Raw genomic sequence first — 144,179 nt, 5'->3', positions numbered from 1 at the left:
TGGCCCTAATTCCAGACCACATGGGCTCTACCTTCTCCCTCCTGATAGGACTGTTTTTTGGAAGTTCTGATGGTTGAAGACCGAAAAGGAGGAGGCAGAAATCACCTGCCACGTGTGTAGGACATGGTGTTGTCAAGGGCAGCCTTAAGTAAAAAGTAAATCCTATTACCCTGACGGATTTGAGGGGCTCTTATAGGACTTAAATCTCTCCTCCATGGACTGGGGAACATTCCACCAATGACCCTTCCATCCGTCTCATTTTAAGGTGCAAATGATTCCAGGGGGGCCAACACACAAAGTCATGAGCACCGCAGTGTGAATGAGTAACTCACATGCTTTCTTCTAAGAGTGCTGCATGCCGACTAAAAATACTGTAGGGAGAAAGGACCAGTAACAAGGGGAAAGGGGACTAGAAGCAGAAGACAAGCCATCTACTTGACAGTTTTTCCAGACCTGTCACTTTTCCTTTTTCTTTTTGCGTGGGGTGGGGTATTCTTTCCTTTCAAGGTTCCTGCTTGGAACACGTGTTCCTTCAGTTCCCTTGGTTAGAAGCAGCATTTCTTTTTTTTTTTTTTTTTTTTTTTTTAAAGATTTTATTTTTTCCTTTTTCTCCCCAAAGCCCCCCAGTACATAGTTGTATATTTCTCGTTGTGGGTTCTTCTAGTTGTGGTATGTGGGACGCTGCCTCAGCGTGGTTTGACGAGCAGTGCCATGTCCGCGCCCAGGATTCGAACCAACGAAACACTGGGACGCCTGCAGCGGAGCGCGCGAACCCAACCACTCGGCCACGGGGCCAGCCCCATAGAAGCAGCATTTCTTGGGTGTCCCTTTTGCTCAACCACCCACTTATGCTCCTTAAGCCTGGATGATTTTCAGGAAGTTAGAGGGTCTAGCTGGGTTTCTTGGGAAATTTTTACATACACTGAAGTGCCTCCTCCCTTCCCAGATAAACAGTTCGGTTTAGAGAGTTATCAGAGCTTTACAAATACTGTGTTAGCATACAACGCCCCGTTCAGCTCCTTACGCCAGTCCCCTTTCTCCTCTCTCCCTTCTGCCTCTGCCCTTCACCGGTCACCTTTCTCTCCTCTCTCCTTCATGGCAAGTTTTCTTGTGAAATAATGACTCACTCAAGAAGTCTGGGGCCTAGATGAGGAAATGTGATATTCTTCCTTGACTGCTCACCCGCTCCTCAATTTCATCTTTCACAGAACTTTTAATAGCACTTACTGTGCTTTGTAATTACCATTTGTTCATTTCTTGTCTCCACTTCTAGACTGCCAGCAACAGGGAGCGGGTTGCCCTTGCTCCTACTGTGTCCCCATGTCTCAGCACGGGGCTGTCACACAGAAGGCGCTCAATGAATACAGGCCGAGTGAATGAATGAACCGACGAAGACCCAGGTGCTGTGCAAAGACCGGTGATTCTGGGGAGGATGGACTGTGTCCTGAGCTCCTAAGATTTCGCAGAGGAGCAGTGACAGGGTCTGAATTTCGGCAGGAAGGCCGCTCTGGATCCAGGAAATGGGTTTGTGACGGCGAGGTGGCCACTCCGTTTCTTTCCCATATCTCAGCCTCCTAGATCAGGAGCCAGAAGAGATGTTGGAGACCATTAAGAAGAGAGCAGAAAGCTGAAGTTCAAAAGAGAAAATGATTTTCCAGGGTCATACACTGGGAGAGGGGCCAGGGCCCACTGGGGCTCTGCCTAACTCTGCTCTGTGCTGTCTCTGGGGTGCGTAGCTGAGGCCTCACTCAGCACCCAGCTGGCTGTGTGAGGAAGCGGTGGGGAGAGAGTGTCACACTCCATCGTGACCAGGTCAGAAAGCCCACACGTCTACACATTGCCTGGGCCCCGGATGGGTGGGCAGCACTCTCCTGTTTCTCAGAGGGAACGTAGAGAGGGGATGTAAGCACCTTACCACAACAGAGCACTGTTCACACAGAGACGCAGGCCTCCCAATTCACCCCAGATACCCAAGGCCAGAGGAGGCGCTGGTACCAAGGGGGCTACTGTCTAAGCTTCAGTCAAGGAGGAATGGAGCAGAGCACCTCCAGGCCTGCTCCAGGGACTGAGGGGGCACAGGCAGGAACTGGACCATCCCTGAAGCCACTTTCAGGAAAGAGAGGAAAAGGTCCTTTAACCGAGGGCCCACTTTGTACCAGCCACTTAACCTGCAGCAGCTCGACTCTCTTAGCAAATGCCCATGGAGGGAGCTAGATTTCTAATAACCCACCCTCACAGCACCCATTTCTACTGCTGAGGAAGGGGGCACGCAGGATGGTTAGGGATTTGCTGGAGAAAATGGGACTCGCCCTGGGCCTGAGCTCAGGTCTGCTCCCCAGTCAAGGCCCCGCGAGTCTGGCAGCTTCTGGTCAGTCTGTCTTAGCGTCTTAGTGAGGCCTTTCCCCCCCTGCTTGCACGTCCGTCCTCCGTGCTTCCTCACCGTCTTCCTCATCCTTCCTCGTCCCTCCGCGCTCCTCCCTGGCTCCGCGGGTCTGCTGCCGGTGGCCGGCCTCCCCTTTATCTTGTCTCCCCGCTTCCACCGCTATCAGCCATTATCTGGCGCAATCCTGCCCTGGCAAGGCAGGGCAGGAAGCCGGCCTGTGACTCTCCTCTCTTTACTCTCCATCCTCTTCCTTCTCCAGAGACAAAAGCAAAAACAGCCTGTTAACAGATCTGCCATTTCCCTTGGCTCCTTGACTCCCATTTCCCACTCTCATTTTTTCACAGGCTGCACTTTTCCACCTCGGGCTGTCCTCAGGAGCTGCTGCGCCCCGAGGCCTGAAGGCCCAGGGCTGTCACTTCCTCTGGGCTTGTCTGCCAGGAGGCCTGAGCTCACAGCCAAGGCTGTCCCCTCCACAAAGCCTCTGGCTCCCTCTTATCCTCGTTGCGATCAGCCCGGCCTGAAATGGTCGTCTGGCTGTCTGCGCCAGGGATGGGGCGGGACAGTGCTCTGGCCTTCCTCATTAACGGGGTGGCTGTGGCTCTGATTATAGCCGTGGGAGGGTTTTTTTTGGTCAAAGAGCATCGTGCATCCATTTATTATGTCACCATTCACCCAGACGTTTACCGCGTCTTTCTACGCTGCTGCTGGAGACCCAGAGATGAGCAAAACACAACCTCTGTCCTCAATAATGTGTAATTTGTGGGGAGTCAGGAGGTCGCTGGACTGAGTTAAAGTGCTCTATCTAATGTGTGGTAGAAATTGCTAAGTGCAACAAGAGGGATGAACACCAAGTGCTCTGAGAGTTCAGAGGAGGGAGAGATGGATGCTAACAAGGGGAGCTGATGCTCATCAGCGCGTTCTCCGGCCAGACACTCTGCTGAGCGCCTGCTGTAGTTGTCTCATTTCGTCCTCATGGCGAACTCATGGGGCAGGTGTGGTTTTCAGCCCCAATTCACAGATGAAGAGACTGAGGCTTCGGGAAGTGCAGTAATGGCTAGTGAGTGCTACACCCGGGTTCATAGACAGAGCCCCATTTTCCTTGAAGGTCTGATTCAAATACCACCTTCATATCATCTTCGTCCCAGCCTGTCAGGCCCCTTGGTCTGTAGAGCCTGTTGGGGCGAGAGTGAGCTCTGGAGAAATCTCTCGCTCAGGATGCTTAATTGCACTGAGTCTTAATTTTTCTCATCTGCAAGAGGGGGTGATAACAGTACCCATCTCCTAGGTTTGTTGAGGGTTTTAAAGGAACAGTGTATATGGTGTGCTTAGCACGGCCACTGGCACAGAGTATATACTGATACATATTCAGCACTGCGACTGGCACAGAGTGTATACTGATACATATTAGCCGTGATGATTTCATAATTATTATTACTACAACAGGAAAGTTATGAGGAGGATAACTTTGTAGGAAGGTGGTTTGGGAAGCAGATTGTCAGGGTTAATATAAATTTTGTATCTGTTTTCCAAGGACCGAGCAACACTCGCCCCGGGCATCCCCATCTCAGGCTGCGAGGGTGTGGACAGGACACAGCCCTGGAGTTCGCGTTCCCATTTTTCTCTCAGGTTTTCCTAGGTCTCCCCAATGCTCAAACGATCTGTTAATTTCAAAGTCATCTGGGTCCTTAAGAAGGCTGAGTCCCTTCTCTTGTGATTATTGAGCTTCATTTTTTTCTTTTTTTTTAATTGTGGTAAAATATAGATAATGTAAGATTTACCGTTTTAATCATTTTTAAGTGTGCAGTTCAGTGGCGTTAAGTGCATTCGCATCACCGTTGTTCATCTCTGGAACGTTTTCATCGTCAACTGAAACTCCACCCGTTTAAGACTAACTCCCCATTCCCTCCTCCCTCAGCCCCTGGCAACCACCATTCTCCTTTCTGTCTCTATGAATTTGACAACTCTAAGTACCTCATATAAGTGGAATCATACAGTAGCTGTCCTTTTGTGACTGGCTTATTTTGTTTAGCGTGATGTCCTCAGGGTTCACCGATGTTGTAGCATGTGCCAGAATTTCCTTCTTTTTAAGGCTGAATAATATTCCATCGTATGTAAACACCACATTTTGTTTATACATCCATCCACCAATGGACATGGGGATTGTTTCCACTTTTTGGCTTTTGTGAGTAATGCTGCTGTGAACACGGTGTACAAATATCTATTTGAGTCTCTGCTTTCAGTTCTTTTGTGCTTGTACCTAGAAGAGTGGAATTGCTGGATCAAATGGTGATTTTGTGTTTAATTTTTTGGGGAACTGCTGTGCTGTTTTCCATAGTGGCTGCACCATTTTACGTTCTACCAGCAACGCACAAGGGTTTCAGTTTTTCCACATTCTCTCCAGCTGCTTCAGGAAACAGTTTAGTCATTATGGGGTGGGGGAGGTGGAGAGGGGGAAAGGGAGGGTGCAAATCTGATTGTTGCAAAGTTCTTTTTATCCCAAGTTCAAGTCCTCGTGCATGCTTTACAGCTGGCCTGGCCCGGCCCTGGGAATTAGGCAGTCTAAGTCTGCTCCATCTTCCCCTGGGTGTCCCTTCTGCAGCCTGGAGCAGCCACCGTCCAAGAGGTCAGCACACTGACTCGCTCCCTGTGCTTGCCTGCTGGCTCCTGCCCTGCCCTGCAGGACACTAACCATGGGGTTTCCTGGCTGACTGCTCATGAGGCGCCTTCTGGCCCTGAGTGGGCACAGACGCCGACAGAATAGGGGGATGCCACTCCCTTTCTTGAGGAGGGTGAGTTATTGGAGGGAACGCTGGCTCCCTGAGGAGTTAAATCATCCCTTGACTCAGACAAGAGCCCTTTGCCCCATGGGAGAGCATTACTCATCCCAGCACCCGCGGGACCAGGCTCTATGTCAGGGGAAAGTGCGGCTCCCATTCCCCTCGCTCAGAAACTCATAAATCATCCCTATTAGAATTTCAGCTCTTCAGATAGACATGGAACAGCTGGCCAAGCCGGGCCCCCTGAGTGCTTCAAGTTTGTTCTGGGCAGTGTGAGGGGATGCTTTAGAGGACCCGGGGACCGCAGACGCCAGAACTCTGCTGGGACTTCCCTTGAGGCCAGCCAACTCTCCCACTACTGGTCCATGTGAGGCAGAAGGACTTCAGGTCTGGTGTCCCCCAGGAGGCGAATGGAGGGGGACCATGGAAAGCCCAAGTGTGGGCTGTGGCCGCCATATTCTGTTTGTGGTGGCTGCCCTCCCTAGGCCAGCACTTGGCCATGCCCAGGCTCTTGGACAAATGTTGTTGCAAAACTGCCCTGAAGTAGTGTGATTCTCTCTGTTCCTCAACTTCCTTATCTGTAAAACGGGAGAATGACTGGGCAATCTCTATGGCTACTTCCAGCTCTAGCATTCTCGGGCACTAACAGTCCAAAAGCTCCATGTGTATTGGCCACAAGTCAAAATCTGCTGGTGCTAAGGTTCATTTGGCTGTTTCAGTTGGAGCCATGGATTGGGTTGACCAAGCTGGAATGTGCCAACTGTGAAGATAGCACCAGGTGTGTGAATAATCGCTTTAAAGAATCAACCTGGCCTGTTTTCTTAGAAAGGCACAGCCAGATCCACAGACAGATGGGAACCCTTTCCTGACAGTGTGAGTGGATGTTGTGCCTGTTTGGTGTGCTTGTTTAGAGGCTCCAGAATTCCTGACGAGACATAGCTTAGTGTTTATGCCGTTGCTAGCTAGGAGAGTGAAAACAATCCTGCCCCCAGCAGACATCTCTGATGTGTGGGGAAGGTTAGCTAGAGTGGTTAGAGAGGGATGTTAAAGAGCCCCAGACTGTAGTTTTGGGCATGGTTGCAGATTGATCTCACCACAAATTCTGGTTGACTGGCCCCCAAATGTGAGCTGTGGGCCCTCACATTTCCTAAGGGATTGAAACAGCACAAATCCATTCCCATCACTGGGTAAATAAGGTCTACCAAGAGGTCTAGGAATGTGAGTTGATGGAGGGGAAAAAGTACTGGATTAGGAACTAGAACACGTGAGTGCTCAGCCCAGCAGTGCCACTAATTAGCGGGTGACTTGGCAAATAAGACAGATAGAGGAGGTGTTATTCTATGCCCAGCATCCTCCCCATGAAGTCCTGTATCACCCACCCCATTCACATGCTCAGCCAATCATTGAACTCTGTCCCTTGATACAGCAATTGGTACATGATGCAAATAGGACTATTTGCATACTTCCCTGGGATTTCTGTAGCCTATTGGGAGACAGAAGTTCTTACTGGGATTGCTAGACACTTCTATTGACAATAGAATTCTGGAGTTGTCATTAATCCTCTTTCCCCTCTGTATAGAGAAAGTATGCCAGCTATAGGAGACAGTGAGGCCAACACTCAAAAGAATGAGAGCTAAGAGATGGTGGAAGAGAGTGAGCCAGCTTTGATAACTTCCTTTGAGTCTCAGGATCCACCAGTGTCTGATGTCCCAAACATTGCACTTTGACTTAACCTGGTCTGAGTTGGATTTTGGTCACTTGTAACCACAGGAGTTGCAATACAGAAGGCCACTTCACCTCTAGGGCCTCATCACTCAGTTTATTCGTGAAAGTAAAGATGTGAAAATAGGTGATTGCTGAAGCTCTCCCAGCTCTGTGATTCCACTTTTGCCCATGAGAAGCGGGGAAACGTGATCCAGCTCGCTTAGAAAGCTTACGATAATTAAAAAATTTTAAAAAATTAATAATAATTAAAAAAAAGAAAGCTTACAACAAAACCTAAAGGCTTCTTTTCCCCTCAAAATTTTGGTATTCACTTCTCTGGGAAGAAGGATAGGGAGTTAACAATTGTTGACCACTTACAATCTGCCAGAAACTGTAGATGTATTTTCTCATTGACCTTTCGCCATAGCTCTTTTAGGTAGGTGATGGCTCTCCATTTCACAGATAGGGAAATTGAGGCTCAATGAGGTTATGTAACTTGCCCAAGGCCACAGAGTTAGTGAGAGCCAGAGACAGGGTATGAATCCTGATCTGTCTGATTCTGGCTTGCTGGCTTCTGTTCCCGATAGGGGACAAGGTTTTTAGTCACAAATAATCCCACCAGCATTTTTATGTTGGTAAGAATTGGGTGCCGCACTGTACTGGCCTGATTCTGGGGGCAGAAAGTCTGGCCAGGCTGTAATGTCACTGAGTTCCTATTCAGCCATTCTCCAAGGCTGTGCAGCTGTTGCTTTCCACACTTGCTTTGTTTATTAGTGTATGAAGCAATTCCTAAGCAACCAAGTTCTTCTTCCACTGGCTTTTGAAATCCTATTCCAATCTCTTGGCTATTTGTTTCTGTCATGTCTTAAGATCCTGCCTGGACTCAAGCTTCAAACTTGGGTGGGATGTGGCAGAGGATGAAAACTCTGGGGAGAAGGACAATGCCACTTCTGAGAGGTGTACATTAGACCCCCAGAGTGACACTAAGCAGGCCAGGGAGAGGCCTCAATCTTAGCAACAGTGATCATTCATGGAATCCCTGCTGCATAACAGGCACTTTGTGCAGCTTGACTAATCCTTACAATCATTCTGCAAGATGTTATTGCCCCTGCTTTACAGGTGGTAAAGTAGAGGCTCAAAGAAGCAAAATGACTTGCTTTGCTGCTAAATAATTCCAAAGTCCATGCTTATTCTGACACACCACAGGTGCACTGGCATGGCCGGGAGATGCCTGGGAATTCCTGCATAGGTGAAGATTACCCCTGGCCCACGGCATAGCCAAGGTCCAATATCTGGAGCAGGCAAGCCGGCTGTGGGTGGGGTCTGCACCATTGGTGGTGGGAGATCTGGAACATAGTTAAGATCTCTCCTTTGACCACTGATCTGTCTCATGCTTCATTGTGGCTTTAACAACCATCAGTCGTGTCAACACACCTTAAACATGCTGAAAAAGCCACTACTTTTGGGAAATGTGTTTAGAGAGTAGTAGCCCTTCTCTTCCTCACAACGAAAGTGGTACAAATCATGCTTGTACAGGGTCCTTTAAATCTCAGAGCTCCCTCTGAGAGGTGGATCCAGTTGTTGACCCTTGAGACTTGGAGGCTGAAAGCTCTGTCATCCAACACCCCTCAGCAGAGCCTCCTGCGGAGCTATCCAAGGTCCTGCAAGTGCATTGACCTGTGCTCTGTGTAATCAATTGACCCTCCATCTTTCTACCTGTGTCTTTGGCCTTCTGGCCTTTCCTGACTTTGGACCTCACCAAACCTTGCTTGTCTGACTTATAGTACTGTCCACTTTCACTTACTTTCTAGGTCCTACTGACCTGAGCTCACCTGACCCAGTCCACAATGGCCTTGAATCTCAGCCTCCAAGCTAGTCCAGGGCTCACTCTTAACTACAATTATCCCTGCTGATCAATCAGCTGATCCAAGAGTCCTGCACTGCATGTAATTCTGTCCCCCACCTCCTCCCATAGCCACCTGGTTTCTTGGGTGGTTATTCCTAAGAATCTGGTTAACTTCCACGCGACACCCAATTTATTGATTTTGCCCATTCTTCTTTCTTGGCCCCATAACCAGCCATTTATGAAGTGTTTCCTTGGGTTAGAGCAGTGGGGATATTCTTATTTAATAAGGCCCAGGACTTGAGGAGGCCTGTGTCTCTGTCCCATCATGTGGTCACATCTACTTTATGTGTCTTGATACAGCAAATTGATTTTTCTTTAAAGAGAATTGACTAGAAAATGACCTTCTATTGAAATGTGCCACCCTGCTTTCTCATGAGAACCAGAGCTCTGATGTTCTAGTTTTGGCATTGCCCCTGACCAGTCGTGTGACCTTGGGCAAGTCATTTAAGCCATACATCCCCTCAGACCTTCTGTCATTCATTTGTCTTCTCATCAAATATTTGTTGACCATATGTCTTGCATCATGCACTAGGCTAGGTTCTGGGGATGCTACAAGGAGAAAGATACAGTTTCTATCTTCAAGGAACTCACAGTGTTATCCAGGAGACCAATATGTATATGGCTAAAATAAAAGTAATGTGGTAAATTATTACAACGATAGGAATAAAGTGCCAAGGATACACAAAGGCCAGATCTGCCCTTGCTATTCCCTCTGCTTGGAAGGCTTTTCCACCCAGAAATTTCTATGATTCACATCCACACTTCTGCTGCTCCCAGTTAATGTCATGTTATCAGAGAGGCCTTTCCTGACCACCCTATTTGAGATAAGAACTCCACCCCTAGCCTGGCACCTCCCTGTGTCTCTCTTCTGCTTTACTTTTCTCCATAGCATCTGCCATCCCCTGGCAGGGAAGGATACTCTCATCTGTGAACCAGAGGACTGAACTAATGATCCCTCTGGCCCCAAAAAGATATGTCCATGTCCTAGCCCCTGGAACCTGTGAATATGACCTTATTTGGAAAAAGGATCTTTGCAGGTGTACTTCAGTTCAGGATTGTGAGATGAGGTCATCCTAGATTACCTGAGTGGGCCGAAAACCTAATGACAAGTGTCCTTATAAGAGACAGAAGAAGAGAAGACAGAGACACACAGAGGAGAAAGCCACATGAAGACAGAGGCAGAGACTGGAGTGATGCAGACACAAGTCAAGGAATACCTTGAGCCACCAGAAGCTGGAAGAGGCTAGAACGGATTTTCTCCTAGAGTCTTCTGAGGGAGAATGGCCCTGCCAACATCTTGATGTCAGACTTCTGGCCTCTATAACTGGGAGAGAATAAGTTCCTGTTGTTTTAAAGCCACCAGGTTTGTGACCATCTGTGATGAGAGCCACAGAACATGAATGCAATCTCTATATTGTCACTATGGTCACCTTCAGGCCAAATGGTCTGAAACCTAAATAAGAATTAGGGCGGGGAATGCCATCCAACAATGCTAACCTTTCCAATGAGTTATCAGCTGCATTCAGGGAAGCTTGGGAAGGACATTGGGCTGTCACTCAACCTGCATAAGCCACACTGGGCATAGCAAGGGGTGGTCTCTTGCTGTTTCCAGGATGAAGAGAAAGATGTGTGGTTGTCTGGCCCCAATGGGGACTCGGACACCCACCAGCCTTGCCCACAAAACAAGAAAAAAGGGAGATATTTTAATTATAGCATGGTTTATAGTAGAAAAGAAATGAGAAAGAACCCAAATTTCTGTAAGCATAGTTCCATAAACCGTACTGCATCCTTATTTTAGAAACCCTCTGTAAAAGTCTCTGTTCTATTTCTAGAGTATGAGAACAGTATATTAGCATATCTGGTATGTTAGTATAGCATATGGGAAATATCGCTATTTCTGGATATATCCGTGTAGGCATGTATATCCATTGGAAAAAGCCTCTTAAGACACCCTCTTAGCTGGCATCATTGGTTACCCTTGGGGAGGGGACGGGGAGTGAGCAACATTCAAGGGGATTTTTCACTTCATCTACTTGTTTGCATCTTTTTACAATGACTTAAGCCATTAAAAAGTTTCTTTTCTTTCTATAAAAAAAGATGAGAAGACATGAGCTCAGCTGAGAATGTGGTATTATGATTACTTGCGGCCTTGTAGCCAGCTGGGAGTGAGGTGGGAGGTGGGAGTTACTGTTCTCTGATGCTCCAGGCTCATGAATGTTACTTCTATTGTGAATTCTTCTCTTTGGTTCCTTGTCGTTCTGACGGAGCCTTCATGTGAAACCTGTGAGCAGGCAGAGTCCTAGAACCTAGTGTTCCAGACAGAGAGGGCTGTCCTGGCAAACCAGCAGGATGCTTCCCCTTTATTGCTGCTCTTGCAGGCAACCCAGGGGGCTGATCTCTGCAGCAGCCCGGAGCGAGGCCTGCAGTGATGTTCCTCCACCCTGTTTATGAGGAACAGCCAGTAACAGACCCACCCCAGCCCACCCTACCTCTAAGGCCACCCAGATTCAGAGTGGAAGCATCTCATCCGACCCTGTGGTGTTGGATGTGGACCCGGGGACTACAGCGGAGGTCCTCGGAGAGAGTGGTTGCTACTGGGCATGTGCTCCCTTTGTCCCCCTTCCCTTCCCTGTCAGTTTCCAGGGCTCAGGAATGGAGACAGCCTTTTACTTCTCCAAGAGACAGGGGGCCTGAGGACTCCGGTGGTCCCAAGTGTACAGGAGACCTGGGATAAAGGAAGGGCTATTGGGAAGGGAAAAATGGCTCGAGCTGTCACATTGGGGGAGAATTCTAATTTTATTGCTAATTTACTAATATTAATTAGTTATTTACTAATATTAATTAGTTATCATTTTTTGTGCAAAGGATGAAATGAACTGAGACTATAACAAGCACAGGTTCTTTAGGGCTCCTTCAGTGAACAGATAAGTCTCATTTGTAACCAGTGTACGTTGTTGATAAGCCAAATGATACAATGCTGAAAAATATCATGTTTCTCAGAAAATCCTCCAACTTTCCCCCCACTTCCTACTTCTGTGCATTTGCACTTTTCCGAGCAAATTCTTGAGAATGAAAGAATCAGGCCAGAACCCTCATAGCCAGGAGGAGCCTAAGGACATGGATGACTAAATGTAACGTGGTGTCCTGGAGGGGATCCTGGAACAGAAAAAGGACATTAGGTAAAATCTAAGGAAATCTGAATAAACTGTGGACTTAAGGGAATAATAATGTACCAGTTACAAGTCTCTGATGGTGCCAAGTGTATCATAGTAATGTAAGATGTTAACAATAGGGGAAACACCGGGGGAGGGGGCGGGGTGTATAAGTGAGCTCTCCGTATTCTCTTTGCAACTTTTCTGCGAATCCAAACCTATTCTAAAATTTTAAATTTTTTATTAAAAAAAATCAGGCTCATCCTGGTTTAATTGATGCCCATGCCAAATGAAGGTACAGGTGGTGGTGGGGTGAATAGAATTCAAAACTGAGGGGGTTTATGATGAGTTTATCTGAAGTGAGATTTGTGAGGGCTTTGCCACAAACGTTCTCTCCCCATCGTTGCAGTTGAGCCTTACATCAATGGTATGAGAGATTATTATTCCCATTTCACAGATGGAGAAACCAAGCTCAGAGAGGTTACGTGGTTTCCCACCACCCACCCAGTTTGTGCTTAATTTGCTCCCATCATCGGGATGATTTCCTGAGCTTGCCATGTCTCCCTGTGCTTCAGTGTCTTTGCCAAGCACTCTTGCCCTCTTCTTCTCTTCCTGGTAAATTGTCTAGTCTTTTCCATCTTTTTAAAAGTTCCTCAGATTTCGCCTCCTATGAGAAGTCTTCCTTGACATTCCCACCTAATCAATCCTCCCATGCTCAGTGCTCCTTCTCTCCTAGAACTTATCTGGCCCCGCACTGGACTGCGAGCAACTTCAGGGCCAGGACTGTCTCCTTCCTCTTTGAATCCACAGTCTGGCCTGCTGCCTGGAGAACAGCGGCTGGGCGATCTCTATCTGTTGAACTGACTTGAAGCTGATATGAAACCAATATTAGTCTGCTCAGGCTGCCATAGCAAAATACCATGACGAAATGCCAAAACAGACTGGGCGGCTTAAGTAAGAGAAAAATTGTCTCACAGCTCTGGAGGCTAGAAGTCTGAGATCACGGTGTCGGCAGGGTTGATTTCTCGCTAGGCCTCTCTCTGTGGCTTGTAGAGGCCGTCTTCTCCCTGTGTCTTCGCATGGTCTTCCCTCTGTGTGTGTCTGTGTCCTACCCTCCTCTTCTTATAAGGACACTGGTCATATTGGATTAGGGCCCACCCTAATGATCTCATTTAAACATGATCACCTCTTTAAAGACTCTATCTCCAAACACAGCCACATTCTGAGGTCCTGGGGGTTGGGATTTCAACACAGGAATTTGTAGGGGACACAATTCAGCCCATAACATAGCCAGGGGAGGCTGTGGGTTTGGAGGGTGGTGAGGAACGACTCCAAGGGTCCACCATTAAAAAGATGCAGGTGAGGTGTGGGCAAAGGCCTGAACATTTCCAGGCTGGAGTCACCAGGGCATGCTGCTCTTCCAGGACAAAGGATGGGAGCGGAAGAGGGACTTGTATTTGGAAAACGATCTGAGGTTGTCAGATGAAGGAGCTACGGAAAAGGCTGGTTTTTATTTCTCACCGCTAACAACTGCTTCCTCCAGAGGAGGGATGCTGAAAGGCTCTGGTCTGTGCCGTGCTTTCTGGCCTTGACCCCCGCTATCTCTCGCTGTGCTCACAGTCTCCCTCTCTTGCTCCTCTTTCTCTTGCACTGTTCCTTTCGCCTGATCCAGCCCACACAGCATGCAACATCTTCAAGGCCTTGTGTTCAGGGGCAGGGGGAGGCCCCCGAATGGAATTTCAGACTAAACTTGCACAGGCAAGCTACCTTCTCAAGGGCACAGAGATGTCTCAGCAGCAGCTGCAGCTGCCTGGAAAGGCCCTGAAAGTTCTAGTTGCTTATTGTGCCCTGAAGAGGATGGTCTTGACAAACAATACAGTCTGGGTGAAGGCAGCTGAGAGCCCCATTCTCAGGGAACAGGGAGTTGTGCCCTTCCCTGAGGGCACAATTGTCTAGGACCCTGGGAATGCACAAGGCCGTTTGCAGGACCAGGGGCAGCTGGCAACATTTTATTACTGCTGGTTTTGTGCCATCAACATTGCTACTTTGGGAATAAGGGTTTGTTTTGTCAGGCTGTGGCTGTTTATCAAGCATGTGGCAAATACCATCTGCAGGGTGCTTAATAGTCTATAGAACTGGCATCTCTCCATTTGATTTGTACAGTAAAGAGTGAGACAGATTTGACTGTCCATATCCGCATCTTGCAGGTGAATAAACTGAGGCTCAGTAAGGTGGAATGACTTGTGCAGGGCTGTTCAGCTGGTAGGTGGTGGGATTTGCTTCTGGGAACAAGCCTCTGGCTTCTGAGATTGTGCTCTTTGTTTGCGTGAACTCGTCTGATGCCCTCAACAACTCCGACGGGAGGATCTGGTGCTTTCCATTTCTCAGGTGAAGCTGATGGTTGGGGGTTCTGTGAGTGCCGCAGATCACACAGCCAGTTGGTGGCAGAGTTGACTTCAATCAACTCTCCTGACTTTTGATCTCAGGCACGCTTTCCTCCACCACACTACCATACCTGGGACAGGGGGACCCAGTAGGCTTGGGACCAAGCCTTGCCCTCAATGTGCTTACGTATGGCTACTTGAGAGGAATGGTGGCTGGAAGGATGAGGAGTCCAGGAGGGAGTGGACACACTGGCTCAGGCACTAGGTCATCCATCTCTGCCCAGGTGCCATGTCTCTTTGATGAGCCAGGGGCTGTGCTGGCAGCAGCTCTCGGGCCCACAAACATAGGAGCATCTTACCTTTCACCAACACCTTCCACTGATAGTGACTAGTCCAGAGAAGGAGGCACGAGGTCTTTGAAAAAGAGAACATGGGCTCATGAGTCAGACAGATCTGACTTCAAATGCTGATGCTGCCACAGATGAGCTGCGTGACCTTGTGTGTGTTATTTTCTCTGAGCTCAATTTTTCCACCTGTAAACTAAAGGCCAGGACCCCTACTTTGTAGGACTGCTTTGGGGATGAAAATGAGACAACGTATTTCCGGTATCTGGCACTGTGCCTGAAGTGTAGTAGATGCTTAGTAAACGGCAGCTAATGGGATGATGAGCAGCATGGTGGGGCTGAGCGCCCAACATACAGTCCGGAGAAAACGTCTTGGTGTCTGTGGCTCAGGACAAGCTCTCGGGGTGACCTGGGTGCCTTTCTGCACACCCAGCCTCCCTACTTGCCCACTGAGAGCCAAAGGCTGTGCAAGCACTAAAGTTGCTAGTTGTGGGATCGTGGGCAAGTTACGTCACCTCTCTAAGTCTCCTTTTCCACTTCTGTGAGATGGGAGTGATGAAAGCACCCTCCTCACGGGATTTTGAGAGTCAAAAGAGGCCATGCATGTGAAGACCTGACACAGAGCAAGCTTCCAATGTATATGTGAATCATCATTATTGTTTCATGTGCCAGCTCTCCAGTCTGTGCCTGGAGATCCACGTGGAAAGGACTGGAGGCCTTGTCTTAGTTCAGCAGGGAGAGCACCAAAACTAATCAGTGATGTGTGCTAAACATGGATTAGGAGCATAAAATCCATGAGCTTTCCCATCTTGAAGTAGATGACCTCTAGGATCCTATTCATTTAAAATATGATTCTTTCCTACTTTGAGTCTCAGCTGTCTTCTCTATTGATGAGGGAGTTGGGCTGGCTGGTCTCTGAATTCCTTTTAAGCTCCATCATTCTGGGACCCCAAGGACTCCGTGCTTTGGCTGAGCCGAACATTACCCGGAATGCTCCTCTCCAGAAAGTTGGCTGCAGCTGGGAACAGGAAGGAAGTCAGCTCCTGCCTGGCCCCTGTCTCCCGGGCCCTCTGGGAAGCAGCTCCACGACTCAGCAGGCGCTTCTGACTGTCAGCAGGGCGCCCTTCCAGCCTGCAAACACAAGACCTGAGCTGAGCCTTACCTCTGGTCCGGGGTCCCAGCTGGGTGGGGAGAACAGGGTCCAGCATCTCCGCTGTGCTTTCCATCCCTGAAGTGGCGCGAGTCTGTTGTCTCTGTTGGTCTCGGGGTTGGCTGTTGAGTCTATTGGAGTGTCCATGAAACAGGGCGCTCAGAGCTGTTCAGACTTAAGGAGCAATGGACCTTGGCCGCCAAAAGGGCCTGTGAACAGGCCTTTGTCATCTTCCCAGAGGAGATGAATACGCAAAATGAAACGTGGTCTGGAGAGGAGAATTAACATCTGCTGAGCTTTCACCCTGCCGGCTCTGTGCTGTTTCTCCGAATATGAAGAGGAAGAAGACAAGGAGTCTACTGTCTAAGAGACAGAGAAGTTGCTGATATTTTAGAATTTTTTTTGGTCTATTTCCTCCAACTTGCATATAAGCCACGAGAGAGCAGGAATTTCCTTCATCCTGTTCATCACGGTATTCCTCAGAACTGGCGGTGTGCCTTATATGCGGTAGACAGTAAATATTCATTAACAAAATGGAGCAACTACAATATTACAAAGTAAGAATGGACATGTGATCAAGGTGTTATGAGAATGGTGGAGAAAGTAAAAGCCAGAGGGGGACAACGGGACTGGGTTTTGAAGGATGCATAGGAGTCCATCAGAGAGTGATGGTAACAAAGTGCTTTTTTTCCCCTCTTCAGTGAGATTTCAGGATGAAATTTCTATGGATGACACTTATGAGACCCTTCAATAAGTTGTGATAGGAGGTGAGGGTGTGAGCAATAGAGAAATTAGAATAAATAAATGTCTTGAGGTTGCCACAATAGGGAAAGGAATTGATGGACGTTAATAGCAAGCCCTGTGTGTACCCAGTACTGTGCCAAGCAGTTAATGCATGATATCTTATTATTCCTTCTAGCCCTCCTGTGAGATAGGCATTCGACAAATGTGAATGCCAGCTCAGACGGCTTCAGTGTCTTGCTCTGGGTCCCCGAGCTCGTCGGGGCTGGAGGCTAGGTTAGACCCAGGGCTTTCCACCTCCAGAGCCTCTGTGCTTTCCTGGGCAGCCTTGCCCTCCTTCAAGGTAGGGGACCTGATCATCTTAACCACGGAGTAAATGAATGAAATACAGAAATACAGAAATACAGCCTTCTGTTAAAGCTTTGGGCCCCAGGCCAGAGCTTAAAAATAAGCTCCAAGCTTTTTAGTTTAAAAAAAGAATCTTTTGAGCCTGTGGCCTTTATGCTTCACTTTCTCCCAGTCCACTCCTGTGGCCCCAGTGTCCTGCCACCAGCCCAAGGTCTCAGGGACACTCAGAAGATCCAAGAGGAGACACAAGAAGCTTGAAAGACCCCAGGGAAGGCTTGGGGGTTGGGAGAGAGAATCAGGGAGCCTAGTTGTTCCAGAGGGGCATCACAGGCCTGAGGTCTCCAGCCCCATTTCCCTGGAGGGCAGGGCCTAAACTGTGGGGGTGGAAAGGGAGAGCGGCAGAGGAGGAGGGAAGATAAGCTCGCAGTCATTTGTCTTTTTAATTGGCTCAAATGCTCGGAGGAGAGCTGCGTTATCCTGGCTCTGGGGCTGGATGGGGTCCAAGCACCGGGCCTCGGGCGGCCGGCGGGCCAGAGCGGGGCTGCAGAGGGAGGCCCCGGTCTGCCCTTTACCCAGGAGCGAGACAGGGTGGGAGGAAGCAACACGTGGTCAGAGGCGGCTTTTACTTCTCCGGCATTTCAGAAATTTAAAACAGTAACCCAGTGACTGAAATAGATGTATTTTAAAGTATCTGTGGCATCTGAAGGCCCCTCCTAATTCATTCCGCTGCCTGTACACAGAGCCTGTCAACCCACTAGGCCTAAAGGTGAACCCAGGGAGAGAGAGTTTTGGAGTTTTGTCTGGAACTTAGAACTTTCCTTTCCTAACAATATAGGCACTGTTAAGGTACCCTGGATAATTACAGTGTTCCCCTAGATTTGCCAGCTGATTTGTCATCTGCAATGCCCTGTTACATTTTTTTCCCACTTGGGTCTTTGAAACAATCTGGTGAGAAAGACAGGACAGGTACACCTTTCCCATGTCACAGACGAGGAAACTGCAGCTCCCAGAGGCGAGGTGACCTGTGCAAGGACACTCACCATTGTAGCCGGGACTCAGATGCAGGTCTTCTAATTATGCATCCGTGAGCTGCCCCCACAGAGGAGCTACACAGGTGGCTGCCTCGTGTGGTGCGGTGGTCGCCAACGATGGCTGTTAGCACAGCTTCTAGGGGACAGATGGCTCAGTTCAAGTTCCCACTTGGCGCACATCTCACCCCGGCGAGCCATTGTGGTGGGAGGAAGGATGCTCTGGATGCAGGGAGGGAAGAGGGTTCCTAGGAACACGATTGGTCCAGAGAGGCAACAATGAGGGCAGTGAGGGGAGGGGGCAGAGGGGTGGTTCCAGTTAGTATTGGGGTGTTCAGGCAGCCAAGAGAGCAGATTCAGCTGGGCCTGAGTGGGTGTCTGTGGGCAGGGTCCTCTGGAAGCTGGAGACGGCCTGCCATACTTGGTCTTCCAAGATGCGCCTTCAAGGAGACTCTACCCAATCTCTCTGTATGTGGAGGCCCAAAGTGTCCAATTTAAGTCTCTGAACCCAAAGCAAAGGAAGACACTTTCACTTGGTTTCCTTGAAGCTCCCAGGCCCTTGTGAGGAGGGAGCGCAGCTTCAGAATCCTCCAGTGGTAAGCGGCAGCTGCTGGCCGGCAGGGAGGCCCCGGCCTTGCCCTCTGCTCCCAGGCTGGATTTGCCCGCCCTCACCCCAGCTGCTCCCTAGAGTTCCCCAAAGTTTCTCCTACAAGCACAGCTCAAATGCCGGCACCTGGACCATGGGTTAACCTTTTGAAACTCCTCCTGACATCCGTTCCCTTACTGGTCAGCTGGCTTTCCTCTCCTGCACCTGACCCTCCAGAACACCCCGCCCAGGGAAAGGGGCGGCGGATGCCCAAGGGGATTGTCCTGGGCAAGCAGAGAGGAAGCAAGTGCCCTTTGCTTCCAGGCTCCCGGAGGACTGAAGAAGGAGGGAGAGAAGTGGGAGGAAGCGAGTGGTAAGATGGCGTGTCCCAGCCTCTTCTCACTGAGGCTTCTCCTGGAGAGGATGGCAGGTTGAGGGGAATAGAGAAGTCATAAGGGTCTTCGCTCTGCCTTCTTGTGGTGCTGTGGGAGGGACCGCCACTCAGGTGACCCAGGAGCCAGCACGGGAAGCCCCATCAGAGAAAAGCCAGCAGGGGGCATGGTTACCCGGAGAGAGCTCTGGGTTGGTTCTGTGTGGTATGGAAAGCACCCGGGGGCGGGGGGTGAGCTGGGAGTCCTGCTGGCTGAGTGTGTCAGGGAGGTGGCCAGACTGAGGCTTAGGGTGAAGTGACTCATAGGGCGGGTCACCTTGGCCGGACTAAATGGGAGTCAGACTCCCAGCAAGGGCTGAGGTGGGGCTGCATCAGGCTCTGACCAAGCCCAAGGATTGACCTTAAGTTGGGCAGCCCCGACCAGCACAGGGGTCGGACCAAGCTCACTCGATCTCACCTTCGTGGTCCCCAGTCCAGGGGCAGACCCGACTAGTGCAGACCAGTGTGGAGACAGAGGACCTAGAGGATTCCAGCCCCCACTGCAGGTTTGAGGGCTCTTTCCCACACACAAGATACTTCCCCTTGTCCCTCCACACTTCTCTCCCCTCCACCTGGCTCGCCCATGAGCTGACCTGGCGGACGTCGGGCGGCCTCCCATGCCCTCAGGCTTCTGGCTGGTTAGGGCTACAAGGGAGAGTTGCTCATGTTAGGCCAAGTCGTTTTAGAGTTAAACACCTGGGAAGGGTGTGAATGGACTGCATTTCAGCCTGGCTTAAGTCCTGTCACTCTCAGATCCGTGCCTTTGCTTTCTCTGGACAGGCCCACCCTAGTTCCCATTTCCTCTGGATCTTTCTGGTTCCTGGACTTCAGGAACACTGCCTCCTCTTCGTCCCCCCAGCGCCAGGGTGGCGTCTTCCTGCCACTGCTCATCTCTAGGGGCCTCACTGCCCTTTGTCTGGCATCTCAGCAATGCCGTCATCTGAATAACCAGTTCCTCAGTTTAAAATCCCACTGCTTTAAACCTCGAAGTGATGTCTTTCTCCTGGTTGGACCCAACTGATGCGCTTCCCGGGGGGCAGTAATATGAACCCCATTTTACAGATGAGATTAACCAAAACTGAGGAGTGGAGTGACCTGATCAAGGTCACACAACCAGCGGTGGAGAGGTTGGGATTTGAACCTGGATCTGGTTGAGTCTGCAGCCCAAGTCCTTTTTGTCACAGCCGTCAGCAACAGTCACCACAACTGCCTCATGCTCCAGTGGTCTGTGAAGCACTGTGACAGCGGCTTCCGTTTGCTCCTCACAGACCCTTTACGAGAGAGGCGGGGCTGGGATCAGCTTCGTCACACTCTCCCCAGGAGGAGACTGAGCCTTAGAGACGGGCAGAGACATTCCCTGGACAACGATTGTCCTAAGAAATTCAAACTCCACTCCCAGTCCTGGGTAGAGACCTCCTGCCTTCGTCCTGCTGTCCCACTTCCTGGAATGCTGTGCCTGCCAGGTTCCAATCTCCAACTATACCTATCTTTTAAAAAAATTATGGAAAAATATATAAAACGTAAAATTTACCACTTTGACTTTTTTTGAATATACAATTCAGTGGCATCATAAGTATATTCACAATGTTGTGCAACCATGGCCACCATCCCTCCACTGAACTTTCCCGTCATCCCATAACGGAAACTCAGCATCCATTGAACAATAGTTCCCCCTTCCCCCTCCCCTAGCCCCTGGCGACTCCATTCCACTTTCTGTCTCTATGAATTGGACTACTTAGTTACCTCATATAAGCGGAATCATACAGTATTTGTCCTTTTGTGACACATACTTTCACTTAGCATAACGTCCTCAAGGTTATTCCATGTTGTAGCTAGCATGTGTCAGAATTTGCTTCCTTTTTAAGGCTGAATCATATTCCATTGTGTGGAGAGACCACTTTTTGTTTATCCATTCATCTGTCCATAGGAACGTAGGTTGTTTTCACCTTTCCAAATCTGCCTACCTTTTAAGGCCACCTCAGGTGTCACCTCCCCCATGAAACTGCACTGTACACAGTTGCAGAGGACATCCAGGAATGGAAGGTGAGACTCGCCTGGGAAGCCACTTTGGGGAGGCAGCCCCTCTCCCACGCCAGTGTCCTCAGGTGGCTTAAACAGGATAGAGAGCACAGGTCTGCATGTTCCCCAAAGCCTGTCCCAGACTGGGGCTTGGTATTGTGTTCCTGGCACTGAAAGTCACTTGATGGAAATAACTGAGTAAATGAGGCTGAAAGAGTGGCCTTTTCTCCTATGAAGGAAATGTCTGTGTCAAGTTCAAGTCAGATGGGGCCCCAGCTTAGCCCTCAGACCTGAGGGAGTGAGGGTGCCTGGGCTCCACTCTCCTGAGAGCGCCTGGTGGCTCAGGGTGGAGCATTGTAAAGCTGGTTTAGTCTTCAGTGGGGGTCCACAGACCATTACCTCAGACCCTCTCCATCTACTCTGGAAGGAGGCAGGGGGATTGGGGTCCTGGCAATGAGGCACCAGCACAGGAAAGAAGTGAAAGAAGGCGACAAGGAAAGGAGGAGAGGCAGGCATGGAGGCAAAAGCATCGGGAAAAGTCAGACACTCTCTGAAGTTTCGGAGAAGCATTGTTCTAGATGTTTAAGAAATTTTTGTTTGTTCTTTAAAAATAAATTAAAAAAAAATCACTTTGGCTTTAAATTGCACTTCACCGACACCCTTCCAATGTAGAGACTTCTGAGCTTCCCTTCTTCTCACGTCCCACGGTGAATGGAAAGAAATGGAGAACCACAGTGCTGGGGGCTGGAGGACCAGAGACCCCAGGGAGGGGTTCAATCTGTGCACAGCACAGGAGCATTGTGGCAATTTTCCAGCAGGTGGCGGTAGCGTGTCTTGGGGAAAGATAATTTTTTCTAATTCAAACAAAGGCCCTGTATGGGTTAGTGGGTGGCCTGGGATCCAGCGAGGCGCATGACTTAGACATTACTTAATTTTCCTTTGCCATTGGACACGTGTGGAGTATGACCTGCCAGTGGGTTAGAGACGAGTCCACACAGGATGTGGGGAGGTAGGTTATAGCAGTTCTACTTGGCTCCAGAGACAAGGAGTGAGACCAAGGGGTAGATGCTATGGGAAAGCAAATTTTGGTCTGACACAGGAAGAGTTTTACAATAATCAAAGGTGTCAAAGATTTATGGTAGTGAGATGCCCATCACCAGAAGTATTCAAGCTTGGGCAGATAATTCTTTCTAAGCGATATTGTAGGAAGTCCCCAAACACCAGATGAGGCTGGGTTAGATGGTCTTTCAGCATCTTCCAACCCAGAAAGCCTATACAGTTATTTTACTACAAGGAAAATGACGACAAGATCTTGAGTTCACTGAAGGAAAGAGCATGCCTTATTTGCCAATGACTCACCTGTCCGTAGAACATATGGGCTCATATGATAAACCCATCAGTAGATGGATTAGCCTTTGTCAACAATTGGGGGTCAGAGACTGGGGATCAGTGGTGTGGTTTGCTCACCTGAGCAACTTATCAGGCCCCCCTCTCACCTGGCTGATGGTTAATGAGGCCCCTTCCCACCTCCCTGGTGGTGACCTTCCTCCCAGTCTCTCTGCTGGTTACCCCACCTACGCTGCCATCTTGAAACTTTGGGTGTGCATTCCAAGAGCCCCCACCCCCCAACACTGGCTGTCAGATGGACACGTCTGTGTCCACTGGACACAGATGATAAGGACAACGGTCCCCAAACTCTCTTTGTTCTTCCTTTCTCTCTCAGGAGATGGAGCAAGGCAGGAGTGACATTGCGGCTTTGTAACAGTCTAGAGAGCTGGCCTGAGTTCTGCCGAGGACTCCAAGTGTCCTAAAAATACCAGTCCTCACCCCAGTGTCCTACGCCAGCCCCTGAGTCCAGAAATCCCTGACAGTAACCATATGCCACCATCGAGTCAGTCAAAGCACCCTTGGCAAATGTCAGCCACAGTTGCTTATAATCTTTGGTGCCAGAAGTGACCGGTTTCTTTATCCACATCACTCAGATATAAACAATATCGGGAATCATGACAGGGAGATCCTTCTAGGTCAGTCTCCCTGAGCCATTTCTCTCTGAGTGAAGTTACCCTCAAGCTCAGGGCCCTAATGCCTCCTGGGATTGTAGCTTATTACTCTTATCTGCTGGAGGCAAAAGCACCTCAGTGAGAGACATTTTTGGTGCCCTGTTCTGGATGTCTCAGTAATCCTCTCATTTATGTATGCAGACAAGGAGATCAAAGCCCCCCTGGGATGCATAAAGCATGTCAGGGCTGGGAGTGGTACATCCATTACAGCTGACAAATGCTTGTCCAGCTGATGGGCAGCCAGATAGCCACCCTGCCGGACGGGAGAGCTGCAGGGAGTGACGCGGAGGAGGCGGCCTGGGCGCAGGGATGGGAGAGGCCGGGGCTGAGGAGAACCAGAGCCGGGCCACACCGGGGTGAGCGTGGGGGCCCAGGCCCCCCAACTGCCATCGGCACCCCCCCAGTCTTTGATATGGACAATCGATGTTTTCTCAGTCTTATGAAAAGTGCTGTGCAGAAAAGCAGGTTCAAGATGCCCTTCCAAGAACCCCGAGGCCCTTCTAGGTGGACGTTCTGCAATCAACAGGCATGGAACAAGAATGGGGAATCCTGAGAGAAAGGAGGGTAGAGAAAGGGAACAAGAAAGAAAGTGGCAAGAAGAGAAACTTCACGTCATTGATACTCTGTTTTAAGAATCAGAGGACCATAGAGTTTGCCTGTAACCTGGCCTGCTACCATCGGCTGCCATCACGTGGTCCACTTCTTCCATGGGGCAAGAGTGAGCTCTCTGGAATCCTGCTGAGGGGAATGCCTTCCAGGAGTTTCTGCTCAAGTGAAATTCGCCACTCTCCCTCAGCTTTCTGGGGGGGGGGGGGTCTCTACAAATGGAGGAGCAAGGTGTCCCCGAGGGGGCTTGAAACTCTCCTGGCTTGTGGGAGAACACAGGCCACCGTTCATCCCCAAATAAGGAGAGGTCTTAGGTGAGACTGTGTGTGTGTGCATGTGTGTGTGTGTGTGTGTATGTGTGTGAGAGAGACAGTGACAGACATAGAGACAGAGACAGAGAGGCAGAGACTGGCACCCAGGAGCATTGCCTGCTCTTGCTCTCCCAGGACCAGTAGCGCAGGAAGCATCCTTCATAGGTTTAGGAACCTGAAGTCCAAGCTGCTGAGCTGAGCTGGTGCCTGCAAATATTCTTCTGGCTTCCTAACTTGTGTGCACTCCCGGGGAGCCTCCTGTGATGGCACCAGCGGCCCCTACTCACAGACGGCTCCTTTGGAAATACTAACACTCGTCCCTGTGCAAACACTGTAATACTTCCAATCCTCCAGCTCCCAACTCTACTTAAACCCATTGCCTAAAATGCCATATATTTGCAATGAGAAGTGAATGATGTTGCCAACTGATAATTTAAATAAACGAAATCACAAATTTGATAAAGCAATCATTTTCCTTCCCCAGATGCTAAGTGTTCAGGAGAGACAGGTGTAAGCAGAAGAAGGTGGAGAGACAGGTGGAGACTTTTGCCTTCATCCGACGGGGGCTCCTGAGGGCCCGTGAGTGCTGTGTTGTGGAGATTGATGACATCGTTCTGGTTTTTAAAATTGTGCTTAGCTTCAAACCTGATACATTCTCCTCTAATCAACACAGATCCTTTGCTACCTTTTACCAATTAAGATTGGGGTCATTTAAGAAAATCTCCCCCATCCCAAAACAAAATGCAGACCAGGACAAGAGAAAGCGAAATAGAAAGAGGAGAGCTTTCCTCTGAGAGAACTGGGCGACAGCTCAGGGAGAGACGCAGGGGTTAAGAGAGGAGGTGTGTATATGGGAGCACATGTCTGATCTGGAGTGAACAGAGAACCACAGAACGTTGTAAAGAGATGAGGGCAGAGTGTATGTAATTCATTCAAAAGAGAAATGGGAGATGGCCAGCCTGGAGAGCTGGGGCTCCCTGTGTTTACTGCCTGCCGCCAGATGGCAGCACTAGACCAGCACAGTTTTGTTGCTCTCTGGAGTGAGTCCCTGGGTAGGCGAGACCTTGTCAGGACCTGCTTGGTCTCCAGCTTTCATGAAGCTCCTCTACCTGAGAGCTAAGGCCGCTTAATCGCCACCCTCACTCCCAGCTCTGAAACCAACCTTGATCTCAGTCGCCAGAGTTTTTTAAAATTTTTCCTTCTTCTCCCCAAAGCCCCCTAGTATATAGTTGTATATTCTGGTTGTGGGTCCTTCTAGTTGTGGCGTGTGGGACGCTGCCTCAGCATGGCTTGATGAGCGGTGCCAGGTCCGTACCCAGGATCTGAACCTGCGAAACCCTGGGTTGCTGAAGCAGAGCACGCGAACTTAACGGCTTGGCCACAGGGCTGGCACCAGTTGCCAGAGTTTTAAGGAGGAGCTCTGGTTTTCATATTTAGCTTGTGATCTTATTCCTGTGTCACCAAAACTTTTGATTTTTGTCCTTGAAACCAAGTTCTCACTTGTACCCCGATTCCCACTACCCCCTTTTACCTCTTAACCATTGCTTAGTCTTTCAAAAAAATGCTTCTCTGGATTACTCTTGTATCTCAATCTCCTCTCTCCTCCTCGCCCCCAGGATTGGAGTCTTCTCCCCCAGGTTCACATCAGAGGCCTCAGGGGCCTCCACTGCTCACTCTGTAGAGAATGATGGCTGCTGTGGGATATCCCATGGTTGACTTCTCTGATAAAAACTGCTTGCCTGGATGCTGCTTTTGCCCGCAAGGGTAGGTCCTATCGGAAGTCTCTCCCGTCGCCTGTGCTGGGGTTGTCTCTTCAGCACCTGCTCTTCCTGAGCTGTCCTCGTGCTATTGTAGTTAAACCTCTTGTGCCCACAACATCATGACGTGTGACATCATCGCCTGCTTAGATCCTCCACTGGTGCCACCCTGCCTTTGGGATGAAGGCACACTCCTTAAGGTGGTAGATTCCATGAACTTTCCTCCCCCCGTTCCTTTATGCACATCCTTTTCTCTAGTCACAGAGAAGCCTCTTTCCATCCCCTGTATAGGCTCTTTTTGCTCGTGTTTCTGAGTCCCTCATAAGTTTGTCCTTCTTTCTAGGACATCCTTCTCCCAATACGAGCCTGGATACTTCCTCTACTTGCTTTCAAATCTCAGTTAAGCAGCACATCTAATGGGAAGCCCTCCCTGATTGCCTAACCTGGGGTAGGTGTTCTCTCCTGTGCGTCTCTAGCACCCCATGCTTTCCTCCGTTCCAACTCCCATTCAATCCTTCTGTGGAATTACACAGCCCCCACAAGGCCAATTGCCCATAACGTCCCCTACATGGTGTGAGTTTCTGGTGGACAAGGACTGCGTCTCATGCATTTCTGCATTCCTAGCGCCTAGGCAATGTGGCCAGTCTTTACGAATGAACATCAACTGTTTAAGGAATCATGGGATGAGTCAAAGGTATTTGAAGGATATACTTAAGGCTTTTCCTAAATGTGTTTTGAGAAATTCTATTTTCACAGAATGATAGATATCGGTGGAAACAGGTTTTTGTAGAAAACTAATTTAGAGGAATGCTAGAGATTAAGCAAGGCAGAACAGACTTCTTTGCTGAATATTTTTCACATCTTTTAATATGCTAGTATGTGTTACTATCTCAAGGAGGCTGTGATTACACAGGGCTCTGGGGAACACCCTTTGGGAAACTCTGATAGAATTCCTTCATCAATTCTCTCATGAAGCACACTAACTGGAAAACAGCAGTGCGACCACTCATGTGGGAATAAGTCACCATGGCCATAGTGACATATAGTCTCCTTATATATTTAATTAACCACTCATCCATGACACTTACTGTCTTCTTATACAAATAATACTAGTTATTCGTAATCTTTAAGATCTGTGGAAAACTGATGGAACTTCATATGAGGCGACAGAACGTTGGGAGATAAGGTCACCTCTTCATTTCTTTATATTCTCAATCCGGGCATTCTCTTAGTCAGGGACCTTCTTCTTCTTCTTACCAGATAGAATTCATTTGCCTAATTTGTGAGTCATGTGTTCACATTTGGTGACATGATTATTTCTCTGGGTTTTCAGTGAAACGCAGCAATCACTAACTGGCCACCCTTCACCTCTTAGAAACACGCTTGTCAGAGAGAGACTCCAAAATGGCGGCTCCCACAGCCTAGGCTCCTTAGAGCCATCCTCATTTCGCCTCACGGACTCTGAGAATTCCAAGACTTGGTAAGGGACTTCCTGAAGGCATATAATCCATCTCTAGCCCCAGGAGAGGCCTCATTAATCCTCATAACATCCTGTCTGGGCTGACAGTATGTAAGAGGTGGCTGAGTCCTATTCTTATCCACTCCCCGCCTCCCTCAGCCCCGAGCGGCATCTCCCCTGTCTCTCAGAGCTCCCTCTCACATTTCTCAGGGGAAAAGAATTGGGTGAGTGGGTGTGGGAGGTTTAAATCAGAGCAGAAAAGACATGGAAGAATGTCCCATCGATCACAGAACGTTAAAAACAAGACCCAAGGGGATCGGAGAGACCTCTTCTTTGGCAGCCTTTAAGAATATAGACATTGATTTCCTGGAACATTTATTCCTAGGGAAGGAGCATAAACAAAATAACTCTTGAAGGTCCCTTCCACATGGGGCATCACAACTGAGTTGGTTGACCACTGCTCTCTCACGAGGATGGGGAAGGGAAGATGGTGGGTGGAGGTAGGATTGAGGACAAGCAGCATTTCCACAATGGCCTTGTCGATTCATTCATTCCCTAGATAGTCACTGAGTGCCTGCCACGTCCAGGCACTGCTTAAGGCCCAGGGGATGCAGCAGGGAGCAAGGTGGCTGGCTCTCTCCAAGCATCTGTAGGGTTGTCCCAAATTCTGAAACAAAGATAGCTTGTTCAACAAACCATTTTTAGGGCTACTATTTGCCATGTTAGGTGCTAACTTTAATTTTCTTTTAGTTTTTTTGTTGTGGTAAAATATACAGAACAAAACAGTTGCCGTCGTAACCACCGTTAAGTGTACAGTTCGGTGGCGTTAAGTGCATTCATAGTGTTGTGCACCATCATCATCATCCATCTCTAGAACTTTTCCTCTCTCCAAACTGAAACTCTGTACCCTTTAAACACTAATTCCCCATTCCCTCTTTCCCTAGAAATCCCTATTCTGCTTTCTGTCTCTCTGAATTTGGCTACATGTGGACTCACATGGTATTTGTCCTTTTGTGACTGGCTTATTTCACGTAGCGTGATGTCCTCAATGTTCATCCCTGCTGTAGCCTGTATCAGAATTTCCTTCCTTTTTAAGGCTGAATAATAAGCCGTTGTATGGATAGACCACATTTTGTTTATCCACTCTTCCACTGATGGACACTCGCATTGTTTCCACCTTTTGGCTATTGTGTCTAATGCTGCTGTGAACATGGGTACAGCCAACTTTAATTTTACTTTCGTGGTGTGGGCATGCAGCACGTCCAGGAGGAGAAGAGAGGGGAGGCAGCACCCCCGAATCGCACCAGGCAAAGTTGCCTGACTGCAGAAGTGTTTTGTAGCTGCAGCCTTATTCCAGCAGATCTGAGAGGCGGGAAATGGAAGGTAAGAGACTCCATGGCAGATCCTGGACTCATCTGAGGTGGGTCTTGCAAGTTCAGGGGAAGAGGCGACCTATGGAAGGAAATCTGGAGCAGGACATGAAGTGACCTGGGGCTCTACCTCCCCTCCTCGTGGCTGAGGCTGGGAGAGCAGAGAAAGTGAGCTGAAGGGCAGGTAGAGACCACTCTGTAAGTGGACAGACAGGCTGGTGGAATGGAAATGCTGAGTCTCACCTGCTTCCAGAATTCCCACAAACTACAGTCTGCAAACCCACTAGACTGGCTGTGGGAGTCCTCGTTGTTAGTTGGGGATTTTCCAGACCCCTCGTTTTCCCATCCAGGCATCTCTTGCCACCGCTTCTTTACTGCTTCCTCTAAGACACGTGCAGAGGAAAAGAAATGAGAGGAAATGTAAATCTTTTAACAGAAATTCTTATGAATGGTCCTGACCAAGGAGAGGAGATCAAAATCAAAGTGTTTTAAGCATCCAAAGATTTCAATTTATTAATCAATCACTAGGCAATTATTTCCTGACTCTACAACCCTCACAAGCAGCTGGAGGCTGGGGTAACGGGCCTGGGATCCTGGGTCTGGTCCAGGGGGAGGTTCAAGGTGAGGGGCGGGCCCAGCTGCGGCAGTTTGAAGAACACTGGGAAAACAGATGGGGTGATGGGAGAGAGGAGAAAGGCCTCGAGCCAAAGGACCCAGAACAAACATGGCCACAGGAAGACAGGCACAAAGAACTACAAGTTTATTCACTTAACAATTATTTGCTGAGCACTTACCATATGCCAAGCCCTGTTCTAGGCCCAGGGACACAGCAGGGAAGGGAAGCCACTGCTCTCGGGGAACTCACAATCAGGCGCTTTGCAAATGTTGAGTGAATGTGGGTGATTTCTAGGATTTCTGGGTTCCCTCAGACCTAGTGGGTCAGAATCTTTCCTTTCCTCTCTCTCTCTTTTTCTTCTCTTTTATGTGTTAATTAATTAATCAACTAATCGATTGTGGGACTGTTAAGTAGGAGAGCAGGGGGGTGTTGTAGACATGGTGTCGCCCTTGATATCATTGACTTCGTGTGGGAATTGGAGGGAGAGGCTAGGAATCGCGCTGGCGTCATCCTTGGTGGCAGAGCGCTGCCCCAGCGGCTGTGAGTTGAGCGTCTTTGTGGATGCCACGACTCTGATCTGGGTCACCTGGGGCCTGGCTGACACAGGAGCTCAGAGGCTGGCACAATTGTCCAGAAGAAAACCAAAGCAGCCCTCGCCCAAAAGACTGCTCCCTGTTAGGGGAAAAGACGTACCCAAAATGGCTTGAAAAGGAAACAGGGCATTATTTTACAGGGGGAAGAAGGAACGAGTCCAATTTTTAGAATTACAAGAAGTTGGAAAATGTGCATGGAATAGGGGCTTAACCCACAGGACTAAGGAGGTAGTGAGAGTATTTAGAAAGAGTAGTAGGAAGAAAGGCAAGAATTTTGGTGTCAGAAAGACCCAAGCTGTGGTCCAATCACAGCTGATTGTTTTGCTAATTAGTCCTCAGTTTCCTCATCTATCAAATGGGACTAAGAATAGGACCCACTTCGTAATTAAGTCGTAGGCAGAATTAAGTAGCAGGATCAACCTGGCGTGCGCTGCCCACAGGAAGACTGAAGAGGGAAGTCAGGGATCTGGACCGTGGGGATGCTGGGAGGAGGGCTGACGAGCCTGGCGTGTGGAGGGCCTGGCACACAGTAAGTGGTCCTCGAGCATCATCGATTAGCATTGAATTAGGACTCACATGTTGGAGGCTGGCTCCATCCCCGGGGCGTGGCCCAGACGCCCAGACTGGTCACCTCATCCCTTCTGTGGACAGGGAAGGGAGGACGGAGGGGGGTCAGGCCGGGTGAGACTGACCCAGGGCTCAGTTGCGGAAACGCTTGGCTACTTGAGCTTCTGAAAACAATGCAAATAACGCGTGAGAACTTTAAATTGATGAAGCGTTTACTTGTCCCTCATCTCATTTATGTGAGATTGGCGGAGCAGACATTGCTGTGATCCCCATGCTGGGACCAGGATGCTGAGGCTCAGGGAGGTTGAGGGCCTGCTCGAGGTCCACACAGCTTGTGAGTGGGTCTCTGACCTGAGCCAGTGAACCACAAGCTCCGCAGCCTTCGGGAAGTAGAGAATGTTACTGGGCCGCACATCTCTGCAGGAGCCGTTCAGCTTCAAAGTCCTGTAACTGCATCACAGCATTCTCTCCACTGAAGGTACCACAGACCCGGCTGCCTCTGTGGCCCATCCGAGGGGCCTTAGCATCTTGGGAAAGGACTTTTGGAACGGGCAGAATTCATAGTGGGAAAGTGCTGCCTAGTACTGAGTGCTTTTCTGTGCCCGGGCACTGCGCTGGGCACCAGACAGTGCAATGCTCACAACCATTCCAGGCTAAGTAGAGAGGAGGTATTATCCTCAATTTGCAGAAGAGGAGACTGAAGTTCACAGTGGCCCCATGGAATTCAAAGGAGTATTTAGGGGAATACCAGGAGTAAGTAAACCAGAGGGGCAGTAATCTGGGAAAGGAGGCCTCAGAGAACATCCCTTAACCCACCATATGCACCATATGCCTTGGGCATACCTGTGGCATGCTGGGTCCTTGGGTCAGGCCCTCCTGTGCTGTGATGCTGCCATCCTCGGCCAGGATCGAGCCCCCGCCCCAGGCCTGCGGCTCCCGGTAGAAGGAGAGGTGCTTCCTGGCTCATGCAGATTTGCTGCGGATGCTGTCGTGTCCTTCTCGGTTGTGTCCATCTCAGTGTTTACACCATTGTCTCTGAGATGAGAGCCTCGAGCTTCCAACACAGCCCCCATCAGCAGGGGGTGAGGAGAGATCGCGGATGCCTGACCAGCTGCTGGCCCCAGACTGACCCCCGTGACCCCACAGTTATCACAGGGAGACAGTCCTGCGGTGGGCCCAGGACCACCAACGATGCAACCAAGACAAGGATGGGGGTGGAGCAAAGCGGGAAACTAGGGGAGGGTCCCTCAGGCCCCCAGACCTGTCCTGGTTCCACACGAGAGTGTAATAAATGCCCCGTGCTTGAATGGACAGTAATCCAAACACAGGCTAACATCCACCGAGGCTTCACACACATCACCCCACTTATCCTCACAGCAGCCCTTGAGGGAGGTACCGTGATTATCCTGGGTCTGTAGCAGAGGAAACAGATGTACGTGGCAGAGAGAGGGTTAATACCTTGCCTGGGGTCACTCCCCACCTGGGAAGTGACAGCAATGAGATTGTAATCCAGGTGTGTTGGTCTCCAGAGCCCCTCAGAGCCCTTACCTCACTCTACTCCCCTGGACAGAAGCCCACTCGAATTCCCGACAAGGCTTCCCATCAGAGTCTGGGGTCAGGAATCCTTGTGGATCGTAAGGAGCTCAGACAGATGGGGGAGGAGAGGGTTGAGCACTTTCAGGGTCAGTGGGTAGATCGCCCAGTGCCACTCCCACCCCAGCTCCACTCCCAATGGGACGCCACCCTCGACCCACAGCACGTTAGCGTCAGCACTCGTCCAGCCAAGGGGAATGGAACTTGTCCAAGACCATGTGTCCCCTCCTCTGGGTGGGGTGGTGGTAGTGGTAGTTGTAGCATCTCTTGGGTCTCAGCCATTGTCCCAGTAAGGCTGATCCCAGTTGCAATTAAACTCAAGGGACAAATCATAGAATCCTTGGACCAGAAAGGGGTCATTTCCTCCAGCCTCCTGTCTCCATCTAGTTTTTTAAAAAGGTTTCTCCAAATACTACTAGGTTGAACCATAAGAAATTGCTAATATTCAAATATTTTTCACCAACAAAAATGGTGGTTTCATATGGTCCAACCTAATACTTGAGAGTGTCACACTGACCCAATAGAATTTGCTGAAAAGCCCCTGGTTGGAACTCTGAAATCATACTTTACTCCAAATCCTTTCTCACCAGCTGACTGTTCCTGGCATGGTGTTCTCCAGAGCCAACTGTGTTGTGAGAAGCTGGGTCCCAGTCCTGCCAACCTCTCCAACTACAGAATAGTTTAAAGGGTACTAGACTGGAAGTCTAAAGCCACGTGACTTTGGGCAATTCACCCACCTTCATTGAGGCTAGTTTCTTCATCTGTGTCTTCCTGCAGGGTTTTTTTTCTTTTACCATTAAGCCAAATGGTGTATGGTCCATGAGAATTATCTAGCTCCAAGCCAGGCACTCAATTGGTGCTCATTAAGTGTGTGTTGGGTGAATCTGAGTCACCAAGAACAATGTTCAGCTCAGAAAGAGTCTCCACAAAGGTGGATGTCCCAGAATCGACACTTGGGTACCAACCACTCCCGCCCCAGCTCCATGGCTGGAGGACACCCTGCAGGAGCCTGAAGCCATTGGTGGCTACCACTTGTGTCTGCTTTGGCCTCTCCATCCATCTCCTTTGCTCCACCTCTTCGACCAGCCTGCCTGGATGTTGTTTGCCAGAGGCCTCACAAATGTGTTTGAACCTGCTGGTGGGGGCTCTGGGTTGAGGAGATTGGTGCCCTATACTCTAGTCATATCCCTTTAAGACACACCCCCACAACCCACCCGCCCCTCCCTAAAGCCCACATCCCCACACTATGGCACACTCACCCCAACATGCCCCATCCTTCCTTGAGATACCCACTGCATGGTTACAACCACCTCCACAACACACCAATCCCTCCATGACACCCCACTCTCCCATAGCCCACTGCTCTTTGATTTTTTTTCTGGACCCCTGGGGAGGGGTCCCCGCACTTTCAACCACCTGGGAAAGGATCCCGGTGGAGTGGAGCAGAGTCACACGGGTCTCTGGGAGAACTAACAAGTTGGTGACATTTCCCCAAATCAGTTCCTCTAAGTCTTGGTCGTCATCTCCAAGAGCTGGGGGATGCTGGATGAGGGTTCTAAGCGCCAGCCCTGCTCTCGGTATTCTCAACAACCCTAGAAGACGGAACTACTACAATTTTCACGAGTAAACTGAGGCACAAAGAATTTAGGTAACTTGCCAGAAGCCACACAGAGATTGGGCCCAGGTCGAAGAGATGAGGGGAACTCTGAGGGGTCTAAGGGTCCTTTCTATGCTGAAGCCTGGAACAGCTTCCTCCACTCACAAATGGCGTGAGGACCCGGGAGGGAGCTGTAGTTTCATAAGCAAGAAAGGATGGAGCTAGAGCAAGTGCCAAGTCTCTGAAAATCCAGGTGGCTTCTCCAAAGATCAGAGGTTCCTGCTCCCTAAACTCAGGAAGGGCTTTCGTCCAGAATTTTCCAAAGCTCCCCCAATCCTGGGCTCCCTCACACTTCTCTGAGATGCCATACAACAGGATCCTCCTTCCGTTCAGCCGTGCCGACTATTTCGAGTGGGGCAGAGACAAGCCTGACTCATGGGAGCTGTGTGTTGGAACCTTGGAGATTTTAAAACTAAGACTGTCCTGATACCTCAAGGGATATGACGTTGCTCGAGGTCGGCTGATGGAACTGCCAGTGAATTGCTTTCAAAGAGTAGAAGATTCACAGTGGGCACGTTCTGAAGGTCTCCGGAGGTTCTTGGAAGCCTTGGTGAGTTGTCTCTCCCACTGGGGTGAAGTCTGTCCCCTGCAGTCTCACTGACGCTTGTTTGGCCAATCCCAGCTCCTCAAGGAGGGTACCAAGGACACCCCACCTGGGCTAGTCAGGATTCTAGATAGTGTTGGAAGAAACCTAAAAGATCATCTAAACTTTCCTCTTAATTTTACAAATGAGGCGCAGAGATTGACACAAATGATGATGAAGATGATGACACCACAGCTCCTGACACCCATTTACTTGACACCCAAGGACATGACATACATTGACACCTCCTTTACTCCCACAGGTGTTTTTACTATACCTATTTTACAGATGAGAAAAGTGGGGCTGGCAAGTGGCACAACTGAGATTCAGAGAGGCCTGTGGTACCATGAAGCCCTGTCAGGTCCTTGTTCCCGTGAAGTGCTCTTTCCACCCCACCCACTCCCTCAAAAAGGCAGGAGACACAAATTCTCAATGAGTGGGGTGCAAGTTTAACGGCATTTATGTGAGCCACTCCCAATGGAGAGGGTCCCTCACCCACTGCCAAGCATAAGGCGGCAGAATGAGTTACCGCTGGGGTGAGGGCCACCTGGGAGACCCAGGGATGGAGCTGATGAGGTCCTCTGGGACCCCCTGCTTTCCATGGCAGAAGTCCATGCAGGAGCCCAGGTCCAAATCCTGGTCCTACCACATATATGCTGGCACTCCAGTACGTACCTGTTAGGATGGTGTAAAGATTAAGAAGAAAAAAGAACAGGCCCCCTGCCTAGCCCAGTGGCTGGCCCATAGTAGGCATGCAATGAATGCTAGGCACCATTACTGTTACAATAGGAAGAGAGGGCAGTCTGAAGAATGTCACCGGATGTCACAGTACTGAAGGGAGGAGATGCTGGTGGTAGGAAGTTACCCCCCACCCCCACTCCATTAGCATGCTTGCCTGGGCTGAAGGGAGGGGGCTAGGTCACCACTGACCAGCGCCAGTCCCCACAGCTTGTGATGCGTGGTCCCCCAACCTCCCACCGGCCTCCCTCGGTGCAAGGATGATAAGCTCGGTGATGGCACATTAAAGGCGTGGCGCAGGGCTGGGAGGCCGCTGATAACCTGGTGGGCGGCACTATCTGGAGAGGAAATGGGCTGGAACTGGGGGGTAGTAGATGAGGCCTGAGTCAGGAGGCCGCTTAGAGCCCCAGGGCGGGACCCAACCCTGGGGGTCACGTCATCCATTCTCCGCCACCAGGCACAATTGCACCCAGCAATCCATCACTGACCCCTGCCTGGCTTTTTTCTTCTCCAAATGCATTAATGCATTCTCATTCTAAAAGACTCGAGCAATGTGGAAAGACAGCATAAAATGTGAGTGCCCTCCCTTATCGACCTTTGTCCCATTAGACGCCTGCCCCCCACGCCCAGAGGTCACACAGGCTCTCTTTGGTGGGTATCACTTGGGTCCCTTTGCTGCACATGTACATACATAAGTGTGTGTGCGCGTGCGCACGCGTATGTGTAGATTCATGCTGTATGTGTTTTCCTGCACCATCCCCCCACTTGACATGTCTTGGGTATGCTTCCATGTCAGTACCTATAGAAGTGCCTCATTCATTTCGATGACAGAATAGTAGTCCATAAGACAAATGTGCCATAATTTACTTATATCTTTCCCACTGTTGTACTTTTAAGCTGTTTTCAATGTTTGTTGTTTGCTATAACAAACATGTTGCTGTGAAAGGTATTGTACACATATCTCTGAGAACAAGGACATGTTTTAGTGTGGGATAACATTCTGGAAGTGCAACTGCTCCATTACTAACTATATGCATCCCAGATTTTGAGGTGTACTGCCAAAAATGCTCCCCAAAAAGGCTTCATCAAATTACACTCCCATCAACACTTGATGACAGTAAAAATTTTACCACATCATCACCAATAGTGTTACATATGAGTAGCACTGCCATTTCGCCATTCTGATGACAAAAAATAGTGTGTTGCTATTTAATGTGCATTTTTCCATTTACTGCTGTGGCTGGGCGCCTTTCCCCAGGTCTATTAGCTGTTTGTAGTTCTGTTTCTGTGCGGTGCCCACGTCTTACCATCTGTCCATTTGTGTTTGGGTGTTTAGGAACAGGAAGGACTCCCTAAGTTTTCTTTGCAGGAATCCTTTGTTATACAGGTGCTGCAAATATTTTCTCCCCGTCTGACACTTCCTCTTAACTTGTTCACATGTCCTTCATGAGGTTCTTGTCTGTAGGATCTTATCCTATGCTTCTGGATGTTTAACCCACATTTCCCCCAGGAAATCTAGTAAAAGCATTAACAGTTACGCTTCCATTGAATGTCTGTGGCACGCCAGGCTTTCTGCAGGGGACTGGAGAGGCACCTTCTTGTCCACTCCAGGCAAGGCCTCTGATGAATGGACGCACTTGATGAGTAAGGAATCAGGCTCAAGGAGTTGGCTGAATTACAGGCCACACAGCTGAGCAGTTGGTAAGTCCTCAGAGCCTTGACCACCTTGCTCTTTACTTCCTGGTCTCAGCCCTCTTTTCCCAGGTGGCTCAAACCATCCTTGCCTAAGCCCTGATTGAGCATGTTGCTTTGACTTGATATATTACGATCTATGGGAGGTGGGAAAAGAGCAAAATAGTGACTTGTCCTCATTCATTCATGTTTGCAACAAATATCCATTGAGCACTTTCTATGTTCCTGGCCCTGTTCCAAGGTCTGGGGACATAGGAAAAACACACAGCCCAGCGCAACAGAGGGGACAGTCTAGCCAAACCATTCCTCGCTTTGCTTTGTCATTTGCTCACTCATTTAATAAATATTGGTGGATAACCCAGGATTCAGGAGGCACTGCACATTTTTCTTAATCTCAGGTGTGGGGCACGGGGGCAGGGTGGGCCTGCTGTTTAATGCTAGGGGCTAGAAACGAGTATGTTGATGTCATCAGACGTCCCATGGGAGCCTTCCAGGCAAGGAAGAAACAACACAATCAAGGAATAATGCCAACGATGAAAAACTTGCAAGATTCTATGATTCAGTCTCCTCCTGGGTGCCCTGGTCTGGTTAGCTGTGTGTGCAGGCATGCTCACCCATGCATGCACATGTGCACACTCACATGCACACGCCCCAACCCTCTTGTCCAGCCTCCAGGATGGAGAACATGTGTTCTATTTGCTCTCTGGAGAGCAGAGAGCACACAACCCAGCCACTGTCTGTGCAAAGCCATGTCCTGGTGGTTCACGGGAAAGGCTACTCAGTCCAGAGCAATGAGCAGGAGGCTAATTTTAACCAAGAGCCACAGAGTGACCTTGGCACAGAAGGAAAGGCTCCAACAGAGATGCCCCCAGATGGTACCCTCGCCCTTCCAGAAGACTTCAGGCCGAGATTAGGGGACCCCCCTTGCCCTCCTGGCCCGCTTCCTCCCAGGCGATGCTTTCAGCCCACAGGCGGCAGTCCCTGTTCACCTCATCCGTCCTCAGTAATCTGCCTTCAGACCCCTTGGGACTGGCTCCCATCAGCCCCTGTCAGTCTCTGCTGCCCACAGCGACCTGGTGGCCCAGGGGCCAAGCTGCTGATTGGAAATAGAAGCGGATGGGATGGGAGTGGACAGGCCCAGCTCCCACACTGACTCTCAGGTGACCCCAGGAAAGAGGCTGTCTGGCTCAGGCCTCGATAGGGGAGCAGAGCATGCGTGTATTGACATCATACCGGGTGCACAACTCTGTACCTGAAGCCTTACGTACATTATCTCAGTTCGTCCCCAGCTTTCCTCTGAGCTAGGTACACTCACGTCTGTTTTAAAGATGACGAAACTGACACCCAGAGAGTTTAAATGACTTGCCAGGGATTCCACAGCCAGTAATAGGCAGAGCCTAGAGGTGAAGTGAACACAGTCTGATTCCAAAGCCTGCTCTTCCACAACACCATCTGCACTGGGAAAGGGGGAGGCCAGAGGGGTATGGGCAAAGTCCCCGCCGGAGTCCCGCAGCAGCTGCAGCTCTGCCTCCAGCTTGCCATGTGGCCGGCAGCCTCAGTCTTAGCTCCCTCCCTCTCCCGGGGAACTCTGGCTGGCAGAGGCTCTGCACGGAGACTGACCTGGGTTTGTGTCCCAGCTGTATGAGCTTGCAGGTGACCTCACCACTCAGCGCCTTGGGTTTCTCATCCACAAAATGGGACTAGTAACAGAATCGACTGAGGGTGGCCACGAGGGCCAAATGGAGCTGTGTGGAGCAGAAGCACAGTACCTGGTGCCTCACAAAGGGAGGTGGCCCTGCCCCCAGCATCCTGGATTGTGAGCACTGAGGTGAGAGCTGCTCCCACGTGTGAGGGTGTATTCAAGGGCTCTTTGGGAGAAGGTTCTTGTCTTACTCATCGCTGTATCCCTTCGGGGTCAAACGAGGACCTGAGAGGTCACAAAGTCCCTACAGATGTCAGTTAGACATTTTCCCTGCATACCAGCATTCTGCCCCTAAAATTGTAGCTTTTCCCCGTTATCTCCTGGACATTCCCTGATGGCTATTTTTAGGTCTTTGGCTGACGTCAGGCAGAGTTGTTACTCTGTGGATCCTCAACAGCGTCCCTGACCTCACCCCGGGGGACTCTGGCCACTTCACCTCTCCAGGGACTGCGGTTACTGTCTCATGTACAAGAATCCCTGATGCCCGGTGGCCCCCATCAGCACCAGATGTTTCTCTTCCTTGCTTCTTTTCCACCTGGCGTTCACAAACCTTCCTGTCATTCTTGCGGAATGGTTTGCTTAACCTTATTAAAAGGATTGCTCCACGAGGGCCACTCAGCAGGCCCTGTGTGGGTTGTGTCCACCCTGTTCCTCACTTCTCAAAGCACTTTTAATCTCAGTGCCATTTGCTGGGTCCCTCACATGCTGGGCACAGAGCCAGGAGCTGAGCATTGGCATCGGGCCCCTTCCCCTCTCTAGTGATGCGATGTGAGCGACTGGCTCAGCATCTCTGCCTGCCTCCTGTCCAGAAGGAAGAGAAATGAAGTCGGCCACACATCTGAGAGGTTGCTGGGACGAGCACCCAGGTGACACAAAGCAGGGGAAACCCCTTTGTAAACTGTTGAGTGCTGTGCCTTTGCATGTCCCTGTTCTTACGAGTAACTGTTTTCAAATCTCTACAGTCTGTTCCATTAAATAAATAGCTATTCTGGCATGGTTAAGCAATGCGGTTTTCCAGGGAATCAACTAATCTGATTAATATAAATATAAATAAATATAAAGATTTCTATTTTTGGAAAAATCTGGAGTAAACTAACATCTGCTTACTAGGAAACCCAAGTGAGTCAGGGCGGACAGAGAAAGGACATGGCCAAGCGCCTGGAGGGCTGGGCCCGGTGTGTGGACTCTGTGAGGCTGTGGGTCCTTATCCAGGCCTCAGTTTCCCATTTGTGAGGTGGGGAGGGTGGAGAGAGCATTAGACTAGAAGACTGATTTTCAAAACAATTTTAAAACCATACTCTGTTCAAATAACCCTTGTGAGGCAGCTGAAGAAGTGAAACAGACGCGAGAGAGGCCACCGGGGTTTGAAGCAGGTGGGGACTTCTCCTGTCCCACCCCCATCCCACTGTGAGCTTCCTGTGCCTGAGACCCCATCGGAGAGGCCCAAGGCCCGGAGGAGCACAGTTTGAAACATCTGGACCAGAATCTCTCTGGAAGAATAATCAAGAACGGTGAGTCCTCACTCTCCCACTTACCGGCTGTGTGGCCTTGGGCCAGTTACCCACTCTGTGCCCCAGTCTCCTCATCTGTAAGATGAGGATCGTGGGACTACCTCTCTGGGCGGTTGTTGGCACTTTATACTCACTGAATGCTGACTGATCATGAAGGTCCTGTTCAGCCCTTTAGGATTCTAAACATGATATCAAGATTGGCTCTCTCTTTAACCCAGAAGAATTTAGGAGCTCAGCTTGGCTGTGGGGCGCCGACAAGCCTATGTCAGAGGTCTGCTGCTGTCTCTGATCTGCCTGTGGGTCACAGTGGCCGCTGCCTTCTGCTCTCTCTTTGTCACCTCTATGGCCGAGTGCTCCAAAGTGGACACCGTTCTTTCCTGTGATGACTGAGATGCTATGTGTCAAGCAAATCTTTGGGAACATTTTGAGACCGAGGTCTGAGCACCTGATCTCCAGGACGCAGACCCACCTGGTGACATCTTTTGAGAGTCTTGGGCAAGTTCCAGGACACACTGAGCAGCGCCGGGGCATACTCACCCAGGGGGAAAACGGAAAGGCTTCTGCCCAGGGTGGAGTTCTGCCCCCGCCCCAGGCACCTCCAGCCAGCAGGGCCCTCTCAGCCAGGCCTGTGAAGCCCCTTACCCCAGTGTCCAGTGGGAAAGAGCGGAACTGCAGAGGCATCCATCAAGAGAGGGTTGTCATGAGCACTGATGGGACAAAAACCCTGGAAAATTAGACTCACCTGAAGGTATTTCAAAGAAGGCTGTGGCCCTGTTAGCCCAAAGTTGAAGAAATGTGGGTTATTACTATTAAAAGGACACTATACCTCACACTCATTAGGATGGCTACTATCCAAAACATAGGCGACATCAGGTGTTGGCGAGCATGTGGAGGAATCAGAGCCCTTGTGCACGGTCGGTGGGAACGTAAAATAGTGCAGTTGCTCTGGAAAACAGTATGGCAGCTCCCTAAAAACGTAAAACTATAATACTATATGATTCAGCAACAGGTCTTGAAGAGATATTTGTACACTCATGTTCACAGCAGCATTATTCCCAACAGCCCAAAGATGGGAACATCCCAAATGTCCATCGACAGATGAATGGATAAACGAAACGTGATATATAAAATAAAAAATGGAATATCATTCAGCCTTAAAAAGGAAGGAAATTCTGACACGTGTTACAACATAGATGAACCTTGAAGACATCGTGCTAAGTAAAACAAGCCAGTCACCAAAGGACAAATAGTGTACGATTCCACTTACATGAGGTTCCCAGAGTAGTCAGATTCACAGGGACAGAAAGGAGGGTGGGGGTTGCCAGGGGCTGGGGGCAGAGGGCACCAGGGAACTGTTTAATGGGCCAGAGCTTCAGTTTGGGGAGATGAAAAAGTCCTGCACATGGATGGTAGTAACGGTTGCACAACAATGTGAATGTCCTTGACACTACTGAACACTTAAAAAGTGCCTAAGATGGTAAATTTTATGCTATGCATATTTTACCACAATTTAAAAAAAACAACAGCATGAAGCCCGGGGAAACTTGAATACTACTTTTAAAGAACCTGAAGGATTATGTGGCAGGGCCTTTTATAAAACAAATTATTAGAGACAGTTTTGTCTTTTGTGTAAATCTGGATTTTCCCACGTAAGTGTGCTTAAAGCTGGTCCACTGGTGTTCCAGCTCAGTTCTGCATCATTCTTATTTGTAGATGGGAAGTTTATTCACATCAAGTTTTCTTGTTTTTGAAACAAGAATGTACTGACCCCTGCCGTGTGCCTAGCTCTGGGCAGGTACAGTGGAAGATACAGAAGAAGAAATAATTATCACGTTTAGGTGTTACTATTTGTCACGGGTTGAATTGCCTCTCCCCCAAATTCCTCTGTTGCAACTGAGAAAATTGAGGCTCAGAGGACTTAAGTTACTTACCCAAGGTCACACAGCTGAGAAGTGCTGGGGGAACCTGGGTCCTTGACTTCAAACCCCATGTGTTCTTTTGGCAGTTCTGCCCCCAGGGAGGAGGCAGTAAGAAAGTAGACAAAGAAAACTCACAGCCACAAATACAGAACAAATGCTGAGCGGACAACTAGAAACCCAAGCAGAAGACACAGCACAGAGGACACGGGAAACCCAGGTAAGAGTGTTGGAGGCTAGAGATCGGGGTCTTTGAAGGCCTTTCTTTGGGGGCTGTAATAACAATAATAAGAGCTGACACTTCTGAGCATTCACCGTAAGACAGGCGCTGTGAGAAACGCCTCACATGTACTCTTTTTCTAAACCTTGAAACAAGCCTGTCATGTAGGTGTCATTAGTATGCCCATTTTACAGATGAAGAAACTGAGGCTCAGAGAAGTCAAGCAAAGTGTTCAAGGTCAAACATTCTGGAGAGGAACTGCTTAAATTCAAACCCAGGTCTATCTGACTCCAAAGATCTTGCTGTTACTCATTTTAGAGTAACACTGCAAATGTGTTCTGGCTGTGGGGAGGGAGAGCGAAGGGACAGCAGAATCGCCCTCGCAGGCAGGCGGGCAACTGGAGTCCGAGGCTGGGTGCCTGCCTCACCAGGGTTCTGGGTGAGGGGGCAGCAATTGTAGCTCCAGGGGTCTCAGGCCTGGACCACCCTTCCAGCATCCTCACACGGGCAGATTCTGGTCAGGAGAACATGCCCTCCACAGCCCTGAATAACCTCCCCTCCCACTTGGGAGACAAATGTTGCTTTTGCCCATTCATACTCTCTGTCTCTGTTTTTCTCTGTCTCTATCCCTGTGTCTCTCTGTGTCTCTGCATATCTGTGTGTCTCTGTATATCTGTCTGTCTTGCTGCGTCTCTGTCTCCATGTCCTCTCACACTTCGCTTTCTGGCTGGGAACTGGAAGGCTCCTGTCCTTTATAAACTTTACTGGCAGCAGGACCCTCCCGCTCAGCTCTGGGCACCGCTAAGGCAAGTGCGCCTCCTCGTGGGGAAAAGCCTCACTCACGGGGCCGTCAAGCTTTGGCTCCAGCCTCACCTTCCCCGGGAAACCTCCAGGGGGAGCCGGAGGCGGAGAAGGGAAAGTGCCTGCCTTCCCTGACAATGTTCCTCCGAGTATGCCGGGTCTGGTGGGTTTCTTTTCTAGTTCCCCCAGTTGTCAGTTGCATGTCAGAACCGGCAAAGCTACAGGCATGAGCTGGTTCTGCAATTCCAGGACCTGTGTATCAGACTGGCCCCCAGGTGACTTGCGGCCAGCCTTCCTGGGAAGGGTACTTCTGAACCCCACAGAGCCTGGCGAGGAGTTCCCAGTCCTGGCTGGGGACATTTACAATGTGCTGAATTCCAGGGCCCACCTGAAATCCTGGTGCAGGTATTTTTAAACGTGCTCCCACCCCGTCATCTCTCCACTTCCATCCCACCGTGATTCCAATGTGCATCCGGGGTTGAGAACCACGAGTATCACTTAGGATGCTGACAAAAGATGAAGTTTCCAGATCCTGCCTTAGACCTGTTGCATCAGAATCTCAGAGGGAGAGGTCTACAAACCTGTGTTTTAAAACCAGGAGCAGAGGTGATTTTCATGAATAGTGAGGTTGGTGAAGCACTGGGTGAGCCCTTTATCTTTACGGGAAGGCAGTGGGGTCCAGGGAAGTGATGAGCCAGCCCAGGTCTTGCAGCTCATGGGCAGCCAGGGCCCAAGTCCTGGAAACCACCTCAGAGGGATTGTGGGAGGCGGGAGGCGGGAGGTGGTGGCCAGGCCGGGAGTCAGGTGGCTGAGCTGGAAGGAGGCACTCATTCCTCATCCTACTGACAGCAGCTCCCTCCCCAGCCCCACCTCCACAGGCACCCTCAGGTGGTCTCAGGGCCCTTCTCAGCCATGGGCCCCACAGGCTCAGATTTGTCTCTGCCTGCTTTTCCTGGCACGGGTTTTCCAGCTTAGTTCCCACCAGCAGTGCCCCTCACCCCAGATTCTGAGCCAGGCAGCTCCAATTCCCGGAGATGTCTTTCTTCCAGCACCTGGTCTGACCAGGAGATGGGAGGAGACTGGGGGGATGGGGTGGGGGCACTAAGACCCCAGGGCAGGGGGGGAGGCGGCTGAGCTGCGTTTTTTGCCTGAGACACTCAGCAGCCGGCTCCTCCAAAGAGCCCTGAGTCCCTGGGGGAGGTCAGAGGCAACGCTCTGGAGGCTCCTTGCACGGATGGACCCGGTTCCCTGCCCAGGGGGCCCTCCACCCCTGCATCCTGGACCACAGGGTGGGGAGGAGATCTGCTCAAGCCCCAACTTGACCACATGCCCCCAAGCCCCCGCACCCCCAGGTTCCACCGCTGAGCCCGCCTGGCCTCACCGTGCAGACACCCCCTGCTCCTGAGAGGGCTCTGCTCCCCATGCAGCACTTATGGCAAGGGGCTGGGGGTAAGGAGCCAGCTCAAAGCCCAGGTCCAGAACTGGCCAGTTAAGAGCTTCTGGAGAAGCCCGAGGGTCTGCAATCTGCAGGTTTCCTCATTCGTGGAAAAGAATGTAGGCATGAAAATAATGGCGACGCCTCCCTCCCTCCCACGGCTGTCTGAGAGCCCGAAGTACTGAATGTGCTCTGGAAACAGCAAGTGCCTACAGACCTGCGTCCCTCTCTGTCAGTCATCTCGGTTCCCCTGCGGAGACCGCTCCTCTATGAGGTTCTCCCAGCCCAGACCCCTTTCCGTGCTGCCACAGTCCGGCAGCTCTGCTGGGCCCACACCTCCATCCCCATCCTTAGGAGCAGGGAGACCTCGGGAACACCACGGAAGCCCTCTGTGCCCCGGTTTCTTCCTCGGTTCCTGGGGTGGTCCTATTCCTACCTCCTTGGGTCATCACAAGATCAGAGTCAAAACATGGCAAGTTGGTGGCCAGAGGCTGAGAGAGAGGGAAGGAAGGATGGCCAGGTGGAGCACAGGGGATTTTTCGGGCACTGACACTGTTCTGCACGACATTGTAATGGTGGACACACGTCATTACACATTTGTCCAAACCCACAGAATGTACCACACAAAGGGTGAATCCTAATGTAAACTACGGGCTTCAATTAACAATAATGTGTCCACAGTGGCTCATGAATTGTAATAAATGTGCACTATTGCAAGATGTTAATAATAGGGGAAATGGGGGGGGCAGGAGTGAGGAGTAAACGGGGATTCTCTGTACCCTCCGCTTATTTTTCTGTAAACCTTACTGCTCAAAAATTTAAAATCTATTATAAACAAAACAAAACAAAAAACATGACAATTGGTGTTACCATCCCGTGGTCATCCGCTCACTGTTGGTGTGCCGGGTCCCCGGACACGGCGCCCAGGACGCTGTCCCTCTGCCTGCACCTGCGCCCAGCAGGCCCTCCAACATGGTCCGCTCAGGCGCCCGGTGAGCGAAGGACCCCCAGGCTCGGACCCGAGGCCGAGGATGTCTGAGGGCAGGGCGCCACCTGCTGGCCCTGCTGGAGCCTCCCCGGAAAGGTCTGCGCAGTGCCCCGGGGCTGGGGACTTGGTCTCCCCGGGAAACCCAGTGCCATCCGCGAGTCCCTGGCGGCGCCACTCAGGCAACCGCGTACGTCAGGGATGCGATGTCCAGCCTTGTCACCAGTAACGACGCGGAAAACTCAGATCTCGTGACTTTATTACGGTAGAGTCCCAAAGTGCTGGAGCGCAGTCTAGGTCTGGGCCCCGCCCAGAGCGTCTCTGCGCGGCCGTCTCGGGGGACCCAGGCCCGCCTCGGGGGACGCGGCCCGCGCAGGTGGGAGCCGCGGGACCCCGGGGCCCTGCGGCCGACCTCTCGCTTTTGGCGCCAGCATAGGGAAGCCTTATATGATGACACTTAAGAGTGTCTCTTATTTGGAACACTCTGAACATCTTACGCGGGTTAACTAATGTAATCTTCATGAAAAACATCCGAGGTAAGTACTGTGATGGCTCCTCCCTGTCGTACAGATGAGGAAGCGGAGGCACAGAGAGGCGAAGTAACTTGCCCAAGGGTACACAGCAGAGAAGAGTGGGACTGCGATTGAATCCGCTCTGGGGTCCGTGCTGTGACCAACCGGCCAGGCTGCCTCTATCTCTAGTTTTCTCATCTGAGAAATGGGCGTCCCTGTCCCTCCCTGCCTGGAACAACACCCGCGAGGTGGACATCCCTCGTGGGTTCTAAGGTCGGGCCACAGGAGTGAGCCGTCCCCGGCCGCGAGGCTTGGCCGGCTGAGCCCCGGGCGACGGAGCGCGTCCCCGAGGGGCCCTAGGGCTGCGGCTCGTACTGCCGCTCGGTGGCCGTGTAGAAGTCCCCCAGCACCGACTGCAGGAAGTCGAAGGTGGGCCGCTCCTCGGGCCGACTGCGCCAGCACTCGGCGATGACGCCGCGGTACAGCTCCGGCGGGCACGAGTCGGGCCGCGGCATGCGGTAGCCGCGCTCCAGGCTGCGCACGACCTCGGGGTTGCTCATTCCTGGGGAAGGGGGGAGGGACGCAGGGCGCGGCTGAGGGGCGCAGATCCCGGAGGCACAGAACACTATCTCCTCCCTGGCGGACGCCCTGCCCGCCCGGGCCACCTTTAAACACCCCGCGATTTGCTTTTCATTGCTCAGTGATCGGCTGTGAACGAGGCTGCAGATTTTCGCCTTAGGGCGGGGCCGTCCCTCCGTGGCTGGGACTCGATCTCGCTTACCTGTGGCTGCGGGGCGTGCATCCCTGACTGGGCAGGTGCTCCGTGAAAAGGCACCAGCCCGCGGAGAGAGACCGCTAAACTGCCCAAGCCCCTTCTGACACGGTGTGGGGGGCGGGGGGGAGATTACCATCAGATCGGGCTCTCCCGAGGTGTAAGGCCAAGGGAGGGACAGCCTGGCCTCAGCTGAGAACAAACCAGTTGGGAGTAAACTTGAGTTCAGACCCGGACCTTTTCTTAATTCGAGGTTTGGGGGCTCACTGATCTCTGCTGGATAAAGGGGACACAGCCTGTTGCCAAGAGCAATGTTGAGAGGGGAGGTAGAACCCCCCTGCCCCCAGAGTGGCATGCCTGCTCTCTGTCCCCACCGTGGGGGCTCCATTCTGCCACTATGCAGGCAGCGCAGGCACCGAGGATGGGATATCTGCCACCACAGCCATCTCAGGACAGCAGGGAGCCTGAGAGCCACTGCAGGACGAAGCCACCTACCTGGGTAGGGGACACGCCCATAAGTGACGATTTCCATCAGCAGGATTCCAAATGACCACACATCTGCTTTGATAGTGAACACTCCAAAATGGATGGCCTCGGGGGCAGTCCACTTGATGGGGAACTTGGCCCCTGTGAGACAAGTCCAGAGCAGCTTTGTGAGGCCATGACTGACTGCCCCTACACCCCCCACTCCCTGCTTCCAGCTCCCTGCCCCCTTTCCCTACTTGGCAGGACTTGGCGAGATGTGTCCAGGGAGTCACTAAGACCCACTAGGACACCAGACCAGGCATGTGCAGACTCTGGGGGTCCGCAGCACGAAAGAAAGGACAGTATGGACACAAATACCACGCCCGTCACCCTTTCTGGGGCTTTGCCCAGTGGGCTCCCTGGGCAACCAGCATGTGCTTCCATCTGGGGGAGAGTCCTTTCCACCTCCCAGGGGCCTCGGTTACTAACAGGAACCCATGGCCTGGGCAGTCACTCTCGCTTGTCCCTGCCTCACTTAAACCCTTCCTGCAAGAAGGAAATGATGATGCATGACTTCTGTACCTCCTAGGGTCACAGTGAGGAAGGAGTCAGACCCTGCTGCCCCCAAAGCCCTGAGGGTGGCTGCAGCCCTGCTCGGCAGACGGAGGGAGTAAAGCTCAGCCCTGGCTGACCTGCCTTGCCTGACTTTCTCAGTCTCCCCAGCCAGCCTGGAGTTCCCTCAGGGAACCGGCTGCACTGATCCTTCGGTTGTATCAATGGACTAGTGGGCTCAGCTAACACTGCTTGCCAGCTTGCTTGATAATGCACCTGTGCACTTCCAGTCCTCTTGTGAAGAGGGTTTCCACCTCGGTTATACTAACAAAGTAAAGCAGAGCAGAAGCGCTATGGAAACCCTAATTCAGGTATAACGTTTTGCTGCTCACGCTTTAGAACAGTATTTTCCAAAGTTTGTTCTGTGCAACTCCAGCTTGGGAGGTTAATAGAAGCTAAGTGGGAAAAGTATTTGGGGTCAAATTAGTTTGGGAGACGCCAGGTGAAGTCAATTGTACACTGTTTCTTTGCTGCAGGACTTCTCAGTGCCTTTAATGTGCTGGTGTGCATTGGGAATCTCCAAGGGGGCCTGGATGGACTATGCAGTATCTCTAAACCTACTTCATCACAAAGCCATTCCTCATGAGGCACCAGTGCTCTGCAGAGCACATTTAGGCAAATGCTGATAGAGCAGAGGGTGAGGCCGGAATTGCGGAAATCACACAGCTCCCCATCTCTTCACGCATGGCTCTGCTAGGTAGTGACAAGGGGAAGTCCGAGGGGGTTGGGGAGTAGGGGAAGGTAAGGCCCATGGTCTCCCTTGTGGTTGGGGGCTCTGCTCACCCTCCTGGGCAGTGTATTCATTGTCGATGATCCGGGCCAAGCCGAAGTCAGCGATTTTGCAGCACAAGGTCTCAGAAACCAGGATGTTGGCCGCCCTCAGGTCGCGGTGGATGGAATTCATTTGCTCGATATACGCCATTCCTTCGGCAATCTGAAGGGACAGACCACACAGTGAAGGACAGCACGGGGACCTCCATGCAAGGTTTGAGCCCGCCCAGCATGCCCTGCACAGCCCCTATGCAGGAGAGGAGAGCCCTGCCTGCCCTGACTGCCAGCCTGCTGTGGACCCAGCCTTCCTCCTCTCCCAGCCTGGAGGGAACGCTCTCGGGGGGTTGCTTTGTGTTTCTTTTGGTAGGTGCATGGGGGTGGGGCGGTGCTGCCGGGGAAGGAGCAGATTCTCGGGTGGAGCGGAGGGATGCTTCAGCTGCTCCTCACCTGAATAAGCTCTAAACCCCATAGAGTACTCTAAGAGCCCAGAAAGGCAGAGACACTGTCATGAGAGCCGGGGCCACCCGTTCCCCTCACCCACCCCTCCTCTCCTCCGAGTGTCCCAGGGGAGGAAGACAGCAGAAGGAAGGCAGGAGAAAAGCAAGTCTCTCAAGAGGGGAGGAAAGGCTTTCACATCCTTGGCAAGTTGGAAGCATTGCTCCTGGAGCAGGAAGCCCTGGATTGACAGCGCTGGCCCCTGGCATGTTGTTCAAGCTCCCTGAGGGGTCACTGTCCTGACCAGGAGCATGAGGGAAGGGGTCCCCAGGGCACGGAGTTGAGGGGAGCCTTAGATGAGACATGTGGCCAAGGGCCTAAGCCAGCACGGCCGCATGGCGGGTGCTCAGGGAGTGTGCACAGAATCCCCATGGAACAGAGGTGGTAAAAGAAGAGGAGACCTCATTTCTGTCCCCAGTCATCAGCTCTGGGCCAGGAATAGCTGTTTGTGCTGTTCTCATGCCTTTTAGCAGAGGAAAATAACCCAGGCTTTCTTCGCTGCACTCCCAGTTAATGGATGAAGAAACTGAGGCAGAGAATAGAAAGCCAGTTTACCTCCTCAGACCTGTTACGGCAAGAAGCCAGGACCGGAACTGATACTACGTCTCCTTATGTTTCCATCCTTTGGTTAATTCATGAATCCATTCACTCGTTCACTCATTTTATTTACTCATTCGCTAAGTCATTCCATCAATATACATTTATTGGTCTGGTACTGTGGGGACTATAAAGCCGAATACCAAATATCTTATATCTGCACAGCATTTAGCCGTACTCATCCTGTTAACAAATATGTAGCAAGCAGTACTAGAAATACAGGGAAAAAAAAATGTTGAGTAGGACCCAGATCTGCTTTCAGGAAGAACCTATGGCACACAATGCTAATGAGGACACACGGGCCAAGTGCTCTCAAGCACTTTCCTGTCTAGGGAAAATTTAATAGAAATGACGCTTGTCTGGGGTCAGGGACGTTGATTAGGACTCTCCCAGGTGAGAAGAGAGTCCAAGGCAGACGGGACAGCCAGGCAAAGGCTCCTAGGTGTGCAGGACATTGGAGAGCTGCAGTGTGGCTGCAGAGTAGGGCACATGGGGCTGTGGTTGGAGCGGAGCTTTGCATTTCATCCTGAGAGCAGGACGAGGGGCTCCCAGAAGGACGCTGAGAGTGTGTGCGTCGTGTGTGGGTGTGTGAGTGTGCATGCAGCGAGTTGTTAGCTTGATCAGCATGTGCTTTAGAGCTGTTCACCTGGGAGGTTCTGATTTTCCCGTTTCCTAATCCTCAGATTCTCGACCGTAATACCTAGATATAAACTCAGGTGATTTTTCACATCCTTTGCTCCTGGGTGACCCAAGATTTCTCAAGAGATTGAATAAGAGACAGAGAAGAGGGAGAGAGGGAAAAGAAAGCAAGGAAGAAAAGCAGTGGGCAGGCTCATCACTGTCAGGTGGTTTGAAACCGGTCACAGCGTTAATTTTCCGAGACCACCTCACCAGCCTGGTCTGTGCTCACCTCAGTGGAAAAAAGTCGTCAGGACAGAGTTCCTGCACTGATACTAAGAGCAGATACGCTGGCCGAGGCGGGCAGGGGGTGTGCGGGGCGTGGGGAGGCTTCCTCTCTGCGGCCGGATGTGTGTGTGTTCCTGTGTCTCACAGGCTGACCACAAACCAGAGCTTTTCTGCTGAGAGTTCCAATTTTAACAGATATGTGTTCTTGGGGCCACCAGACATGTTTTCCTGCCAGTTAGAGCCCTCAGCTCAAATCCCTGGGGAGGAAAGCTCCCTCCTCTCCATTTTGCTCTTCGCCTCACGATGTCTCATGAGTCACCTGCTCCAGAAGGCATTTGTGGGCACCATCTGAGGAAGAGATGAGGTTGCCACAGAGCACTTGCCTACGTGTTAAATGGAATTCGTGCGAACCCTCTGGTTTTCCTGCCCCATCCTGTCTCCTTCTTAGTCTGTAATAGAACCTACCTAGTGCCATCATGGCTGCTCAGAAGAAAGACTACATTTCCCAAGATCCCCTGCAGCTAGGTGTGGTCAGGTGACATGATGGCTGAGGGTGTGGGGATGTAAGAGCAAGTGTGGTGGATGATTTCAGGGACAGGTCTCTAAAGAGGGGAAGGTGGGCTTTCGTCCCGCCTTACTTCTTCCTGCTGGCTGAGAAGAGGACACGGTGGTAAAGTGTGAGGAGCCATCTTGGTCAATAAGATGACATGCTAAGAGACCCTGCAAATGGCAGAAACCTGGGTCCCTGTGACTCTGAGCGGCAGACCCACCTACAGGCCCCAGACTGCCCACCTCTGGATGTTTGCACAGTGAGGCCATTATTACTTTGGGTTTTCTGTTCTTCACAGCCCAGCCTAAATCTAACGGATACCACTGCTAAATAGTTGATTCTGGTAAGCCGCAGGGCATGGACGAGAGGGCCTGGGGGCCGGGGCCTGCAGGATGGCATGGAAACTCTCGAGCCCCGTGCACTTGGCAGCTCACAAACCTGGGCCGACATGTCGATCAGTCGTGGGAGGGACAATTTGCTACCTTCGTCTGTCTTCAAGAAATCCAGCAAGCATCCTAAGGAAAGAGAAGTTGCAACTGCACTTCTGCAAAGTGACCGGACCCTGGCCTGGCAAGCTTCTCCCAAGTGTGGCTGCTCCCCACCTAGGGGCAGGGAGGAGGTGGCGCTCTCTGGTGCACAGAGAAGAACCCTGCCCCCAACTGCAGAGCCTGCTGCTTTACAGATATCCCCTTCTCAGTCCTCACGGCACCCCAGGAGGCAGCTAATCTGCTCCCAGGTGTTCAGAGGAAGTAAAGTTTCAGCCAGGGTCCGAGGTCGCACAGCCAGGGAGCGGGGAGCAGATCTGCTCCTCTGATGCTAAGTTGAGTGCTGTTCCAGCACGACGTTCCAGAGTGTCCTCTTGCCCCTTCACCCTCTGTTGTTCTGCCTCGGGGGACCAAGGGTGCAAGAAAGTACCAGAATGGAGGGACTCATCCCCTAGGGTTTGATGCAGGGGACAAATGCAGCTCCTCCGTGGCATCTAAGAGCTGGGAGGGACACTCACATAAGGTGTGGCTAAGAGGTGAGCAGGGGAGCCGTTGTGCCCCCCTTCAAGGTGGGGCCCTCTTCATGGTGACTTTTAAGGAACTAAATTAGTATGGCACATTAGGATCCTGCAGGAAGCAGGGTCACAGGAAGAGTGAGGGGGTCAAAGGCTGAGGCCCGACCCCAGACCACACCATGGACCTCAGAGGCTACCTTGCCCAACATCTCTTTTCCTCCATGTTGTAAATATTCAGACGGCTGTGAAAGGTCTTGTGGCTTGTAAGTGGGAGAACTGGGACTGGACCCCATCTCTGGGTGCCCAGCCTACTGCTCTTTCGACTTTGCAATGCTCTGTCCTCCCCAGGGGCCCTCAAACTGTGCTGGACACAGAAGATGCACTCCAAAAATGTTGGTTGCAATGCTCCTGAACTGAAGACACAGCCCTACAAGAACCATCTACCTGTCTTGTTTCTCACCATCCTTCCCTCCTGCCCCCTGTGCACATGGAACACCCTAGATCTGCAGGATGTCGGCTAACGGCTCCAGCCCACGGCTCAGTGACCCCCTGCCAGGCAAACCCACTGCAGCAGATGAGCTTCCTCAGCCTCCTAAACCTGGACCCCCCCCCCCACCCCGTCCCCTTCTGTCTGAGGGACCAGCCCCGCGCAGGGTACCACCTCTGGCCATGTACTCCGTCACAATGTAGATGGGCTCCTTGGTGACCACGGCGTAGAGACGGACCAGCCTCTCATGCTGCAGAGTTTTCATCAGGTTGGCCTCGCCCAGGAAGGCCTCCGGAGACATGGTTCCCTCCTTCAAGGTCTTGATGGCCACTTTCACGTTGTTTTTGTAATAACCTGAGCCCAGGGTGAGGGGGAGAAAATGAAGAAGCCATTCGGAAGACCCAGAGGCTGTGGGAGGTGATCTCTTAACCAGAATCTACATAAGCTTCCAGGAGCCTCTAGGATCCCAGAATCTCTATTCTGTAGGTGGGCCTAGGAAATGGCCCTGGGCTGCAATGGACAGCTCCTGAGGGGGGTGGACATGCCTGCTTATCTTGCAGGATGCCAGCCTGTCTCAGCCTACCCGCTAGCCCAGAGCCTCAGGCAGCTGGGAAGGGTCCATTTCACCTCCCTGCCCCCACATTCGGGGGCTGGGTTGCATCCCTTTGTCCTTCATATAGCCTGCCTCCTCTCCCTACATGAGTCTCTTCTACCCCATGGCAGCTTCAGTATGGAAATGAGCATCACAGCCTGTGGCAAAATGGTAGAAGAGGTAGAGGTGCTCGGGGGCCTCTTACCCTCCCTTCTACGCCCTGTGATGTTCTCTTCCCAGTCCTTAAGCACCTGTGCCTCCACACTCTCCCCTGGCTCCATTAGGCCCCCCATTCACACTGAAGGGTAAAAACGAACAATAACTCAGACTCGTCCTTCTCAGGGGAGCTGAGCAGGGACCTCAGGTATCAGCCCTGGGCCCCGGGGGATTCGGGAGGCAGCAGGATGCCACCTTGAAATCATGCCGCAGAGACATGGATCATTCCAGGGATAAAATGAAGCACCATCTTCTATTCTGATAGTGCCTGGTAAGCAGGGGAGTGGTCACCAACTGCAATTGAAAGGGAAGGACAGGGAAGTTAAGTGACTTAGGCAGAGTCACACAGCTGCAAGCAGTGGCCTTGGTCTGTCATCAGGCTCCTGGAGCTCCTGGTTCATCACTCACCATACTGTTTCCATCTGGTGAGCCAAAGCTAAGGAAAATTAGCAAGATGTTCAAGATCACACCTGAGTCAGTGGCAAAGCCAGCACTGGGCAAGAACGAAGGAGAGAACCGAATAAGGGTGGGGAGAGCTGGATTCTATTCCTTTCCACCACCATGATGTCATAACAACAGAGGGCAAGTCACTTCAATGTTCTGTGTCTCCACTACCTCATCTGTAAAATGAGTGAATAGCCTCTGTCCCTTCTCCCTCACTAGCCTATATGGGGAAGCATGAGGCACTGTGCAGATCCTGAGCTTCTGTGCTCCAGGACGCAGGGCAGGGAGAGAGGGGCTCCCAGCATGCCTCATACTCACCCATCCAGACTTCGCCAAACTGTCCAGACCCGAGTTTCCTGACCAACTTGAGAGACTGCCGGGGGATTTCCCATTCATCCTGGGCCCAGGGGTTCTGAGGAGCCAGGCTCACAGAGGGTTGGGTCAGCCTCTGGCATAAACCATCCCCTTTCTCTGCATTAGGGAAGAAGAGATGGGGCTGGAGGTTACCAGAGCAGCTAGACTCGCCTCTCTCCCTTGGGAGCTGCAATAATGCCCCGCTGTGGCCCCCTCCCCTTCTTGCCAGGCTCACTCCCAGCCCCAAATGCATATGTGCGAGTGCACACATACACTACACACACACACTCAGCTCTTTGCATTTGTTTTGCATAAAGCAAGGCATGCTATCATTAATCTGCTTTCTCTAAGACTGAAAATACTTGTTCCTCTCCAAGTGGTCGCATGCCGAGCCAGTGGAGAGGATCAGGGACACAGACTTTGAATCGTTATGTTGACAATTGTCAACTCCTTAGGTCTAGCCTTTGGATAATTCCCCCACTTCGCCCTGCAAGATGGCAGCAACGATTCACACAATCTTGAGATCTCAGCAATAGAGAGATACAAGGGTTCCTCTGGCCCAAGAGCCCACCCCCCATTGGACACCCCTCTTACTAGAATAGTGCTGCACCAGCGCCTGGAGAGTGGGGAAGGTGATGCGGGGGGTGATATAGTAGCCTCCTTCGTCCAGGGAACGGATCTTATAGTGTTTGATCACCTCCCCTTGGGCGGTCACATCCTTCACAGACAGGGAGAGGGTACCTAGAGGTTCATAGAGACACAGGCAGGAGAAGTGAGGCAAACAGAGGGAAAATCAGGAGTGGATTTGGGCTTCATTTCAATGCCTTGCAAAAAAGTTCCCCAAATTCTGCTATTTTGACCACTTCCATCGTAAGTTACCTTTTCCTTCATCTCAACCTCAAGCCTCCTGGAAGCCTTCTCTATCAGCTCCTTCTGACTTGGTCCTTGATGTTCTTCCCCAGATCTACCGAAACTCAGCCAGGGAATCCCAGAACTCTGGAGCAGCTGGACGTCCTCTTAGCAGTCTCACTGTCCCCCCACTCGGAACCTGGTCACTCCATTCATCATTCTGGCTGAAAGGCTGGACCTACCCACAGGCAATAGCTAATTGCAACCTCAAGCACTCCTGTCCCTGGAGGAGAACATCATAAGCCATTTCCCAGGGGTTCTGTTCAAATTCATGCACACATATATGTATTTTGTCATCTATGTTAATATCTGCAGACAAGCGGTAGCAGATGCTAAGGGTTAAGAGCTATTTAGCAGACAAGAGTTTCCAGCTGAGAAACTTCTTTCTATAAACTTGATGTTTTTATAAAACGCCTCTGTCCAGCTCTCTGGGTACCATGCCCCCACTCGTTTTTGAAAGATGAGGAAGCTGAGGCCCAGAATGGAGATGTCGCTTGCCCTAGGTCAGCCCGCTAATACAGCCGCAGGCTTGGGGGCTCCGGGGTCCTCCCTGAGGCTGTGCCTACCGGGAGCAGAACCATCCTCCCCCACCAGGTGTCAGGCTCGCACCTCTTTTTCTGGATGTGGAAGCTTGATTTTCCTCGTGCTGTTTGTCTTCAGGCCTCTTTCCTCTCCTGTCAGACCGTCACCCCATCTTACCCCTCTTCTCTCCTCCTATCTCCCTTAGCCACTGTGCCTCTCTCATGACCCAATTGCAAAAGGATCCTGAGAGGCCGTGCACCCAGCTGGCGCGCCTTCCGCAGCCACAGCCCCAGCTGCAGCCTCCCCCGCCTCGCCCCGAGTAGGTGCCCCTGTGCTCCAGTATCTAAGGAACCGGAGAGTGGCTCTAGGGAGTTCATTCATCCTCACACCACTGTAGTGAGGAGAAGGGCTTTTCTCCCTATTTCCTTGGCTGTACCCTGCATAGGGTGCCTTGCAATAAGCCAGGGAGACCCTGCTCTCCACGCAGCGCTGCTGCGGAATCTCAAGATTTAGGGTCCCTCGCTTGCCGGGGCTCAACTAACAGCCTATCCTTGATATCTTCTTACAATTTGGTATTCTTCTTAAAGGGGACCTCCAAATCTTATCTGCTTCAGGTTCACAAAACCTGGATCCGCTGCCCTACTGCGCACACAGGGCTGGGCTCCCAGAGATGGAGATTTCTTAACACCGGAGGGACCACCTGCCTTCAACTGTGAAACTAGTCAGCTGTCACATAGATGCCAACAAACTGAGGCTTAGACATTCAAGAATGTTCTGGAGGCCACATGGGGCTAGAGCTCGCTCCGCCTGCTTCGGAGGGCACCTTTCCTTGCCTGCCTTGTGTCCACTGGCCGTGGCTTCCAGCTGCAGACCAAGGGGTCTTTCTTTTGAGTTCAGAGGATCACGTGTGCAGGTGTGGATACTGTGTATACATATATGTGAGGGGGTGATGATGATGACAGTCCTGCAGCCCCACCTCCATCTGGCCAATTCCCAGCTCGGACTAGCTTCCCAGGGTGGGCAAGGACAGGAGGAGACACCTCCACCCCTAGAGAACCCCTACCTCCTCCCCACTGAGGTCGGGGTCCCTTTCCATCCAGAGGGCACCTTAGCAATAGGTGATGATTAAAACATCATTTCTGGGGTGAAATGACCTGATATCTGGGATTTGCTTCGAAATAATAGGAGTGGGCCGGGATATACATGAAACAAGATTGGCTGAGTTGATCATTGTTGAAGCTGGGTGTTGGGTATGAGACGTTCCGTTATATGATTCTCTGTACTTCAGAAGTACAACAACAAGAAAACTGTTGTCATCAGTGATTCCCACATTGTGTCTTGGACATAGGTAATCTGCTGTTAAAATGGAATAATGGCAATATCCCAATATGTGTGTATATATATATAATTTAATGCATCCATTGGTGCATTTCAGGAAATTCTGCACAGAGCCCCCCAACTTACCTATGCACCCCTCCGCCTCCCCAGCCTGGCCTTGCCCCTCTGAGGGGCCGTGAGGCCAAGGGTCTCCCCTGAGCCCCACAGTGTGTTATAAGCAGCTCTCTGTCCTGCTTCTGCTGCTCTGCTGTTTCTGCTCTCTGCAGTCCTCCAGCCGTGAATGGAGCTGAGGGACAAGCCCAGAGCGGTGATCTTACCAGGCAAAACCCGTCCATTCTCATTGTCTCAACCACAGGGAACCAAAGTCACAGTCCAGTCGCCCTCTCTCCTTCTCCTCCTCTGATGTCACTGTCACTACCTCCTCTCTAGTTAAAAATTGGCCACAAGGATATAACAGGTCCCTATGTACAGTGTCCTGATAAGCAAGGGCTTTCTCCACACTGCTTGGGAAATTCCCCTCCATCACCCCAGGTTAGGCCAGCCTGACACACTTTAGGGCTTATGAAGATATTTGGAGCCTCTTAGCTGATATGGGCTCTGACATTTGTTCACTGTTGGCCTCATATGACTCACTTCTTCCCTCAGGGGCTCAGTTTCCTCATCTTTCAAATGGGGGTATTGGCCCAGTATGTCAAAGATGGAAGACTAGTGGCAAATGTGTACCAGGACATGTATATAATAGGGTTTGTAGCAGTTCAAACATTCCCATGTCCACCAAGATTAGAATGGAGAAATAGCTTATTGATAGCTTCAGTATGTTCATATCCTGGGTTCTGGATAGCAATGAAACTGAACAGACTGTTGCCGTACTCGACAACATGAGCGAATCTGTTATGGGCTGACTTGTGTTCCCCTCCCCTCCAAATTCCTGTGTTGAAGTCCTAACCCTCAGTACATCAGAATGTGACTATATTTGGAGATAGGGGCTTTAAAGAGGTGATTACGTTAAAGTGAGGTCGTGGGGGTGGGTCCCAGTCCAACCTGACTGTGTCCTTATAAGAAAAAGAGATGAGGACACAGACACACAGAGGGAAGACCATGTGAGGACACAGGAGGAAGACGGCCGTCTACAAGCCAAGGAGAGAGGACTCTGGAGAAACCAACCCTGCCGACACCTTGATGTCAGACTTCTAACACCGAAAATGTGAGAAAATCCATTTCTGTTCTTTAAGGCCCCCTGGTCTGTGGCATTTTGTTACAGCAGGCCTAGCAAACCAATGCAGAATCTCACCAACAATGTTGAGTGAAAGGAACAAGACCCACGAAAAATAACAATAGTATGATTCCATTTGTATAAAGCTGAGAAACAGACAAAACGTGCCGGTAAAACTATAAAGAAAAACAAGAAAGGATTTCCCCAAAGTCAGGATGGCGGTGACCTCTCTGGGGGGTGGGGAGATTGAATCAGAGTGGGGCACAGGTGGAGGAGTGGGAAGGGCTCTGGACATCTGGAATGCTCTCTCTTGTGATTGCACAGGTGTTTACTTATTATTACTCTATATTTATAATTATGCACATTTATAATTTATGCAATTTTATATGTGTTTTAGATTTTATAACACAAAGAAGTTTAAGAAGGAAAGAAGAGAAAACTAAATAAAAGAGAAACAGAAACCCCAGTGGCCTGGGGGTGGCAGCAGAAATGTTTTGCTCAGTCGGTGGGTTTGAATCTGTGAGGCCCCTACTTCTCCATAGCTGGCACTGCTTCTTTTATATCCAGCCACAGGCCATCCCCCAGACTTCTGTTAGCTTCCAGGCTCCTGTAAGGGTCCGAGCTCACAGGCTCTGGCTGAGATTATCTCTAAGGATTCTTTCAGCTCCCAAATCCTTTGATTCTAAAATGTGGCTCTGGTCACACCCCCTCTTCTGACCCTGCCAGCCTCAGGGCTCCTGCTATCCTAGAGAGGATGCGTGGCCAGCCCTGGACAGCAACAGCTCTCCAACGGCCTCTCCTACCTGTGCTCTGGGCACATTTCCAGCCTGGGCCTTGGGACAACTGTTTGCACCTACAGCCTCAACCCCAACGTCTGGGCACTAGCCGGGCCGTCCAGGTCCAGCCTTAACTGGGAGGGAGGCCTGGGCCAGGAAGCTGCCAGGTTCTCCTCGATGGCGTTCCCCTCCCACTCCACCCCCAGAAGCGAGGCCTCAGGAGGGAGGGAGGTCAGGCCGCCCATGCTTACCTTTGCTGGTTTCGCTCTCTCTAATCAGAAAGGAGCCCACCTTATTGACTGGGGCCAGCAGCTGCCTCTCGGCATCTTTCCGGCTAATTGATCTAAAGAACCACCTGGAAAAGGGCAAAGGCAGGCAGACTTCAGAGAGTGGCCGGGCTCTTCGGATTATTCTTACCCAAACCTCCCTCCTGAGCTATACCTCCTTCCAAGAAATAAAATATCTCTTTCCAGTGCCCAACTCAACCCTGAGCAAACGGCCCTTACTTCCCAAAGAATGAAACGCCCCTCAGCCCCTATGCTTCCTTATTCCCACTTCCCACCAGCGGATGGACTTACTGTTTTCTTGGAATGAAACAAGAATATTATTTGGGTGCCCTTTGTTAATTTTGCTCTGGGAAAATGCACCCAACCACCTTCCCTTAAAGTACAGCCTCCTGGGGGTCAGGTTTCCGAATTAGACCAATTGCTGAGACGCTCAGAGGGCAGATTCCCACCATGTTCCCCTTGATCCTGGCTGGTCAGTGTGGAAGTGCCCCATGGTCCACATGCTGTTCCAGGGAAAGGCACAGAGCTGGGAGCGCCAGACAAGGAACCCTCCCAAGGGCGATCATCGCTGGATGAAGGACACCAGGTGAGGTCACTAACCTGGTTCCAGCACTTTGCTCATGGGTTTGACAGACTCTGAGCTCTTTCAGGGGAAGAGCCACGTCTTACTCAGTTTACATCTTCCCCAGTCCTTGGCAGAGCCCGGCTCTGGGTACCTTGTGCTCAATGCACACTGTGTGAGTGTGTTAAAGACTGAAGCCCTGCCTGGCCAAGGCAGACCTTCCTGGTGCTGTGTGGAAGTGGGTTATGAGGATGCCGGGGTGCTGCTCTCCTGTAAGCCACTTCTGAAGGAGACCACCGTCTTGTGAGTGCCCGCGAGGTCCGAGGTCCAAGCCCCTGGGTCCTGCCCACTGGGGGCACTAGAGGAGGGGAAGCTGATCATAGGGCCTCACTGTTAGCTCGCAAGGTCATATGGGGTTTGGGGGTGTTTCTATCCAGGTAAGCCATGAAAGGGATGGCTCTCAGTTCACAGATGGGAAGAGTGAGGTGAGCACGGAGCAGCGACCTCCTCAGTTGTCTGGGACGGTGGATAAGCCTTTCCCAGCAGTTGCAATTCCCTGCCCCTTCTCTGCTCCCTCCGTGCTGGCCTCACACGGGCACCCTTTTTACCCACTTTCTGGCTCCGCCCTGCACAGCAGCCCACCCAGCAGAAGCAGCGAGCTCGCCTCTGTTCTGAGGGCCCTTCCGTTCGTCTACCTACTTTTCCACTTCCACAGTCTCTACTCGGGCCACGAAGTTGCTGGGCACGTAGCCTTCTCTTCCTGTGACGAGAGACTTGGCCAGCCACCAGTCTCCAGCTCTAAGATGGAGAAGGGAAAAATAAAGATGGGATAGTGGCCTTTATGGGCCTCTCTCTGGGCGGCTCACAACCCTCTGCCACATGATCTCATCTGTGGGAGGCAGAGGGTTCATGGAGGCAGACAGTCTGGCAGATGAGAGGGAGCTTGTGCAAGGTGCTCAGTGATGCGGGGGCTCTCTGGGTTATTTCTCAGTCACCGAGCATCTGACAGGCCCAGGGTGCTCCTGGTCCAGGGGAGGGAGGGAGATGACACAGCCTCCGGGGGAAGAGTTTGTCCAGACGGCCTGATCAACCCACGAGGGCCCTGTCTTCTAGTGAGTAGCTTTCCTCTTGATTAATGGGACTCATTTAGAATTCAATGTGTGAGTTGGGACCGGACAGGAAAGACAAAAACAGGAGGAGGGCTGTTGACGAAAGAGGAACCGGGAAGCCCACCCACGGTCAACAGGTCAGGGCTTTCATACTTTTGCCTCAAGCCCATTGCAAAACTTCCAGAACAAAAGCAGGCCCTTGGGGCTCCACAGGACAAGCCAGAGGTTTGAGAGAGAGCAGACTTTGGAGGAGTTTCTGAGAAGGAACACTGGAAATAAACAAAAGCTGATTTCATGAGTAGAATCCCATGCAAGATCTTATCTGGCAAGGGAGACAAACAAGGACACAAGTGACTCCAATACAAGCTGTGATGGAGCGGTTGGTCAAGTGATGTGAGTGTCAGGAGGGCTACACGGAGGAGAGGACATTAGAGGTGGGTTTTGAAGAAATGGTAGGATTCTGACAGTGGAGCAGGAGGTAGTGAATGGGAACCACCTCACCAGAAAGAGTTTGGGAAGATAGGTGAAGGAAGATGATTGGGTCAAGTTTAAGAAAATGCTGGGTGACTAGGCTGGGGGGCAGGGCAAGGGAGAAGATATTCTGGAGGGAGCTATGGAGGGCATGGTGGGGGTGGGCCGAGGTAGATGGACGGATGGGTGGGAGTCCTGCTGTGACAGGGAGCCGTAGAGACCTCTGACCACGGATGTCATTCCAGAAACTTACTCCTTCAGGATCTGCAGCTTCTCCCCCTTCAGCATCTGCAGGTCCCGGTCGTTCCCTGCCGTGTAGTCATACAGGGCCACCACGAAATGCTCCTCTAGAGTGAACAAGGAAGAGATGGCCACTGCTCGGCCCACTACAGTGGTAGTAGGGGCTGGAATAAGTCTGTACTACGAGCCGTCTTCTGGGTACTAAGAGGGTCAGGAAGGGGCAGGGACGGAGAAGAAGCCATAGTGAGCCATCTCACTCACCAGTGCGGAAGAGGAAATTCCTGTCTGGCAGACTGACCTCCCTATCTGCTGCCAGGAACAGGGACCGGCTGCCCCTCAGAGCTCATCTTGTCTTCCCTTCAGGACCCCACGTAGAAGCCCTAAGGCCTGGACAGGGCTATTGTGTAAGGGAATTGATAGCCTGAAGATCTAGGGAGATTGGCTGCATGGACTTGATGGCTGCAGACCCAAGTTTGGGAACCAGTGTTGGCTGATTCCTCATCACCTCGGAGGCGCACGAGCTTCTCCTTTTCTCTCCTTCCCCACCTGCACCTTCCTGCCTCTACTCCAAAGTGGCTAGAGGTCTTGAAACATGGCAGCTATAACTTTGACCTGTAACTGTGCCCAGGGCCCATCACAGTGCTTCTGGCTGGCAGTACCCCGAGTTGCTGGTGGTCCCTGGAACGGAGGTGGAGAGAGGGCTCCTGAGCTTGGCATATCGTCTTTCAAATGATCGCTGCTAGTGATGAGGGCTTTTTTGCACAGCTCGGGAGAGCCAAGACCAACCCCGAAAAAAATTACCTAGAGACCACTTCGGTTGCCCCGGTGTAGATGATTCATTCAGCTCTGTCACTAATGCATGGCGTGACCTTGAGCTGGTCACCTCCCCTTGGCAGGAAGAGGGGATTAGAATAGATGACAGTGGCCCCGTTCGTTTCTGATTCTGGTGTGAAGATAGTTTATTTCCTTCCCCTGGGCTTTCTTCCTGGAAATGTGAACCCCCCTGGCAGGAAGTGAAGGACCACCCCTGATGGTAACTAATAGTGATCCCCAGCAAGATATGGAACACCAGGTGAGGTCACTAAACTGCTTCCAGCACTTTGCTCATGAGTGTGAAAGACTCTGAGCTCTTTCAAGGGAGGAGCCACATCTCACTATTTGCATCTTCCCCAGTCCTTGGATGGAGCCAGGCGCTGGGTCCTATTTGCTCAATGTGTACTGTGTGAGTGAATTAATGACTGAGGCCCTGGCTGGCCGAGGCACACCTTCCTGGGTGCTGTGGGGAAGTGGGTTATGAGGATGCTGGGGGATTAAAAGGCGGAGATTCTGCTCTCCTGTAAGCCAGTTCTGAATAAGGCTGCCATCCTGTGGGTCCCCCTCAAGCTCAGCCCCCAACCCAGGAAGGCCAAGGTCATTTGTTCTGTCACCTCCACAGTCCTGCCCATCAGAGTAAAATGGAGGCTGGGGCGAGGGAGGGTGGCGCGGGTGGTTAGACGTTGGCAGGGGGACTTTTGAAAGTGGGCTGGGAAAGAGGGAGATCAGATGGTGCTCCCACACGGAACAGACCGAGGGCTGGAGGGAAGACGCAGAGCCACCGGTCCTGCCCTTTGAGGTTGGCGGTTAGAATCTTTGAAAGCCTGGGTTTCATGATGCTATCTGTATTTACGGTAACTCTTGCCTTTTGGTGCTCATTTATAGTATGTAAAGTCATTTTTTTCTAAAATCCCACCCAGGCTCAGGGACACTAAGGGAGCTGGTGCTTGGTTCCTGGAGAGGCCCCCGATGGCAGGTGAAGCCTGGGACAGAGCTGGGCCACACGCCTCGCTGCTCCTCACTCAGCACCCCCAGCCTTCTGCTCTCCTGCCCTATCGGGCCTGCACCCCATCTTCTCCAGGGAGCTGCTCCTGACTGAGCCTCTGTTCTAACTGCGCAAAGTCGGGGCCTGGGGTAGAGGGCCATGGAGCCTCAGTTTCCAAAACAGCCCTTTCTTACCTTGGCCTGGGTGTGTGTCAGGAGGTGCAGGAGGCAGGTGGTTAAACACGACCTGGAGCAGAAACACATGCACTGTGTTAGTTCCGCACCCAGAGGCTGGGGCAGGACCAGCAGGATGTCCAAGGGCAGCTGCTCTGTGGGCACAGGTGTCGCGCAGGGAGATTCTACACAAGCTGCTGCAACTTCCCGGGTACCAGCGCCACCTCGCACACCCCCGGGCCCACCTGCCGTCTTTGCCCTGCCCACACACACAGTTGGAGAAGGGCTATGTGGGGATGCCCCACCTTTGTAAAAGGCAGCTGTGCCATGCAGGGAATGCCAGGTCCCCCAGGTTACAATCCTGGCTCTGCTATTAAAAGATGAATTTGCAAAAGAGTATTTGTTCTCAAGAGAAATTATTTAAAAAGCGTATTTCCCTAAGACTCAGCAAATATATTCCTAAGCGTACACTCTGTAAAGAAACCTTTGCATATGTGTATCGGGAAACATGTACAAGAATGCTCCCAACAAAATTAATAAGAATCCATAAAAATTGTCACAGCATGGAAATCACCCTTATGACCAATGACAGAAGAATAGACAAACTGCGGCACAGCCATGCCGTGAAATCCTACACAACTGTGGGAGTCAGTGAGCTATGCATCGACGTGGATGAAGCTCACGGAAGGAGAGCAGGTCTGAACCCCAAGTCTCAGAGGAACATAAGCTGTTTGATCCCGGCCATCTGGCTGCTAAACATTGAACTATACTTCCATACCGACGTGAGTTGAGGGCAGGGAGAGGGGGCTTATTTGTCGGAGCCCTGAATTATCTAGAGATGGTGCTGGGGCTGGCTGGAGACACGCAGCAGCCCCCAGGGAGCCTCACGTGCTCTGTGCTTTTCCCCTCCCGGTCCCTCTCCAGCTGGGGGCAGCTCACTCACCAGGGGCGGCAGCGGTGGGGGATCTTTGCTCTGGGTGCTGGCCTTCACAGGGCTCCACTCGCCCTTCTCCTTCTCTTTCACCTGCTTTTTGCTGCTCACCACTCCCATCCTGTCGGAGAGCACACAGCAGACTGGCGATGTGAGTAGGTCTTCAGAGCTTCTGTGCAGAAGAGCTCCCCCAAACCCCTTCCGGGCAGCCGATTAGAAAGGTGGGGTGGAAGTTGGGGGGCAGTGAAGGTCAAAGTCAGAAGGGGGTTGGATGGGCTAAGCTTGTATCCATCTTTTTTCCCAGAGTAGGAAGAGGCAGCCCAGAATGAAGAAATGACTGGGTATAGGAGAGAAAGAGATCATCTGGCCTAAGGAAACCACCAGAAACTGGTGGGGTGGCTCCCAGTCGCCTGGAGACAGGAGCCCTGGCAGTGAGGCCACATGGTGTTCTAGAAAAAGTCTGACCAATGTATCTGGGTTTTAGTCTTCATTTAGTCACTGGGTGCGTCACTTGGGAAAGCTACATTTCCTCTCTCGGCCCATGCTAGAACATTCCGGGGTTTGTTCCAGCTCAGACTTGCGGGTAAGATGCTATAAATTTAGGGCACAAGATAGTACAGGCATCTAAGGCCAAGTGCAGCTTCCCAGGAATATTGGGGAATCTTTAGAGGGGACAGAAATATGGTCAAGATTTTTCTTGGGTACTGAATTTTGGGATGACAGATGTGGGAAAGACCCTGGAGACCACGGCCACCATCACCACCACCATCATTCCACAGGGCAGCTATTTAGAGAGGGCTTCCTCTTGACTGAGAGTTTCACAAACCCTATCTCGTATCACCCTTTCAGCTCTCTAAAGAAGTCTAAGTAGGTACCATCACTGCCCAGGACTGAGGTTTGAGACATTGAATGGCTGGTTCACGGTTAAACAACTAACCAGTGCAGAGACAACCCTGGAGCCCCAGCTGACGGAAGACCACCCCACATACCTCACACCTGGCCCATCCCCAAGAGGCACATGTTTAGAAGAAAGGGCTTGAGTTCCTGCACTCGTCTGATGATCCGTGGGGCTGGTGGAGAGTTCCTGATCGCGTTTGGATGTATGCACTGTATTTCATCGATTCTAAGATGTATCTTTTTTCACATTTCAATATCTCTGAGACTGGGATGTGTCTTACATTTGATGATGATTCATAGAGTAATTAGCAGCATCTTTTTTTCTTTTAGTGCTACATAAAATAAATGCTGGCCTTCCCCGCAGTGATGTCTTAGATTCAGTGAGACACAGTAATGCTTTTCTTCCAGAGAGTTGAAAGTACATGCCTCATATTATTTCTCCTTAAACTCACTTTGAAAAAAAGAAAAGACTATAATAATTTTGAATATGACAGAGTAACAAATAATCCACAAGTATTTTTTTGAATATGTCTTGCATACAGAACATGTAATACTTCACATTTGTAAAGAACAATACTTTTTGTATTTAAGTAGTTTCTTTATGTCAGTTCAGATCAACTTTAGCATCAAATGAATCATAATGCCAAAGTTACAGGCTAACATTTCAGTTTTCAGCGATTTTGGGGTATAAGAATTTTGGATAAAGGATTACAGTTTTGTATTAAGAATGGCTACTGAATTTTATCAGGTGCCTATTTACTATCTATTAACATAATAATTTTTCTTCTTTAATTTGTTGATGTACTATGTTGATAAATTTTCTGCTGTTGGGCCATCCTTGCATTCTGGCATAAAAGCTATTGGGTTACAGTGCGTTAGTCTTTTTTGTTACATGGATGGATCCTATTTGTTAATATTTTATTTAGAGCGAGAATCTACATTCCTAAGTGGAATTTGTCGATGAGGTGGTAGCATTGAGATGACGCCGGCTTCATAGTACATACCGGGGGGCTTCCCATCTTTTTTCCTATGTTCTTGAATAGTTTAATAACATTGGGACTATTTCTTCTTTAAAGACTAGATAGAACTCAGCCGTAAGACATCTGTTCCTTGGTCCCTTTTAAACAGTCGATCTTTAAGTACATCTCCAATTTCTTCTAGTGGAATTGGTCTGTCCCCATGTTTTCCTCCTCCTTGCGCCATTTTGGTGATTTATATGGTTTACAGGAGATCTTTGATTTACTCTATGTTTTCCAATTTGTTGCGAGAAAGTTTTACATTTTACTGTCTTGTAATTATTTTAATCTCTTCTCTTTCTTGATTATACTTCTTTCTTGTTCCTAATACAAATTGTGTGCTTTCAATAATAATTACAATTTTTATTAGATAAAATTATCTGAGTAAAGTTTTAACTCATCTTTAAAATTATGAAAAACAAGACTGCAATCAAAACAGCATGAAATTGGAATAGGAATAGACACGTAATCAATGGAGCAGAATGATAAGCATGCAAATAGATTCTGCTACATTTGGGAACTATGTATATGAAAAAGTTGGCATTTTAATTCAGTGGAGAACTGATGGTTTATTTTAATAAATGGTATTGGGAAAATGGCTATCTACCTAGAAGAAAATATTTTTCCCAGAAAAATTAGAACTCTACCTTACATCATATTAAAAAATAAATTCTAAGTATATTAAAAAATATTTTAAAAATTAATTGGAAAAGGATTAAGGAGACTATACAAATGGCCCAGAGTTTGGAGATAACAATTAACAGAGATAGAATAGCCAGAAGCTAAGAGGCCAAAAAGACAAATTCATAAACATTAAACGTATTTCATGGTAAAAGAAACCATCATGAATTCAACAGACAAGCAATAGATTGGGAGAAAGGATTTCAAAGCATACAACAGATAAATGCCTATTTATAATATACACAGAGTTCATGAAAATTGACAAGAAGTATGGGTCTAGCATGCAATCCACTTGATAGAAAAATGAGTAATAAATAAGCAAATCATCCAACACAAATCCAAATAGCTAAATAAACGTGAAAAATATTAAATTTACTTACAAATTGGAAAATGCAAATTAAGATAAAGCATCACATTACATCGATAAGATTGGGAGAAAAGAAAAGGAATGATATACCAATTGTTGATAGTAAAGCCAGGGAGAATTGCATCTTCACACTCTGGTGCAAAAGCATTTATTATAGTTATTATTTCATCTGCTCTTCCCCACTCCATTTCTAGGATGAAAGCCCTGTAAGGACTGGGATCTTCATTTTATTCATTGTTGAATCCAAATTGCTAAAACAGTGTCTGGCACGGAGTAAGTGCTTAATAAATATTTATTGAACAAATAAAATAGAAATATGACCAATCTTTTAGAAAGCAATCTTTCAAGTTCTATTAAAATTTAAAAATACACATACCTTTTGATTTACAATCCCACTTCTGGGACTCTCACGGAGTAATAAAACATCATTATATAGGAATTTGAGAGAGATAAAAATGTTTATTGCAGCAATAGTTGTAGCAACAAAAAACAAAACAAAATGAAAGTTTGTAACTGCCCACCGATTGGGGAATTGTTGAGTAAAGCTGCACTTTAAAATTCTCTAAAATACGAAGCTATTACAAAGAATGCGTTAGATGTTTACCAGTGAGGCTAAGAGGAATTTCTACAACATGCCATTAGGTGAGAAAAGCAAGAAGCAAAGAAGAGCATGAGGCCATCCTATATTTGGAAACACCAAAGAATGAGAAAGGAAACCCCCACGTAGGCACATGCATGTGAATTTCCATGGAGAGAGGTTGGGGAGGGTGGAGACCAAGTTGTTTACTTTGTTATTGGTGGGGGAAGAGAGACAGAAAAGAGAGGTGGAAGGTGAAAAATAAACAAAAGCAAATTAAAAATATTGTGTGTGGGTGGTGTTCATGCAAAGCAGTACCCCCAAAAGAAATTCCCTAAAATGTTAATATCGTTTCTCTCAGGTCATAGGACTTCATGTGACTTTTACCTTCTTCCTTATAATTTTATATATTCCTCGAATTCTTTCACAGTAAGCATATATTATTGGTACGAGCAGAAAACCAGAAAGAGAATGTGAATGACTTGCCCGGCAGCAGAGAGGGCATACGGCCTGGCGCCAGGGCCTGCTCTCGTTCTAGAAACTGAGTGGTCAGCCAGAGCTGCCTGAGTCTCAGGCCTTTCCTGACCTCTCCCAGCCTCATGGCTCAATGAAGAGTCAGCAGGCAGCAGCTTCTAGAATTTTCCCACTTGACATCTGCTTCTGTGCCTGCCCAAATGACCAGCCCTATCTGGTTGGCCATATTGCATCAATTTTAAACTTCCTGGGCAAACAGTTACGTCAACTTAAACAACATAATTAAACATTTCAATAACTTGACAGAAAGTAAAGTTCCTAAAATTAAATCACCCACTACTTACACTTCTTTGTCCTCAGACTCCTTAGCAGTGTGCGTGTATACAGATGATTTTCCATGGGTTTTATAAAAACATAGGTTCTCTATGGGTCCCTCCACCCCAAGGGCTCTGACTGGAGAGTAGAGTTACTCAGGAGGCCATGTGACCACCAGAGCAGCGGCTGGTGCTCGGGGGCTGCCACCTGCTGTGATATTTTTGCAGTTTCAGGCTGGGTGGAGCCAGGAAATGCAGAAGTCCGTGCAAAAGCACAGTGCAACAAGTGCGTGTCCTGGGCGGCTCCCGCGGCTCTGCTGCACCAAGACGACACTGGCCTCCTTTCCAGTGGGGAAGGGTGGATGGGAGAACGGTGTGAGTTTGAGTGTGAGTGAGTGAGTGTGTGTGTGTGTGTGTGTGTGAGAGAGAGAGAGAGAGAGAGCACGCAAGCACATGTACCCATATGCTTATGTGTCTATGTGTATGTGTGTGTATGTACATGTGTGAGAGAGAGAGAGAGCAAGCACATGCACCCATATGCTTATGTGTGTATGTGTATGTGTCTGTGTGTGTGTGTGTATGTGTGTATGTGTACTGGGCGGGGCTAGCAAGAGGAGGAGAAGGTGGGGGAGGGACTTCTGTTTGTTTATTGGGAATGGATTAGACCCCACACAGACTTTGACCAGAGCCGAGAGGTCAATGTTTGCCCTGGGGGAGATGGTCAAAGCCTGAAGCAGCCTCAGCCTGGGAGGGGATGTGGTGGAGGCAGCAACTAAAAATAGAGAAACTAGAAAGCCTCTATTTACACTGGTCCAGCATTGCACAGGTTGAAAAGCACTTGACATATGTGATTTATTTGGTATTCATGATAGCATCGACAGGTTGGTTACAATTATCCTCACTTTACAGTTGACCACAGAGCAGTGAGGTGGCTTGCTAAGGTCACACTGCAGGTGGCAGAGCCAGGAGCTGGAGGGTGTTTTCTGCCCCAATCCTGCCCTGACCTAAGTGCCCAAAGCAGGTGCATGGGTGGTCCTGCCTGGGGCTCCATCCGTCTTGGCCCACAGTTCGGGTGCAGGTTCAGATACCCTGTCTTCCTTTGTAGGGGCTGGGGCCACCTCCCTCCACAGCCTGCCCATCCAGAGAAACCTCCAGGGGAGCCGCTGGAACAGAGGTCTGGGGGCTGGGTGTCACTCTGGAATTTCAGGCAGAGACTCAGACAGCCTGGCCCCTCCTTCCTGGTCCAACGGGGTGAGTGAGAGGTTCAAGGAACCCTGATTCGACAAGCTACCTATTGGCTGTGTGAACTTGAACTTGGGCAAAGCACTTAATCTTTCTGAGTCTCAGTTTCCTTATTTATAAAATGGGGAGGTATGAAACCATTCCTGGTTTCCTGCGTAAACGTTTCCTGAAAAAGCATGCTGCAAGATGAATGCTGAAAAAATGCTCAAACAACTTTCCTCTTTTGAGGAGGGGGCAGTTCTGTTTCTGCAGAATTAAACTGCGTTATGAAAAATTCAATTCCGTCTTGCCTATTTGGCAAATCTTCACAATCTCTTTTCAGTCTTTCACAGATGCCTTTTAATTATGCGCTTATCCAGGATTATGGGCATAACTCCAATGACTGTTTGACTATTCGTGTAAAATTTGGGAAAAATGCACAGAAATATTAGAACAATTGTGCAAACACTACTACCCAGATGAAATGGTTGTCCTGCCAAGATGGAGCTGCGAGCAGGCGGAGGGCAGCCCCCGTGATGGTCGGGAATGTTCCTTCACCAGCTGACGTGCTCAAGTCCAAATTCAACATATAGAAAATGTTTTGGGATATTGACACATAATGAGCAAATATGTAGGTTTTATAGAGATCAAGGACCAACAGACTGTACATAATCTACATGGTTGTCATGAGAACCAAACAAAATGAGGGTGAGAAAGAAATGAGAGCATGCAGAGTGCTAAATAAATATTAGCTAGAGGATGACTAGGGGAGCTTGGTTGACACCTTCCCTCTCTAGAGCTTGACGATGCTCAAGGTGGCCCTGGGATCCGGTGGGATTTCCTACCTTTCCTTTGAGGCTGAGGGCCTGGTGTTGGGAGCAATGGTGTTTGGTGGTGGTGGGTGGGGAGGCAAAGGCCAATGTGGATGGCGGGCTGCTGTGTGGCTCGAGAAGCGTCGATGGCTCTGAGTCCCTCCACCTCCTCTGGCTGCTCCAGAAGCCCAAACATGTCATTTCAGAGGCAGGGGATGATTTGGTTGAAAAACACGTCAGGTATGAAGTCAACCCTGGAATGCGTATGGCTTCTTGACAGAAAAATCAGTTCGACTCTGGTTTACGGTTTGTAATAGCAGGCATCATCATGTGTTAAGTATTTCCCATGTGCTGGACACTGAGCCAGACCCCTACGGACACTGTCCTGTTTGAGAGAGTCCACATAGCACCATAGAAAAGGATGCTGAAGTCTGAATCCTAGTTTCACTTTTTTCTCCCTGTGTGTCCTCGGGTAAGTTGCTTATTAACATTTCTGTCTCTTAGACTCGGGATAATAACGCTTTCTAACTCCAAATGTTGTAAGGATTAAATTAATTATTACATGCTATTAGCACATCTTAGAACAGTGCATGGCCCTTGGTAAGTGCTTAATAAATATTTTACTATTATTCCATATATGCAAATAATAATAATTCCTTTAGTAACAGTCTGAGGTAGGCAGAATTACCTTCTCTCTACAGAGGGGAACAGACTTGAGACACGAAGCAATCCCCCAAGTCAAGCAGCTAGTAAGCTGTGGGGCTGGCCTGACATGCAGTTCTCACTGCTTCCTAATCTGTGATCCAGAAACCTCGCCATGTTATCAGCTGAAACCTTTCCTTTCTGACTTGATCTGCCAGACATGGGCGGGCAGCAAGGAGGTGGAACAGGTGAGCTTATCAGCAAAGCCGGGGTTCATCCTGGGTGTTGGCGGCCATGATGAGATGCCAGCTTCTCATTGGTGAGTTCCCTCTTCCCTCACGAACGTCTGCCAACATCCAGGCATTCCAAATCCTGCCCCTACGAATCCACTAATGCTGTGACCAATTCCTGGATGAGAAAAGTATAGCCATGGGCCTATGACTCTGAATTAAAGAAGAGGCCAAAGAACTTGAATAGAAACCCATTTTTAGAGTACCGACTTCAGGATAACTCACTTGAATGAGGCCACGTCACATTTGCCCCCATATTGATGTCTCCGCTTGTGAACGTGAAATAGTCACAGTGTTGGCTGTGCTCTTTCAGTCACTGTCAACCATGGACTGTGTCAGGCATAGCAAAGACAGAGATGAAACAAGGAAGGGGTCTGCCCTCATGGTACGACGAAGAGGTGAGACGTATACCCAAATCATGACAGTTCAAGGTAGGCAGGACTACATATGAAAGAGAGGTTTTGTGAGCTCAGCAAGAATAAATCACTTCCACCTGGGAGAAAACACTAGCTGGATCTTAAACAATGGTTCACACATAATTTTTTAGATTAAAACTATTTTTAATGAAAATTTTCAAAATATAAAAAGATGAAGAGTGTAATGAACACCTAAAAATTCATCACTCAGATTCAGCAATTTCCTTTAAAAATTATTTTCTTGATTGAAGTATTTTAAGACAAATCGTTTTATAAATAAAGGATTGAAATTGAAATGGAATGAGACAAATGTCTTAAAACACACTATGCCACCTCCACATCTTTTGTGTGCATCTCTAAAATATGGCGACATTTTCTCACAGAACCCCAATGTCATTGTCACACCTAAGAAAATTAGCAATAATTCCACGGTGTTATCTAACATCCAACCCATAATCAAATTTCCCCAGTTGTCTCAAAAATGGCTTCTTACTGTTGGTTTGTCCTATTCAGGATTCAAACAAGCTTTAGACATTACATAGGATTGTTATGTCTCTTAAATCCCTTTTACTGGTGGTGCCCCTGCCCCGGACTTTGGTTTGTTTTATGCCATCGATTTGTGAAAATCAGGTTGGTGATGCTATAGAATGCTCTGCATTCTGCAGTTTGCTTCTTTGTGATGGCTCATAACTTGTGCCTCCATCTCCCTGGTTCTCGCACATGGAGTTAACTCTATAGACTCCGTTAGATTCAGGTTCACCTTTTCCCAGTAGGGAGGCCTTATTGGAGTGACACGTGCTGCTTGTCACATAATATCAGGAGGCTCACGCTGTCTGGCTGCATCACTCTAGTGATGCTAAGATAGATCTAGGTTCAGGTGATGCTGGTCTGATCACTCCGTTGGAAACCTCCTCATCAACATGGTTTCATTAGGGGTTACTAAATACTGATGCTCTCCTTCCATCATTGCTCCCACATTTGTTAGTTGGGAGTTGAGAGAGAGTAAAGGATGAGAATGAGAGAACAAAACAAAAAGTGCCGTGTGTGATTCCCCCAGGGTTGAAAAGTGTTTGGATATAGAGGAATAGCGCTTTCCCTAAGACATAGAGACAGGAACCTTGTTCAGAAAACTGAGTTTTTCCACTGGCTGGATTGTAGAGCATATGATAAAATTATGCAAGAAACCGCAGTTTGTGCCTTTTGTGATACTTTTAAATACCAGTAGAATATCCGCCCAGGACTAGCATAGGACCTGATAAAGAGTTGTAATTCCTGGCTAAGTGCGTGAGGGCCGCTGTGTACCTGTGGCCACCCCCCACCAAGGGCTGAGCAGCGGTGACGACTTGTGACTTGTGTGTGCCTTTGGTCAGAGTGGCTGCCAGCTTAGGCACAGTGAGGAGGAGACACACATGTTGCTTTTTCAGTTTTGTAAAGTGAAAATATATCCACAGTGGAAAGTCACTCCCGCAATGGTAAAGTGGACGGAAAAGATTTTCAGGGGGTAAAAAGTTTGAGGGAGTGGAGCAAAACTTGAGAAAGGAAGACAGCATTCCGGTGAAGCTGTGTTCAGTGAAAAACAGACACTTGTTTACTGAGTCACCTACATTTGATTCTGCTGACACGGAGAAGCTTGAAAGTTGTGAGGCAATTATGCAGAAAAGTGGCACCGTGTTGATATTTAAATTCTTGCGATAATTACTAGCCTGGGAATAAAATTACTTTATTGGGAGACATCATATAAATATATATGTATGGTTTTAAAACCCCACAACAGTGATAATTAAAACATGCTACTGAAATGTATTTTGTATTGATGGGTCTATGGACCTTAATCTGCTTTTCAGTTTCTAACAGCTCTCAAATCTCAGTTTGCATAATAACCAGCCGAGATCTGCAGATCCCTGAGGCCCAGCCCCAGCAGTTCTGAGGTCCGGGGTGGACCCCAAGATCTGCATTTGTAACAAGTGCCCTCGATGATGCTGGTGCAGACGGGTTCACCAACCCCACTTCACGAAGTCCGTTTCTTTTATTTGGCTGCGCTTCTGAAGTATAACTTGTAAAAAGGATTAAAAGACAGTCCTGCAGACATTGGGTGTTTCTTCATGTGAGTCCCTCATAAATAATGCTTGAGTTTCCCTGCTAGGGATTCTCTTGTCTTTAAATGAAATGAATTTTTTCTGTCCTCCATTTACACACTCCTTACATATTAACATATTTCTGCATGGTTTTGTTTTCTTTCCTTCATTATTTATTTTTAAATTTATTTTCGAAGAAGATTAGTCCTGAGCTGACATCTGTGCCCATCTTCCTCTACTTTATATGTGTGACATCTGCCACAGCATGGCTTGATAAGCGGTGCATAGGTCTGCGCCCAGGATCCAAACTGGCGAACCCCGGGCCACCGAAGCGGAGTGCGTGAACTGAACGGCTCAGCCACCAGGCCAGCCCTCCTGCATACTTTTTTGACACAGGGGAAATAACTTCCCTTTCTACAATAACAACGAGTACCTCTCTGATACTTGTCAATTCACAAAACATTTTCACACACTGCAGCTAGGGAGCCTCAAAATGACCCTGTGAACTAGACAGCGTGGTCATCAGCATCCTCATCCTCGGAGAGAACACTGAGGACAGAGAGGTGAAGAAACTGAAGTGAGGAACGGGGATTTCAGTCACATCTTCGACCTCAAAGCCTTGTTCTCTCACACTCAGGCTCACAGCTGTCTTCCCAGATAACACATCTGTTCACGACTTGAATTTCTTTAAAAAGAAATCCAGTCCTTTTGAGCCACCTCTCCAATGTTTATTAAGCACAACTCAGAGACAGAATTTGTAAACAAGGGGAGGCCGGTGCAGAGAAGCACCTCTGCCAGGCTTGAGGGGCCTGGGGACCATTTGGATGGAAAAAGCTGGCTCTACTTTATGCTTTCAAACACGAAGCTGTAAAAGGTTAAAGACAGGAAAAAAAAAAAGGTCTTAGGCCCCTGACGTCATTCAGTTAACTGTGATTCTTGAGTGGATCTAGAGACAAGGATGTCCAGCTAGGGACACAGAGATTTAAGATTACCTTATAAAACCCTTTGTTGTAGGATTTGCCTCCTATCACGTGAAAACATAAACACTAATGATTGCTAGCTCAGCGCCTAGTACTCCTTCCTACTTGAGACCAGATGCTACGCTATGTGCTTTTCTAGCCCTGACAGCAGACATATTCCTTCCCGTTTTACAGATGAAGAAACTGAGGCTCAGTCAGGTTCAAGGACTTGCTCAAGACCATACCTGAGTCACAGACTGATATTTAAAAACCAATTCTATCTGGCTTCAAAGTCTGGCTCATTCCACTCTGTTCCAAAGTACGTGGGGTGATGAAAATAAAACCCTGGGGATGACATCTGTGAAGAATGTGAAACTGATCAGAAAATTATGTCTAAGTGATAAATAAGTAAAAATGGATTATAGCAGGATTTTAGAATAGGATGAAGGTCTTGGAGATTTTCAGGTGATTCAGTTATTTATAATTACTGCTGGAATTCTCATTCTGGACCAGTTTTTTTATCCCAGGTTCAGGCAAGCTCATCTAAGTGAGCCACCTTACCGAGTGGTGCGAAACAATAGACTAACCTCACATGGAGGAAGCCCCGTGCTGTGTGCTTTAGGGCTCTGCCTTCAACCTCTCTTAGTCAATATTTTATCAACAATTTGTACGTGAACATAAAAAATCTTGCTGGTTAGAATTTCAGAAGATTTAAAATGAGGGGAAACTAGTAGAGTCAGGATTAAAGAAAAAAAACTCCCTCAACTAACAAGTTCAATTAAAATAAGAGCAGAAAAGCTTGCAATTGAGGCTCAAAAAACCACAGTGAGGCCCCATAGCAGAGAGGTCGGACTCAACAGCGGCGTGTGAGAGTGCATCCATTACATGCATAGGTGCGATGGAGACAGTGCCTCTTGCCTTTGGGAGATCACAGAAATGGGCTGAATCTTGGCTGTGCTGCTTAATAGCTGTTCGACAAAGATAATGTGATTTATTCACTCCAACCTCTGTTTCCTCATCTGCATAACGGAAATAGAATGCTTACCCTGCATAATTGTTATAAGAAATAAAGATAGTGTATATAACAGGCCGGCATATAGTTTACGTTTTTTAAAAGTAGTAATTTTGTCTGGAAAAGACTTAGAAGCGCCAGTGCAGCCACTGTCTGTACAAATCTGGGCACAGCTACCATCACGAGCACCGTGGACAATCATGGCAGCGAACAAGACTATTGGTGGCAGGCACTACAAGTAGCATTATGCACTCTGTTTTGCTTTTTTAGAAAGCCAATCTTGTTACCTTCTGACCTCTTTCTCACACCTTCAGAAGAGCCCACACGTCTTACACAAGATGCACAGTCTGGGAGCCAGCCCGGTGGCGCCGCAGTTAAGTTCGCATGTTCCACCTCAGCAGCCCAGGGTTCGCCAGTTCAGATCCTGGGTACAGACCTATGCACCGCTTGTCAAGCCATGTTGTGGCATGCATCCCACATATAAGGTGGAGGAGGATGGAAATGGATGTTGGCTCAGGGCCAGTCTTCTGCAGTGAAAGGAGGAGGATTGGCAGCAGATGTTAGCTCAGGGCTAATCTTCCTCAAAAAAGAAAAAAAAAAAGAGCACAGTCTGTCCTTCCACTCAGGGAAGGGGCCTGTGGGGAAACAGTCTGCACAACTGCAGAGGAAATCTACAGCAGCTATCAATACAGAACAGTGTAGTCCTCTAGCTATGAATACAAACCGTCCAGCACGTGTCATAAGAAGCAGAAGAAAATGAGCAATATGAAAAACAGGATGAAAGATAAACAAACAGAATAATTCAGGAGGAAGCAGAGATAGAGCGCAGAAAATAACTTTTAATAAAACCTCTAATTAGTGTCCTCAGAGAAATACTACGGGATATTATATAAATGTAAAAGGAACGGCTTGATGCGAAAAAAGAATAATCAGAAAAAAGGGAGTTCTTGTATGGGGAAGGAGGGTGAAAGGGGCGATGAGCACACGTGCACAGCGATGGATGGTGTTAGTCTTTGGTGGTGAACAGGACATATTCTACACAGAAATCGAAACATAATGATGTACACTTGAAATTTACATAATGTTATAAACTACCGTTACCTCAATAAAAATAAATAAATAAGTAGAACAAAAGGAATTCTTGTAAATTAAAAGTGTGATTGAAAAATGATAAGGTGGATGTGGCTGAAGTTCAAGCTCATGATCTGGAATATAAAGTCGAGAAATACCCTAGGAAATAGTATAAAAAGACTGAAATATAATATCAGGAGCAGGCAAGGATGTTTGCTGTTACCTCTCCTAATCAATGTACTGGAAGTCTTAGCTAATGCAAAAAAGACAAGAAAAGGAAACAAAACGTATACAGAATGGGAAGGAAGAAATAAAACCATCTTTGTTCACAGATGACATGATTGTCTACATAGAAAATCCCAGAGAATCAACAGAAAATCCTCCTGTAACTAATAAGTGGTTATAGCAGGGTTGCAGGATAAAAGGTTAATATACAGAACTCAATTGCTTTCTTATATACCAACAATAAACAATTGGAATTTAAAACACAGTATGATTGGCATTAGTACCAAACAAATGAAATACTAAGGTACAAATTGCACAAAATATGTACACGATCTATATGAGGAAATCTGCAAAACTTTGATGAAAGAAATTTTAAAAACCCTAAATTGAGAGATATTTCATGTATGTTGATAGGAAGACTCAACATTATTAAGATGTCAGTTCTTCCCAACTTGATCTACAGATTCAAAGCAATCTAAATCAAAATTCCAGCGGCTATTTTGTGGACATTGAGAAACCAGTCCTAAAATTTATTTAGAGAGGCAAAAGACCCAGGACAGCCAATGAAAAATTAAAGAAGTACAAAGTCAGAAGACTGACACTACTTGGCTGTATGACTTACTCTAAAGCTACAGTGATCAAGACTTTGTGGTATTAGTGCAAGAAGAGACAAAGAGATCCATGCAACAGAACAGAGAGCCCAGAAATAGATCCCCACAAATACAGTTAACCAATCTTTGACAAAGGAGCGAAGGCAGTTCAGTGAAGAAAGTATTGTCTCTTCAACAAACAGTGCTGGAACAGCTGGACATCTACATGCCAAAAAAAAAAAAAAAAAAAAAAAAAAAAGAATCTATACACAGACCTTACACTTTTCACAAAAATTTACTAAAAGTGGATCTTAGACCTAACTGTAAAACTCAAAACTATAAAACTCCTGGAAGATAATATAGGAGAAAATCTAGTTGATCTTGAGTTTGGTGATGACTTTTTTTCTGGTTCAAATTAATGTTTTTATTTCCATCTTTAATGCTAACAGAGGAGTCCAAAACAGACTGATGGATATGGATATAATTTAAATGAAACAAAAAAAATGGAACTATGTACACCAAAGAAGGAAAAGGGATTCTTTCATATCAACTTTTTCCTTTTTTGCAGTTTCTGAATAAGTAGAAAATGAACACACATTTTCCCCAACTTAATTTAGGGTGAAATAATACAACTTTTTTGATCAACTACTTAAGTTGTCTTTAAGCATAAAACTTAAGAGACTTTGAAATGGGAGTCACCATGTATTTTAGTCAACTGAACGAATGGTCTCCCTGGCTCTTGAAGTCTGAATATCATCACAATGTTCTTTTTTAAAGATTGGCCCTGAGCTAACATCTGTTGCCAATCTTCTTCTTCTTCTTTTTTTTTACTTCTTCTCCCCAAAGACCCCTAGTACATAGTTGTATATTCTAGTTGTAGGTCCTTCTGGTTCTTCTATGTGGGATGCTGCCTCAGCATGACCTGATGAGCAGTGCTATGTCCGTGCACAGGATACGAACTGGCAAAACCCCCAGCTGCCAAAGTGGAGCACGCAAACTTGACCACTAGGCCATGGGGCCAGCCTCTGTAAAGATCTCTTTAAGTCTTTCCGTAAAGCTCAGAAGGAACTTAATGGCAACGATGTCCATTTAGAGGGTGGACGTTCTACATATCACACTAATGAAATGAGATGCTTCTGTCCTCCTTGACACCAAGCAGAAAACTATTACTTTTATCCAAACTAACAGGAAGTGAGCCAAACAGTTTAAAAAGTCACAATGAAGAATACAATTACTCCCTTTTCACAAATAAGAGGGAACTCCTTCAGTCCCATTTAAAGTGAATTCTGTGCCGAGTCCCCGCTCCTTCAGAAGGATAAACTGAAGGTCGGTTATTGCCAGGAAAGCCAGAGGTGGCCCCTTTTCTTGAAGATGATTCACAGGAAAAATCTGTTGGTTTGACCTGAAGCCCTCTGAAGAGGCACCAGATTTTTAGATACAATACCAATAGCACAATCCATGAAAGAAAAAATTGATAAGTTGGGTTTCATTAAAATGAACAGTTTCTGCTCTGTGAAAGACACTGTTCAGAGAATGAAATGACAAGCCACATTCTGGAAGAAAATATTTGCAAAACATACTTGATAAAGAACTAGTATTCAAAGTACCCAAAGAACTCTGAAAACTCAACAATAAGAAAACAATCCAATTTAAAAATGGGCAAAATATCTGAACAGACACCTCACCAAAAAAGATATGCAGATGATAAAAAAGCTTATGAAAGGATGTTCAACATCATATGCTGTTAGGGGATTGCAAGTTAAAACAACAATGAGATACCACTACACACCTAATGTATGCCTAATGAATGGCTAAAATCCAGAACACTCGCAACACTAAATGCTGGTGAGGATGTGGAGCAAGAGGAACTCTCATTCATTGCTGGCGGGAATGCAGGTGGTACAGCCACTTTGGAAGACAGATTGGCAGTTTCTTAGAAAGCTAAAGACACTCTTACCATATGATCCAGCAAGTAAACTCTTTGGTATTTACTCAAGGGAATTAAAAACGTTTGTCCACAGAAAAACCTGCACATGCATGTTTATAACAGATTTATTCATAATTGCCCAAACTTGAAAGCAACCAAGATGTCCGTCAGTAGGTAAATGGATAAACAAACATCCAGACAATGGAATATTCAGCACTAAAAAGAAATGAGCTCTCAAGCCATGAAACGACATGGAGGAATCTTAAATGTATATTACCAAGTGAAAGAACTCAATCTGAAGGGCTACATACTGTATGATTCCAACTGTAAGATTCTTGAAAAGGCAAAACTATGGAGATAGTAAAAAGATCAGTGGTGGCCAGAGGTTCAGGAGCAGAAGGGAGGGATGAATAGGTGGAGTACAGAGCATTTTTAGGGCAGTGAAACTGTTATGTATGATATTATAATGATGCATACACATTATACATTTGTCAAAACCCATAGAAGCACGACACCAAGAGTGGACCCTAATGAAAACTATAGACTTTAGATAATAATAGCGTATCAATGTTGGGTCATCAAGTGTAACAAATGTATCACACTAAGGCAGGATGCTAATAATAAGGGAAAATGGGGAGAGTGAACTGTCTGTACTTTTTTTTTTGAGGAAGATTAGCCCTGAGCTAACATCCGCTGCCAACTCTCCTCTTTTTGCTGAGGAAGATTGGCTCTGAGCTAACATCTGTGCCCATCTTCCTCTATTTTATGTGTAGGACACCTGCTACAGCATGGCTTGATACGTGGTGCGTAGGTCCCTGCCCGGGATCTGAACCGGTGAACCCTGGGCTGCTGAAGCAGAGCACACTAACCCAACCACTATGCTACCGGGCTGGCCCCAAGTCTCTGTACTTTCCATTCATCTTTCTGTAAACCTAAGTCTGCTCTTAAAAAAAAATCCAGTAATTAAAAAAGCTAATATATGATCACTTCATATAAGAGGAATTAAGAGATAATCATTAGGAAAATAGCACTAAGAGTTAACAGTCCATACAATGAGCATACCAGAAAAAGAAAATAAGGACCATAGAAAAAAAACCCCAATATTTTAAATAATATAAAAATTTTCCAAGAATTAAAAAAGTAAGTCTTAAAACCGAAAGTCTCTAATACCAGAACGGATTTTTAAAAAATATAAACATATTTAATAAAATTTCAGAGTTCCAAGAATACATAAGAAATCCTAAAATTTCCTATAGAAAAAAAAGTTTTCCAACAAGGGAATGTTCATTAAATGATCATTAGATTTGATGCTAGAGATGAAGCCATGTTTTAAAAGTTCCTAGTGGGTAGTATTTCAAACATAGAATTCCATAGCTAGTAAAATGATCAATCCAGTTTCAGGGGAAGGACGGTTTTGAATACACAAGAATTCAGAAAATTCACCAAGAATATGTTGCCTACCTTTTAAAAGATTTCAACCTCCATTTTTGAGTATTCAACTCTACGGGAAATGCCCTACTCACCAAAACAACCAGAAAATTGGACAGAAAACCATTTCCAGATATTGGACAACTGGCAGTACAGGACTATGATCCCTGGGAAAAGGCAAATGCATGAGATGAGCCTGTGTCACGGAAATGGCAACTGAAGTCATCATGAGATAGCCCTCCACAGACACTAGAAAAGGCTAAAATTAAAAGACTGATGATACCAAATGTTGACAAGGCTATGGAGAAACTGCAACTCTCATATAATGTAATGTTGATGGTGAGCTGAAATGGAACAGAAACTTTGGGAAACAATTTGGGAGCTTCTCATCCTATGACCCAGAGATTTCATTTCTAGTTATTTATCAAAGAGAAATAAGAACATATGGCCACAAAAAGACACATATGTACACATATGTACACATATATTCTTAGCAGCTTTACTCATCTTAGCTCCCAACTGGAAACAACCAAAACAGCCATTGACTGATGAATGGATAAAAGAATTGTGGTTGTAACAGACTACTGATATGTACAACAACATGGGTGAATCTCCAGAGCATTGTGCTAAGAGAAAGGAGCTACACGCAAAGAATACATATTGTACAATTCCATAGATATGAAATTCTGGATAAGGCAAAACCATAGTAACAGAAAGCAGGTCAGTGGTTCCCAGCAACTGGCGGATAAGGTGAGGGGATTGAATATAAAGGGCTTAAGGAAACCTTTGGGAGTGATGGAAATATTCTACATTTTGATGGTGGTGGAGGTTCATAGTGGAAATCAGTATAATTAGCCCAGAGATGTATCTAAAACAAAGGTATTTATCAAGATTGTAAAGGTAACAAAAAGGAGACTTAAAAACAAAAACTATTACCATTGCTTGCTTCTAGAAGAGGGGCTCAGGGGGTGGCAGGGGAGAGAAACTTTTATTTTTCAGTTTAGACCCTTTGGGGCTGCCCACATTTTAAAAAAAATATTCATAGATAACTTTTTTTGGGGGGGGGCAGGTGAGGAAATTGTCCCTGAGCTACCATCTGTTGCCAAACTCTCACTGTGCTTGGGGAAGATTGTCACTGACCTAACATCTGTGCCAATCCTGCTCTATTTTGTGTGTGGGACACTGCCACAGCATGGCTTGATGAGTGGTGTGTAGGTCTATGCCCAGGATCCAAACCCAAGAATCCAGGCTGCTGATGCAGAGCATGGGAACTTAGACTCTATGCCACTGGGCCAGCCTCTACAGATAATTTTTTAAATTAATTTTTGATTGAAGTAACATTGGTTTATAACATTATCTCAATTTCAGGTGTACATTATTATATTGTGATTTCTGTGTAGACTACATGGTGTTCACCACCCAAAGTCTAGTTTCCATCCATCACTGTTCACGTATGCCCCTTTACCTCTTTCGTCCTTCTGCCTCCCCCTTCCCTTCTGGTAACCACCAATGGATTCTCTGTGTCTATGTGTTTCTTCATTGTTGTTGTTTTTATCGTTTACACATGAGTGAAATCCCATGGTATTTGTCTTTCTCTGTCTGACTTATTTCACTTAGCATAATACCCTCAAGGTCCATCCACGTTGTTGCAAATGGCAAGATTTCATGTTTGCTTATGGTTGAGTAGTATTCTATTGTATACGTATATCAGATCTTCTTAACTTATATAACAATAAAATCTAACTCAGTAAATGAATGGGTGGATAAACAAATTAGTAAAAGAATAAAAGAGATCTGAACCGACAAAGAAAAAAGTCTGGAATATATTACCATGAAGTAGAAAGAGTAAATTGCAGAAAGCTTGTATAATATGATCCTTGTTGCGTAAAAGAAAAAAAAGGGGGGGCCGGCCCCGTGGCCCAGTGGTTAAGTTCACACGCTCTGCTTCGGCGGCCCAGGGTTCGGATCCTGGGCGCGGACATGGCACCGCTCATTAGGCCATGTTGAGGCGGCATCCCACATGCCATAACTAGAAGGATTCACAGCTAAAATATACAACTATGTACTGGGGGGAATTTGGAGAGAAAAAAGCAGGAAAAAAGAAGATTGGCAACAGTTGTTAGCTCAGGTGCCAATCTTTTAAAAAAAGAAAAGAAAAGAAAAGAAAGGAGTGTATAAATATATTTGCAAATCAAAAGAAAACGTCTGGAAGCCCTTAGTATAAATGAAGCTGCTTCCAGGGCCACTTCTGGAGAATGAAATTTGCAAGCGAATGGACTAGAGGACTTAAGATTTTTACTTTACACACTTCTGTGCAATTTGGATTATACACAAGGCAATACACTTAAATACGTAATACCCTTAAATACCATTTTCAAACATGAAGTTAAAAAAAAGAAAATTTTTTAAGGTAATTGTAGGTAATTACCTAAAAAAATATGGGAACGTGTGCCCCTGAGCAACATTAGAAAGGATGAATGGGGTGACAGAGTTCTCTCCTTTGTGTGTTCAGGCCGTGCTTGGAGGCCTCGGCCTCCTCTCAAGAAACACATTAAATATACTTTCCTCTTTACACAAGTAATTTGCTTTTGTTACAGGAAATTCAGAAAGTAGAGAGGGAGATAAAAATTACCTACAACCATCACCCAGAGATAACCACTGTTGACACTCTGGTATGTAATTTTCCATTGCCAGTTTTTAAAAAGCACAACTGGGATCCTTATCTACATCCTGTCTTGTGACCTGCTTTTAAAAGAGAGTGGCATGGCCCTCCTGTCCTGTCATTACCTGTTTGCCTGCAGCATCACACGGAAGGCCGCAGGGCATTTTATCTCAAGGTCGTACCACACTTATTTACCCATTCCTTTTGTTACACACCGAGCTTTTTAGTATCAGAAATAATGCTGCAAAGATGTCCTTTGCTCATGTACTTTACCCTTGTCCCCGTGGCCCATCAATCCAGAAGTGGAATTGCTGGGCCCAGGAGTATAACATGGGTAAGTCTTCCGATGCATTTTGCCAAATTGTTCTTGAGGCATTTCACACAGCATGAGGACAGGAGTACGTGAGGACATGTTTCCCCTCACTGTCTCTAATAAAGGGCATTATTCTTTGTATACTTACTAAGTTAACTTATTTAAAAAGTTCTCTCTTACTTTTTAACCTAATTTTTTGTTAAGCAAGAAATACACGCATGTTGAAAATCAGAAAATTTAGATATACGCAAAGAAAACAATAAAAATCGTTTGGAATCTCACCACACATGGAGAAACACTATGAACACTTCGGTGATGAATTTCCAGAGTTTTATATCTGCATATACACTTTAAAAAATGGGGCCAAAGTATTATACAGTGTCCTAATGTGGTTATTCCAGAAAACAGTACAGTATAAACCATATATAAGTAAATACAATTTTGGAACCAGTATTATTAACTGCATGCTATTGTACAGACTTAACATTAATTTATTTAACCACCATTGGACAAACATGTTATTTTCAAGAACTTGTAATAAACTTCCTTGTAAAATATGTATTTTAGTTGTTGGTCCAATATTTTTAAAGCTATATTTTTATAAGTGGAATTACTAAGTCAAGGATCTTGATCTCTGATGCTAAATTGATTTCTACGAAGGTCACACTGATTTATATTCTCACAGTGATGAAGAAGCGCATTTCCCTGCTCCTCATCAATGACTTTTATCAAGTTTTAAAAAAATCTTTGTCAATCTGCTAAATGAAAAGTGATAAACAACATAGTTTTAATTTCATTTTCTATTAATATTTATTGTGTATTTATCAACCACTTGTGTTTCTCAAGTGATGAATTGATGGTGCATGTCGTCTACTCATTTTCAGTTTGAGGTGTTTATCATTTTCTTAATGATACATAGGACCTCTTTATATGACAGATATATTTAATTTATACATTAATTTGTCATATATGTCATAAATATTTTTCTCCATTTATCTTTTGCTTACTAATTTTGTTTATGGTATTTATCGTGCACAAAAGGTTATCATCTCTATCTAGCCAATTTATTAATCTTTCTTACCCATCTTTGCCTTGTGTTCACACTTAGAAATATCTTCCTCACCCCAAGATTATAGAAATATACAACTAGTTTAAAACTTTTTTCACTGTTAATTATGAATATATGTATAAAAAGCACAGAAATTAATGTAACAGCACTCATATCAAACAGATATTACTATTTTGTCACACAGTTCTCTTTCTCTTCCTTCCTCTCTCCCTTTTTATGTCACAGAAAAAACTAAATCTTGATCAGTGTTTTTTCCTCTTTTTGTTTCCCAAAGTGATCATTATTTTGAAGTTAGTGGGCGTTATTACCATGTATGATTTTGTACATTTATGACACATGTATAAGCAGCCACAAGAAATATGTACTTTTGCTTTGTATATTTTGCAAAAACGTCTTTATAATGCAAGTAATCTTTTTGCAATTTGCACGTTGTTTTTACCAGAAATTGTGTTTTCGAGATTTGTTCATTTTGCTACATAAATCTCTAGTTCTTCTGTTTTTTTGTTTTATCCTATTCCATTAAGTTATTCAACCTCATTTTGTTTATCCGTCTATTCATTTTTTTACTTAGGAGCAACTGTCTCCCCTTTTTCACAGTGACAAACTGCACCGTGATGAGCACCAATCCTTGTGCCCATATGTGAGAATATCTCTGAACCATGCAGCTTTACTTTAGTTTGTGGACCTACAGGGCAGTGGTGCGAGCTCCTTCAGCTCTGTTACCAATTCCCAAAATGGTCCAAAGTTACCAATTTATACTCCCACCGCAATACCTAAGAGTTCTCATTTTCCCCATATCCTCGCCAGATCTGGTGTTATCAGACATTACTTTTCACTAATTGGATGAGAGATAAATGGAATCTTTTCGTTTTAATTTATTTTTCCTTGATCACTTTTGAGATGTTTATTGGTTGTATGGGTTTTTCCCTCTGTGTATGGCCTATTCATATCCTTTGACCATTTAGAAAAATGTAGTTTTTTTAAAAAAGTACTCATTTCTAATACCAACTAAAAATAAAATTGCCTAGCAATATATCCTACAAAAATGTGTGAACTTGTATGAAGATATGAACTTTACTGAAAGACATAAAAGAAGTAGCTACACAAAAGGAGAAGCACACTGATCATGATTAGGACTCACGTCTTAAAGATGCATATTTTCCTCGCATCATTCAAAAACCAAATGTGCTTTCAATCAATATTCCAAGGGGTATTTTTGAGGAATTTTATAAGCTGGTTCTAAATTTTTACAGATGAGCAAAGGCCTAAGAACAGAAAAGATATCCCTGAAGAAAAAAATAAATAGAGGGGAGACCCCTACGAGATCCCGACATTTATTAAAAGCTGTAGCAATTATGAGTGGAGTCAGCAAAGGAATGCACAGATAGAACAGGGAATGGGATAGGGGGTACCGAAACAGACCCTCACACATGGAAAATGGAACATTCTAGGAGAGACCCTGAAGATCACCAGGGAAATGATGCTATTCAACACATGATGCTGGGACAACTGGTTTTCCACATGGAAAAAACACGAAACTGTACCCTTACCTCACAATCACTCTCAATTATCCAATCCAAATGGATTAAAGACTTAAAGGTCAAAGGCGAAATTTAAAACCTATTGAAAAAAGTGTAAAATACCTCTAGAATAAAGAGAAATATTTATTGAATTGACAAATCAAATATTATATAATAAAATTTTTCTAAAAACTCATCTTTCTCACTGATTTGAGATGCCTCGCTTATGACGTACTGAATTCCCACATATTCATGGGCCTATTTCTCAATTCTCTAATTGTTCCCGGATAGAACCACATATATTAATTACTCCAGTTTAATAACACAGTTTAATGTCTTCTTTTCAAGACTTTCTTTCTTATTCTCTCTCACTCATTTTTCTAACATAATTTAAGAATAATTTTGACGAGTTAAAAATAACTACTTTAATTTTTATTGGTATTGCACTTAGATCCATTTATTGCTTTTGGAAAATTGGTTTGCTAATGTTATTATTGGAAAAAGAAAGCTATTGTGTGTTGTATATTTGAGTTATTTTATTAGTTCTAATAGTTTTTCAGTTACTTGTCTTAGATTTCCCAGGAAGACAAATATATCATCTGTTATGTCTTTTCCTTAAATATGTAGAAGTTTTACGAATTCTTCTTGTTACATTATACTGGCTAAAATTTCTAAAACTAAGTCAAATAATATCAGTGTTAGCAGGCATGTCTGGCTTATTTTGAACTGGCTCTTGGTTTTGATAGATATCTGGAAAGTCTCCTTTTTCCTAGGTTACAAGAAGCTTTCATAAAAATGTTGTATTCTGTTGAATGTCTTTTAAACTACCTATCAGGACAGTTAACAATTACATTTCTACTTTGAGTTTCTGATGTGACAAATTGCACTAATATTTTTCTTAATTTGAATTCTTTTATGATGGAATAAACCCTACTTAGTTACAATATATTAACTACCATGTTTGACTCAAACTGCTTTTTTTAAAAAAAAATTTTGCTTCTACATCAATAAGCCAAATTTATCTATAGTTTTGTGTGTGACAACTTATTTTTAATAAAACTCACAACTTTGTGTGAAAATAATATGTGCTCATATGGAAAAAAAATTAAATATAGGAGGTTATAAAGAAGAAGACTGCCCATGATCCCAACATCCAGCGGCAACCTCTGTTAATATTTTGGTGTATTTCTTCTTAGTCTTTTTTGGGGGCAGAATATGAACATTTAAAAAAGTTTTACAAAGCTGAAATCAGTCTGGAGCCTCGTTTAAAAGGGTCTTTGGAGTGAATTTAAATCCTGACTTTATGATTTATAAACTACACCACATTCGTCAACTTCCTTGACCTCTTGAAGTCTCATTTTTCCCAGTCAGTAAAATAGTAATAATTGCCTCGAGGGGTTGTTGAGAGAATTAGGAAGTGTACGCAGAGCCCTTGGCATGGTCCCCGGCACAGATAGCCTCTAAATACACATTAGCTGTTGTTACTCCATGTGTTCTCTTTAGTATTCCTCTCGTCACTTAATACTACATCATAGGCCTTTTCCATGTCATTCAGACTTATAATAAACATAATTCAAAAATTTTCCCCTACCATATGCATACACACACATACACTCGTAGCTTTATCTAATACTTGTGTATAAATTGCTACCTGCATTTCAGACTTTTTCCTCCTTTGTTTAGGCTCTCAGAAGGAAAACTGCTTAGGGCCAATATCATGGAACTGTTTCAGAATTCCTGATCCAAACTGTCAACTTGCTTCCAGAGAGGCTGTGACAGTGTGGGCTCTCGGCAGCTGCATGTGAGAACGAGTCCCAGCTGACGCAGTGTGGTCCTCTAGCACCCTGGACAGTCCAGAACAGTCTCATTCCTCCCTGTGAGGAGCTCATTCTCCCCTCATATGTGCCTTTGAGCACAGACCCTGGGCCAGGCTGTGGGTGGGTGCTGGGCATGCAGCGGGGAACGGGACAGATCGGGTTCCCCCTCTGCAGCTCGCCTGCCAGTGAAGGGGAAGCCGGAGGAGAGCAAATAAGCAAAGCAAATGGCCAAGGGTTTCCAGAAGGGGTGAGTGCTGTGAAGAAAGCAGAGGACAGTGTGAGAGAATTGCTGCAGAGGCACTGGGGTATTCGGATGACCTGGAAAGACCTCTCCCAGGCAGTGAGACTTTGAAGCTGGAGTCTGAATGACAAGGAGGCAGCTCTGCAGGTCTGGAAGGGCAGGGGGAACAGCAGGAGGGAAGGCCCCAAGGAGGGCATGCACTTGGCACATTCTAGGAGCAGGAGGGTCAGTGTGCTTGGAGCAGAGCGAGCAGGGAGGCGGGAGGAGCTGAGATCGAAGGAGAAGGGCAGGTGAAGGAGCTGGGCTTTTTTTCAAAACACAATGTTAAATTATGGGTTGGTTTTAGCAGGCTTCACTTACCTTCTAAAAAGATTACTGTAGCTGTTGTGTGGAGAGGATTGCGGGTGCGAGCCCGGAAGCAGGGTCACTAGGTAGAAGACCACTGCAGGAAGGATGGGGAGAGGTCGTGGGCCGAGGGGGTTCTGGGTGGAAATGGGGGAAGTGAGAGGAAATGGAGAGATGCCAACAACAAGCTGACGATGACCTTCAAACATGGGAGGGGCTGTCTGTGGAGGCGAAAGAGACACTCCTCAATCTCCCCGAAGAATTAGAATCTTCGGCCTGCACCCCTGACGCCCTGCTGTGGGGTGTCTGCATTCAGAACTAGAAAGTAGTAGTATTCCGTGTTACTGCCATGGGCTCCTTTGGGCAATGAGAACGCAGGGGCTGGAGCATGTCCCTGTTCCATGGGCATTCTTGGCGGCTCTGAGCAGAGCTCAGGTTACCACCTAGACACTGCTGTTCCTCTGCGCCTCCATGAACCTGCAGTGGAATTGTGAGCCCACCAAATGTTAGGGCTGGGGGCCACGTGGAGGTTATCCACCCAAGGCCCTCGAGACAGAGCAAAGAGGTGAAGTGACTTGCCTGAGACTGCACCACTCGAGAGGGAAGGAAGGAAGGAAAGAAGGAAGGAAGGAACAAGGATGGATGTGGTCCAGATTTCTCAGACTTGAAGATTTCATAAATATAATATAAACCCTTCGTAACCTCAGGAAGCTAAGAGGCTCATTGGAAGCCTTTTGAGGGCTTGAACAGGGTCTGGACATCTCAGGCCTGCTCTGCAGAAGTGACAGGGAAAAGCACTCCATGCTGCAGGGCCTTCGGGAGTGCACACTAGCTCTCCTCCGTGGGGAGGAGAAGTGGCTACGAACTGCCCTACAAGCCTGACCAACGGGAGACATTTTTTCTCTCTGACAGTTTTGGAGGGGAATCTATTGAAAGTGAAAGTATGGGGTGCGTGTCTAACAAAGCAGCTACCATTAGCACCTGGTCTGTAACTTCCCTACAGTGCTGCACACATAAGATGCCGTGAGCGCCTCACAGTGGCTCCCAGATGGGAAGAGGGGAGCTCAGCTAAGAAGAGGCAGAGCTATAACTTAAATGCATTCGTCGTGATTTAAAGTCCCGACTCTTCCTGTGATCCTGGCAAAAGCGCTAACAATTGTTCTGGGCCAGGAGGTGAAGTGAAAAAGGCAATGGACTAAAATGAGGGGGTGGGATCTTCATCCTGACACATTGTTTGACAACCCTGGAGCTCAGTACCCTCCCCTCCAAAACCTCTCAGAGCTGTTGCAAGGACCAAATTTGATGACACATCCAATTACCGCAACAGAAATGAGGATGGACACCATGTTAGAAGGGGCACCATCCATCCGTTCATCCAAAAATATTTGTGCACTTTTCCTAGAGGCACTAGAATTACCTCCACGGACAAAACAGAGGCCTATCCTCATGGGGCTTACCTTCCAGCCGGGTAAGACCTACTACACAAGTTAGTAAATGAATAGTGTCAGGTGGCGAGCAGGACAGTGAAGTGCCTGGGATGGGGGCATAGGGGCTGTGTTATTTTCAAAGGTCAGGGAAGGAACAATTCTCTGGTTTCTCTTCCCCTCTCAGTTCCCTCTCTGCCTTCATCACAGTCCATGAATCTCCAGTCTTCATTTCTGCAGCTTTCAGCTCTATTCCCCTGCCTTTGTCATCTCCACCTCCCAGCCTATTGACACTCTCTCTGAGATTCAGGGTCCCGGTTCCTGAGCCAACCACACCGTGTCATCAGCAGCCGCAGCCAGGCCCAGGGTGTGGACGTGCCCTGGGACGCAGGCAGCTCTGATGACCTTCAACACCAGTGGCCAATCCAGGTGGTGGGCATGGAGGTGAGGCACTGGGTAAATTGTGATAAAGAATGAGAAAATAATTCTATCAAGGGCAAAAAATTTTGAGAGAATCTCGCTTCACCCTTTATCAATTAATTAATAATTAAATTAATTAATGAATGATTAATAATCTTTAAGAAAAGCAATTATGCTATGCTGCCCATAAAACCTTGAAAGCAAATAATCTGGACTCAACTATAAGAAGCAAGGGCAAAAAAAGCCAAAAATGCTTTTATTAAGCAAGTTCCTGAATGATTTTATGTTAAATAAGATAAAACATATAAAGTACTTAGAACAGTGCCCTAATATGTAGTAAATATTCAATACATGTCAGTTTTTATTATTATAGCATGGCACAATAATATATTATAGTAGTGACCCCAAAACAGCAAGAGACGATTATACTTATTTACTTAGAAGTCTGTGTGATTTGGGGCAAGATTTTTAAATTTCTCTGAGTCTCAATTGCCTTGTCTATAAAATGGGGTTAGGAATATATTTCCTGCTTGCCCAAAGGGTCAAAGGATGTCATTTAAGTAATTTGTAAACTATAAAGTGCCATATAACGAAGAACAAAATTATAAACCCAGAAGTGCAGAACCATTCGTCTTCCAGACCATCTACATCCCTGTCAGATAACTGATATGTCGTCAGCTGATTTCAGAGCAGTGTTTAGAACGAGAATTTTTCCATGTTAATGATGATATTGATTAGACTATGTTAATAAATGATAATAAGTTCCAGAAAAGAGCTAAAGAAACACCCAACAGGATTTTCTCGGGTGCCATTCCCTGGGTCTGATTGACGAACTAGTCTTCATTCAAGACACAGTCCAGGTATCGTCAGCTCAGGGAGCCTTTTGGGGCGCCCTGGATCTATTGAATCACCCCTCCTCTGTGCCCACAGCACCAGTCACAGTGCGTTGGGCCGTTTGTTTAATGTCTGCCTTCTCAAGCAGACTCCTCGTGAGTGCCTCAACTGAAGCGGCTATTTTTTATTTCAATTTTTGTATCTTCAGGGCCCATCTCAGCATTGGGAACATATCAGCTATGTAGTAAATCTTCCTCTTCTTTTGAATCAATCAATCAATCAATCCGTCAGGGAAAACCCAAACATAAGAAAATGCCTAATTATCCACCTCCCCCCAATACCCCACTGCCGAAAAGAGTAAACAGTTTAATTTACCAGGACAATGGCAGAAAGACGTCATTTATACCAAAGCCAGAGTTATTTTATATACTGATTTTTGATCATCAGTCAACACTTTGGGGCCAAGAAGGCACATGGATCTAACGTTTAACGTTGTATTTCATCTAAGGTGCCCAAGATAAAATTACAGTTTACTCTCTTTTATTGCATGATTATTTCTCATATTTCAGGAATTCTTTCCCCTTGAAGGGCTACCAATTTTGAGTAATAATAAGTGGTTAACTTAGCAGAGATTCCCAGAGGAAGCAAGGAGACATGAAATCGAATTATGCCCCATCTTCTTCACCTCCAGCTATGCACTTGAGTTTAGAGAGATTCAGGATGGGATTACTAAGAGAGAAAGGAAAGCAAAAACATTTAGGAAGCCAAAGTCGCTTACTGGTGCCAAATAGTTTGTTGTTAACAAAAACATCCATTCAAAAGGACACAAAATTCTTCAGGAAATCATGGGCTGAAGTCTCCCACCCATTGGGTCGAACTGTCAGGCTTGGTCTCTTTAATTTCAAAGTTTATTTGGCTCCATAAGCCTTGAGTGACAACATTTCAGTTTGATAAACACAGCTTACCTCCTGTGGTTCATGCTTGTAGCAGGAAAGAACGATTAACCAACCACAAATATTCCTGTGTCAGCCTGACTCCCTGGAGGGAAATGCAAGGCTTTAAACAAATGCCAAAGCATTTCCTTCAGTTAAGAACCATGGATGACCATAATCATGGCAGAATCCCTTACTTTAACACGTTAGCAATTAGCTTTGGTTAAAGAAGTAAAAATAGAGGCAACTCTCTTAACCATAAGGCACTTTAGTATAAAGGGTACGCGCACACAGACTTGGCAGCGAAACAGACCTGGGTTCAGTCCAGGGTTCCCCACATGCTGGCTGTGTGCCCTGAGAAGTACTTCTGAGCCTCAGTTTCTTCATTCTTAAAATGGGGATAATACGTTCCCCACCCCATGACTGGACGTCTATGTGTAGACACAGGTCTTTAGGATTCTTTCATTTAAATCTCAGACTCCCAGAAGGAGTGAGGGGAAGTGGATAGGAGAAAGAGAGAGAGATCAGTTGCTTTTTGAGGCCACAGCCTCCTGTGGGCCACAACACTATCCCCCATAAATATGCTTATGCACATACACGTCAAATTTTGTGCCCAGATTCAGGAACCCTCCCCTCCAAGCCCCTACAACAATTCTTGGACCTCTGATTAAGAACCTTGGTTTAGACTATGGGACAAATGAGGCCAAAGCCTTGGGTTTTGTTTCCTTATGAGTCACTACATTTCACAAGGAGGAAAATCTGTTCTCTGGCCAAAGACCACATCAGTAACTCTGGCCGGCAAATATAGCCGCTGACAACAAGGGAGCTAGATGAGAGAGGATGCAAACCTCAGGCCACTGTCACCATGGCTTAAAATGCATTTGAAGTCCACCCCACTCCACCCCCAAAATGAGCCTTTTGTCTCCCTATGTAATTGTCGTTCCTTGGAGGGAATAGGGAAGAACAGCCTTCAGCTGCGTGATGTACTTCTGAATGGCTTTGCAAGCGGCGTGTTATTTTGTTTTTAATCATAGCTCTCTATAATGCTAAAAAAAAAAAAAGGCACAAACTAGACGTCCGGTTGAAATGGTGAAATAGAGTTAACACAATGAAATATTATGCAGCCTCAAAAATGACCATTGTGAAGATGTAACCATGGAAAGATGCTTATGTTATGAAGAAAAAAAGCAGACCCCAGAGTGCTCTGTACCTTATGATTCCAGTGATGAAAATCTGCATCCTCTGAACCAAGACAAGTAGCTCTTGGGTAGAAATGTGAGGTAGGTGGAATTATTGATGGCTCATATCTGTTTTCAATTTTTTTTTGGTATTACATAATTTTTACAGTTTTAAAGAAAGGAAATAAATGACAAATCTGTACAAAATGAGCATGTCCTTCCAAATGGCTGGGGGCCTCTCCCGCTTCTAAGCAACCAGCTCTTTCTGTAATTTCCCTCCTGTGCAGGCTGAGAAGGCCGGCGGACGTCGCAGCCCGGGTCAGGGTTCCTGCAGACCCGGACAAGCGCTGAACGCAAGCCTGCGGCTGAAAGAGCAGTGAGAGTGCATCCATCACTCCCAGCGTCTGCCCTGGTCCCCAGCAGGCCCTGCATCCAAGTCTGGGCTGATGGGGAGACTGCTTCAAGCAAGCAGCGTGAGAGATTTTATGTCTAAATCTATGTGAGCCTCCGATTTTTAGATTCACACCATCCACAAGTAGGCCAAGCACAGAGCAGAAGTAAATGACTTCTCAAGGGTAAATGACTTATTCCTAGTGGGACAGCATGAGAGTCCCTCCCCGCCCAAGCCTGGGGCCTGGCCAGGCTTCCCGCTGCCATCTGCTGATGCTGGAGACACGGGGTCCCCACAGGGTCCCCACGTGTGCTGAGAGGTTAGCTACTCTCACAACAGCCACGAAGAGAAAATTACCGAAAAGCTTCCTCCAGTGCAACCTGCCAGCGGGGCTGCGGCTTCAGCAATCAGGGGGCTACTTGACCTTCTTAAGGGTCACGGTCAGTGCACTAGTCCTTAGCACAGAGCCTCCTAACAAAAAGCAGTGCCCACTGCAGCACAGCTCAGACCTCAAGGCCTGGCTCCTAACTGCCTCCCTCTCATCTGCGGCTGAGCCGGGGGATACAGCAGTGGGAGCAGCAATCGGTGGCACTCTGCTCTGGGGGCGTCTCCTTCCCGAAGCGCTCAGCCAAGGGCAGGGCTCCCCGAGCCCTGTGAAACCCCTCCTCCTGAAGCTCCTCCGTCAAGGCTCTTCTGGCCCCAGAGAAATGAGTGGCTGCCTCATCCGATGGCCCCAAACCACACGGCAAGACCTCAGTGACAGCCCCATCACACACAGACTGGGGTGGGAAGGATGGGTGTACCTGTGCAATTTAACAGACTCATTTCTGAGCCCTCGGGGCCTTGCACGAGTCTGGCTGACCACATGTCACAATGAATAACAACTGACCGCTGACAATTCCAACACTATAAGGCAGGGGGAATTCTGGGAGAGGAGTGATCCCGAAGGGTAGACAGATGTAGGGAGCAATTAGGAACGAAAGGTGCAGCAAGGAGGCTTGACCTGGTGGATAGGCAGGGGTGATGATCACCAAGAAAGGGCAAGGGAAGTTGCCAGGTACTGACCCAGCCCACAGGACATGAGAGGCACTCCCTGGAGGGCCATGTCTTCAGGCAAGCTTGTGCCAGGTGCCTCCTAGCAGAAGAGCAGCTTCCTCAGGCAGAGGTTTCCCAGATGCTATGTGAGCACCACCCTGAGTTCCCCCGTCCTCGGCTCTCCATTTCCACTCAGTTGCTGCATGTGGCTCTGCAAGCTTTAATTTCACAGCCTGTGTTCAGCCCTCGCCTGGGTGTGGGTGATAAGCTGCTCTTGCCTTACTGTAGTGTACACAGTAGACAGTTGGTAGACTGACTACAGGAGAGTTAAGAGCACTGTTTTTGGAGTCACGCAGATCTGAGTATGCACCTGGGCTCTGGCCTTCCAGCCCGGGGTCCTTGGCAGGTTCCTGATGACATCAGGGCTGTTGTGGGGATTAATTGAGCTCATGTGCACAAAGCACTTGGCACATTTCTTGGCACTCAAGGACTGGCAGCTCTTCCACATTTGACCAGAATGCATTACCTGCCAAATAGACCCATCAAAGGATTGACTGGAAGGAATACCCAGAGGCCGTTTAGTCCACACCCTTGTTTGGCAGAGTTGGAACCTGAAGCCCAGAGAGAGGAAGTCATCCAGTCAAGAGGGCAAGGCCAGCGCCCAGTTGTAGATATGCAGTCTTGGGAACAGAACTAGCTTGGCATGGGCTGGCACTCTTGGGCACTCTCTTCCAAGCTCTTCTGGTTTCAGGCTCCTCCTCTTGTCCCAATTTGAGGTCACCATCCTGACTTGCTAAAGCCACCTGCACCCCTATGTCTGGTTGATCTTTGGCACCCTCTCAGCTTTATCTCCACGTGGATGCTTTTATCCCCCAAGCCCAAGTCCATCCACTGGAATTCTCTGATTAGCCACTCCTGGATCCCAAGCACTTGCTGGCCTCCTGAGCTGGACCTTTTATCTTTACTGGGGTCACTAGGCTCTTGTCCTGTTAAAGTTCCTTAAGAGCATTGACTTCCTTTCCTCTGACAGCTCTCAGCAGCTGGGGTGATGTCTTCACTTCCAATCAGAGCAGCCTGCCCTCTTCAGAGGCAGTGACAGGCCCCCAGGCCCTGCAGGATACATTAGTGCCCACCCGCGTTTTGACATTCTCCCGGTGGTCCAGGTCAGACCCACCAGATCTGGGCTCATTCCGGGGGGCAGGGTCTATTGTAGGTAGGAAAGTGGAACATTCTGCTTTCTTCTTTCAAAATCCTTGTGTCCATCCTTCCCTCAACATGAACTAGTTGGTAAGCTGTCCTTCCTCCCTAATCCTGCCTCAAACCCCTTCCCCCTTCACTCTTCCCATTCCACGGCTGCTTACTCAGCTCCCCAACTTTGTCGACATAGTTCATAAACAAAGTTCACATTGGTACTCTATGTTAGAAAAAATATTAAAGCAACAAGCCCAATGTTGCTTAGACTCTGCTTCTGTCAGCAGGTGGAGCAGACACGTGTTTTTTGTGATGCTAATGGATGTTCTTTCTTCTACTGGTTTACCATTTTGCTCCTCACCCACATTCAAGCCATTGCCACAGGGAAGCAGAAAGTAGAAACAAGAGAACTTGCTTGGCTTAGACTAGATGACGTGGACTGACTGGGAGAAATGCTGTGAGTCAGTCTGGGTAGACGGGGGCTCAGGTGGTCTCATCGAGAGCCTGCAGCCCAGGGTGACCCCAAGGGAGTGCTGCATGATTCCTGTAGCCTGTGATGTGGCACAGAAGTCCTGAGAGAAGGCTTGACCTGGGTCAGAGGCTGGAACGAGACATCTTAGCAGCAGATTGATAATGAAGACCAGCTGGGCCACCCCCAAAGTCCTGAGCCCCATGAGCCCCCCCAGAACTTGGACCCAACCCTGGAGACAGGGAGAGAGTTCCGAGCTCACTGGGGTTATTTTCCACCACCCAGCAGAAATTAAGATGCTCAGACCAGGTGTTCTATTTTTGCACACAGTGTGCACTGAGATTCATCCTGACCCCACATAGACCTGCTCTGTCATGACCTCCCTGAGCCTGACAGACCTTCTTCCAGAGGTAGGAATGCCTTTGTAATTAACTTGCTCAACCCACTCTACCTTCTATGAAGCTGGTGTCATGTCAACAACTTCAAAGATTCCCCTTAGCATCATTCTTCCTGCAAACAGCACATTCTTTTGGAGCAGGGATGATAAATGAGCCAAATACGTGTTTCTGAGTGTCCCCGGGCTGTGTGACCTTAGGAAGGTAAAAGGGAATACAGCAAGGAGACAAATTCAGCACCGCGTTGTCCTCCCCTTCGGTTTGCATGTGGGACATGGGAGAGCTTCAAGGCAGTTTCAAGGATACCTTAGAGAGGAACCCCGTGGTGTGGCCAGACAGACTGAAGGGAGGAGTGTGGACCTCCAGCCCAAGGGCCAGACTGGTCACTAATTGTGTGACCTCATGCAAAGAACGCTGCTCTCTGGGTGTGCAAGTGGGGACTGGCAATACAACCAGGTTCTCTAAATGGGGAACCGGGATGGAGAGCTGTGTCCACCTGGAACAAAACCCAAGGCCCTTTCTGCTCCAGCTCCTTGCTGGGCCCAGGGGAAGAAGCCATTAGACCTGGTGGTGCCTGGGTCAGGGTGGAGAGGAAGGGCCATGAAGCCTCACGGAGGCTGAGACTTTAGGACTGGATGTTCAGGTATACACAGGAGCTCTCCTAAGGGAGATGGACACTTCAGACAGAAAGGAGGGCTCGGCAAAAGCTCTGAGATGTGATGGGCACCAGGGCATCCTCGAGGACAGGACCACTGGGCCCGGCATGCCTGGAGAAGGACGCCAGGAGAGAAGCTGGGAGAGGAGACCCAGACTGTCTGGTCTTGGGAGGCCTGGGCTCTGTTCTCAGGCACCGAGGAGTCAACAGAGATCTTACCCAGAGCATGACAGGGCCACAGCTGAGCTTTAGAAAGGTCTTGCCAGCCACGTGCAGGATGGATTAGAGTGGAAGAAGCTGAAGGCAGAGACGCGAGCTCGGAGGAAGTAGCAATCGTCTAGTCTACAGGTAGGGAGGACTTGGATCAAAGTGATGGGGAGCTGGGGACACATTTGAGAGAGGAGGGGACAGATGCTATCCCAGCATTGCCCTCATGCAGGGACACCTGTGAGCGTTCCAGCTGTCCCCTGGCCTTTGCTAAGGCTCCTGCTTCCCCAATTCAGGTTTCTTCTGCAGGGAACAAGCCTTCTCCCGGGGATGCCAGGGGAGTTAGTCTCCCTTGGCAGGAGGTCAAGGACAGGAAGGGACCCCGAAGGTTTCAGACCCACCTCTTCCATGCAGAGGCAGGAAAGGGATGCCAACCCCGGGGAGAGGGGCAGACCTGGCACCTCCTCCCTCTCCCTCGTCCACTGCTCTGTGGCCCCTCCTCTGACTCTGTCCCCCCTCCCCCTGCCCTCGTGGGGACCATCACACCAGGCTGAGCTCTGTGCCAAGTGGAATAGGGGCTGGGTGCTCTCTGCCTTCTCAAGACCTGCTCAGAGTAGAAGACAGAGATTTCTTACCATTTGACATCAAAAAACTTTGTACGGTAGAAAGTACAAAGAATGAGAACTTTGGGGAGGATGGTGCTCCAGTGACTAGATTTTTACAAAACGGATGAGGTGTGGGAATCTCCTTATGGGGCAGAATTTCTTCATTCACTTTTGTTGCAATGGTGTTTGTTGTGGTGAGTGGTTTTGTTGTTGTTGTTTTTTGGTGAGGAAGATTGGCCCTGAGCTAACATCTGTGCCAATCTTCCTCTATTTTTTTGTATGTGTGATTCCGCCACAACATGGCTTGCTGAGCAGTGTTAGGTCCACACCTGGGATCCAAACCTGCAAACCCCGGGCCACCGTGGCAAAGCACGTGAACTTAACCATTATGCCACCAGGCTGGCCCCTGTTGCTGTTTTTGGTGAATATATGTGTGTGTCTGTATATCCATGTGTATGTATGAACCTGTGTGTCTGTGCACGTATGTTTCTGTGTGCGCTTATGTCTGTGTGTGTCCATGTGTGTGCGTGTGTGTGAGCTTATCCTCTATCAATAACCCCCTTGTCTGTAGAGATGTCCTCTTTTTTGTCTTTCTAGTTACAAAATCCTTAAAACAAAGTCCAAGATGGAGGCCTCACTCCAAACCTCGCATGCCAGAGAGCTCGGAGATACCCAGGGCTCAAACTCCAAGTGCTCCTTTCTCAGGTAATCTCATGGGGTGGGAGGTGGGGGCGCACTTGTCAGTCACTCAGGCCGACCTCGAACACGAAGACCCACGTCGGAAACACTTTTTGACCACCTGCTCGGTGGAGACTGGCTCGCAGCCACTCCCACCTGCAATGAACTAAAAGTATTTAACCATGAAGAGTCATAAAAGATCTTAGATATAAAACTTATGACAACATTACAGTAGCGCCCCCCCCCCCCCCAGCCCCCTGTCCCTTATTCAAGGTTTCACTTTCTGCGGTTTCAGCTAATCACGGCCAACCATGGTCCAAAAAATATTAAAGAGAAAATTCCAGAAATAAACAATACATAAATTTGAAATTGCACGCTGTTCTGATAGCATAATGAAATCTTGTGCTGCTCTGCTCTGCTCCACCTGCGATGCCACGTGGCCATCACCTCACTGCATCTCAGCGGGCAGCCGCTGTGTCACCTCACATCACCACAAGAAGAAGGGCGCGCACAGTGCAACAACATGCTTTGGGAGAGAGCAAGCCCACATTCACAGAACTTTTATTACAGTATGTTGTTATCATTGTTCTATTTTATTATTGTTGTTAACCTCTTACTGTGCCTAATTTATAAATTAAACTTTATCATAGATACGTATGTATAGGACAAAACATAGTATATAATGGGTTCAGTACTATCCTCAGTTTCAGATATCCGCTGGGGGTCTTGAAATGTATCCCCTGTGGGTACGGGGGACTGCTGTATACATGTGGACAAAACCAGCTCCTTAAGGCCCATATTTCGCCCCCATTCTTTTTTATGCTTTTTTCTTCACTCAGTTGTCAACGAGTTTTCAATCAACAGGAAAAGAAAGACCAAACATGGAGATGTCCATTTTCTTACATACGGGCAGTCTCTCCATGGCAGTTTCGACAGGACACAGGTAAATGAGAGGAGGGGTCTGGGGAGGAGGGCAGAAGGCACGTCGTCAGAGAGCGGCTCTGTGCGCAGGCAGCCATCAGGGGAACCTGCTTTAACACAGAAGGCTCGGAGCACTGAGACTAATGCTGCAGAGTCATTTTGCACGCATGCAATGAATGCTGCGGGCACCCATGCAATCCATGCTCACCCTCATCAAGGGGCCTCATGGAGAAAGGTTTCAAACTCTTTTTTCTATGCCACAAAGGAGTGTGACCTTTCTGTGAGAAAACTATTATGCAAGCAAATGAGATCTTCCTAAGGGCCAGGACCCCAGCTGCGAGGGAGACATCAGTCACTGGGACTGTCCCCTGACCTCTGAGCTAGGAGCCCCTCTGGGGGTATTATTTTCGCTTCCCCTTTGCTAGTCCTCAGAGGGCACTTGTCTTGTTGACAATGGGGAGTGAAGGAGCCTGGGGAGATTCATTTGACCAGGAGGGGAGGGTGGGAGTTGGCCCCTGTCACTGAGGCGAGGCCCCTGCAGAAACATGGACCCAGTGACCCCCTTCCCTCCCCTGCACCTGTGATAGGACCACTGGGCCTGCTTGTCAAGAGAAACGCGAGCAGATCTCCCTGCCAATCAGCCTCAGACAGTTGCCAACAGGAGCGCTCTGTACTGCACTGAGCCCTGGTCCACTCGAGGAAACATCTCCGCCTCGTTCCTCCAGCTGACACGGGGGGCAAAGGCCTCCCAGGTGAGGGCTGCCCTGCGTGGTTCTTGGAGCAGGAAGAGAAGCCCACATTGACCCAGAAGCACAAGGAAAAGCCACCTTCTGCCCTCGGGGGTAAACCAGAGGCCAATCCTTCCCATGCCAGCGCCCCAGACCTCCCTCATTTGATGGCATCTGACCAAAGCCATAAATGTTCTTTCTGCAAAAGATTGCATGTAAGTTCAGGGATCTCAGAGCCTCCATGAAACTCATCAAAAGTCCATGGTCTCCAAAAGTTAGGTTGCCAGCTCAGCAACTGGTGCAGGGTCCCTGCGACAGTAGGAAGAAGATCTCTATCCAGGGCCGTGTATCCCCCCAATCTTTCCTGCCACCGAACACACAGCAGGACCACCTGGGTACCTGGGCCTCTTCTGCCAGACTCAGGACTCAGGGAAGCCCAGGAGGCAGGTTATTCTCCACTTATCCCTGCTCAGCAAAGCCAGATACAGACAGGATGTTGATCTGCAGATTGGCATTGAAATATTCTGGCTCTTAGCAGTGCACCAGGGGGGGCTTGTCCCAATTTGTAAGAGCCAGTTGTTAAATTGGGGGGAGTTTTGTGAGCCATTTTCTAAGCACATCATTATTCAAAATTAAATCATATAAAATTAACATTAAATTATATAAAATATAATTAAATGAATTATATTGAAAACAAAGGGAATAAACACTCAAAACGTCACTTCCTGGTTACTTCCCTACATTTTCCTATCATCTCTGCTCTTGAGGTTACTTACATCAATTCCACGCACGTGGTGGAAACACTATGTAATGGTGCGCTGCTGTGGGTCTTTCCCCAGCCTCACGTTCAGCCAGTCGTGTCGGCAGCTTGACAGTGGCTGGGGTGGGAGTATATACACCACAGGAATAGGCAAGTGCCACAAAGCTGGGGTTGATCTGTTTTGTGGATTTTCCAGACTTAACACAGTGATGGGGAAAATGTTGATAATGTAGGTTAAACTTAAAAATGTGTCCTGCTTGCAGCTGTAAATAGCACCCAAAAAATTGAGGAAACTTTTTCTTGAGTAATTAAAAACTGTTATCCGATTTAGCAAAGAATTGGTCACACCACTGACTAATGAGTGCAGTGCCAACATGTCCTTGTTGTCTCACTTTGGTCTTACTTCTTAACATAAATGAAAGTATCAACGAACGTTCATGCCAACACCACGCTTGTGCATAGATTGCAACCCTAGCTTGACTACGGATACAAGAGTTTGGCAAAAGTCAGCAAAAGCATTCTATGGAGAATCAATTGGCTATATGGAATTTATAATACTGGACATCGTATACTTTGTTATTATTTGTAAATTATGTGTTACGTATCCTTTAAACCAGTAAACTCTATAATAAACTTACATATGTATATATGTGTACATTTATTTCTTGGAGAGCTGGTTGTGAAACATTTACCAGCACATCCCTGGTTTCATTAAGATACTTATCTATCTTAACCTAACACTTCCCCCACTGCACTGACAGGTGCCAGGAAGAACCTCAGACAGGCTGACAGATACCACAAAATGCAGAAGAGTGCTTTTCCATGTTAATGTGTAGGAAAAGGAGAGTTCAGTCTTTCCCATAAAGCCACCCAAGTAAAATCATGAAATGGGTTTACTACCTTTGTTTTTTTGCTGAGGAAGATTAGCCCTGAGCTAACGTCTGTACCAATCTTCCTCCACTTTATATGTGGGTTGCCACCACAGCATGGCTGGTGAGTGGCGTAGGTCTGTGCTCAGGATCCGAACCCATGAACCTGGGCCATGGAAGCGGAGTGTGCCAAACTTAACCTCTAAGGCATGGGGCTGGCCCCTGGGTTTATTACTTTTGACCCTATCTTCAAGTGAAATACTTAAAAAAAATAAATTTATTATTTATTTACTTATTTAAAAAATCCTATTGTACTATAGAAATGGCAGGGATAAAAGGAATCTTTATATGAAATAATTATATATAATCTTTGTAAAAATACAACATGAAATATCTGTAAAAATAGTTGAAACTTAGGCTATTTTATATAACTGCAACAGACTCACAGCTGAATCTTTCACCATAAATTGGCCCCCTTGGTCAAAAAATAATAATAATAAGGAATTCTATGTTTTGTACACAGAAAGGGAACAAATTCTTACTGGGCACCCACACCACGCATCAAGCTCTTTCAAAAATGCTGTCCTGTTTTTGTTTATTTGTTCATTTCCTGGTGTTTCCAAAAAGATTTGAGGCCACTTGTAAAGATAAATATGAAACAATAGGAGAGAAAAATAGACAAAGAAATCAGACCAAAGGGTAAGTGAGGGCAGCAAAGCAAATTTTGAGGGTACAGCTGGTACACAGAAATACAGACCATGAGATGGGGCTGCCCAGCTGCTGATGAATAGATGCAAATTTGGCTCTAAGGGTCCTGGAGTCCAGGGCAGCAGGGGCCCTGGAAGGCGTGCTCTCACGGAGAGAGCGTGCCCTCGCCTGATTCAGGGATGAGACTCCTGGACACGTCCAGCACCGAGGTCCAGACACGCAGCTCTCACACTGACTCGCGTGATACAAAAGAAGACCGAAAATATCTAGATTCACATTTTTCCATCTTATTAAACTCATTTCCTCTTTTGAGAAACATAAAATCGCGCTCTCCCTTTTCAAGATTTCAAAATAAATATTGTGCATAAAAATAAGTCCAAGAAGCTACAATGTGAAATGCGCCTTTTCACGGAGAACTGAGTGGAATCTAGACGGAAATATTGTGTACTCTTCAGTTTCAACTCACCTAAGAATTAGGGCTTGGAGGTTTAATTCTTCTGCCCCTGCGATGTGCTATTATCAACAAATAAAGCCATGAGACTTGGGGTAGAAGTAATCTACCTCAGGTAGGTGAGGCTGCCAGGACAGAGTGAGGTCAAACAATTGCTGTTTCATGAAGACATTTGGTGAGCTGCCCAAGGTGGCACAGCCAGGAAGTGGCAGGACGCAACCTTGAACTCAGGCCCTCTGGTCCACAAGGCCAGGTGTCCAACCTCCATGCCACGGGAGCTCTCAGCCACAGAAGCTGCTTTACTCCTATGTCCAGGTTCTTTCCACATCCTCATATCCACAACACGCTGAGAGATAAAATTAAATTATTCTTATTAAAAATTAGATCTGGTGATTCCAAATATTTGGGGCTTGGCAGATCCTTTGGGAATCCGATGAAAGCCATAAATGCTCTTTGCAGGAGAGTGCATATGTCCACAAAAGCTTGCATACAAGCTCAGGGAGCTCATAGGCCCCATGAAACTCCTCAGGGGCCCGTGGTTTCGGAGATCAGAACTCCTTACTTAATCTGTTCAGCACAAGATCATCTCATACCTCATACCCTTGCAGACACTACCTGAACGTACACAAACACTCCCTGCACTTAAGCAAACCTGAGAGTGAGGGCCTCCTTAAATTTTGCACCCCTGGTGCCTCACTTGCCTCACCCTGGTCCTGGCCCTGGCCCAGCAGCCCAGGAGATGTGTAAAGAAGCCAGCAGAGAGAGGGGATGATGAGGCACCCAAGAGAACTTCCTTCCACCACATGGTCTTGGAAGCATCAGCCTTTCGGTGAGGGAGCACCCGTGAGCCACACAGTGGCCCATGGGGAGTAGGGGTCACCCAGGGGCAGCAGGGGCCACGGCAGAGCCTCTTCTACACCTCAAGATCCATGCTCCCATCGTCTTGTTCAATTTAGTTCTAACATCTGTGCTTGGAGCTGTGTGCACCTGTTCCCATTTTACAGAGAGCTCGGGCATCTGCTCACCTTCCCCCAGCTGGCAAGTGGCAGAGCCAGGTCCTAGTGCAGAACTGGCTGGCCCCAAGGCCCAGCACTGTCCCCTGGCCCACACCACCTTGCAGGGAGCAGAACATACCAGAGACCTAGTGACACCCATTTCCTTCTACAAGGAACCCTGTTAAAACCCCAGTGTGGTGATGGCACTGGAGCTCATTGTGGCTAAGGGTGATCTCTAAATCTTACATGCTTTTCCTTCCTCGAGCTTTCTTCCTCATGTCTTAATCTTCACTTGCATTCAAGAATTTGTCCTTATTTCTTTTACTCAAGAGCCATTTCTTAGGGTACCCACCCTGTTCCAGGCACTATTCCGGGTGCCGGGACCCAGAGGGGAAGGGAGGGAGGGCCTGGTCCCTGTCCTGAAGGAGCTCGGGTCCAGAGGGGCAGCAGACCTGCAAACAAATAGCCCTGAACACGTGCTGGAGGATCATGGGGACGGGGGGGGGGGGGCGGAATTTGGGCACTGGTGACAGAAGAGAAGACATTAGCACTGGTCCTGAGAATTAGAACAAGGGGGATTTGCCTAGACGAGACAGTGGGGAGGGGATCCTGGCAAGAGGGACTGGCAGGAGCAGGGCCTGGTGCCTTCCAGGAGCAGTGCATGGCTGGAGTAGTCAAAGCGTGAGGGCCGGCAGAGGGGGGAGCAGGAGATGTGACAGGAAGGTACATTAGGCCCAGTGATAATCGCTGCTCTTTAGTTTTGATCTTCATCTAAACAGTGTGATGTTTATCAAAGAACTGTCTTCCTACGGCTTCATAATTCTTTCTTCTTTCTCACCTGCTTCTGAGCGTTTCTCTAATCTGGCTGAGACATCACCCTTGAACAAGCACACCTGCTTTTCGGGGCCTGTGGGGTGTGTGGTGGGGGTGGGGGGTGGATATCAAGCTTCTCCTGCCACCTATACCTCCCAAGCAAGGATGCTGGCCCCTGGTGGCCTCCTCTGGCTGTAGATTCTAGGGTAACAGAGTGGGCTCCTGGCAAGGTCGTTACTCAAGCAGGAGCTGGAGTCCCACTCTGCATCCCTCAGGCCGCAGCTTCACTCACAGGAAAGGATTTTCCGGCACAGCTCACAGCTGCTTGGCCAGCTGCCTGGCCGATTGGGGATGGTTGAGTCCAGAGGACGGCAGATTCCATCTGGTTATTCCAGGCAGGGTCTGGGTCCTCACTTGCCTCCATTCTTGGCCCTCTGCTTCCTGACCGGGGAGGGGTCAGGTTTGGGTAGCTGGGCATGCCCTTGAGGCCCAAGATCCTGAACCAGCACAGTGAGCTCTGCTGGGCAGACAGAGGGCGGGGTACTTAGCCTTAAATGCCCTGACACAGAGTAAGGGCTCAGAAAGTGCATGCTGAGTGAAAAAATAAACGAATGATGAGAAATACCATGAGCAGAGAGAAATATAGAGCTTCTCTATAAGCTGGGGGATAAGGTGGGGGTTGAGAGAGAGAATGGTAAAAAATGCAAAAGACCTGCTATGTTCCAGATTGTTCAGAGAGGGTGGGGACCACTGGGTCATGGATGCTAGCTGTCCCAAGCACACTCAGATTTTGACCACTTCTGCTGTAAGGTAGGATGAGTATAATTTTTTTAGCTCTTTATTTTGGAATAACTTTAGGTTTACAGGAAAATTATGCAGATAGTATACAGACTTTCCATATCCCCTCCCTCACCTTCCCCTAACGTTAACCTTACCTAATATGGTGCATTTGCCAGAACTGAGAAAATCATGTTTGTACAATGATGATAAACTCTAGACTTCATTTAGATTTCACCTATTTTTCACTAACGACTTTTTTTGGTTGTTGTTCTAGGATCCAATCCAGTCCAGGGTGTGAATTCTGGATTTAGTTGTCGTGTTTCCTTACTCTCCTCTGATGTGTGATAGTTTCCCCATCTTTCCTCGCTTTGCATATTCTGCAGACTGTCCCTCAGTTTGCGTTTGTCTGGTGACTAGCCTGGGTTATGGGTTGGGGGGAGACTAGCGCTGAGGTGAAGGGCTTTCCTCTTCGCACACTAATGAAGTTGCACAATCCTGCATGACTTACCCCTCCGGGAGTCGACCTGGTCGCCTGCTGCAGGTGAAGCCCGCTGGGATTCTCCACTGTGGACTCACCGTTTCTCCCTTTCCGTACACTAGCCTAAGGCCGCTCCTCACTCGAGGTGAGGGGGTGGGAGGCAAAGCTCCCTTCCAGGAGGGAGGAGCGTCTATGTGTATCACGCGGAATTCTTCCCTATAACTATGGAAGCAGCATGATAACAATCCTTTAGTTCCTTGGCAATGTGGACAGTTGAGGACGAAAGCAGTGCACAATTAGAAAATGACTAGAAAGTTGTCAAAACCCTAGAATTCAAAAAAATCTTCTCAAAATATATGATCAACTGTTCTTTCCTTTTCAAAGGTGGCCAAAATAGAGCTCTTAGCCAAAAAGATCATCGTTAAATCTATTCCGTCACCCCACCCCCAAACGTCTGAAAAATGAAAACACTTGTCCAAAAACACACAAAATAAAACAAAAGCAACACCAATCATTGAGCTTGAACCAGTCACTCCTCATCCATCCCTGCCAGCTCCACCAGCTCTGCACCACAGACGTCAGTACCCCAGCTTATGGAGAGGCTGAGGAACTTGACTGGAGCCCCACAGCTGCCACGTGTGTACCCACCCATCTCCCCACCGCACAGCCTTCTCCTGTCTTTTCTCTGTGGCACATTCACTGCCTTTTCCAGCTGAGAAAGTCCAAGAAGCAGAGTCTACCCTGGATGGATGAACTTTTATACACCAAAAATCTCTCTAAAATAGAAACAAAACAAACAACAGGACAATCTATGCACAGCTGTGGCTCAGATCATATTGTCTTCTCTCTCCGTCTATCCCATCCACGGCGATGTTCCTGTCCGCTCTCCCAACTACAGGCCTCAGAGCACTGTTGGCACAGTTTAAGGAAATGAGATGGTCAAGAAGGTGGAAGATGCAAAGTCTTACCTTGGCAATGCTCAGTGGCTTTTCACCATAGTTCTTCAAATCCCAGCACACCTGTGGTGAGGTGGCCTTCTAGCTATAACCAGCAACTTCTGATGTAACCTAAAGAAAAAGCCCATCCCAGTCGTCTCAATCAGTTCCCATAGCTCGTGGCTTCCTGCCGACAGCAAGCACCAGGCAGAGGTGGCAGGTTCCCCGGTTTGTGATCAGAGCCTCACCAGCCGCCCCCAAGGAGCCCCGCCCCTCCAGCCAAGCACTTCAAAAAGTTTCCAAGGGCTCACTGGGTCCAGTGGGCACTGCTGCCCCAGAAAAGCCCCTAAGGAAGGGCTCTGAGCAGTTGGTTTTTCTCCCACCCCGGGCCACGTTAGTCGTAATGCCCCTCTGCCACCAGAAAGTTTTCTCATGGGGTTTTGGTTTAACAACACAGGCGGTGTTTTTCTTGTACTGAGCCTGGCAGGGTTAGTAAACCTCCAAGCTAACTCTGCAAGGTATTTCGCTCTGCCTGGCAGCATCTGTCTGCAACATACGAAAGAGCTTGGGCTCTGCCACCTTGTGCCGTCTGCGGGAGCCAGGGCAGCCATTCCCTCAGCCTTGTTAGTTTTGTTTTGTCTTCCAAATAGTGCTGATAATACCTAGCCCATAAAATCCTATGAGTGCAAATGACAGAATGAGCATGAGGGACAGGCACAGAATTGGCTTTCAATAAATGAATACTAATTTCCTGTTGTTTTTTTAAGGCACTCTAGCCCACTGTTGCTTCTGATCTCAGAGCTTCTTTAACGGTGCTACTTTACTTGGCTATGAAAACTCAGAAGAACAGAGAACGATAGAGGAGATGAGGAGAGGACCCTAACATCTGGAGCAGTGAGATGCTGTCCTGCACTACACCAGCCAAGGGACCAACAGGACCAAGAAGGTTGCTGAGATGACCCCGGGAGACTTATTGGTCCACCCAGACATGATGAGCCACTGGTCACCTGCTTTCTGATCCATTGATCAAAGGGAGCCACTGGGTGGGCTCCTCACCTGCCTTTAGGTCTGGGAACCTTGGGAGGGCTGGAATTCAGACAGGCCTCTTCTGCTCCTAGCCTGGGACCACAGTCCAGAATCTCAGTTTCCTCATGGAGTTTCTTTCCTCAGATTTTAGGACTAAGACAATAATTTGCTGTCAGTTCCTGAGCTTTTCCCCAGATGTTCATGGCAACAGCAGCAGCAACATAGAGTTCTCGGGATCCAAGTCTCCTTGGAAACTATGTGCTTCATTTCCCCAAAAGGTTTCTGTGAGAATAAGTGGATTAACGTACAAAAAGTATCTATTACAGTATTTAGCACATAGGAATGTCAAATAACTGGTAGCTGGTGTGAATATGTCTAATCTAAGTCCCAAATCTTATCTTTAAAATTGCTTGGTTGTCTTCTATCCTTGGTGGTAAAGGGCCCAGAACCCTGTTCAGAACCAGCTGTGCTCAGTGAATCATACTTATTATTAATTTATTATTATATACAACTCCTGACCCCTGAGAGTTGGATCTAAGCATTGAACACAAGTTGAAAAAAATCCCAAATTCCTTAAACTTACGATGTAAAAAGTTACTTATTTGAGATGAGGTTATTTTCTTGTTATTTCAGTTCAACTAACACAACAAACTTTTGGGAATGTTTGCTGTGTAGTAAGCAGGCACGAGAGGCTGGGGGTGGAGATAGAAATAGGCGTGACCCTCCTTTGAGGGTCATGCGAAGGGGTCTGGTAGACAGACAATTATAATGGGGTGCAGGGTACCGTCAGTGCAGCCATGTAAGCCTCAACAAGGCACAATACGGGAACAGAGGCAGGAGCAATAACTCCATCAGGGGTCATTGGGGGAAGTTACCAAGGAGACGGCTTTGACCATGATTTGTGACTAAGAATCCTACAGAATCTCAGAGGCAGATGCTTAGGTTGAAGCTTTTACTGAACAAGGATCCAGTGATGCTGTCTGAATTACGTCTAATGCCTTTATCAGTGGGGACCACATAAGTGACTTTTGAACAACTTTTATATTCTTGGACCTGAGGCTATAGAGAATATAGTCGGGAACAGGAAATCTTTCCTAGGGAGAAAGTCCATTTTCCTCTGACTCACCCATTCAAGGTTGGAGTGAGAGGGGACATGAGAGTTTGCAAGGAGGGGAGGTTCAGGGTAAGCTGGCCTTTGTGTGGTCTGGAAAAAAACGTCACCTCTCTGTCCGCCTCCAACAGACAGGGGTCGAAAAAACAAAAACAAAAATGGCTTCCAGCAGTTACTCAGAAAAGAACAAGGAAATGACCTTGCTCTTGGGTTTCAGATGTCTGAGCAGAAGTGAAAGTTAATTTCAGCCATTTTCACCTTCACAGAGTCATAGAATCCATGAGAAAGGCGGAGCGGAGGTGGGGGAAGGACCCAGGGGAGAAGATGAGAAGCAGCCAGACGTGTGAGGTGAGGCCAGGGGTGTCCTTTTCAGACACTTGTGTCAGAGAAGCTCAGCCAGGGCCCTCAGGGCTGCACCGAGACCAGACCCCAGCGCTGAAGTGCCCAGTTCACTGTTCAGCCTCACTGGCTGCCCCTTTTATTTTTGCACATTTGAGGTGACATGCAAAATTTGGAGCTCTCCTTCCGTTTGTCAACACCAGCCTCCTGACACCAGCACATTTCCGATCAAGATAAAAATCTGTGGGCAATAGGATTGCTTAAGTGGAAGAAACGTTAAAATAATCCAGTTCGAAACTCACTTCGGGAATGGTGGCATGAGAAGATGAGAAATTTCCCTCTGAAGAAAAAAAGTACAAAACTAGACAAAATTGTCAAAACCAACTATTTCAGGGGACTCAAAAGATGACCAAAGGCAGACAACAAATTAAGTGTTTAATCTTGAAAAACTGCTACTGCCTCCGAATGGCCATGAGTCTGTGCTCTTCTTGCTTGGAGGGTCTACATCCCCCCACCTCCACCCCTTAGCTTGGGTGATAAGAGTCACAGCTTTACCAGTGGGAATGGGGGGGCGTGGTTTGAGGGCTGATAGTGAAGACCAGCAGCTTTACCAGCCGGAAGTGACAGATTCCGTCTGGGATGGGGAGGTGAAAATCTGCAGTTTTATGGGTTAAAGTCATGGAATCAGACAAGAAGTGAAAAGCTGCAGCTTTACCAGCTTGAAGTTGTAACCTCTGTTCAGAGTGGGCAGAAGATCACCCAGAAATGTAATGGGAGAAATCCTGGAAGTAAGAGACCCATGAAACGCCTGAGATAATAAACTTCCCATGCATCCCTGACTGACTGCTAAAATATGCATGAGTCAGGGAGACCGGAGAGAGTGCAGCAAAAAGTGAAAGCCAGGGCAGATTGAGAACTTACTGTAGACGGGAATTTGTTCCTCCAACCACACACAGCTTGGGCAGCAGAAGGTGGAAGGTTTACAGGTTCGAAGTGTCTGAACATAAACTCTGTCCAAATAATTGCCTGATCTTCCCTTGGCAAAAAAACAAAACCAAACAAAAAACCAAAACAAAACAAAAAAAACTGCACAGTGATATCTGTGGCTGCACACCATGGAGGACACCAACTTCATGATTCAAAGTCCAATTTTCAACTAGAAATTCCTGGATATGCAAATAAAAATGAAACCATGACCACACACACACACAAATCAATAGACTCTGATTCCAAATGGGCCCAGATGTTGGATTTAGCAAAGACTTCAAAACAGCTGCTATAGTTATGTTCTAAGCACTAAAGGAAAATATGCTCAAAGAATTAAAGGAATTTGTGTTAACAATGAATCAATAAAAAGAGAGTATCAACAGAGAAATGGAAATTATAAAAAAGGATCAAATGGAATTTCTAGAGCTGAAAACTACAAGAAATAATATTGAAAATTCACTAGATGTGCTCAACAGCAGACCTGAGATGGCAGAAAAAAGAAGCAGTGAATTTGAAGATAGAGCAATAAAAGTTACCAAATCTGAAGAAAGAGAGCTGAAAGAATTAAGAAAAATGAACAGAGCCTTAGAGACCTGCCAGACAATGTAAAGTGTTCAAATATAAATGTAATAGGTGTCCGAAAAGGAGAGGAAAGATAAAAAGGCACAGAAAAATTATTTGAAGAAAAAATAGCTGAAAACTCCCCAAAGTTAGTAAATGACATTGACTTAAAGAATCAATATTATGGTCTGAATATATGCATCCCCCTAAAATTCACATGGTGACATCTAATGCCCAATGTCATGGTATTAGGAGGTGTAGCCTTTGGGATACGATTAGGTCATAAAAGTGGAACCTCATGTAAGGTGTATAGAAACAAATTCTCTCAGTTTTATTTATCTGAAAAAGAAAGAGAATTAGTGTCCTTATAAAACAGGCCTGAGAGAGCTGCTTCTTCCCTTCTACCTTGTGAGTTTTCAGTGAAAAGATGGCCACGTATGAAGCGGGTCCTCACCAGACACCAAATCTGCTGGCACCTCAATCTGGGATGCCCAGGATTCAGAACAGTGGGAAATAAATTCCTGTTCTTCACAAGCCACTCACTGTATGGTATTTTGTTATAACAGCCCAAAGGGATTAGGATAGACAAGAAACTGAATGAACCCAACATAACATAAACACAAAGAGAATCACACCTAGACGTCATGGTCAAAACACTGAAAACCAAAGAAAACCGATAATCTTGCAACAGCAAGAGAAAAAAATGATGAATTGCATTTATGGTAACAACAATACAATCAATGTTTGACTTCTTATCAAAAACAAACGATGGCTGGAAGGCAGTGGAATGACATATTTAAAGTGCTAGAGGAAAAAAAGAACTGTCACCTAAGAATTCACTATCCAATAAAATTATCCTTCAAAAATGAAGGTGAAATAAATACTTTTTCAGATAAACAAAGCTGTGAGAATTTATCTCTATCTGCCTTACACTACAGGAAAAACTAAAGGAAGTCCTTCTGGCTGAAAGAAAATGATACCAGACAGTTACCAGTTCACAAAAAGGAATAAAAAGCACTGAGAATGGCAAGCATGTAGGTAAATAAAGCAATATATATTATAATATAAACATATATCGTCTTTTATTCTCTTAACTTTTTAAAAACACCTGTGTGTTTTCTGTTCAAAGCAGAAATTATAACATCATAGTGTGGGTTTATAACATATATAAATATATATGACGTTAATAGCACAGAGGAGGGAGCATGAGAAATGGAGCTATATCAGTGCAAAGTTTCTTTTTTCCACCAAAAATCAATATCAATTTAAAGCAGATTGTGATAAATTGAAGATGCACATTGTAATCCCTAGAGCAGACCCTAAGGAAAAAACTCAAAGAAATTTAGTTAAAAAGTAAAGGAGAGAGGTGATCTCAGCAAGTTAGCACAATAGGAGTCCCTTCCACAAAAAAACAACAACAGTAATGAATAAAGAACTACAAACAGATGAAAATAGCACTGGGAGGGCTCTGGAATACAGTGAAGAACTTGCAGCAACTTACTGGAGCCCAAAATCAGAGGATAGCTGCAAAGAAAACCACAGGAAGTATCTCACCTGGCTCACCCCGTCCCTCAGTCCAGCACAGCTCACTGCCGAGAGGGATTACCTTGGCATGACCTCCCGACAATTCCCATGGGGCAAAGGAAGATCAGATGGACCCCAGCAACCCTTGCCACTGCTGTGGACATCCAAAGTTTTCACACTGAAGACTCCCACAGTATTTGCTGATACTGACCCCAGCTGACAGAGCTGCCTGGAGTCCATGCTGCTGTGCCCTCCTAGAGAAGAAGCCACCGAGATGTCCCCTTCAACCCCAGGGAACCAATGCTGTGCTCCCTACCCTGAGAAGGAGCCACCACTGCACTCCCCCAGAGCCGGAGCTGCCATGCCCCCACTCTTTTCCCCACATTAACAATTGCATGAATGCCCTGGACCCTAGCTCAGCAGCTGTTCTCTGTACACTCATGCCTCAGACCCTGGCACCACCGCCACAGCAAGCATACCTGTTTCCTGGATCCCAGAGTCACAGTCACTCCACATGTGCCTACACCTTGGACACCAGTGCCATTGCCACAGCAAGTATTCCTGCACCCCAGACCCTGGAACTACGGTTGCCCTGCATATGCCTGCTCATCAGACCTGGCCCTATAACCACTCCACTGCATCTCAGACACTGGTGCCACCACTGTTGTGAGCACACCTGCATGCCAAACCCAGTAGCAAGAGGGACCTTCTTGGCCTTGACATCCCCCTGTGGGGAATAAAGAGAACAGAAGGACCCAACAGCTTTTGCTGACAAGGACTCCAACAGCCCTCACTGACACTGTGAACACCCACAGTCTTAGCCACCAAGGACCTCCGCAATCTTCGGTGATGCTGACTTCAGCTGATGGAGATGCACAGAGACCATGCCATTGTGCCCTCCTCAGAGCTGGAGTTGAAAGTGTGTCCCCCAGAGCTGGAGCAACAACACCTCACCAAGCCAGTGCCCTAGAATCCATCTCTAGGTGAAGCTCTTCTCCCATCCAAAGCCAGTTTGTAAAGTCTTGCAGAGGTTACTCCTCTCTCAAATGTGCAGACATCAACACAAGACTACATAGAAAATAAAACATTAAGGAAACATGATACCACCAAAGGAACAAAAAAATATTCCAATAACTGACCCCACAGAAATGGAGACCTATGAATTGCCAGTCAAAGAATTCAAAATAATTGTTTTTAAAAAGCTTAGCAAGCTACAAGAGAACACAAATAGACAACTCAGTGAAATAAGGAAAACAATATATGAATAAAATGAGAGGTTTAACAAAGAGATAGAAATATTAAAAAGAACCAAACAGCTGAAGAATGCAATCAATAAAATTAAAAAATGCAATAGAGAGCTTCAACAGCAAACTTGATCAAGCAGAAGAAAGAATCTGTAAACTCAAAGACTTGATGATTTGAAATTATCCAGTTAGAGGAGAAAAAAAGAAAGAAAAAGAGTGAAGAAAGCTTACAGGACTTGTGGAATAGCATCAAATAAACCAATATATACATTATGGGGTTTCTGGAAGGAGGAGAGAGAGAGAGAAAGAACTTATTTAAAAAAATAATGGCTGAAAACTTCCCAAATCTTGGGAGGAAAAAGGACATCCAGATTCATGAAGCTCAAATGTCCCTAAAAAAGTTGACATCAAGACATGTTATAATCAAATTGTCAAGAGTCAAGGGCAAACAGAATTTTGAAAGCAGAAAGAGAAAAAAAAGCATCATATATAAAGACATATCAGTGAATAAAGCTATCAGTGAATTTCACAGCAGAAACCTTACATCCAGAAGACAGTGGGACAATACATTTAGGATACTGAAAGAAAAATCTGCCAACCAGAAATACTATAACCAGCAAAATTGTTCATTAAAAGTGTAGGCAAGAGGGGCTGGCCCCGTGGCCGAGTGGTTGGGTTCGAGCGCTCCGCTGCAGGCGGCCCAGTGTTTCATTGGTTTGGATCCTAGGTGCAGACATGGCGCTGCTCATCAGGCCGCACTGAGGCGGCATCCCACGTGCCACAACTGGAAGGACCCACAACGAAGAATATATACAACTATGTACCAGGAGGCTTTGGGGAGAAAAAGGAAAAAAAAAAAAATAAAATCTTTAAAAAAAAAACCCCAAAACTGTAGACAAGAGAAAGTTTTTCCCAGACAAACAAAAACTGAAACAATCTGTCGCCACTAGACATGCCTCACAAGAATGCTCAAGGGAGTTCTTCAGATCGAAGCAAAACACGCTAAACAGCAACACAAAGCACATGAAAGCATAAATCTTACAGATGAAGGTAAAAACATAGCCACATACAGATTAACATAACACTACATTGGCGGTGCATAAATTACTTTTAACCATAATATAAAAGTTAAAAGTTAAAAATTTATGAATGAATATGCAATATAAAAAGAAGGGAACTCTGACTGCAAAAACACCAAGTGTGTGTGGGAGGGGAGTAAAAGTGTAGTGTTTTTGTATGGAATTGAAGTTAAGTTGTTATCAACTTAAACTAGAAGGTTGTAACTACCAAATATTTTATGCAAGCCTTGAACTAACTACAAAGAAAAAAAATCTATAATAGACATATGAAAAATAAAGAGAAAAGAAACAAAGCAAATCACTACAAAAAATCATCAAATAACAAAGGAAGACAGTAAGAGAAGAAGAGAGGAACAAAACAACCATAGAACAGACAGAAAATAATCAACAAAATAGCAAGAGTAAGTCCTCATCAATAATAACCCTAAAAGTAAATAGATTAAACTCACCAATTAAAAGGCATAGACAGGCTGAATAGATTAAAAAAACAAAATCCAATGATATGTGGCCTACAAGAGACATATGCTGGATTTAAAGACACACATAGGCTGAAAGTGAAGGAATAGGAAAAGATATTTCATGCAAATGGTAATCAAAAGAAAGCAGGAGTTGTTATATTTATATCAGACAAAATAGACCTTAATTCTAAAACTCTCTCTAGAGACAAAGAAGGATAATATATAATGATAAAAGGATCAATTCAGCAGGAAGATATAACAATTATACATATACATATGCAACCAACATCAGAGCACTTAAATACATAAAACAAACATTGACAGATCTGAAGGCAGAAATTGACAGCAACACAATAATAGTAAGGGACTTCAATACTTCACTGACAAAAGTGGATAGACTATCCTGACAGAAAATCAATAAAGAAACAGCTGACTTGAAAAACACTATAGACCAAATGGATCTAACAGACATTTCTGGAACTTGCACCCAATAGCTTCTCAAACACACACACACACACATTTTCCATGATAGATCACAAAATGAGTCTTAAAAAATTTAAGAAGATCATCCAAGCATCTTTTCTGACCACAATGGAATGAAACTAGAAATCAGTAACAGTGAGAAAACTGGAAAATTAACAAGTAAGTGAAAACTAAACAATGCATTCTTGAACAACATTGGGTGAAAGAGGAAACTGAAAGAGAATTTAAAAAGTATCTCAAGACAAGTGAAAATGAACACACAACGTATCAAAACCCATGGGACACAGCAAAAGCAGTACCAAGCAGGAAGTTTATAATGATAAATGCCTACATTAAAAAAGAAGAAAGATCTCAAATAACTTGACTTTACATCTCAAGGAATTAGAAAAAGAAAAATAAGCTCAAAGTTAGCAGAAGGAAGGAAATGATGAAGATTAGAGCAGAAATAAATCAAATAGAAAATAAAAACAACAGAAAAAAATCAACAAAACTAAGAGTTAGTTTTCTGAAACAACAAACAAAATTGACAAATCCTTAGCTACATTAAGAAAAAAGAAGATTCAAATAAATCAAACCAGAAATGAAAGAGAAGACATTACAAAGGATGCCTCAGAAATAAAAAAAATCATATAATGAACAATTATACGCCAACAAACTGGATAACCTACAAGAAATGGATAAGTTCCTAGAAACAATCAAATCACCCAAACTGAATCAAGAAGAAAGAGAAAGCCTAAACAGACTACCACTAACTAAGGAAATCGAATTAGTAATCTTCCAAGAAAGAAAAGCCCAGGACCAGATGGCTTCACAGGTGAATTCTACCAAACATTCTAAGAAGAATTAACACAAATCTTTCTTAAATGCTTCAAGAAAATAGAAGAGAGAACACTTCTAAACTCATTTTATGAGGCCAACATTACCTTGATATCACCAGACAAGATGCTACAAGAAAAGAAACTACAGACCAATATCCCCGAAGAATACAGATGTAAAAATCCTCAATACAATACCACCAAACTGGATTCAAGAGCACATTAAAAGGATCATACAGCTCAGACTTACCCCTGGGATACAAGGATGGTTCAACATACGCAAATCAATCAATGATTGACACAACACATCGACAAAATGAAAGAAAAACACCACATGATCATCTCAATAGACAGAGAAAACGCATTTGACAAAGTTCAACATCCATTCATGATTAAAGCTCTCAACAAAATAGGTTATCAAAGGAACTCACTTTGACACAAGAAAGGCCAGATATGAAAAGCTCACAGCTGACATAATCAATGCGGAAAACTGAAAGCTTTCCCTCTAAGATCTGGTACAAAGTAAGGATGTTCAGCTTCACCCCTTCTTTTCAACATAGTACTGGAAGTCCTAGCCAGAGCAAGTAGACAAGAAAAAGAAATAAAGGCATAAAATTGGAAAGAAAGAAGTAAAATTATCTTTGCAGATGACATGATCATATCCATAGAAAACCCCAAAGACTCCACACAAAAAAACTGTGAGAGCTAATAAACAAATGCAGTAAAGCTGCAGGATACAAAATCGACATAGAAAAATCAACCACATTTCTATATGCAAACAACAAACTATCTGAAAAGGAACTTAAGAAAACAATACCATCTGTAATTGCAACAAAAAGAATGAGATACTCAGGGATAGATGTAACCAAAGAGATGAAAGACTTGTACACTGAAAATTACAAAACATTAACGAAGGAAATTAAAGATGACACAGATAAATGAAAAGACATCCTGTGTTCATGGATTGGAAAAATTAATATTATAAAATGTCCATACTATCCAAAGTGATCTACAGATTCAATGCAAGCCCTATCAAAATCCCAATGGCATTCTTTACAGGAACAGAAAAAAAATCCTAAAATTAACATGGAACCACAAAAGACCTCAAATAGCAAAAGCGATCTTGAGAAAGAAGAACAAAGCAGGAGACATTACATTTCCTGATGTCAAAATATATTACAAAGCTACAGGAATCAAAACAGTATAATATTGGCATAAAAACAGACATATAGACAAATGGAACAGAATAGAGAGCCCAGAAATAAATCTATGCATCTACAGTCAGCTGATCTTCAACAAGAATGTCAAGAACATGCAATGGGAAAGGACAGTCTTTTCAAAGAACAGTGTTGGGAAAACTGGATATTCACATGCAGAAGAACAAAATTGAACCTTTATCTCATACCATATACAATAATCAACTGAAAATGGATTAAAGAATTAAATGTAAGGCCTGAAAGCATAAAACTACTAGAAGAAACCATAACGGAAAAGTCTTTTTTTCTTTTTTTTTTTTTGAGGACGGTTAGCCCTGAGCTAACTTCTGCCACCAGTCCTTCTCTTTTTGCTGAGGAAGACTGGCCCTGAGCTAATATCCATGCCCATCTTCCTCTATTTTATATGTGGGATACCTGCCACAGCATGGCTTGACAAGCGGTACATAGATCTGCACCCGGGATCTGAACCGGTGAACCTCAAGCCGCCAAAGCGGAATGTGTGAACCTAACCACTGCGCCACCAAGCTGGCCCCAGGGACAAGCTTCTTGACAATGATCTGTGCAATGAATTTTTGGATACAACACCAAAAGCTCAGGCAACAAAAGCAAAAATAGATAAAAGGGATTGCATCAAACTAAAAAGCTTATGTACAGCAAAGGAAAAAAGTCAACGGAGCAAAAAAGCAACCTATAGAATGGGAGAAAATATTTTTCCTCTACTTTATATGTGGCAGGTGTCCCACAAATAAAGTAGAGGAAGATGGGCATGGAAGTCAGCTCAGTGCCAGTCTTCCTCAGCAAAAAGAGGAGGATTGGCGGCAGATGGTAGCTCAGGGTTAATCTTCCTCAAAAACAAAAAAACCCAAAAAAAACCCCAGAAGTTTATCCCCTATGGTTTTTTTCTGGTAGTTTTATGCTTTCATATCTTATATTTAACCATGTGTCTGATAAGGTGCTAATATCCAAAATAGGTAAGGAACTTGTACAACTCAATCGCAAAAAAAAAAAAAAGCAAGAGAAGAGAAAAGCGATTGAAAAATGGGCAAAGACCTGAATAGACGTTTCACAAAAGAAGGCATACAAATGGCCAATAGGTATATGAAAAGATGCTCAACTTCATCAGGAAAATGCAAATCAAAACAGCAATGAAATATCACTTCACACCTCTTAAAATGGCTATTATCAGAAAGATAAAAAGTATTGGCAAGAATGTGGAGAAAAGGGAATCTTTGTACACTGTTGGTGAGAATGTAAACTGGTACGGCCATTATGGAAAATGGTCTGGAGGTTCCTCAAAAAATAAAAAATAAAACTACATTATAATCCCATTTCTGGGTATATAGCCAAAGGAAATGAAATCAGTATCTCAAAGCGATATCTGCACCCTCATGTTCATTTCATCATGATTCACAATAGCCATGACATGGAAACAACCTAAGTGTTTATCAAACAGATGAATTGATAAAGAAAAGAAAATATATATGTGTATACATTTATACATATATATGCATGTGTATATATACACACACACAAAATAGAATATTATTCAGCGTTTAAAAAGAAGAAAGTCCTGCCATTTGTGACAACATGGATGAACCTGGATGATATTACATTAAGTGAAACAAGCCAGATACAGAAAAACAAATACTGGGTGATCTAATTTATATGTGAAATCTAAAATATTCAAATTCATAGGAACAAAGAGTAGAACGATGGTACCAGGGGCTGGGGGAAGAGGGAAATGGAGAAACAGTGGTCAAGAGGTACAAAGTTTCTGTTATGCAAAAAGAATAAGTTCTGAAGAACAGGTGTACAGCAATGTGACTATAGTTGACAATATCATATTGTGTATTTTAATTTTGCTAAGAGGGTAGATCTTGGGTGTTCTCACCACAAAAAGGGAAAAAGAAGGAAATGGTAAACATGTGAAGTGATGGAAATGTTGATTGGCTTGTTGGTGGTCAATATTTCACAACGTATACATGTATCAAGTCATCACTTGTACAATGTAACTCTATACAATTTTTGGTAGTCAATTATACCTAAATAAAGCTGAGGGAAAGAAGTAAAGAGGAATTAAAATGGCATACTAAAAACAGTTTTTTAATACAAAATCAGGCAATAAAGGGGAACAGAAGAACAAAAAAGAGATGAGACAAGTAGAAAACAAATAGTAAAATGGTAGATCTAAATCCAAACGTAAATAATTACATAAATATAAATAGATTAAACACTCCAATCAAAAGGTAAAGATTGACAGACTGAAAAAAAAAGCAAGATCCAACCCTATATTGGCTAGAAAAGATGCACTTTAAATTCAGATTGACATTAACGCTAGACCAACAAATAGGTTGAAAGCAAAAGATAGGAAAAATATACATGATACATACAGTATAAATATAACTGGAGTGCCAACATTAACATCAGACAAAATAGACTTTAAGACAGGAAATATTACTGAGAAAAGAAGGTGATTTCATAATAACAAAAGGGTCAATAAAGCTAGAAGATGGAAAAAATTATAAATGTGTATGTACCTAAAAGAAAAAAACTTGAAACATATGAAGAAAAATTGACGAAATTAAAAGGTGAAATTTATAATCCAACAATTACAGTTGAAGATTTTGACACTCCTCTCTCTGGAATTGATAGAACAAGCAGAAAGAAAATCGGGAAGGATAAAGAACTGAAGAATGCTGTCAATTAATTTGATTTAACTGACGTGTATAAACACTCCACGTAGCAACATCAGAATACCCGTTCTTTTCAAGTCTGCATGGAACATTGACCAGGATAGACCCTATCTTAGGCCGTAAAACAAGTCTCGATTACTGTGAAAGGAACAAAATCACACAAAGTATATTCTCCAACCACGATGAATATTACATTAGAAATCAATAATAGAAATAAATCTGATAAATCTCCAAATATGTGGAAATTAAACGACACACCTCTAAACAACCTCAAAGATGAGGAGTTAGAAGGGAAATTAGGAAATATCTTGATGTAAATCAAAATTTAAAAAAGCATATTAAATTGTATGGTAACAGCAAAAGTAGTACTTGGAGGGGGATTTATAATTTTAAATACCAAGATTAGAAAACAAGAGAAGAAATATGTAAAATCAATGAAACAGAAGAGCAAATCAAATCTAATACAAGCAGAAGGGAGGAAATAGTAAAGATCAGAATAGGAATCAATGAAACAGAAGGCAAACAAACAAATAAAAGAGATAATCAATGAAACCAAAAGATGGTTTGATGAACCTCTAGCTAGACCAATCGATAAAGACTCAATTTCAGTAAGGACAAGAGAAGACCCCATTTTCATCACAGAATCTCCTGAAGGTTCAGGAATTAGAAATGAGGGAAAAGGTGCGTTAAAAACAAAATGATTGATGAAAGCTTACTTAGGAAGCAGTCAGACTCCACCCCCTTGCTTTTCCTCCCTGCTCAGCACACCTTGCCCTTTGCCCCTCCACACCCCAGCAGAAGACTGGAGATTTGTTCTCTGTTGAGTCTATTGAGGTTACAACAGAGGGACTCTGAACTGGGAGACTCCAGGCACAATTGAGGACACAGCCACCATCCTGAAGTCAGAGGGAATAAGTGAAAATTTGCCTACTGAAGGTTGAGAACTGCCAACCGCAGCCTTCTTCCCCAATACGCATCCAAAACATAGGCATCCGGCCTTAGGCCTTCAAGCAGGAGGGTAGGAAAGTCTACTTTGGGGACTCTGACCAGCCCAGAGTCTAAAAATGCTAAGCGTTTCCATGGACACAGCCCAAGCTATATCACCCTACAGTGAGAACAGTTGACAATCCTCACCCATGGGCTCAGAATGTCCAAACAATCTTTTGAGTGCACCACTCTGAAATACGAATGACCAGTCAAGAATAAGTAAGCATTTAGCATCTGATATGTCAGATAGAGACAAAACACACAGGAGGAAAAAGGAAAAGTTCGGAGGAAACAGAGTCTGCGCAGGGAAAGGACAACTTCACAAAGACTATTATTGGTATTCTTACAGAGTTAGTAGATAATATTGAACCATGAAACAAGAAAAACAGGATGCTTAAAAAAGAAGAAACATTCAGAAACAACAAGAACAAGGAGCCTCAGGGATTAATAGAAAAATGGAAAGGTTGAAAGATAAAAAGGAAGACATCTCAAAGAAATAGAGAAAAAGAGAAAGGAGACAGAAACAGAAGAGATAATTAAAGAACCATTACAGAAGGTCCAACTTTTAAATAACAAAAAATTCCACAAAGAGAGAAAAGAGAAAACAGAACAAAATTATCAAAGCACTAGTTAGGAAAATTTCTTGGAGTTGAAAGAGCTAAGTTTCCAGATTGAAAAGGTCCCTTGAATGTTTAGCACAATGGATAAAAACCAACCTATCCCAAGGCACTGCATCATCAGATTTCAGAACAATGAAGCAAAGAGAATATCCACAGGCTTCCAGAATGAAAACAGGGAACAGAGGACCAATGACCAAAATAGTTTTGAATTACTCAAAGTAACCCTGGAAGCCAGAAAATAATGGAACAATGTCTTCAAAATTCTAAGGGGATGTTATTTCCAACTTAGAATTCTATCTTGAGCCTAACGATTAATTGGGAGTGGGAGCAGAATAAAGACATTTTCGGGCATGCAAAGTCTCAAAACATTGATTCCATGCCCCCTTTCTAAAGAAGAGACTCAATGATGTACACTATAAAAATGAAGAACTAAACCAAGGAAGAAAAAAACCTGGGATCCAAGAAACAGAGCAGCCAATATGAGAGAGGTGAAAGAGATCCCCAAGAAGATGGTGAAGAGAAATCTCAAGAAAACAGCTGTGAAGTGGGACATTTTGGAGCAGGTCAGTGTCCCGGGGGATTTCTTCATTAAGGCGATATTACCGTATTGCCTGATGTGTTTGAATGTACTGAGAAGAGATTTACAAAACTAAGGACAACTACTTTGGCGGATTGAATTAATGACCAACACATAGATAATTAAGCAAATGAGAAATCAAGTCAATTACATCGAGGAAAAACTTAATATTGTGTTTGGAAAAAAATAAGCATAGTATAGTATATGGTTCAGCTGTGGGTAGAGTTTATATAATCATAACAGAAACACTGAATACTTAGCGAATAAAAATTAATATATAGCTATACTGGAAAGATGGGGAGATAAGAAGAGTATGTTGGAGAGACTGAAAAAGAGCTAAATTTATCTCATAGTAAGAAGTAAAAGGATCATGTCTAAAACTGAAATATCATGAAATGGCAATCTAAGCATGTTATTTGGTGAAATGGAGGTAAATGTCACAATCATCAGTTGAAAATGCTGAAAGTGTGCATTCTGGGGAGCAGAAAACAGTAGTTGGCAGAGGCAAAGGAGCCCACGGTTTTTTCATAGCAAGCCTCTCTGAGTCTCTAAACCACATACAGGTATGACCCTGATACACACTAAACTAGATTTAAAAAAAATCAAGAGAGAGAAGGAGATGACCAAGATTACGGAGAGTTGAGCTTCTGTACTCACAGGTAGAATATTGCCCGGAAACAAAGGGAGATTCTGGGACTGTGGCCCTGAGAAAAGTCTCAGAACACTGAACAGAAGAGGCAGCAACAAAATGTGATTCTTAGCAGCCATCCCAACGTTCACGAAATTGGAGGTCTTTTCTCTAATCCTTGGGAACTCCAATAGGAAATGGACTTGTTTTCTCAGAATAGCTCAGTTCAAAACTAGAGAGCATACAGGGCCTATCATTAGGGTTGTGGATATCACAAGCCCTGGACCCTAGAGGAGATGCTTGCAGACAAAGGACAGGAAAGCACAGAGCAGTGGCTTCCAATTTTTTTATTGTGACACACAGTTTACATTACAACCCAGTATACACATGTGAATAACTAACACACAGTTTCACCAAAAAATACCTATCCTCACCTTTTATACATTCTGTTGTGTTTTACCCCTCTCTCTTCTCCTTTCTTCTGTGGGCTTTATTCATTTCAGTTCTATTTCATTTTTTAAATGCTGGTTTTGACCTACTAAATTGATTTTCACTACCACTCAGCCATCAAGCCCCACAGAGCCAAAAACCCTGGTGAGAAGCATCCCAAAGGGACTGCGGCGAGCCTGGGAAGCAGCTGGAACCAGTGGGAAGAGCGCGGGCTTTACCACCACGCAGCTCAGAGTTGAAATCCCACTTTCATAATCCCGCTTACTGGCTGTGAGATTCTGGCTGTGTTACCTAATCACCTCAACTTTCTTGTCTCTAAAACTAAGATAACAAAACCCAGCTCTTCAGATTCTTGAGACAGCAGGTCTGTAAAGTGCTTGGCTCTCAAAAGGCACTCAGAAAATGTTCATTACCATTTCTTTTAAGTTGAAGGCGGAAGCCCCAAAAATGTGGGTCCTTACAAGTGAGTCCGCATGTGTCCCTGAAGCAGTTTAGTGGTTAAGACCTTGGAGTCTGGAGCAAGACTGCCTGGGTCAAGCCCTGCCGCAGAACAGCCCTGAGGACTTGGGCAAGTTGCCCAACCTAGCTGGGGGTCTGTTTCCTTACCTTAGAGTGGGGATGATAATAATACCTGTCTCTCAGGGTTTTGTGAGGATTCAATGACATTTAGAACAGTTCCTGACACATGAATGTAGTGTAGACCTTTACCATCACCACTGTAATGACACGTGAATACCATGTAGTTTACCACTGTAATGACTCACAAACGCCGTGTAGACATTTACCAACATCACCGTAATCGTGTCGGCTGGACACGAAACAAGTGACAGTGAGGCAGGATCCAAGGCTCCCAGGGAAGGTAGGGAGCACTAAACATTTGGCCTGTCTACACTGGCACAGCTGCAGTGGTGATTTTCAGCCAGAGACTATGCTGACTTGTCAGTGTTAAACCTTTGGAACAGCACCATACTTGTACCTCATTTTCTTAGCATTGTCCCCGTGGCACCCTCCAACTGCCCCTCCCCCGCTGCTACCAAGGAGAGAGCTAAACACGAGGTAGAATCCAATTTGGAGTAATATGCAAAGGCAGGGTTGGGCAGCAGCCTCAATGTGGTTGTTTAGAATTTTCTGAGCACTTAGAATGTCCTAGGATCTGAACTGTAGTCTGGACCAACTCCCCCATCAGATTCAGGCAAGAATTGTGTGCGAGGTGTGGAGTGCATGCAAGAAACTCGTCAAAGACGTTTGCTAGGGAGAACCGAGAAGGGTTTGGAGCAAAGTTTGCCCTTGTACCTTCCTCACACCCAAGGGACAGGGATGAGGACTCCTACCCTTGCCTGACCACCAGGAGTGGGCAGCTGAGAGGGTTGGAAAATGTCATAGGATCTGTGGTTGCCTAGCTAAAATCCACTCCCCCTCCTCCTTCTAATAAAACTCAGATTTTCTTTTGGGGATGCTCTCCTCTCCCTCAAGTTCAAGTGGTTTGAGGCAATCTGGCCCAACCCTACTCCCATGAACCAATCAGCACATCCCATCCCTGAGACTGTAGTCATTGGTTCAAGGGTAGAAATTGTTCTAAGTGGGTCCAACCAGGGTAAATAAGATGGCTCTCACTTATTTTATAAGACAGGAGGGCTTGATTCAAACTTCTATTCTAATTCCCCTGTTTCTGCAATGTGGCCTGGGAGCTCTTCATAGCTACCAAGATCATACAGGAGCAGACTTAGGATGAAGCCAACACTGCAGATGGAAGAGCAGAGAAATGGAAAGGAACTAGTCCTTGGGGATGTTGTTGACCTGCTGGATTAAACTAATGCCGAAGTCTGCCCTACTTCTAGACTTTCCAATTATAGGAAACTATAAATTCCCTTCCAAGTTGGGTTTTCAGTTATGCAGCAGAAAGGGTCCTAATTGATGAACAAAACAAGCGTAAATGTTGGGATTGTTTGGGGAATAGAGCAGGGTAAAGATGGCTGGTAAATGTTCACATGTTCATATGATATTTATTGTGAAATATATATTTGGTCTTTGTCCAGTTTTCTGACACAGAGCTCCTAAAATACTTAGAATTTCCTAAGTGCTGAGAGCAATAATGGTGTCTTTTGTTGTGTTAATGAGGTGACTTTTGGAAAGCATCTGGGTAACCCAAGGATGAGGGCTGATTGCCAAGGGAACCAACCATGTGTTTAGAGGGTTGAAACTTTCAGTCCCACTTGACTTCAGGGAGGGGAGAGGGGATAAAGAATGAGTTAAATTACCAACAGTCAATGATTTAACCGGTCATGCCTATGTCATGTAGCCTCCATAAAAACTCAGAAGGATGGGGTTCAGTGAACACATAGACATTTGGGAGAGTGAGGCTCCCGGGAGGGCATGGGAGCTCCCAGCTCTTACCCCATACCTTGCCCTTGTCCTACGCTCTCTTCCATCTCGCTGTTCCTGAGTTATATCCTTTTATAATAAACCAGTGCCTAGTTAGTAAAATGTTTCTCTGAGTTTTGTGAGCTGCTGTAGCAAATTAATGGAACCCAAAGAGGGGGTCATGGGAATCTCCGATCTATGGGTCATCTGTCAGAAGCACAGGTGACAACCTGGACTTGTGATCTGAAGTGAGGGTGGGGCACAGGCTTGTAGGACCGAGCCCTTAACCTATGGGATCTCATGCTATCTCCAGGCAGATAGTGTCAAAATTGAGTCAAATTGTTGGACACCCAGCTTGTCTCAGAGAATTGTTTAAAGAATGGTAAAAACCCCACACACATTGTAATTGGTGTTCAGAAATGTACTTCCAAATTCCCAAATCCATGCCATTCTGGTGCTTTCTATGGTGGTCATCCACACTCTCAGGCAGCAGCCCTTAGATGTGCCCAATCCAGAGATCTCCAATTGTCAGCCCAGGACACAGACCCACAGAAGTCTCTCTTTTTCCCCTTTCCATGCAGCATTAGCCCATTTATGTTAGGTTTAAAGTTTGTTGACAGCAATTAGAAACCAGGAGATAGTATTTGAAATCCCATATTCCTGTCTTATTTCGAAAAGTCCTCAGGACAGCATTCCCACAGGGTCACGATCAGGTGAGCCGGGTGGTAGCTGCTCCTCAGCTGGAGCCGTGCCACCGTCTCCCACCACTCAAGGACTTTCAGTTGACATTTATCCCTGTGCTGTATTGCTGCTTTATTTGCTAGAGTTGGGCTAACAGAAAGGCAAGATTTGTCTTGTCCCCATCCTTCTATCACAAGTGTGACAGCGAATGACAGAGAGGCCATCGCTTTTGCTGGATCTGTCTCCCTCACTCAAGCCACCTTTGTGTTTTCCACTTCTTATCTAGTCCAGCCTCCTCCTGAGGAAAACTCAAGCCCAGAGAGGGAAAGAGGTTTACACAGGGTAACTCAGCACAATATGGAACCCCTAACTCCTAATTCCTCATCCACATTTTTGTCGTATCCAGTGCCTCCCAGATAAATATCATATGTCACAGGAAGCCTCTCTATGTACTTCTGAATACAGCCAGGAATCTGAGAGCATGTTGGCTTTTAAAGGTTCCATTCTTGGCTAAGGCCTTTCCCCAGATCCCTGGCCTCCACCCTGGTGGAGAGCAGAAATAGCACGGGCTACGTCAGAAAAACTTAGCGTTGGCTCTACCACTCACTAGATGTGACCTTGGGCAAGTTACTCAAGTCCTCTGATTCTTAGGTTTCTCCTTTGCAAAATAGTGTAGCAACCTCTAGACTGAAGTAGAGCTGTTGTTAGGAATAAATGTGAACCTTTGTACGAGGGCTGGCGCACAGTCAGCAAGCCCACTCCCTCTCTGCATTCTGAGTAAGGAGCGCATTCAGAAACCAAGAGCCTCTATTATCACAACCCTCCCCTGCCTGTCCAAACGCTGAGGCATCCCTGGGTGCTGGCTTGGCTGTTTACGAAGCATGTTTGTGAGCGGGATCATACTTGGACTTCTTGACAGCCAGCCCAGTGCAAGAGGACTCCTCAGCCGCTCCTTACAGAAGAGGGCGGTGAGCGCCCCAAGCCGCACAGCTGAGCAGGGCAGCCCTGGGACTCTGACCACAGCTCTACGCTCACTTATTCTGTAACTCCAGAAAAGCGGCTCTAGGACTCTGGAAAAGTGGCTGCAGGACTCCCAGCTTCACCTATGAAATGCAGGGAATGGACTTGGTGGCTTCCGGAGTCCTCCCAAAGTCTCTGTGTTCTGTACGTCTCAGAATTCTGTGGCTGAATCATGTCCCCCCAAACTTTATATGTTGAAGCCCTAATGCCCCGTATCTCACAATGTGACTGGAGACAGGGCCTTTAAAGAGGGGAATAAGTTAAGGTGAGGCTTTCAGGGTGGGCCCTAGTCCAATACGACTGGTGTCCTCATAAGACGTGGAAATTTGGACACACAAAAGGGACACGAGACATGCACATGCACAGAAGAAAGCCCACATGAGGACACAGGGGAAGGCAGCCACCTGCACACCAAGAAGAGAGGCCTCAGAAGGAACCAACCCCACTGACACCTTGATCTTGAACTTCCAACGTCCAGAACTTGAGAAAATAAATGTCCGTTGTTTAAGCTACCCAGTCTGTGGTCTTTCGTTAGGGCAGCCTGAGCAGGCTCGTCCAGAGTTCCATGTCATTCCACTATGAAGAGCCACAGGCTTGGTGCTGCTGAGGTACCCAGTGAAGTAGGATGCCACCCTCTCAGACAGTACACAAAATAGTTGGGGGCAATCTGAGGGAGATTTTGGAAGTAGTTGTTTTCAGTTTTGCTTTAGTTTTTGTTTTATCTTGTTGGCTTTTTCTATCTGCCTCTCCAAATTTCCCATCCCCCTTCCTCTGTTAAGAGATGTGCTCCCTGGTCACAGGGGAGGACGATGACCCAGGGCCTGACCAGCCATAATAGCCCACCTCTCTGACAACAGGGATTGGCCCATGGAGTGGTCTTGGACGTCAGCATGGCCCGCGAGAGCCCCTCCCGGGATTGCCACAAGGATTACAGTAACAACAGCTAACTTTGACTGCATCTTACTATGGCTGCCTCCTGTTTTAAGCCCTTCATAGGTATTATCTCCTTTAATTCTCAAGCAACTCCATGAGATGGTTTCTTTTGCTGGTTCCTGAGAGGTTAAGTGACTTGTCTAAAGTCACCAGGTTAGTGAAAGGCTAAGCCAGGATGGATACCCAGAAAGTCTGGCTCCAGCACCCATGCTTTCTGCTGAGGACACTAAGCTGGAGCTGCTGGTGGATGTTTTATCCACCACACAGAGGAGGCCTGTTTGTACTCTGAGATAAAGAGGCAGGTCACTCGGGGTGATAGTGCCCAAAGAACGAGGCAGCAGACGCGCCCTCCATGGGTTAACACCAGCATCCTCTACTCCCAACTGGCCTCCTTTGGCAGCACTGGGGTGGGGCTGGCCCCTGGGTCCCATCTCAGTCCCTGAGAATGAGCTGTTCTCTGCTGGACCCTAGGGAAGTTCAGAGCACACCCGTCCGCTGCAAAGATCCCAGGTCCTGTCCTGGGGCTGAGGTAAAGATCCCAACTTGGCCGACAGCCCCAGGCCCCTCCATAACCAGCCATCCTGCCCCTCAATTGCAAATGGAGATACTAATATTTACCAGACAGTGACTGTGGGCATTAACAATGAGCTGATATGGGAAAGGACCTCATATTGGGCAAGGAGCAGGTGCTCACTGGGGACCCTATCATTTTAGGACAACTTGGAGACAATGGAGCTCATCTCTAGAATTGCTAAGGTGGTTCTTTATCCTAGAGTTCACTGACCCTGGCTGCAATCACCAGAACACAAACCTATAATTTTCACTCCAGATGCAAAGGCAACAGCTGCCATGAGGGTCTTTGGGCACCGGTTTCCCAGGAGCCAGCATCCTCTTTGTCTTCTAAAGCTCCCTCAGGAAAACAGGGCTGCCCCTGCCCCAGGGAGCTCCTCACACCAAGATCCAAGCCCTCAAAGGGTTGTGAACTGCTCAAAGCCAGACCCAATCTGAACAGCCCAACAACTCCATCAATAAAGCCTTTGGATTGGGGCATTGTTCCTTTGCCCCTACACGACCTACACACCCAACTCCCATAAAAAGAGGGAAGAATACCCTACCAGTCAGAAAATAAGATGCCCAGTGTCACTGATCCCTCAGTGAAAGGTAGTCTTCAGTTGATTTCCTATTTGTCAGCTAACTGGGAGCCAGGCCTGTGAGCCCAGGATGTAACGGGTGTGGATTTCATGCTGAGAAGTGGTAACAGCTCCAGAGCCACCTGCAGGGGAAGTTTGGGGCCAGCACTGGGGTACTTGAGGCACTGGTGGTGGAGGGGGGCAGTGTGAGGGCACTTGAAAGGGGATAGGGCAGGTGAAAGAGGTGTAAAGAGCCCTAGAAACCTGCATCTACACCTCTGGGCCCTTCACTATGTGTGTGCCCTTCGTATCTGCTCTACAGCTCGGCACCATGCTCCAAAATGGGGTGCCTGACTGCCTTCATCTCATCCCTCTTTTGTGTCAACTTTAGGGTCTCAGAATTAACATGTCCAAGACCAATCTCTTGATTTTCCCTCCCAAACCCACTTTTTCCTTGATTCAATGAATCAACACCATCACCGACTCTGTTGTTCAATCCAAAATGCCTAGCAGTCATTGTCTCAGTCCCTTTCCCCCAATCAGCAAATCCTAGGAGCTCTACCTCCAACATGATCTAGAATCTGCCCACTTATCTCCACCTGCATCGCTGTCACCCCAGTACAAGGCATCATTGGCCTCGACAACGGCTTTCTCTGGCCGCTTTTAATTCCCCTCTCCCCAGTATTCTCCCTTGTGTCATCTCGCTTTATTTTCTGGAGGTACTTATCAGTAGCTGAACTTACCTTGTTGGCCGGTTTATTTCATTGTTATGGCCTGTCTTCTTCGCTCACTAGAACACAGGTAAGCCACACAAGAAGGGGCCTTACTGTTCTTGTCCATCACTGTACCCCAGCCCCTTGCACAGCTCTTAGCACATCGGAGGTGGAGGTGCTCCATCACAGTTATTGAAAGATTGACGGAATCTTTATCTGGATCTTGTTGTCTCTGTCTTACAGGGTTAAGAGAAGGAAGGCGATTTGGTCAAGGCTGCAAGCTGGCGAGCAGTAACACCAGGACTGGATCCCAGGTCTCCTGACCACAGTCCAGTCCTCTCTTCTCTCCAGCACTTGGCCCCTTAGAAAATTCTTCCCAGACTTCCATTCCACAATCCCACTAATGACTGGTTTGAGTTGAGAGCAGATGTTCTGGGAGCTTCAAACCCTGAAGGCTGAGCTGCCACAAATCAGATTTTCTCAGTGGTTTAAAGAGAGGTCAGCAACGTCTGCAGCCTGGCAACTCTAGGCTCCCTGCCCTCCGGTCCCCTGAGGGGCCACCCCAGCCCGCTGGGGCCCACGCCTGGTGAGTTGTGGCTGAGTCAGCGGAAGTTCTTTCAGGGCTGAGTGCCCAGGAGGGTCCTGGCCTCAAGCAGGGCAGTAGCAGAAGCTGAGACCCAGCTGGGTCATTCAATGGAACACAGACCAAGCCCCAGGAGCATGAAGAGACAGGCCGGGGCTGGGGTTGCGGCTGAGGAAGCTCAGTGGCTGCAGAGGTTGGGATCAGGAGAATTCTCCCCAATGAGATGGAGAAGGCCCCCAGAAGCCCTTGGAACCTCCTAAGTAACTGGGATCAGGCCCTGAAGGGCTCCCACCTCTACCTGAAATACTTGACTTTAACTTTTCACTTATAGATCACCTTGTTACCTTGTTCCAAAAAGGACTGCAGTCTAACCAAAAAGATACACAACTACAATACACCAAAAGAAAACATTTTTAGAGTGGATAGGGAAAAATGAGTCAAAGGGGAGAATAAGAATAGAAAAGTAAGATGGAGCCGGGGATGGGGATAGTAGGCCCAAAGCCTGCTGTAAGGTCCTCTCCACTTACTAAGGAGGACACACACTTGGCTGAGTTTTCTAGAAGCCAGAGTGAAGAGCACAGCAGCACAGCTCAAGAATGGCAGCATCCAAAAGAGAAAAAAAACCCAGCTGCTCCAAGAAGCCCTGTTCTGAGGCTGACGTCACAAAAAAGAACATCCTGTGCTCAAGTTATCTGGTGGGTCCTCTTAGAGGGGATGCTGCATGATGCAGGACTCAACCTCCCCAACGCTCCTCACAAGAGCTCGGGGATGAGGCTCACTGTTGTGATCTGCAGTGCATCACGGTCGGTTAAGGTCACGCCAAAGGGGGGCCAGGCCTGGGGAACCCAGAGCAGGCAGAACCCCTTTGAAGCCCCTTTAGGCCTTGGGTAGTGGGTCAAACAGGCCGTGGACAAATCATTCTAACTCTCTGGGCTTCAGTTTCCTCATGTATAAAAAGGCAATAATTCTTACTCTCACAGAATTTCTATAAGGATTAGCAAAATTATATTTGCACTGTTATGGGCTAAATGTTTGTGTCCCCCCAAGATTCATATGTTGAAACCTAATCCTCAAAGTGATTGTATTAGGAGATGGGGCCTTTGGGAGGCGATTAGTCCTGAGGGTGGAGCCCTCACGAATGGGATTAGTGCCCTTGTAATAAGAAACACAGAGAGATGATTTCTCCCTCCACCACGTGAGGACACAACGAGAAGGTGGTTGTCTGCAAACCAGACAGATGTGGAGCACTTTGATCTTGGACCTCCCAGCCCCGAGAACTGTAAGAAATAAGTATTTGTTGTTTGAGCCACCCAGACTATGGTATTCTGTTACAGCATCCCAAAATGACTAAGACAGGTACCAACATATTATAAAGCTATAGTAATTAAAACAGTGTGCTATTGATTGATTCAGGAATTGGCAACTAGATCAATAGACTTGAATAGAATGATCTGTGCATATACGAAAATAAACTGTGTTAAAATGGCATTTTAAGTCAGTGGAGAAAGGATAAATGAATCAATAAATGATACTGGAGTACTTGGGCAATCATATAGAAAAAAATAAATTACATACTCATCCTCAGTGGTAACCAGAGAAACGAAAAGTAACTGTGAGATATCATTCTCCTCCATCACACACACATAAAAAGTCGGACAATATCAGGAGGTGGCTTGGCTAATGGGTAAACGGTCCTACTGGCTGGGATGGAGATGTTTATACTGCAATATGGAGGGAAATCTGTCACTATCCAGCAAAAAGGAAAAGGCCCAGTCACCCACAATGTCACCTGCAGGAACGTACACTGGAGATGCACAGGTAGACGAGGATGGTACTGCACCACTGTGACAGGAACGATGGAAGCGTCCATGGGGAATGGAGTGGGTCAGTGAAGTGGCTCAGATCCACGTGTATCAACATCAAATGCCTACTGAGGAGGAAAAAGGCAAGTTGCGTAGCAATACTTACAGGATTATATCATTAGGAAAAAATACAAACAGACAAAATGAAACTGTGTTTGTGTTTGCGCTTTATATACGCGTGTGTATAAAAGTAAAGCCAAGAATAAGGAAAACGTCCCCCAAACTCATAGTGACGATTCTTTCTGGGAGGAGGAAAGAGAAGTCGTACAGGGAAGGGGCAGGCGGCAGGGGCTGGTCAGAGGGACTTAGCCTCACCTGTAATGCCCTCATGTTTTATAAAGAAGAATCACTTTCCTTACAACTAGTACACTTTTTAAGATAGCATACAGTATGGAAAAATAATATAGTATACCGTATAGAAGCTAATATGCTGAAATATTAATAATTGTTAACTATGGGTGGAAGGAATCTGAATGAATGTTCTTTTCTCTTCTTTTTGAACTTTTTGATTTTTCATTATTCTTCAAATTTCCCACCTCTGCAGAGAAAGGGGACCAAAACTAAAACTGAAGGCCCCCAAACCTTTGTCTCTGGACTACCCCAGGAAAAGGGCTCTATGGTGAGCAAATAGGCTGGGGTCTGGCAGGGCCAGGCCCAGAGTGAGCAGTGAGAAGACCCAGGCTGCCTTGGCCTCCTCTCAGGCCTCCAGGAGGCCGGTTGCCACTGCTTTGCCTCACAGCAGCCTCCCACTTGGCCCATTTCTTTCGGGCCTCGCCTCCACACTGGCCCCCATACTCCAGCCCAAAACAGTCTCCCAAATAGAACACACACGAGAGAGTTTCCAGTCTACACAGGGCCTAAATCCAATGGGGGCCTGAATTCTCCCTCCCTTGCTTCAGCCACCAGGAGGGACCACCCGTGACAGGAATGAATTCAAGGCCTAGAAATGCACTGAGGCCCTTCTTCCCCAGCTCTGCCCCCGCTGGGCTCACACACATTCCAGACATCCAGGTGCAAACACCTCAGCCGCCTGGGCCTTAGGGGAAGGTGGGGCAAGTTGTGGAATTTTCCCAAGTGATAACTACTGAATGGAAAACATTTTGATGAGTCTTGCTCCTGAACTCAGGGCTGAAGGGGAGTGACAAGTCCCCAGCTAGCAGCCAGCTTCGCATGTGAGCTGTGGGAGCAAGCTGGGAAGTGAGCTCTCTCTAGTCTCAGCCTCTCCATCTGCAGAAAGGACATAGCAAAATTTGCCCCTTGCTGATTTACTGAAAAAGAGGACGGAATAATCTGCTACCCTCTTTTAGCTTCTTAGAAAAGAGGAGAAATCACACAGACCCATTAATAACAGGGGAGAGACCCCTTCCTGTCTTTCTGTAAGTCAGCGCTGGGGAGGCCAGTGTTGGCCAGACTACGTGTGAGGAGAACTCAGGGAGGCCCATCGAGCTTGTTGCTAGGATGGGAGAGGACAAATGGCCCAGTGCTCACACCACTCACCCCATCGCCAGCTGCCCATCCAGAACATTCCTGGTGATGTGGATTAAGGCTGCCCCAGGTAGAGAAGCCCAAGGTGACCTGGCCTACATGCCGATCTATATGACCTGGTGGATTTTTATGGTATGAATTAGGGCTGCCCCAGGGAGAGAAGCCCAGGGTATCCTCACCTACATGCCAATCTATATGACCAGATTCGTATCTAAAGTTATACGACCGCACAATAACCAGACCCTATCTGCACTGAAACCATTTAATGACTTTTTACCTCATCTTTTCTCTTTTCCAGTAAAAAGAAGTCACGTACCCGTGCCTTATAAATTTAGCTCTAACCCTCAACTCAGAGCAGCAGCAGGAGCTCTGACTGCCCATGGGTCCTGTCCCCATGCTATTCCATACTATTCTCTAAATAAAAGAGCACCACTGCCAGACCTTGAGAGTCCAAGAAACCTTTCTTTCGACTCTCCGGCTCACCATCCCCGCATCACTGGCACACTGGGCTTAGCTTGTTTCCCTCCCCTTCCTTCTTTAGCAGAGGGAACTACGCACAAGGGTTTATAAGAACGCATGCTCACCCATTCATTCATTTGTTCACGTACACGAGCATCACTGATCAGGTGCGCTCCATGTTGCAGCCCTGTGCTGGGCACTGGGAACACTTCTGGGAATGGAATGAGTAAGGCACCATCCCTGACCTCGAAGGCTTGGAATCTATTAGGAGAGACGGACAAGAGATCAGTGACCTCAGGGTGAACTGTTGGAGCGGCAGTTTGCCTGGGTGATAGGGAAGCATAGATGAAGGGCACCAGTTCAAGTCAGAGAAGTGGATACGGAGCGGGAGCGGGAGTGGGGGAGGAGCGGGGCGCGGGGGTGCGGCAGGGTGGGTTAGGGGGATAGAATCAATACATTTAGGGAAAGCTTAGAGAATCCATGTATTCTAGGACCTCCATATAGGTACATCAGACCAGATTTACTAAACATTTCTCTACTCCTTTCTAACGCTTAAGTCAGATCACAAAAATATAAGTATCCAGCCCAGAGCCTAGTATTCTGCGGGTACTGGATGTATTTGCATGGGCATGTTTGTATGTGAGCAGGTTTTAAAAATCTAATGGTTCTTCTGATGGCAAGAAATCTTTTGTAAGGACATACTTCAGAAGGACTATGATGTTTTAGAGTTTGGATCTTAACTATTTTAAACTTGCTTCTGTCTGATTTCTTTTTGGTTCCATCTGATGTCTTGTAGACTCTGAGATCCCACAGGCCTGATCTGTTTGCACGGCTGGACTTAGGAGCATGAAGAGCCGATGGGGAGTGGGGTGGGCACGGGCTGGTAGGATTTTATCCAGTCATTCTGAGGTGCTCTGCCTCCCAACTGCCAACAGGTCATTTTTCCCCCTTGGAAAATGTCAAAGATCATCCTACGCCTCAGTGCCATAAGCCCTGACTTGCAAGGATACAGAAATAAACTGGCCCAAAAAGCTGAGTTCAGGTCCAGGGAGAACAGAGTGGGTCTTACAGAGAGAAGGCATGATGAGGCTGCTCTGAGGTGGGGGTGCACCACGGGTAGGGCTCTGCTGCAGAACTCTCAGCCCAGGCCTGCAGGGACCAAGGCCTTCCTGAGTGGGGCCGGGGAGAGTCAGGCCATTAGTTCATTCTGGCAGCATCCTGTTCACTTAGGCAGGCTCCTGACTCCAGGCCACTGAGGAAGAAATGTATCCCACTGCCTTAGTCCCTTTGAGCTGCTCTAACAAAATACCACAGGTTGAGTGGCTTATAAACAACAGAAATTTGCTTCTCACAGTTCTGGAGGCTGGAAGTCCAAATCAGGGTGTTGGCCAATTCAGTATCTGGTGAGAGCCCGCTTCCTGGTTCATAGCGGGTACCTTCTCAATGGTCCTCACATGGCAGAAGCCGAGGGGAAGCTCCGTGGGTTCTCTTCATCAGGGCACTAATCCCATTCATGAGGGCTCCATTCTCATGACCTAATTACCTCCCAAAGGCCCCACCTTCTAATACCACCACCTTGAGGGTTAGGATTTCAACAGACGAATTTTGAGGGGACGCATTCAGACCTTAGCACCATTCTGAAAATTTCCCTTCCCTTCTCTTTTCCTTCTTTCCTCCTCCTCCTCTTCCTCCTTCTCTTCTTCTTCTTTCTCTTTCTCTCTCTCTCCCTCCTCCTTTTCTCTCGCTGTCTCTCTCTCCCTTTCTCTTTCCTTCTCATAAGCATCATCACAAACAACCATTTCCAAGGAGGGCTGATTCCTTTTGCTGAACATTTTGATCTGATCATGAAACATTAACCTGAAAGTGATTCATCAGGGGGTCCTGCAGAAGTGGTTTCTCTGTGTGTTCATCAGTCTGTCCTCTGTCCCTTGGTTTCTCTCCTCCTTGACCACAGTAAGTCAGTCCATCTCCGTGTGCCTGCATCTATTTTTCTCTCCCTGCCTGCTGCCAGTTCTCTCTGTGAACCAGCAACAGTCCTGGTCATAAGACATTAGTCAGTAGAATGGCAGCTGACCTTACTGAAGTGGCTTGCTGCCTCCCTGCCAGGAAGTGCTTGGAGTCTGTGCCTGAAAACTGTGGCTGAACCGCGGGGTATGTTTGTCTGCTCCATGCTCCACCCTGTTTTCCTGGTGTCAGATTCCAAACAGAGCTACCTCATGTTCTAAGAAGATGAACAGGACAGCTAAGATGTTCAGGAATCTCACCAGCTTGATTGTTTAATATTTGTTCATGCTGTGCATTAGACGAGAATGAGCAATGGGCACGGCCCTTTTCAGGTGGGGCACCATTGAGGAATCAGTTGGTGCACAGACATGATAAGAAACATCATTCATTGGATGCCTACTCTGTGCCAAACCTTATGTCAGGCATTTTATAGGCATTAATTCCAATCCTCACAACCACCCATAGTGGCAGATATTGTTAACTCGATGTGTAGATGAGGAAACTGAGGCTCAAAAGGGTTAGATATTTGCCCAAAGCACCCCATCAGCAAGTGACAGACCCAAGGTCCCCGAAGCCCAAACTGTGCACTACAATATACTTGCTCCCCACCTGGGTGGGCAGGATGGGGTGAGAGAGAAAGTGTGCATCCCATTCGTTTTAACATCTCGGGGGGCAGTTGGTTTGAGTTGGTTTTGGGAGAGTAGATAAATACAAGGGAGATTCTGTCCCCAGTTAGGGAGTTCCATACTCAGGGTGGAATTCCTGGAAAGGAGCTGAATAGGGAGATCCACAGACCAGCTTCCCACAGAATCTGTCCCCAGTGCTCTGCATGGCAGATGACAAGCACTCCATTATCTTTGGGGACCTGGTCTTGATCCTGCCTCCAAGACTGGTGCTTGTGGTCTGGGTTTTCTCAGTGATAGAATGATTAAGTTCGACTTTATCTCTGTGTGGAACAACTCCTCCTTCTGACACCCGCTTCTGGCCTCCAGTACCATCAGAGATTGGCTGGCGGAAATGAAAAGAACAAACTCCTTAGCTGCAGCTGTTGGCTTGGCCACTAGGGGCGCGGTTGAGTACATGAAGCAATTGGGCACCTCTGGCCTTGCTTCCATAGGCACTGAGTTCTACTGCAGGCCCCACGCTTCCTCATCCTGCCTTCCAGTCTGGGACCACCTTCCCCCACCCCCGAGTTTAAAGTAGGGCAGAGAACAAGCAGGCTATCCCCAGAATTTGGGGGTGTGGCCTTGTTCATGAATGTCTCACCTGCCAGCTCTCATCCAGCCTCAGAGAAAGCCCACCTGCTCTTTCTCTCCATCTAGCTGGTGTCAACCTCTTGCTGGCCCAGACTTGTAGTATCTGCCAGACCTTCCCACTTTGCAGTTTCTGGTCCTCCCTCCTGCCACTGCCCGCCAAGATAGATCCTCTTCAGAGACTGCAGAGTATCCTGGAATTGTGAGTCAGAAGATGCCAGAGCTTGAACCCCTTGTTCCAGTAGGGAGGAAAACATCCAACGGGGGGAAAGTGATTTGACAAAGGTCTGATTAGTAACAGAGCCGGGACTGGAACCAGGATCTCCTCATACCTATCCAGGGCTCTTTCCATTGTTCAAAGGAGCCAGGCCCCTTGGATGAGATGAGGCATATAAGAATCTAGAAGGCTCTCCCCTGCCCATCAGGGCTGCTGCCCCACTGTCATTAGTGGCATCACTTCTGGTTTCCTTCAAATATTACACATGCCTGAGGAGGCCCTGGTTGTCATCCAAGTTGTCACTAGGATGTGCTGGTGCTGGGCCTGGAAACATTCTCTGCAGCATCTTCTAGATGGTGATTCTTACAAGTGTCCACAGGATAAAAGGGCCAACTCTGCAGGAGATGCTGAGATGCCAGGATGGAGAGGAGAGTGATCTTAAACAAACCACAAGCCAGGCCTGTAATCGGGCCCACCCCTAACATTTGAGAGGTCCAAAGCAAACGCATAAATGGAGGCCCACATGCCATGTGTCTAAGTATCTGAGTTATAAACCAAGTTAACAAACTGTTAGACAATGTTTGTTCTTTCCCCTTGCCTTGACAAATATATCCTTATAACAACCTCAAAGGCAAGTGCCAATTGCGCATCCTTGGACTTCTGGAACACTGAGGAGCAGGGGGAGTGAGGCCAGCGGGAGACACCCCAGCTTGAGAGTCTAGCCTTCACGCACACTCCACAGACGAGGAAAGAGGCCTGCATGGGCCCAAACATGGGCTATTTGGGCAGGAACTTCCTGAGTCCTGGATACTTAGAGCCCAGAGTAGAAGGGAAGGAATAGACTATGAGCGGGCACCTTACCTGGACGAGGCCCAGAGCAGGGCTCTTTAAAGCATGGGGTCCAAGGCAGGCCCCCTTCCCCATGTATAAGGACAGTGCTATTAAAATTATTTCCATTTCATGGATGAAGTAACTGCAGCTCAGAAGACTTGAGTGACTTCTTACAGGCACACGCCAGCGTCAGAAGAGCCAGGACTTGACCTGAGTCTGCCTGCCTCCAGATCCCCCGCGCTTCCCCTTCACCATGCCGCTTCCCCACCGTCCATCATCACCTGGGAAATGCGGTGAGCCACTCCCCGCCGTGGGTATGGACTTCCATCGCCTCTCACCGTCAGCAAAATGGAAACAATCTCTTTATTGGTCTTGCCGCCTATTCTGTCCCCGCATCCTTCTAGTTTCTCTGAGATACAAAAGCCATGATACCCTCCCTTCTTAATCCCTCGACTTCAGGATAATGTCCAAAGACCTTACCCTGGCCCATCACGCCCTGTTGTATCCAGCCTCTTGAGTCTAGCTCCTAAATAGCCATCCAATCCTTCCACTTCTTGCCACGCCTCTGCCACTGCCCTGGCCATGCTGAATCCCTTTCGGTCCTGCACACACTCTTGCAAATTCTATCCCTCTCCTGCCTCAGGCCTCCCCACCACCTCCCCTAGCCAGCTCCCACCCCACCTCATCTGGACTTAGATGGCATCTGTCAGCTCCCCAACTCCAGTTCCAAGGGAAAGGTTTTGTTAATTATCTTCCTACACTAATAAGCTGTAGGCACTGTACCCCCATGCCTAGCACTGAGTGACACCGAGTGAGGCGCCCATAAATGCTCATTGAACTAATGGGTTCCTTATAAGATAGGAGGTTGGCCTCATCTCCCTTCTGTGCTTCAGCCTGTATCAACCCCTTCTGAGAGATACGGGCAGAGACGAGCCATTGCTGTTGCCAGCATCAAAGCCATATGACAAACACTTCCTGGATCCTCTTGAAACGCTGGGCCCTGGGTGGAAAAGCCCCTCCCAAAGGCAGATGGTAGAAGCTAGCTGACTGGGGCCCAAGGCTGCGAGATCTAATTGCTCCCTGGAGCAGGGGAGGATGTCACTACCCGTCATGTCCTCTGTGCAATAGAGCCAAACAGAAATTTCTTCCTTCCTTCTCTCATTCAACGAATAGAGACCAAATTGTAATCACCATAATGAATACACAGGAGCCTTAGACAATGGAATTTGTCTTTGTGTAGCTTAAAAACTCCTGTGGGAACAAGTGAGACTAATTGAGGGAATGCTTTGTGCTGGGGGAGTGCCAAGAAGGCAGAGACCCAACCCAGCTGTGCATTCTGTGCGTTTCCTTGGGGAAAAGGCAAGTCCTTACAATGGCCCGCCATGTCCACAGGATCTGCCCCAGCACCCCGCCCTGTCACCTCTCTGGCATCATCTCCCACAGCTCTCATCTCCCCCCTGCTTGCTGCACTCCAGTGTGAGGCCCCTTCGTTCTTCCTTGATTTTATCAGGTTTGTTTGCTCACCAGGTTCCTTTGCACTGGCTGTTTCTTCTGCCGGCAACACCCTTCCCACAGATACCTCATGACCAACTCCCTTATCTCCTTCAAATCTTTACTTGAAACTCACCTTATTAACGAGGTCATCCCTGCCCACCATGCATGGGTCAAGCATGTTGTGGTCACTGAGGCTGCCTTGCCCAAGGCTTGGAGGGACTGCAGGGTCAGTGTGGTGCAGTATGGAGTGTCCTAGACTCAGCGTCAGACAGTCCTAGGAGCCCTGCCACTACCAGGAGTATGACTTCGGGTGAGCCCCTCAACCTCGCCAAGTTTGATGTCTCTTAAGTAAGATAGGGAGAATATTTCTTGACTTCTCTATTTCACAGAATTTCTCTAGGATCAAAAGAGATTATGTCTCACTTATCTTGGGACCACCAGAAAGGAAACCACTCTGTAACCTGTAAAGTGGTGTGCTAACGTCAGTGAGGCTGCTGTTGGCCGACATATGCACTCACTAAGATGGTCCAGGTACCTGGGCCGGCCCTCTCACACATCAGTACATCTTGCCTCTTGAAAGTCAAACTAGATCGATAGGAATGATCCAACAGGCAGCTCTAGAATCAGGGTGCTGTCACCGAGTGCAGACTCATCCTCATGGACTCAGCCCAATGTTCTCTGGTCCAAAGGGCCAACTAGCAGGGAAGAGCCCTCAGGTGGCCCTGCTGCTCTGAGCCATGGGGACCCCCCTCCCCATTAGTGGGCTCCAGCCTAGCCTTACAGCATCTCATATAAAAGGCAGCTTCATCCAAAGCAGGAGGCATCAGGTACCCCAAGCACGGGGACGTCTGTTCTTTGTAGTAGTGTTTCCTGACATTGCTACTTACAAAAACCATGCATTGCAGAAAATTAATGCAAGCCTATAGAAAAAATGCTATATCCTCTGTTACCCTGCCACCGAGAAAAAAATCACAGTTAATATATGCATATACCCTCCCAATCTTTTTTTACACATATAAAAGAATTGGATATTAGATCCTAGAATTAAACGTTTCAAAATGTCTTATTTACTTAGACATTTGGTGTTCCAGTCTTGTTTACTTAGCATGAAATCATTAGCATTTTCCTATGTCATCAAATATATTTTGGAAATATTATTTGTGTGGCTACATACCATCCAGTGCTGGAGCTCTAACTATAACTCGTTTGACCACTGCATATGGTTAGACATTAACAACGAAACTGTTCCAACAGACACCTGGCTCTTCCTCCTCCTCTTCCCTCCCTCACTGACTCTCCTGGTCCTCGTCACTGACCACCCTCCTGTCCAGGCATACACCAGGCAGAATGGGAGGTGTAAGGGTGAGGCCCCCGTCCCTGCCCTGGACAGGCTGCCTGTCTATGAGAAGATAGAGGACAGTGTACCCACAAGAAAGCAGAAACAGGAGCCCCAGGCCAAATGAGGGGCTAAGAGATGGGAAAAAGCATTTCCAGATGAGGTAGGACAGCTCCAGCAAGAAGACAATGGAGCACTTACCACATGCTGAGGCTGGAATACACTGGTGAGCAGTGAGGGGGGCACTCAGTATTCAGTACCGGCGTGTGGCCAGGGACAGGCAACCAGGAGGATGCTGAGTCCCCGAATCCAGACTGAGTCTTCTGGCAGCAAACATGGTTCCTGCCCCTCAGAGCCTACAGCCTGAGAGGGAGACAGATACTAATCAAATAACCTCACAAATGAAGATAAAATTACAAGTGGTCCATGAAGGAGAAGTAGGTGAGGTTAGGAGGCTATGTAACCTGGGGTCCCCTCAGGAGGCAGAAGTGCTGTCAGCCCCGTAAGGGAGGAACAGGTGTGTAGACGGACCTGGAAGAGAGTCTGTCTGGAGAGCAGCGTATCAGTGCAAGGCGAGACCCAAAAGGTGGGCAGAGCCAGACCATGCAGGCCTGGTGGCCGTGCTGGGTTTTCATCCTGGGAGGACTGAGAGCTGTCGGAGGGCTTTAAAGCTGGGAGAAGCAAGGATCGGATTTCCATTCTGAAGAGTTTGCTCTCCCTGTGGAGGAATAACTTTCTCTGGGGGAGAGGGTCTGTTGGGGGCCAAGAGTGGGTGCAGGGCCATCAGTAAGAGGCTGTTGCTGGAGGGGAGCAAGCTGATGGTGACTTGAGCCAGGGTAGTGGCAGAGGCGATGGGAAGAAGTGGAAGGATTGGATGGATATTCAGGGGCTAGACTCAGGAGGTTGGGTTGATGCTGTGACTCCCCGGAAGACCCCTGTTCAAGTACACTTGCTGGCTTAGAAGCATTAACCCCTTAGC

General features: G+C 47.1%; 1 protein-coding gene across 9 annotated transcripts; it reads right to left on the bottom strand.

Moving 5' to 3' along the window:
• Positions 1-45,366: 45,366 nt before the first annotated feature.
• BLK (BLK proto-oncogene, Src family tyrosine kinase) lies at positions 45,367-131,981 on the bottom strand. 9 transcript variants are annotated; one of them, XM_070261312.1, is made up of 14 exons: positions 131,707-131,981; positions 108,073-108,171; positions 64,239-64,347; positions 63,317-63,368; positions 61,338-61,431; positions 60,204-60,302; positions 58,907-59,010; positions 54,492-54,638; positions 53,862-54,014; positions 52,466-52,645; positions 51,243-51,319; positions 48,269-48,419; positions 46,904-47,035; positions 45,367-46,198 (listed from the first exon to the last, which is right to left on the bottom strand). In XM_070261312.1, the coding sequence occupies exons 3-14, from the start codon at positions 64,344-64,346 to the stop codon at positions 45,993-45,995; spliced, it is 1,503 nt and encodes a 500-aa protein (XP_070117413.1). In that variant the 5' UTR covers position 64,347; positions 108,073-108,171; positions 131,707-131,981; the 3' UTR covers positions 45,367-45,992. The 9 variants fall into 9 exon arrangements, with proteins under 9 accessions (XP_070117413.1, XP_070117412.1, XP_070117417.1 ...); XM_070261311.1 differs by lacking the exon at positions 131,707-131,981 and adding an exon at positions 111,437-111,672; XM_070261316.1 differs by lacking the exon at positions 131,707-131,981 and adding an exon at positions 111,437-111,650 and having other exon boundaries at positions 61,338-61,525.
• Positions 131,982-144,179: the final 12,198 nt, after the last annotated feature.

This window comes from Equus caballus, chromosome 2, assembly GCF_041296265.1.
Source record: "Equus caballus isolate H_3958 breed thoroughbred chromosome 2, TB-T2T, whole genome shotgun sequence".
NCBI lineage: Eukaryota > Metazoa > Chordata > Mammalia > Perissodactyla > Equidae > Equus > Equus caballus.
The sequence above is the reverse complement of the archived record's forward strand: the minus strand, read 5'-3'. Positions and strand labels throughout refer to the sequence as shown.

Coding starts and splice junctions, on each gene's coding strand:
- BLK (XM_070261312.1), bottom strand. CDS start 64,346: ATGGGAGTGGTGAGCAGCAAAAAGCAGGTGAAAGAGAAGGAGAAGGGC. Junction 61,432..63,316: donor TGACACACACCCAGGCCAAG/GTAAGAAAGGGC, acceptor TGTTCACTCTAG/AGGAGCATTTCGTGGTGGCC. Junction 47,036..48,268: donor TGAATACACTGCCCAGGAGG/GTGAGCAGAGCC, acceptor CTTGTCTCACAG/GGGCCAAGTTCCCCATCAAG.